Source organism: Aplidium turbinatum, chromosome 2, assembly GCF_918807975.1.
Source record: "Aplidium turbinatum chromosome 2, kaAplTurb1.1, whole genome shotgun sequence".
Classification (NCBI taxonomy): domain Eukaryota; kingdom Metazoa; phylum Chordata; class Ascidiacea; order Aplousobranchia; family Polyclinidae; genus Aplidium; species Aplidium turbinatum.
In genome coordinates this window covers 12,748,964-12,876,470 of record NC_137473.1, presented here as the reverse complement: position 1 = coordinate 12,876,470, position 127,507 = coordinate 12,748,964, and the positions used below count along the sequence as shown (strand labels likewise).

At 37.7% G+C, this 127,507-nt stretch overlaps 5 protein-coding genes across 5 annotated transcripts; 2 read left to right on the top strand and 3 right to left on the bottom strand.

Annotated features, from left to right (window-relative positions):
• Positions 1 to 8,106: 8,106 nt before the first annotated feature.
• On the top strand, positions 8,107 to 32,853 carry LOC145787757 (uncharacterized). The gene is made up of 6 exons (XM_082599577.1): positions 8,107 to 8,399; positions 21,870 to 23,076; positions 23,867 to 24,437; positions 24,719 to 24,829; positions 25,979 to 26,441; positions 31,057 to 32,853. The coding sequence occupies exons 1-6, from the start codon at positions 8,240 to 8,242 to the stop codon at positions 31,932 to 31,934; spliced, it is 3,390 nt and encodes a 1,129-aa protein (XP_082455703.1). The 5' UTR covers positions 8,107 to 8,239; the 3' UTR covers positions 31,935 to 32,853.
• Positions 32,854 to 46,694: 13,841 nt separating this feature from the next.
• On the bottom strand, positions 46,695 to 48,189 carry LOC145764516 (proteasome subunit alpha type-3-like). Its single transcript, XM_082576134.1, has one exon. The coding sequence runs from the start codon at positions 48,158 to 48,160 to the stop codon at positions 47,405 to 47,407; it is 756 nt and encodes a 251-aa protein (XP_082432260.1). The 5' UTR covers positions 48,161 to 48,189; the 3' UTR covers positions 46,695 to 47,404.
• An 11,152-nt stretch (positions 48,190 to 59,341) lies between these two features.
• LOC145765185 (SH2/SH3 adapter protein NCK1-like) lies at positions 59,342 to 86,724 on the bottom strand. The gene is made up of 5 exons (XM_082576963.1): positions 86,599 to 86,724; positions 78,665 to 78,752; positions 66,103 to 66,743; positions 65,723 to 65,866; positions 59,342 to 59,718 (listed from the first exon to the last, which is right to left on the bottom strand). Exons 1-5 carry the CDS (start codon positions 86,722 to 86,724, stop codon positions 59,518 to 59,520), a joined length of 1,200 nt encoding a protein of 399 aa, XP_082433089.1. The 3' UTR covers positions 59,342 to 59,517.
• A 5,346-nt stretch (positions 86,725 to 92,070) lies between these two features.
• LOC145764495 (serine/threonine-protein kinase Chk1-like) lies at positions 92,071 to 102,871 on the top strand. The gene is made up of 9 exons (XM_082576111.1): positions 92,071 to 92,232; positions 95,583 to 95,778; positions 96,900 to 97,025; positions 97,922 to 98,056; positions 98,667 to 98,844; positions 99,335 to 99,446; positions 100,010 to 100,105; positions 100,383 to 100,546; positions 101,075 to 102,871. Exons 1-9 carry the CDS (start codon positions 92,071 to 92,073, stop codon positions 101,295 to 101,297), a joined length of 1,392 nt encoding a protein of 463 aa, XP_082432237.1. The 3' UTR covers positions 101,298 to 102,871.
• A 3,125-nt stretch (positions 102,872 to 105,996) lies between these two features.
• LOC145787765 (heparan-sulfate 6-O-sulfotransferase 3-B-like) lies at positions 105,997 to 123,747 on the bottom strand. Its single transcript, XM_082599588.1, has 6 exons — positions 123,169 to 123,747; positions 118,591 to 118,678; positions 117,145 to 117,284; positions 116,496 to 116,671; positions 112,150 to 112,320; positions 105,997 to 111,446 (listed from the first exon to the last, which is right to left on the bottom strand). The coding sequence occupies exons 1-6, from the start codon at positions 123,671 to 123,673 to the stop codon at positions 111,378 to 111,380; spliced, it is 1,149 nt and encodes a 382-aa protein (XP_082455714.1). The 5' UTR covers positions 123,674 to 123,747; the 3' UTR covers positions 105,997 to 111,377.
• Between the last annotated feature and the right edge of the window lie 3,760 nt (positions 123,748 to 127,507).

The window sequence follows — 127,507 nt, the reverse complement described above, 5'->3', positions numbered from 1 at the left end:
ACTGATAATAATAATCGTGCTTTTATTTGCGCCCATTGCGATAACATGCAGTACACTGCGATCACAGATGCGATACAACAGAAGACAGGAAGCAGTGAAGTGACATATAATCTTCGAGTCAGCTGCTCCCCTTAGTTTGTCGTATTTAGTTACTAACTAATTGTCGTATTCAGTTACAATTGTTACAATGAGGTCTGAAATCCATGATAGTGGCAATATTACTTAGATACCGGTAGGTGTAAATACTCTAGATAGGGGTAGGTTACCTTTAAAAACCCATTGTCATTGTTGTAAGATGTCTTGAAGTAAACATGGTATAATATATAATTGTTCTATTGGAGTTGATTTGAAATAATAAAAAATTAAAGTAATCAATGATCCCTCAATCGCAACTGCTAAAAATTTCCTACAACTGGGAAACAAAACTAGTCCAGTTTTGCGGAAAAGCTGGTGGATTTGTCAACCTTTGAAAATTGCTGGGCATTGTCTGTATAATCAGGAATAAGCAAACATTTTAAAGGGTTGTCGAACCATAATCTTAAACTCATCACAACCCAAGCCGTAATCAGCAATTGGAACTGGTAACCCTGACAATAGCTCGAAAATGCCTGACGATGAGTATTTAGAGGTACCTAGATAAGGTTCTTGGTTCATTTCGGTGTTTGTGTGATTTTTAGTACCACTGACCTTAGTTTGATTTTTGGTAGATAAGAGTTATACCACAAAGTTTCTAAGCGGTTAGCTACTGGTTTTTGTATTTTAGTAAAAGACCTTTGAGTTGAATCAGTACAAAACAGTGAGAATAAATCAACATTTTCATTAGGCCAGCTTATATTGTCACTTGAGGGATTTTATTTACTACAAGTTGTGCAGATTAAACAAGAATTATGATACTTATTCATTCAATAAAAATATCATTTTACTGTCTAGTTATGTTCCTTGTCATTGTTGTTTTGCTTTGCTTGTTGGCTTTAAATGGCATAAGTTGCACAATGTGCTACGGTCCACAAGAAAAGTCTAGGGAAAAAGAGGCCCATTTAATCACATTTTTTATTCCTTTTTTTTAATGTTTTATTTTGACGCAATTGATTTCATCAGATCTTTTGTCTTGTTTATTTCCAATGTTGAGTAGGAGTTTTTCTATTATTCTCACCCTAAAGTCAAACTAAGAAATATCAACTTAAATTGTTTATTGACACAGTTCCATTGAAACCATAGGACAAACATGAAATTATAAGCGAAGAAGCCATCCTGTCTCTTTCTTGCCATGCTACGAACTCCAACCACTTGCTCCACTCAAGTCTCTACGAGTATGCGAGTGTGCACTGTGCAACCTCGGCAACTGAAATCGAGACACCCATTTGTACGTGTCGTACAACTCCTGATGAAAACCGCTGAAGACCAATCCATCATTGCGGCTACCTGGGCTGGATGAACCACCATTGGAGCTTGGAGTGGAAGAAATCCTCCTCAAGACTTCAAAGTTTCATTTCCGACACCAGCCCCCACCCAACCGGAATGCATTTGCCAAGGAAGGCCTGGGTGCGGCTTAACCGCCTGCGTACTGGCGTCGGAATATTTCTCTCCAACATGCACAAATGGGGAATGACTCCACGCGCGATCTGTAAGTGCGGCAAGGAAGAACAAACCGCAGACCACACCATCCATAACTGCGCTATCTACCATGCGCCAAATGGTGTGCGTGGTCTGCGTGAATTGGATGACGAATCAATTAAATGGCTGCTCGACACCTGCCCAAACATCTAGACCGCGTTGCTGCCACTGCCCAAGCCCCAAGGGTGGTAAAAGGCAGAGCCCCTCGACCCTTGAAGTGGCGAAGAAGGTTCAAACAAAGAAGAAGAAGATAACTTTCCTCTTCATGACCACTTTGGTGCACATTGCAAAATGCAAGATCTCTTGCATTATACGGTCCCTGTGGAGAACCATTTATGTTGAACCCTTTATATCAAGTTGACCACGTTGAAAGTCCTTGCTTCCCTAAACGATCAATTAAAGGAGTTAACCATTGATTTTACAGTATTATCCATCAATGAGAATATACTTGAGAATAAAATCGGTTGATATTAATGCGCATCTCTAATTTTTGCACCACTCTGCAATTTTTTTGAATTTGTTATTTTTGCCTGCTGAGCAACTAACCTTGTCTACAGTGATCCTATAATGTGTCTTTGTAACGAAAACACTTGCTTATGTTGTAAAGACGGCAAGCTTAAAATCTTTCTTAATTTGTTATAAACGTTGATTATGCAAAGATGTGGATTCTTTAATTGTTCGGTATTTAAATATTTGATCAAAAAAGGAAATCCTGTTTCCCCGTGTGCTTGAAGTGCTGAACATTCCAAAAGAATGAAACTTCATTGTTTAGTGCCGTCGTGCTATGGGTGCCAAACGGTTTCGTTCATGTGTGTTATCTAATTTTGCCTATTTGTTTGAATAACTGTCCATTTATAGTAACCGCAAGTTGACGTCATCACTCAGATAGCCCGAGGTGTAACTTGATTCCAGCATGTTGGCTTGCACAGTGCGCGAGCGCACATTGAGTTAGCTTTGCTCAAGCTGATCGATGTTTTGAAGGATCTAGATAGCAAATCTGTCTGGGGAGTAACTCAGACTGCGAAAGTGCTTGACAAGAAAGCAATTTCTAAACACCGACTTGGTGAAATGTCTGCGATTTACTTTTGATAGAAAAAATGAATAAAGCTAAGAGTTGTTTACTAAGTTAAGTGCTCTTTAACCCCTGGAGGGTGAATGTTTGTTGCAATTAAGAAATTTTATAGTTTGCTGTATTGTTGCAAATAGGTTGAAATAACGTTTGTTGCTGAAATTCTGCTGACAAGATTTACATTCTGTCCGAAACATTGCTTACTTGGCAAATTACAAAGTTACAAATAAGTGTCAAAGTCTAAATCCAAAAAACAAATCAAAGGTTTTTTTTACATTAATTTGCTGTCTTGGATAGCGTTTGTATAATTGCAAACTAGAAAGGCTTGTGGGCGTTTATCGTTTTGACTTTGCCTTGTGTTTATTTTTCGCTGAACTTTTGGCGATTAGCCGCTGACATTTTTTAGGGAATGATTGTTATTGAAATGAATTTTTACCATGAATTGAGTGTTGATCTACGTATAGGGTTTTAAAACGAAGGTTTGGAATGTTGCCATGAAGTAAAATATTTTTCAAGAAGAGCCAGTCTTCCGTAAACTGCGTTGCATAATTTATGGCTGGAGTGACTGTAAGTGTAAAATCAGGTGACCAACGGTAAACAAGAGTTTAAATGAGTTTATCTATTCTTGTAATTTCATACACATGACAAAATCTCACAACTAATAGATAATAATGTATGGTACACTCATAAAACAGAAAAATTCATTTGCTTGTACAGCCTCAACTAAGCACGGCTGTGAAGATAGATTCATATGTAGAAAATTATTTATTTACGCATTTTTAATGTTCGTATTCAGCATATTTATGTGGTTGTTCATTGACTAAACTTGGTTGGAAAGTCATACGCTCGTAACGCGGCCTTGTAAGTGCACCACAACTCACGCGTTTTCGAAAACTCTTAATGGTGTTAGCCGTTTGTTTTCGAGAATCGCCCATCCATCAAGACCATTTATTTCAAGACAGCATGTGTTTTTACAGTCGTGGTTGTAAATCTGATGACTTCCCACTGTTGCTATTAAAGTTTTATGTTGATGACTTACCTAGGAGAAGCCCCGTTGTTCTTTTGCTTAAACTTTGGGTGACATTAGCAACACATCTTGTGATGCTTGTTTTTCACATTCTCGTTTTTACAAGCTGTTGTAGTTTAAAAAAAATTATAACTTCCTGCTAATGCTGAGCCTACCGGAGTCGGTTCAGAAGTCAAATGTATTGGATTTATCTTCAAACGTTGCCTGTTGAGTGAGCACTGAGCAACGCTCAAATATAGATTGAAAAAAACGTAGCAAAGGCTTACTCAAGACGTTTCTTAGCTTGATTTTGTAATAATGCGAAAAGGAAATTGGTAAGATCGGTCTCTTGCTTAAGTTAAGACTTGCACAGGAAAAGTGACTCAGTTCAGTCACCAAAAGGCAATGGCTGAGTAGTTTGACTGAAACTTTCTTATAAAGAGCTACAAAAATGTGCACAAATCTTTATCCTTCATTTTTTTTTGAGTCTTTCAAACTGTTGATAACTTTGCTGCAAAAATCCAATATTCCAAACAGATTGCACAACCAATCGAGAGGTAGTTAAAATAAGAAGTCGACCGAACATTCATTGAATCATTGTTACTTGGGGTCTGCTACTATTCGGTGAGTTCCTAGCCCCTAACCCTAAAACGGCAATGATAATTAAGCTACGGTACCCGATAATTTAAAAAAAAAATTGAAAAAAATCCCCCGTTAAGGGATTGGACTCACCGAATCGGACTCACTGAAACGGGCCATTTCGTGTTACTTGACTAGAGACAAGGTAGTTTGCACAGGAATGCAGCGTTTTTATTAATGATAAGCCTTTTAATCTCAAACTAAATCAAAAGCTGCCTTCATCAAATGGAAGGACACTATATACAGCATTTCACTGCTTAGAGCAGTGGTTCTTAAGGGGTTCGCGAACCCCTCGGGATTTACAAGGAAATTTCTAGGGATACTTGGATGGCAATTAAGTTTCATTTGTTGCTATTGTTTAACATCTTATACTAAAGAAAAAGGTGTGTTGATTCAAAATGATTTTCAACGCTGTTAAACATAAAAGCTAACTTCGATCACGGCTTAATGTGGAGCATGACTTACGCTTGTCCCTCTCTAATACTACTCCTAGAAGTGAGGAAATTACTTGCAACAAACAGGCTCAGTCTTCGCACTAAAGTTCAGCATAAAGTGCTTGAAGTAAACAATTGTATTAAAATTTGTTAGTTACTAACTGTTAGTCAGTATTCTTACCACTTAATAATTTAGTCTTAAATCAAACAAAGGACTCTTAATTTGGTGTCAGCTTCTTGAAGGTTTGGGTTCATTGTTTTCAGGGGGTACTTAACGGGAAAAATGTTAAGAACCCCTGGCTTAAAGAATAATAGAATTATTTTTACTGCATTAGCGTCGTACTTTGCCAGTATTAATGAGAAATTGAAAGCAATGGAATTTCTCCAAATTATAACTGATTAACATCGATTTGTTTTGCAATGGGTTACCTCAAGCCGAAAAACGTCTTTTGATTTCGAAGAAAAACAGCACTTGCCAAACGTGCTGCTTCTTTGATTTTCTATGAGATTTTCCATCATCGGTTAAACGCAGGTACATGGGATATTTCAGGAACCAATTTTAGTCTGAAAACTAATGAGATCGAAATCTGTTTACGCTGACAAACGTCGTCATTTTATGACACAAAAAATTGAGTAATCATTGCCTATAGCTTACAAAATATATTAATATCAGCCTACTTTATCTTTAAGGTTGCACGAGTTGCGAGATATTTGTTTGTCAGACCTTAGGTAAGATGTTTTTGCCTGTCTGTCAATAGCGTGGTGTTTACTTTCTCGTGCACATAACTGCGCTTACATGCTTGATGAAGATTTGTAATGACTCAGAAAGGCATGCCATTGTAGTAAAAGCTGTCGGCTCTGAGTTAACTCCTAATTAAGCGAAGCGGCCCTAGCTCGACAACAAATTATGGAAATGACGATTGCAGTGGTTGTTGTAATAGGTTTCCAGTAACTTTAAAGCCGTGTTGAGTTATGCCGAGCATGTTTACCACCTGCTCTATATCCAGTTTCAGCAAGAAAACGTAAAAAGTAACGCCTGCAGTCAAACGTCGACCATTATTAAGCTGATGTTATGAAGCAAGCTATTTCAGTTATTCTTCTATTTAGCGCTTTCTGTAAATAAAAATTCTTGTTCTTGGCGTTTCATCCACCATAAGTAAACTGTTATAGTATTCGGTTAAGACGTTAGAGATACATTTTTAGATTTGCTTGTGTTCTTTTGCTTACTTGACATCAGATTTAGGCAGACTATTAGATATATAGATATGTTTACAAAGTAGTTTCAGACACTGGAGCTTCGGTTGGCATGAGTGTTTCAACTTTCTCATTTTTTGTTTCTAGCACTGGTTGCTACGTTCATCTGATGAAATTGAAAGTAAAATTAACATCAGTAAATTTCATCAGATAAACGTAGCAACTAGTGCTAGAAACGATGATTGTCCTGATGAATACCCAAACTTTTCAGTACCGGTATTCAGTTTCTATTTTTTTTAAAACTTTGCATCACTTAACACTTGATTGCCTTGCTTGAAGCTTTGTAATAATTGCATGAATCTGTGACTGTTGCATGGAAAGTTTAGAAGACATATTGTATACTGTAGCGGCGACAAAACAAATTTTTGACGGAAATTATTGGTCATCGAAAAGAAAAATTTCGAAACGTAAAGTGACATAAAGGAAACTTAACTTTTTGCCAGCTGCGTTTGCTCATGGTGCATCAAGTCCTTGGTGATTTATCTTCATATTCAACTGATAAAATTAAGTCCTGACGTCAGAATTCGCGCTTTTTTTCTTTCATTGAGTGTTTGAACAAGTTCAATCAACGCAATAAGACGTTAAATCATCTTTTTTTCATTTTTTTTTTAGATAGGTTGCTTGTTCAGAATTACTAACAAGGCAAAAAGACTCAGGCTAGTAAACATATCAAATTCCTGTGTATTATTGCAGATATCGCCATAGCACCAACACACAAACGATAAAAAACACGAATTATCGTAGCAACAAAGCGAGTTATTTTAACCGGACAAGTTTTTAATGCACAAAATGGCGCGCCATTAGAGCAGAAGAACAGCATGTGAATGGAGGAATTAATCACATGTCCTGTCTGTAGTCGGCATTAGTCGTAATTGCGAAAGAAGTCTAGATTAGTTACTTCAGTGTAGCAATGTTACATTAATTCGTGTCAAATTGATTTTCTAGTCGGATCTTTTTTAAAACTGGTTAATTTCTGTTGGTTTTAGCCCGATGTAGCAATAGAAACAGGTCCGTCAACTCTGATTATAGCCTTCAACCTGACAACTGTTGTAAAAGTTGGCGGGCCTTGTTTTCAACTGGAAATTATCACATTGTGATTGTCACATCTTTACGCAAGTTGTATTTTCGCGAATATATGTCATTGTAATCAATAGGTGCGTTAATATTTTCACTGTAACTGACAGCTTGTAATTATAACGGCAAGGCTCACTCGTAAGTAAGCGTATAAAATCGCTTGATTTATTACAAGTTTGTTTCTTGTTTGAAATAATCAGTGTGGAAAGCAATGGTCGAATTTGAAAAGTTGCAGGTGATTTGTATGGTATGTTGATATTTGGTACGTAAACGGTAAAGCATTCATGCGTTTCTTTGTGAAGTCATCCGTGCCAAAAATGTGCATAAACAACGCTATGTTACTTGTTTAGAATGTTCTAATTCTTTCACGCCTATTGTCTATCCTTGTTTTGCAAAAAGCAGCAGCATTTCTATCCTTATGTAGAAAGAAGCGACCTACTTAGTACCTAGCAGTTAGCACAAGGCTAATTATTTACTAAAGCAGCAAGTAATTGGGGCCTGTAGCATAAATTAATAGTGCGATTCTGAAGCCAAGCGTCATGAGCGAAACACGTGTCCATCGCTGTAAATTCTTGCTACTGTACAGACGGAGACGAGCAGTGTACGATTGGCCACCGAGAAACACGTTTCTATGCTTGTCAAAACATGGCTTATTGGAAAGCGGGTTACCATTGATAGTCTGTGTGTGGCACAAAGTCCGTGATGGCCCGTTTCGGTGAGTCCGATCCCTATTCGGTGATTTTTTCAATTTTTTTTTTTAAGTTTATCGGGTACCGTAGCCTAATTATCATTGCCGTTTTAGGGTTAGAGGTTAGAGGTTAGGAACTCACCGAATCGGACTCACCGAATAGTAGCAGACCCCACAAAGTCGCACTTCCCCCCAAATGTAGAAATTGATTCGCTTTTATGTTAGTGAAAACAACGAAACTGGTTTGGCTTCAAATCACAATGTCGTATTTCTTAACAATTTATAATATTTTACAACCAATGAGCTGTTTTTGTTTTCACAGATGATTCGCCTGTTTCTATATATTGTAAAAAGAAGCACTACTAAGTAACTAAAATAAAATATTTTGCAATGGAATGTATTCTGGAATAAGCTTTATTGTGCATGGTTTACAAAATTCATGAAGTGGAAAAGTTCAAGCAATGCAGTCAAGGCTAGACATATTACAGAAAGCTGCACAGTACGTGGAGAATTTGCACCAGGAAAATGCCTGTGACCCATCTGAGCGAAATATAACATCGAAGCTATACTCTCCCTTGAAAAGCTCGTTAGAAAGCATTGCAGAGGAAAATTGCACTGCAGGTATTTTCCATGTCTTGTTTTAGTATTTTTTTCAATCACCGGTGTGTTTAATATTTCAACTACTTGTATAAGAATTCAAAAAAATGCGTTCTTACTAATTTCTTTAGTGAAAAAATGCGCTTTGTAGACGTGGTTGGAAGTGCGTATTTCTGTTGCTGATGGCAATTTGTTGACAAATTTTACGGTTTTACGGATATTGTTGTTGTTTGTAGTACAAGCCTTCTTTCTGTGGTACATTGATCTTAGTGGAAATTTTTTAGTTATTTTTCAGATCTCAGTTTTGAGAACCTTGCAAAAAACCACAATCATATATATTAAGTTTTCTTTCCCGCTCAAATTGTATCAGATTGTGATTGTTACGTATATCGTTTATTTTTTTGTTATTAACGTGTGGGAATGAAAAAGGTAGTTATATGTAGCAGTAGTATCAGCACAACAAGGGAATTGAAAAAAAAAATTAAAGTGGGGTATTAAGTGCATATGAACAGTTGTTTGGGTAGTAATGTACATAAACTAGAAGCCTACGTTTACAATGAGGTATGTTTGTATGTACTGTACCATATAACAACACACGCAATACACATATATTGTAATCCTAAATTCAGAACATCCAGTCAAGTTTTTCTGTCCTCTATATCTTTATTTGAACCAGTTATCAGAAAGACTTTTGAAGACATGGTGACAACGGGTAAAAGCTGTGCGCACATAAAGTTATGGTAGGATGAATTTATTAAAAATCAAGCACAAGTTTGTGAAAAAAAAACTTGTTTCAGGTTTGCGTTAAATCAACAAAAGTAAACAGTGAAATGACGTAAAATAGAACATTGTGTAACGACTGCACCGTAGACGTAGACACAAAAGTAAACAAATCCTTAAATTTTCCGGCGATACACAACGCATTTGTGACGTCATACAATTTCTTATCTTTGTCATAGTGAAGGCATTTCTTTAACACGTGTTTGTCAACTAAAGTAACGTCACGTGCGATTCACAATTGTTATGACAAAGATTCTTCTGAATAATGAGGTGTAGTCAAAACATATGTGAATACCCAACGATTTGTATTTTCTTCTACGCTATGTTTACTCTGCAGAGCCAGTTTAGTTTAGGTAAATATGGCCAGTTGTCCAGTTCATTGTTCCAATGAATTGACTTCGATTTTAGTTACTGGTCTCACTTTAAAGCAGGGGTGACGAACCTTTTTGTGTAGTCGCGGGCCACTTTGTCAATTACACATGAGTTATCGGGCCACACAACTTTTTAATCGTAACCTACTATGAAATCTTTTAGAAGCGACTCAAGATATTATTCATGAAAAGTAACAAACGGCAGATGAAAGTGATAAAACCCACACAGTTGAAATTATGTTACACAGAATCGAAACATACAACAGCAAAAAATAAAAACAAATCAACTTGAGCAAAAAGGATAGAGCAACAGTACTTGCACTGATAATGAAGACTATTTAATTTTCGAAGCGTTTGCTTTCATATGAGTATGACTTCTTGTTTTTTTGGCTCTATCCTTTTTGCTCAAGGTGACTAAATGTTTCGACCATTATGCTTCGAAACAACAAATCAGTTAATGAAATTTCTTTTTCAAACATCAATGCGAATTATACATGAATTATACATACGAATTATACAATGCGAATTAGACATACGAATATAGCCCATGCGAATTATACAGCTGAAGCTATCTAATGCAGCATTGAAGCATAAAATATTAAAAAATAACATTGAAGCATTGAATTTATTTGCTCAGTACGATGTGGAAACTCTCAACTGCACACTAAAACATTCATCTGTCAGCCTCGACCTGTAATTTTTGTAAAGTGCATTTTAGCCAAGAACTGTTCGCATAGGTACGTGCTGCCGAAAACAGATCCACATTCCACGGGTCCACGTCTTTTAGGCGCTGACAGTTAGGCGCTGGTCTAATAGGCGCGCACACTGTGGCGTCTGGATATTTAGGTGCGGAGCACTGTGGCGCCCGTTCATTTAGGTGTTATTCCTAGTAAAGTCTGTAGATTGTATCAGCTTGGCAGGTAGGGGCGTAGGGCAATGCTTTTCACACAAAATATTATATTGAACAGGAAAATATATTGTTTTGTTAATGCGTGTGCATTGTTGGTCATGGCTTCAGTGCGTGAAGTTACTTAAACTGGCAATGCTTTTTCACACAAAATGTTATATTACACAGAAGAATATATGGGTGAAGCTGCTTGAACCGGAAATGCTTTTCACACAAAATGTTATATTAAACAGAAAAATATGTTATGGCTTCCGTGAGTGAAGCTGCTTAAACCGGCAATGATTTCACATAAAATGTTATATTGAACAGAAAAATATGTTGTTTTTTTTAATGCGCGTGTTCAGCATTTATTTGTTGTTAGTCCAGGTTTGCGCCGGCGAAAGCTTTATCAATAAATTATTCAAGTTTCCGAAAATGTGTGAGATTGAGTTCACTTTTAGTTAGGTCAAATAATAACTAAACATCAGTAAAAAATGTACCGTAGGCTGTACTCAAGCGGGCGGTAGGCTTGAGTGAAGAGTAACTTAGTTTTCCGTCAAAACCCGGACTAGGTTTAATAACGAGCGAAGTCTCACCATTATGCTTGCAACTTGTAGCCAAGGTGTAGCCTATATGCCCTGTAGAAATGTATTCATGTGAACTGTAGTAGAGCGTCTTACGCGTTCTCGTCACATGGCCAATCCATCCATCCCGAACAGAAGTAATTTATATTTAATCTAAATTACCAGACATTTTTCACACAAATCTGTTGTATTTACGCGGTAAAAACATGTCATGTGATCGACGTAGGACGTAGACGCACAATCTTGACACCAAATGAAAGCATACATCTTCAGCTATCCGAAGATGCAAAGCTTTGCAATAAAATTTAAAACATTCTATGTACAACTAGCAACTTTCCAAAAGGTATTTTTTCTAATTTCTAAAAAAATTAAAAATTGGCAAAAAAGTGTACTTCATTATAATTTTTACTACCCAAGCATGATACAATAATATGAAAATATATGTAGTTTAATCGAATGCCAAAACAATTCTGCACATGAGAAAAAATTTGCTTCGTTTCTGCGCGCAATGCTTTAGGAGGTACAGCAGAATGATTATGGAGAAATTTGGAAAATTTTAAGCAAAAAGTTTACGTAATTTAGCCTACAGTCTTTTTGATCGAGAAATTCCAAAGTAAGGGGGTGCCTAGCCAGTTTTGACTGCCAATTCCAATGAGTGAAAGAAAAAAATCCACTGTGTCCCCATCTTTAAGAAGTCCTCATCTGATAACTGCACCGCCAAAATATTTTTTTTTAATTAGCCAAAAAAGGACAGGCAAAGACTATGAATCTGCCATCATTTACATTATTTTTTTGCTTGAAATAGGCTACCTTTTAATCTTGGACGTAGGGATACTTCCTTGGTCATCATGGCAAAAATCCCAAGACGTGTGTATACGTCCATGGTCGCGAAAGAGTTAACTAAAAATGAACTCAATAATGTTGGAAGCTTCAATAATTTATTGATAAAGCTTTCACCAAAGCAAACCTGGACTAACAACAAATAAAACAATAATAAATCAATAAAACAACAATATATTTTTCTGATACAATCTACAGACTTTACTAGGAATAGCACCTAAATGACCGGGCGCCACAGTGCTCCGCACCTAAATATCCAGACGCCATAGTGTGCGCGCCTATTAGACCAGCGCCTAACTGTCAGTGCCTAAAAGACTTGCTCCCCATTCCACAGTGCAAACTATGCTCCTGGGCGCTGTACAAGACAATGGTGATAATAATTAATACGGTACTTCTCAGTCATAATGTTCACTGTTCAGTGAAATAGAACGTTTTCAAGCGAGTTTTCAATTCATTTAAATTCTCAGCTTCTTTTACACAAATAGGTAAATAATTCCAGCAACTGGCAGCAACAACTGGGAAGGTGCGATTTCCATATTGTGTCTTGCAATGTTACATGAAGGGTTGCACAAAAGCAATTGATGTTGAGAACGCAAAGTCCTGGCAGGTTTATAATGAACCAGAAAAGTGTCCAGATAGTTCCGAGCAAAACCACGGAATACTTTATAAATTAATAGACATATTTTGAAGCGAATACGATACATTCCTGGAAGCCAATGCAGGGATTTTAGTATAGGGGTAATATGCTCATGTTTACGTGTTAAAGTAGTCAGGCGAGCGGCAGCATTCTGAACTCTTTGAAAACGCAAAATAGGACAATGTGGAATTTTATTTAACAATGAATTTTGATTAAAAATATGTTGTTGTCAGTTATTTGGGAAATCGTGTCTTTTGTGGTTATATATACCACAACCTGTGATCATACACTGCTTTCTTTGGCGATTCTGAGAATTTCGATTTTTACTTTTGTGACTGCACCGCTGCAACTGCTTCACTTATCCTATTCGTATCCACTACTTTTTGTTCGATTTTTATAAAACATCAATAGAATTTCAAAGATGGTTAGTTGTGCGCTTGCGAGTAATAACTGTAACGTAACGCTGAAAGTATATCAATATATTGCCTTTAATCTAAAGAACTGTTTTTGTTGTTAAATGGCACTTGTCCTAAATGTCCTTGTTTCGTAGTCATTACACTCAGTTTCTTGGTTGTAGAGAAGACTCAACTTTTTCGTTGCACATATAGCCCACATGTAGCCCACTAAGTTATTTTCGTTTTTTGGGTAAGGCAATTTGGTAACATATTTGTGACAGATTTAGCCTGTTGTAAATGATCGGTAACCTTTGAAGAGCTGTATAGACGCTAGTTGTCAGCATTGGCTTTGTATCTGCTGTGGACATCTCATGCTTGTCACTTTTTTCGGAATGGCCCGTTTCGGCGAGTCCGATTCGGCGAGAGCTCTGTTCGGCGAGTTCCCTATTCGGCGATTTTTTTATTTATTTTTTTTTAATTATTGAGTACCGTAGCCTAATTATCATTGCCGGTTTAGGGTTAGGGGTTGGAGTTAGAGGTTGGGGTTAGGGTTTTAGGTTAGGGTCTTATTTCAACGTTCAGCAACGTTAAAACGATGTAAAAGCGGCAATGATGATTAGGCTCCGGTATCCGACAATTTAAAAAAGAAATTCAAAAAATCGCCGAATAGGGAACTCGCCGAAAAGGGCTCTTGCCGAATAGGGCACTCGCCGAATTGGACTCGCCGAATCGGACACGCCGAATAGCAGCAGACCCCACTTTTTTATGTTTGTCATTTGCAGAGCATAGGTCCTGCGTGAAATTTAATTTCAATTGACTGTGTAATCGCACGCTTGTGTTTTAACTCTTTTCTCCCATCATGCGGTATGTTTTCATTGTTTGTTTTGTCAGTAGGTGCGCCAAACTACACTATCAGTTGTTTCCTAGCTCATGAGAAAAATTCATCAGTTACTCGCTTGAAGGCCAAACTTACAAAGTTGGAAGAGAACTTTATTTTCGGCCAAAACACAGATCCAGGCCTGTACCTTAAACTGGATTTGAATTCCAAAAGTTAAATTTCCTCAATGAATCAAATAGATAAAAACAAGCTGGCCAATAGGAAAGTGTACAAACGGCCCGAATCTAGCCCAATAATAAACGGTTGTCAAATTGTCGCTCGACTACAAGGAAGGTCTGGCCCGGAATACAGCTTTTATCATGTTTCGTAGACATGTGTCGTTGGTCCGCCATGTGTGTCTTAGGTCAATGTTGTACCATTAACTACCTCCGTTGAAGGCAGGAAGTACACAATGTTTACATGATAAACTACGGCAATCCACTGGTCACGTGATCAGGAGGCGAAATCGGACGTTTTGTTTCCAGAAACCTTTTTTCGTTGCAAACTCGGGTCTGCTACTATTCGGTGAGTCCGATTCGGTGAGTCCGATTCGGTGAGTTCCTAACCTCTAACCCCTAACCCCAAATCCCTAACCCTAAAACGGCAATGATAATTAGGCTACAGTACCCAATAATTAAAAAAAAAATTTGAAAAAATCCCCCGTTAAGGGATCGGACTCACCGAATCAGACTCACCGAATCGGACTCACCGAATCGGACTCACCGAAACGGGCCATTCCGGCAAACTCTGCCTCTTCACTCTCGTTTTTTTTTTTCACGATTTGGGAATAGCGTTACTCGGTGTCGAGAGGCAGGCATTTTAACTTGTACCACACCTCATCATTATGTAGGTACTCTGTTTGAAAAACAGAGACTGCTCAGGTCAATCCAGCCTAGAACGAGAGCGTTGTTTTTTCTTGTTTGGTTGCAAAACAGATCTAGACAAAAACGTGCCAACTTTTTTAATGATGAGCTAAATTCCTAATTAAACTAAAAAATCAGCAAATATCTTTAACTTGACTGGTGCAGATGTAGATATTCAAAGGGGATGGTTTCATTTTTGTTGGTTGCTGAGAAATCAATAATTCATTTTTTAATTCTCATTCAAATTTGGCGTCACGTTTCAACTTGATAGTGGTGAAATGGGCGAAACTGCGAGCTTGTGTAAGCAGGTGGCTTCATTTGTGACCGCATTGTTCGTTACTTGAAATTGAAACTACCTTTGTCTTGAAAACAGCTATCACAAATAGGTTTGCTAGCCTACACCTGCGTTTTGAGTAGTAGTTGATGTGACAGCATTGTGGACATCCAGCCTACACTGTCGCTATTTCAAGCACACGGATCACTGAAAAGGACGCACTATATTAAATCTTATTTGTTTATTTTCTACTTTGCGTTTTAAATCATCTTTCCAAAATAGTAACTTGCCTTACAGTTTAACATGATACCAAACCTGTGTTTGTTTTGTAAACTTTTCATTCATCTCATTTGCTTGCCATTTTTCCTTCCCGTTTCATGTCAAGTTCACCTTCTAACCTTCATTTCCACCGTCTAATCTTCATCGTTAGTTTGTTGTTTATTAGCGTTATAAAATGGTGTATCTTTGTCACAATGATTCAACACTTAAAGATAAGACCGCAGCTAGGATCTTACCTTTCCCAGGTGCTTCCGCTGTTGTTACAGTTATCTGCAATCATTGTCTGATTAAGAAGTCAAACTACAACAAAGTCAACCCCCGCCCACGTGTTCACACGATTACTGGATGATCTCCAACTAGTCAAATAGGGGTCATTTTCTACATTAACTCGACGTCTGCATACATTGAATCCACCTAAAAAGGACCCACTTTTCTAGCTGGGTCCAAGGACAGACGGAAGTATCCTCATTATTTTGTAGCAAATTGTAAAGCACAATAAAAAAGCACCTGAACCAGTAGGAGATTTCTGTTACGAACCCCATTTGAGCGTAAGAAAATCTACAAGGCGCACAAAGTCGATTTTGATTATTTCTTTGGGGATTTTCTATAAGTATGTATGAGTGTTATATAATGAATGCGTCACTTCTTAGTTAAGTAATCCCTCTAAGGATATTTCTTTGAACTGTGACGTCCCAGAAGTGTAATTCGATTCGAAAGGAACATGTTACCTGAATTTTCTTGTTTTATATTTCTCATCTGTGAGAAAAAAAATTGAGTGTTTTTTTCATGTTTTGCGCATCACCTATTTATAGTTAATGACGAAATCTTTATGAATAAAAACTAAGATTGGCCTAGCTCTGCATTTTCATACATTCATATGTTTTCCTTGTAAATGCCTGCTTAACATCTGTCGATGATGAAACAACGCAAACCAACCAAAGCTTAGAAAATGTCTATTCTCCAAGCGCGGGCGGTGTGAAACTGTGTAAAAGAAGTGGGAAATTTACCATGTCGCAATTCACTCGCTTCACTATTGTTTTGTTTTCGCTCTATCAATAAAGGGGAAAAAATGGAGTGATCTTATTGAATTACTTCAATGAAAGATATTTTCTATCATATGTGGTGTAACCTGTTTACGGCGAAGCATGTTTTACATTAAGTTGAGGTAACAAACGCTTTAAAAACATTAAACTTCGACAGAAATTAAGATAAGACAAAACTGTTAGCAGAGAAAAAAAATACAGTAGTCTGAATAGAGAGACAGGGACGTCAGTGTTAGATGACATGTGCAAGCCTGGTGCGCTTATGAAGGTAACTGATTTGATTGCATTATGAAGAAAAGAGCATTTTTCCTGGCAGTCAGTACAAGGCTGAGTCACTAGCACAGCGAGCAATTGCGATTCGCTAACCATTTTCTGCATGTTTAATCGGTTATATTTCTGTTCAGCTGGCTGCAGCCCTAAGAAGGACCTTAGGCATTTTTCTCTAGAGCAGCGTACTATTAATACATGAGAGAAATCAAGGGCTATAGTTGAAAGGGCGCCACTGCGCAATTGACGGCGTTCCTTTAAGTGTCTTGCCGAAGACATAGCTACATGCTTTTGAGCGGTGTCGAACCGGCGTCCTTTCGAACGTTGAACTACGGCTCTCACCACTCGGCTATGCGGCCGGCTATATTTTCAAAGTGGAAATATGTCGTGTGAATCGTGTGATGTTTAATTTTCTAAAATCTATCCGATCAAAGGAGACATGTGTTAAGTATGTTAAGTTTCTTACCGTACCTTCTGTTGTTGTGTCCAAAATGTTGTATTTGTATTTCATTCAATACTTGTTAAAAATCTTACCAGCAAAATATGTAACACTCAATCATCAATTACTAATAAAATATTCGAAATAAAATGCATTAGAATTACTACATAAAAATCTTGTTTTGACGTAAAAAAAATTTTCTTGCTTTCGTCTTGATTTAAATTTTCCAGTGGTGTTGTTTTTATTTGGTTTTGCTTCGCTTTTAATCGGTTTTGTTTTTCTTTTTTAAAACGAAGGTTGTTTTATCCAAATTAAATTCGTTTGGAACACCTTTAGTAATCACAGAGAAATTTGGATTGTGGCAATAAAGTCAAGGAGTGACTATGTCTATTTTTAGAAGGTTACGTAATGTGCTTGAAATATACCAACCCAGATCTGTAAACAACTCTGTCATTCATTAAACAGCTTTTTCTTAGTTGCACAATTACGAGAATGTGTGCACATAAAATCTACTTTTAAATGTGGTATTTGCTCTGAAATGTTGGCAGGTCACGCAGCAAAACTTGACCTTATGCACTAGCCAGACATTAGGACACTTGAAAAAAGATCATATTGCAACTGCCCAAATGAAACAAGCTTCATTAACTACAACAGCACGGTAGCCAATTGACTTGAACACTTTATTTCTAGATGAGATTCTAAAGTTAAACAATCGGCCAATCTTTTTTATGTGGCTCAAGTGCTTCCATAGGATTGAAAGGGTTTTATGTAATCCTGGTCTGTTTTTTTTTGCTATTTTTTCACCAAAAGGGTTAGGGAGTTGACCTTTGCAATGATCAGTCAGTCTTTCCATTGGCGACAACTAGCGATTACGATATGCGACTTGGTTCCTTTTTCTAACAAATACATTATACATGGTGGTAAAATTTTTTCACTTAATAGCCTAATATTTTCACAGTTCAAGCATGGCCTGTGATATCTCTTGAGTTTTGACCCGAAAATTGAGTTTTCGCATTTCAAATTTCTCCCCTTTCAGGAACTAAATACTTTTTATAAGACTTTTGGAATCGCTCTTTCATTCGGCGCCGACGTGCGTATGCAATATGCATTGCATCCGTAAATTACTTTCTTGATAACGTGAAAAACTAGATTTGGATGTACAGTTTGTTGATGTCGAAAGAGTCAATTTTCAATATATTTTTAAAAAGCAATGATTGAATTGATTTTTTTTTCGAAATTTGAATTTGTTGCAGTATTTGTACAATTTTTTGTTTTTTCTCGTTTGTGCGGTGCCTAGCATACAACACACACCCAACCTCACAAATGGCTTAGCAGCCTCGCCTGTCTAAATTTAAGATTTATTTACTAAACTTGTCGACATCCATTACCAATGTTGATAGTTCAAAGATTTCTTAAAATTTAACTTTGTAAACAGGCATGAAATTTCCCGACTTTCTGCTTACTCATATCTACAGTACATTCAGATTAACGCGTTTTTTTAATTGTTTTGTTTTAAGAAAAATGGTATACTTCACTGTTTTTTAATAAAAGGTTTTATAATACAGTTTGACTGATCTTTTACCTTTTCCGCTAAACAACATCCTAAAAAATGCCCAATTTTCATTTTTGGTGCAACATTTCATCGTGCTTACGATACAAATAACTGCTTTCCTCATAGCGGAATGGCCCGTTTCGGTGAGTCCGATTCGGTGAGTCCGATCCCTTAACGGGGGATTTTTTCAATTTTTTTTTAAAATTATCGGGTACCGTAGCCTAATTATCATTGCCGTTTTAGGGTTAGGGGTTAGTGGTTAGGAACTCACCGAATCAGACTCACCGAATAGTAGCAGACCCCCTCATAGAGTTTCAGTTGCAAAGGTCTTGAAATTTGTCCTCAAAACAATTTGAGTATGAGTAGGCTTGCCTTCCCATCCAAAGTAGCCGTTTTTACATCGTTTTAACGTCACTAGAAGATAAGTTGTCGAAAACTTGCAGTGGGCCTATTATCTTTTTGATGCGTCTGCTATCTATTATTTTAAGACATAAAGTTCTGTTGGTAGTAACATGGTAATAACAATGCAAACTTGCAAAGGCATCATTTTCATAAAAAAGCGATTTAAACTGATTTCATTTCTCCAACAGCATGAAACGTGCAATTGTTTTTATTTGAATGCTACAGTCACTTGCCACAATAAAACAAGTGACAGCATGGCTAAAAGCAAGGCTAAACACACCGTTGCAGTACCTTTCTCTTTACTTGTGATTGGTTCACGGATTGGTTGTACTTTATGTAAAATTGCAATTCGTGATCTTTATCAAAACATCTGAGTAAGCTTGTCTTTCAGCTCAGCATGTCTGCAGTGACATAAAAAGTGGTTTTATTTTCTGTGTGGGTGGCAAATGGTATTGAAATGTCAATAAACTTATTACAGCAGATGCACTTGCGTAATTGCGCGTATTATGAATCTATTTGGGTTGAGTGAAGTTGCTCAACTTGTGGTTGTTTTTTTGTTGTAAGATGTAAAACGTACTCGATAATTATCACAGCAACTTGGCCTTTGATGTGTCCTTAGTAATATGTTTTTAAAAAAGACCTTTCAATTTTGTCATCAGAAGAAAAAGTTGCTGGAATTTATTCGAGATTTCAGTGCCTGTTGTTGCGTTTGGCCACAAGCTGGTTTAGAGATGATTAGAAAATAGTGAAAGACATTTCCTGAAACGTGTTGATAAACAAATTGGTTTCAATGTTAAAACTATTTTTCTATGAGGTCTCCATTTGACACAGAATGACAGTTTTCTAACGTTTCATTCCTGCATTTGTCTAATCTCGGTCTTTTTGTGGTAAAATGTGTGTATTTTTGGATTTACGTCCGTCGCCAAGTTGCCCTTGGGCCACCTTTTCGGTATCTTCTTTTTGCACGCGTACGCGTGTGTGTGCCTCCGCGCTTGTGAACATTTCCGCAACAAATTTCAATATCAGCGGTTTGGCGACAGGGCATAGTGCGAAAAAGCTTTCGAACAGTTTAATGTGCGCAGCAGTGCTGTCTTGTATTGACTTTCTTTCAGTGTAGGCCATTCTGGTTGATCACAAAACTTTTACGAGTTGATTGATGTGCTGTTGCAACACGATTTTACATTGAAACAGTTTCAGATTAAGTGGATTGTGCAGCGATTGTCAAATTCGAAACGACAAGGATAGGTCAGCGAGACAGTTTTGTAAAAGTCTTCCTGGAAATTGCAGATGCGTTCAGTTCAAGATGTCGTTTTCTTTCCAGTAAAATTGTCGTATTGAGCAGCAAAAAATGTAATAAAACTGACCAGAACTAGGTATTTGGCCGTAGTATTGTCACCGAAACAGCGCGTTGGATCATTTACACCTCTGAATCGGTGAATATGGTTTTGATTTGCAGTCGCGTTTCATTAAAGACATTCTAAAAACAAACTAAAATTCGTTCATACATACTAATCCTGTTGGGAAATTTCAGCATTTTATTTCGACGAGCGTCTTGAATCTATCGCGCTCAAGTCTACAGTAGATGACAATATAATGATTAATGACAGAAGGTCTTCAAATCAGCCATTTCGAAACAGAAAAATTAAAACTTAAAAACGCACCTACAACTTGCAGAGAGCTAGATAGAAATGTAGTACTGTACCTCAAAACTTAACGAGTTTCATTTTTCCATACCGATTTACCTTTCAAAATCGTTATTTCTAACAGCCGAGCAGCATTTCTCTTTAACTATTCAGCTTTTTCAATGATTACAAATCGCATATTGGAAATCGTTTTCAAGTGCCACTGCTCTCAAAATGTCACGCTCTGCCATTTTTCGCACGATTCTTTGGTCAATGACGTCATTCTTGTCGGAAGTCGACCAGGTCGCCTTACCAGAATACACCTCCGAGTTCAATCGTTGGTGAATTTAAAGTTATTAATGTGAAAATGACATGCATTGCGTTTCGGTAGTTCTTTTCACCTATTTAAAGTTGTCTGCCCTGTGTGAAACATGTAGTCAGCTTGTTTTCAAGACCTTGAAGCTTAGTAGCTGTCGAAAGACTAAAGACCTGCGTAGGACGATATAGATCAGAAAAAGAGTGTTATCACTAGCAAGTAGCGACTTAGTGTAAATTAGAAAAGTTGTAATATACTCTATTTTCTTCACTGACCCAACGTTATAAATTAAAACTACGCTATGAGCAAAGCGAAGTGTTGTCGTATTAGCCGCATGTAACTTTCATAATTCACTTTCTGAGTTTCTGTGACCAGATTCTCAGTTAGAATATTAGCAGTTTCATTGAATTCAATCGCAAGCTATAAACATTTGGTAGCACTTCGTTGGTCAGGGCTCTGAATACACACTAAACAGGAAAGTATTTTGCAGTTGAGGGTCAAGGCAAAGCGTTAGCGGTTCTCTATGAATTTTACGCTGTCGCAAATACATTGAATGTTCTAGCCAGCAAAATGTTTGCAGACGTTGAGTGAATGCAAAAATATTTTTTTCTGGCCGAACTATTGTTTCTTGTAGTCGCTCAACAGTGACAAGCATACACAACACTACTCGTTCGCATATTTTCTTTCATATTGAAATCAGTATCGACTTGTTTTTAGTTTCATTAGAAGCTCTGACTTTGATATCAAAAAATGATTTCAGAGTATAAACGAACTAGTTTAACATAATTGGATGATGTCAAAGCTCTAAGTTAAATTGGTAATGTTTTGATCGCCCGGACTCCAACCGACGTCATCATCACAATGACATCATAATAACATTCTCTTTAGATAGATGGTACTGACATTTGCTTCGAGTAGACGTTCCTTTGTGTCGTGTAGAGTACTGTACTGATATTTGCTTCAGTACTCGATATTGTAGTACTGATATTTGCTTCGAGTAGACGTTCTTTTGTGTCGATTTATGTCGTGTAGACGTTCTTTTCATGTAATTTGGTATTTATTTTCAGATAAACAAGCTAACAATGAAAACATACGACTGCGTGATACAAATGACGTAAGCATAGCAGCTGAGTCTCCTTCGTTAAAATACAGTCATCACCATAACAACGGACCATCTTCACACTTTAAGGAAAACATCAAGGTACCCTTGACTTACCACTCCTCAAATTCCTCAGGAGTATCTCTTTTTGGAAGAAAAGGATCCTCTCCGAAGTACTTCACCTCCGCAAGTGATCGTCACCCTCAGGGTGCGCCGTTACCCCAACAGTTTGGTGATCTACCTACTATCACGCAACCAAACACCCAAGCGCCTACTGCCAGTTCCGCAATGTCTTTTGTCCCATCTTTAGCATACCAAGGTTTTGATCCTGCACTGTACGCTAGTATCTTAGCTCGCCAAGGATTAAATAAACCAAGCAGCGATGCGCATGCGCAGTCACAATCATCCAGTTCTTCCCCAAGTTTCGCGTCACCGAACGCGAACTTGCAAAACCAAGAACTACAACATCTTATGCAGAATTTAAGCAACCCTGCGCTTCTTGTGGGTCACCCTGGTGTTGCTGCTGCCGCGGTTGGCTTTGCTGAAAATCCTTTACTGACTCAACCTTATTTAGCTTCGTATGGGCAGGCTGCAAACATGTTGTCTCAGCTGGCTTCGTATGGTTCTCTATCGGATCGTGAAAATGAGACAAAACGTGTCCTTGAAAATATGACGCTGCCTTTGTCTTCACAGTTTTTAGCAAGCCCTCCTTTCAAGCCAGTTTTAGATCCATCCGACCTGCAGGATAGAACGGTCCCAAAACCCAGACTTTCTGTCGAAGGTGGTCTACCGGCTGGCCTATCCCCTGACGTTTTCAATTACTTACTACATTACCAAGAAGCTCTGAACAATGAAATCTTAAAACTCAATCCAGCGTACCATCAATCATCGCCATATAATCCATCCCGTTCTTCTGTTTCACCAGAAATTAACCATAAAACGACGTCAACGAGTCGTAGTGCGGTTCCAACCCATTTTCGGGCCCCTTATTCAAGTGACTCTGCACGACCAAAGTCTCCCATACCTGAAAGAATCAGAAACAGTCCTTATCATCATCATGAACCTCGGTCAGAAAAATTTCATCTGGCGGAAATTGAAGCTCGTTTTTCCGGCGATCGAAAGTTGCATCTCGATGATAAGCATGGTAATCCGAAACTGGTCACAACCGCGCAACGGTGAGTGAGTAGGCGTTGAAATCGATTACTTTGAATAGATACCTTTAAAAGATATTTCTTACAGTTTAAGCATTGTTCAATTCGCTTCCTGCTACACTCTCTAATAACACTGGTCAACAGCAAGAGACTCCCGATTAGGCAATTTTTGAAGGGTCTTTGACGCTGATGTCGAAAATGTCCATATATTTCTTCTAGCACACCAGGTTTTTGAAATATTTGAATTTTTGTTGTTTAAATTTGACCTATACTGACGTAAATGCGACGCAATGTGATATAATAGTGACAATTTTGACCTCAAGCTTACACAAAGCGGATTTCACAATGCATTGTGATTACCAGAACTTGCATTTAGAAATGTATTTTTATATGACTAAATACGTAAAATACAAAAAAATACCTCAAATATTAAAATGCAAATATTTTCAAAACCTGATGTGCTGGAGAAAAAAAACTAGCACAGATTCGGAATCAGCGCAGAAAATTCATCTTGAAAAGTTAACTTGTATCTCTGATTAAAAAAATTAGTTAAAATTTGTTGACCCGTGTAATTAGCCTGTTCTTTTGCCTTTTTGACCATTTTTACTTTCGTAGTGGTCCATTATTGTGTGAGTAGCCAACTTGAATAGGTGTTGCTTTATTGTGCGCTGCATAACAAATTCACCTGATCACCCACTTTTGGACATGTACCATTTCTGCAGAAAAGTCAAGCAAAACTGAGGATAACATCAACAAATGTTGCGACATTTATTTTGTACATTTTATGTGGATTTAACACGTTTTTTCTTTTTAGGCCACAGAATGGAGCCATTGACCCAGCTCTTCTCCAGAATTATCACCATTCCAGTACTATTCCTCTTCATAAGAACAACGGATGGGAAGATTATTGCCGTAGTTTAGAAGAAAGATCCTCATCTGCATCTTTCCAGACAGAAAAGTCCTCCAGGAAGCGCTCTTATGAACAATTTGGGATTCCTCCCGATCTGATCCCAGATTCAGAGATCCACAGCCCAAGATTACAAACTTCATCTTCTGAGAAGATAATTCCAAAACTTCATCAGGATGCTGGAAGCAACAGCCCTGCAAACCATTTACTCCAGCAAGCAACTGCTGCCAATACATTTGCCGCTCTTTCTGGCAAATCACAGTTAGGGTTAAGTGAAAAAGACGCTGCAGCATACCTAGCTTCTGTTTACCCATACATGTTTCACCCTGCCATGATGGGCGCATCTCCACTGCCAGCTAATCCCTACGTTCTTCCATCTAATGTAAATCCCCTTGTAGCCTCCAATAATCCAGTCAACGACCGCATTGCAGCATCACTTGCTGCTTCTCCATTCTTACAACCATCATTGCCAACTGAGGTGATTTTTAATGTGTTTTTTGTTGACTTTTTTTTTTTAAACAATTTTCAATGTTGAAATTGCCAACTGTCTTTTTGACGCATAACCACGTATTTTCATTTGTCTACTAAACTAACCCCCTGTTGTTGCGTAAGACTTAACAAAAGAGGCTTATCTGAGAGGGTTAGTTAATTTATATATGTGTCACTGTGTGTGTTTTTTATATTTATTGTAACATTTGAAGAACTAAATGCTTTCTCGTTTTCCAAACGCTAATTTCATTTCGTGTGACTTTGTAACAGGCACTGCCAGAGTATGCACGAATGGCTGGAATTGCACCATACATTTCACTGTTGAACTCACAACATGCTTTTAATCCGCATGGTTCTGCCCCGAAATCTTCCCCTTCACAGGTAAGAAGAATACTCATGTTAATTACAAATTTGAATTTTTGTCAGTTTGCCTACTTTAAATTGTTAGAAGTATGTTCGGTCTTACAAACACACAGTCAGCAAATGAACAAACCAATTGTTTTTTACATTGATTCAACATTTATAGATGCCGCAGACGTAATAATCATCTTTTTTACATTTAACCAGACGAATACAGACGTTGAATCAATGTAAAAACCCACAGCAAATCAGTCGCTTTTTACATTTATTGGGCGTCTGCAGACGTTTCATCAATGTAAAAATGACTGATTTGCTGTCTGGGGAAAGTACTGTTTTGCTCGGCCATATCATTAAATCCAAGGTTTTTTTTGTCAAGTTTGCAAACCAACATCAGAATACGGTTCTTATTGACAGTATTTGTTTCTCTGCCAGTGTTTTAAATACGTTTTAATTGATTGCACAACATCTGGGAGCATCAACACAAGCTTTTCTTTGCTAATGCGGTACTAATGAAAATGTGGTCACAAAGCACAAACTACATCCATAGCCTGAGGTTGTGCGCATTATGGTGCAATAGTGGCTACACAACACGCGCGCTTCGCACCACAAAACTGTTGTTTGTAAAAGCAGATAATTCTGTAATACAGGCATTGTAATGACGACCAGCTCAAAAATCTATGTTGCAATGTTTACATTGCGTCTCTTTAAAACAATAATGCACTGTAGTGGTACGGCTTACTTTTTTTCTAGTCTTGCTGCCACTCTGCCATAAATCCACAATGCTTTCTCAGTTTACAATATTTTGATTTGGGGATGTCATTTTCAACACGTGGTGTATACAAATTGTTTATTGAAACAGTGATTTTCTCAGTAGTCTTCTGTTGTGTGGATCAGCTCTTGCCTTTTCCGTTGTGTTACTTACTTCTATGTGTCAACTTCGTCACAGTTTTTAGTATAAATATTTGTGTTATTTTATTAGCAAAACCTAAGCATTAAATTTATCGTCATTTGCTAACCATAAATTTACATGTATATACAAACTAATTTCCTTCACATCAATTTTGAGTACCTTGAAAAAATCCTTGAAACAATCTGCAGATGTTGAATCAATGTAAAAAGTGATTGATTTACTGGCTGGGCAATGTTTTATTACTTTTAATTTTTGTTTAGAATTATGCTGCGGAGGCCCTCAAACAGACAGCATTGCAACAAAGTCTCAGAGAGAGCAAAGAAAAAGAACAACATCCAACTCCTCCTCATCCTACTCTTACATCCATGAGACCTTTTCTTTCAAACTCCATTTCCTCCAAAGCGGCAAGGAATTCCTCGAGTCTAAATCATGACAAAGCTATTCTTAAACATTCCTCTCAACATCCCATGATCTCTTCCTCCGTGAGCTCATCCACCTCCAGTTCTTGGTCTCTTTCTAAAGATGTGGACACCAACATCATGAAACGTAAAAGGAGTCCTGAAAATCAAGGACTACACTCGGCTTCAATACATTCAGATCAGTCATTCGCTTTGATGAGACGTCTGAATCAAGACAGGAGCAACACTTTGAAGAGAGAAGCTAGTGATGTTGATGACAAGGGCTTTTTTAATGACGCCAAGCGAAAACGAGAAGTAACCGCAGGTAATATATACTGTTAATTCTTTTTTGCCAACTGTAGTAGACATTTTTGCATGAACCAAAATATAAGGTTAAAATGGTAAAAAAACGTGCTCCGTGCCAAGCAAAAACTCAAGAAAATGAAATCACTGCTTTCTAAGATAGCTTTACAGTTTCTTTTACCCTAAGTGGAACCATTAAAACAAGGCTTCTCAAACGTTTTTATTGTGTTACCCCATTTCAGAAAGTAACTTTCTATGCGCCCCTTTGATGGGTAGTTTACAATGTGAACTACCCACTGTAGGCCCAATTTAATTTGTTTGGCGACCCTAAATCTACGATTTGCGACCCTGTTTTGGGTCGCGACCCACAGTTTGAGAAGCCATACATTAGAAGGTACTTATTCAAATAAAATTACCAAAGTTTATGTCGACTTCTATGCCTGAGTTGTACCAGTGTGTGATCCATGCTTGCAAGGCCCTCGGTTCGACGCTCCAGGGCTTTCGGTTTTATCTTTGCATTTTCACTGTGCATTCAACATTTGTCAACCTTGACAGACACGCAGATTGGCTTCCTTGTTGTTTTTTTCCATCATCTTTAGAGTTGAAACTAAACCTAGTATACAAGCCATTTATGGGAACACAATGAAAAAAATAAGCTTTTATTGATTCAACGTAAACTTAGGATACCTTCACTCCCTGTTATGTTTGTGAGGGTAACCGTGTGTCATGATCAAAGTATCCCGCTTTCCGATTTTAAGTGTTTCTATATTTGAACTCGTGAAATTGACCACGCAGCAATTAAAAAAAGCACAGCACGCACCTGTGCTCTTTTATGCGGAACACGTTCACGTCATCCTTCAAGAAAAACATTACTTTGTCTCGTTTTTCCGCTTTGAAGGTTATTGACAAGTCAAAAATATCGGATGTCAGTGTGAAAATATGGCCTTCCGTCCACCAATATTCAGTTGTAACGGTGCACAGTAGATTTATACTTCCGATTTGAAATTAGTTTTTGGATAAATCTGAAATCGATATGTTTCGTCAACATCACGAATTATGACATTACCCACTGCACTAAAAGTCTGGTTGGAAAATGAGAGTGAAAAATGGAAACCGCTGATAAAATTGAAACGAGCGCTGTGCATCCCATATTAGCTGCCTAGCAATACAGCTTCTCGATGGCATTGCCCCAGCTACCAAAAAAAAAAACATTTTTACGTCATTTTTGCGTTTGGCACTGTTGCAGCAATGTAGGCATGGAAACCCTTGCTAACGCCGATAATACAACTTCATGTTGCACGTGAGGTAGATCAACATTCATTGTCCCAGCCTACAAATGTATTTTTGCATTGAGTTAACATCTGTTAGTGTTAGTAGTGTCTATCTAGGTCAGGGGTGGGGAACCTTTTTAGTATTGCGGGCCACATAAAATGAGAAATAACACAGGTGGGCCACTAAAAATTTCGAAATTTTATTTACAGATAAAAAATGCAGCGAAGTAGACAATGATTTATTTCACTTTCACAGCTAGTAGGATGGCTGAAAGTTTTTTTTTTTGGTGAGTCGTGTGAGTCTGCTGACACGGAAAATGTTGCAACTCTTAACTGCATCTCCACGTTTTTATCAGTCAGTCTGGAGTGAAGCCGACTTTTTGTAAGATTCAATTTGGAAAAAAACTGTTCGCAACGCTAGGTGCTTCCAAACGGTGCACGGTCGTTTGGTCGACAGACATTTGGTCGACAGGACGTTTGGTCGACAGGACGTTTGGTCGACAGGACGTTAGGTCGACAGAACGATTCATTTTTGGGTTAGGGTTAGGTTTAGAGTCAGGGTTAGATTAGGGTTATGGTTAGTTAACTAACCCTAACCATAAAATAAATCGTTCTGTCGACCTAACGTCCTGTCGACCAAACGTCCTGTCGACCAAATGTCTGTCGACCAAACGTCCTGTCGACCAAATGACCGGGTACCCTTCCAAACAGAGACACATATTTCAAAGCATGTTTCCGCATGACTGAAAAATCATCAGCATTTATGTAGCGTTGATAAAAGTTGAGCAGCGGAATGTTTTGGTACATCGCTTTCAACGTAGGCTACCGGTCACTCTGGAGCTCTACTATTTCATGTTGAAAATTACTAGGAACATCAGTTGCAACCACATTGAAAGGAGAGGCAAAAATATCTAACTCCATTTCTTTACTCTTTTTGTCCAAAAATCTTGCACTAAATGTCTCCATAAGATTGACGCATACATCGGCATATTTGGCTGTTGTAGAAGGCTTTTGATCTTGCAAGGTAGGGAAATGTGCGGTGTTATTGTTTTCAAGTTGTACTTTCCGCAGATGTAGTTTAGTTTCAAATGATTTCACTTTTGCAAACAAGGAGTTCAAAAGCTGGCTCGGGCCCTGCAACTTGAGGTTAAGCTCGGAGACGTGCTTGCTAATGTCAACCATAAACGCTAGGTCACACAATCATTGGCTATCACTCAAAACGACATGGTCTCCCCGATTATTCATGAACTGATCGACTTCGTTTCGCAACAAGTAAAAGCGTGTAAGCATGTCGCTACGACTCAGCCAACGAACTGCACACTGCACAGTGGTAGACAAGGTCGTGGAAATCAGTATTCAGATCTTCCAGTAGTTGCTTAAACAAGCGGCTGTTCAAACCTCTGCTTTTGATGAAATTGATGAATTTTATCACTATTGGCATGACATTACTAAGCTGAACTGACTTCCCGCACAAGTTTTCTTGGTGAATGAGACAGTGGCATACCACTAAAGTCATAGAACATAGAAGGCCATTCGCAATATACGGACTTTGCAGAGCCTACTCTTTTTTTGAGCTTTTGTTTCAATATATTTTGGGTAAAGAAATTTTGACGCGGGCCACATGGAACAGTCACGCGGGCCGCATTTGGCCCGCGGGCCGCAGGTTCCCCACCCCTGATCTAGGTAGAAGTTGTAGGCTAACCCTTACGTTTATGAAAATATCATATGTCATCTTGAAACTCCCACTTGATGTTGATTAAAGAAATGAACCTAGCCAAACTACAACAAGTTTGCAGAATGACCCCTCGGGAAGGTTAGAAACACATGACTCATATGCAGTGCAAGGTTTGATAGATCTCGGCAATCTTAGCAAGAGAAGTACATTTATACAGTACTTTGATCAATCTTCTGACACTTAGTGCAACACACACCTGACCTTTCCGAGTCTCCTGACCTACAAGTCAGCAGTTGTGAACTGAGCAAGTGACAACTGAGCTAGCAACATTTCAGCAAGTGGCTGACTTTGGTAAATAATGAAACTGATCAAGTAACAACTGAGCAAGCCATAACTTGACATGTCACAAGTCAGCAAATTCAGTTTGGCAAGCGATTACCAAGCAACTCCGACGTGAGCATGTAAATCTCATGTTCTGACTTGGAAGCAGCAAAAATGTAATTTCTGAGTTGTCGCATACTGAATGGTCCGACCACCGACCTTTCCACATGCAGACTGTCAAAACCGGTTATATTGTTCGGAATGGCAACATGCAATGTAAGTTGGCGAATCTTCGCAAAGTTTCAAAACTTTGTCTTTGAAAGCTATCATTGCCACTTGCTGAAAAAATAGCAACACCACAGATGTAAATAAAGCAGCCGTCTGCAGATGTTGAATTAATGCTAAAAAGACCAATGTCGCTAACTTTGACCATCCAGCTGACCAATTTCCAATGTGAGAAAATGCTCTCCTGACCAGACTGGCCTAAGGAAATGCAGTCTAGACCTCAATTACACTTGAGTTGCATCGTGTAACGGAAGTCATATTTCGTTGAAAAGCCATAAAATTGTTCAATTTATAAATAGAAAATGTATCTTTTGGAACGGGTGTTGTCTGTTATGACTTAATTTTGCGCACGAAATTGGTTTAAGTTCAATGGTGGCGGCCGTTTACAATGTTGAATGTCCCACAATCGACCAAATGAAATCTGTGGTTATGTCTTCTTTCTAACAGGCTTTTACTGTTGGCTTTTCAGATTATGTAAACACTTTAGTTTATAATTGCTATTATGATTCAAAACTGTATATAATAATTTTTCTAAGATAACTTGATTCAAATCTCATCACAGAAGGTTGTTTCCCAGACAGCAAATTAATGTAAAAAAAAACGGTTAATTTGCTGTTTGGCTTATGCGTGGTTGGTTAAAAAAACGCCCACTCAACAGTAAACTTAAAATCTAATGTTTGTATTAAAAACATTATGTTCGCTTCTGGCTGTGTTGAATCAATGTAAAAACAGCAAGCTGTGCATTATTTCAGTTTATGTCTTCGTATTTCCGATGACTTTCCTCCTTTAAACCTTTGGTTTCCTTGACCGTGTCAGTTTTGTTCACGCTTGCGAATCAAATTTCGAAAAAAAAATTATGTAAAACCTTCTGCTTTGTTAAGCGCTGTGAACAACCCAGATCTGCGATGGATACAGCGCCATAAATGCTATCACGTCGAAAAATCACACAAGATGCAAATTGCATGCTGGCGTATGGAGTTCATTGCTCATCTGTGACTTGTTTCTCTGGCAACGCGCGTTGTCAAGAATAGGAAACGGTATGCTTGAAAAATGTGATTGATATTTTATTTTTTAATTTGTTCCAGATGCTGATGTGCCTGATGTAGATGAGCACTTTCGTCGTTCATTGAAAGGCGCCTACAGAGACTTCAAGACTGAACAGAATACAGTCAGTATCACTGGAACTGTGGAAGACCACTTCAAGAAGTCTTTAGGAAAAGAACTTTGGCGCAAAACAAAGTCAAGTAGCAAACTTGGGTCTTCTAATGTGGGGGACCAAGGCCAGGATACGATGTTTGGAAAGATCGCTTCTTCACAGTTCCACCCGTCTCCACCTCCGCTGAATCTATCGCATTTGTCAGCAAGTGCAACTTCACTGAATTCCCACCCCGACCCATTGAAAATGTTTGCGGGAAATGCGTTGCTGAAATCCGGCGAAACTGTTTTACTAGAGTCGATCTCCAAACTTCCGTTAACATCCGGATCTTCGGCTGTTTATTCAGACAGAGTTCGAAGTGAATCATTAAGAAGATGTGTTGATCCAACTACACTTCCTCCTGGGAGCAAAGAAAGTTCTGAGTTTCATCCAAACTTTTCTCCTCAGAAATCTTATCATTCATGTTCACCATCTGCTGACTCCCAACCGAAGCCTTTGCCTCTTCATATTGGCAGCTCTCCGCATTCCACACTATCTCCGACCAGTGAAAAATCGTACGGTTTAAATTTATCAAATTTTGTTCAAAATCATGCGTCCTTAAAAGTCCAAACTTCTCCTTACACATCGTCTCCTCTAGATGATGCATCCAACACTGACAGTCCAGCTGCAGTCTCTCCTGCTTACTCACCACACAGTTCAGCGTCTGCCTCTTCTCGTCCTCCAACCACCTCGCCGCGTCGGATATCAATGGATGGGCGAGTTTGCGACAATCCGAAACCTTCTGCTCCTATGCCAGTGCACACATAATCATAAAGCTTGATGACACCGAGCTAAAAATCCGAAGACTTTGCAGTCTTCGGAAGACAACGAATTAGGAGATGCTGCCTCGCTATTTGGGCTTATGCTTCAGAATCGAATAAACCTCCAACCGCTACAGGTCAAAAGTACAACACTTTGAATTTGAATGAGAGTCATTTCTATGGATATGTGTTGTGTAGCATTCACTTACAACCATTTGTTCTTATCTGGTGCTGTGAGATCTTGGTGGTTTTTTGTAGTTAACAATAGTTTGTTAATAAAAACTGACGAAACGTCGGAAAAAAAGCTGGTTATCATCTTTAACATCACGAGGTAACCTAGTAAATAGTCACCAGAAGAACGCAAATTAATTTTATTACCAAATGCCTGGTGAACAGTCTCTCTCTGTTTTTACTACAATAGTTTATTGTTGCTTTTTTTGCATCGTTTTATGACTTTCAATGTACGACACGCAATCTTCGAGTGCTGCCATTTATAAGTCTAAACGAAATTTAATGTACTTTTCAAAGATACGTGTATTTAAAGTTTTCAACGCTTTGTGGTTCCACCGATTTGAACAAAGGGTATACAATACATTATTATTATGCACAGTTTGTGTTTTACATATTACAAAAGGATTTTTAAACTGATTTTTTTATTATAAAATTTGTAACCAAATTAGAAACCATGCTTTTCTACATCTGTTGCATTTTTTATACTTTTACTTCTCGCCTTTTTAATTACGCATATGTACTACATGTTACCTTACTGGACACCAATACGTTGTGGTTGACACTTGTTTTTTTTTCAATGTGGCTATGTCTTGTGCTTTATCAGCTTCAGTGATTTAAATCTTTGATACGTGAAGTTAAAGCTAATTCTTTAGCCTTTCTACTGTTCCAATTTCTGAATAAATCTTTCTGCTTACTGCGAACTCAAGTGGTAACTTTCAGATCTTAAGATCTCCAAGTTTTTTAGATTGGTGAGGGCACTAGAAAAAGGAGTCCGTCAAAACCTTTCCCACCAGTTAGGGCATTGGAGTGCAGAATCACGAACTGTCGAATTCGACGAGAGGCAACCAGGGATGTTTAGAAGAACTGTGTTAATGTCATCCGGGTACGCCCGAGTAGATAAAAATGAGAACAATATTGACATAAGAGTAGTCTTAACTCATCAGGCTCCTAATCGAATGGCTTGATGTTTCACAAGGCGCAGTGAGTCGGTACCGTACTGTGGTGATGGGTGGTCACAACCGAGTGGCAACCCTGGCAAAAAGAGTGTAGCCTACTGGCAATATGTTTTGCCAGGCCTAGATGATAGTCTACCGTACGGTAGTTGCATTTATAGTCTAAGGCCTATAGACTCTAAGCAGTGGCCACATCCATAGCTCCTGAAGCGCTGCACATGATGCTAAGCGAGTAGCGGTAATAGCAATCAAAGCTTATTTGAAAAATTACTGACAGTGTCCAAGGGTGCATCAAACCCTCCCATCATGAAAAAATTTTCTCATGGCAGTGTATTAAAGTTAGGCTATACTACCTCTAGAAAAACTCAATTGTGTAAAATGTAACAAAATTGACCGCCCTGGGCGCAAAGGTGGGCAGTAACTAGTTAAAAAAGTAACTAGTTACTTTTTGAGTAACTGTAACTTCGTTACTTTTTTGAAAAAGTAACGATAAGCGGTAACTAGCTACTATTTTATCGTTTTTCAACAGTTACTAGTTACAGTTACTTGATTTCCCAAACGAAAATGGTTCGTTTGTTTTTCAGTTTATGGCAGTTTTTTTGTAGTGGTCAAATTATTTGTTTGGGAGAGATTATAGGCATTCGGCGACAAGAAGCGAGGTTATGTACAGAAAGGAGCTGTGTAAACTGCGAGATAGGATTTTGCGGTGTACCAGCGACAGAAAGGAGGCCGCGTAAACTGCGAGGTAGGATTTCGCAGTGTTCTATACGGATTGATGTCTGTGACGCCACAATCCGTTGTTTGTTCCCCCACTAAGCTGTCTGTTTTTAGAAATTTCAGCTTCTCCTTTTTTGTAAAGCGATTCTTTTTTTGTAGATTGTGATTATATAGCTTTGAACACAGGTAGACGCGGTAGTCAGTAGTGGAAAGTCAAAATGGATTAGTTTTTGTCTAAAGTATCAGAGACTGAAGCAAACCCCACTGGTAATGCCACCAATATGCCAATATCTGGACATTCTGCAATCAGAAGAGAAGGCATATATGGGCATGACGAGGAAAAGACTACAAGAACTTCGAAACAGCGACAAGGTGGCTGTCTGCCTGCCATTACTACCCGATTGTTGAAATCTTTGGAAAACAGATTTGGCCATGTTTTTGATGATAGTGACTGCCAGTTACCTGCTGCTTTTCACCCACAATTCCGACTTTCTTGGCTTTACAAGGGTGAAGAAATTAAGACGCCTCTACATCCCACAATTGTTAACCTATTACAGAACCACAGCAATTTCAACATCGACGATGCAGCAAGCAACAGCGACACTGATGTTAACAGGCATGCAACAGATGACTTATTTGCTCTGTTATTTGAAAAAAAAAAAGGAAGTTAGTGCCGCAAAAATTTTAAATGAATTTTTCGAACGTAACCTAACAAATGCAGTTACGTCTGATGCATTCCCCAATGAAGCCATGAGGCGTTTGTTCTTGCATCCGCCCCGTTAGCTCAGTGGTTACGCGTCGGGCTCAAGATCACGCAGCGCTGGTTCGCTGCTTGAGCAACGCATTTCAGGACTGCTCTCCATTCAGCGGCACCTAGTGAATGGAATAATTTCTCGGCAACAACACTTCAACAATCGGAAAACTTCACTCTGCCAATCTCGGTAACCTGCCCTGCGTCAAGAGCCTCTACAAGTATGCGAACAAGTACCAGGAATAACCTATCAAGGCTTTGTCAGTCCGAAGATAAAGATTCAAAAACCAAACCATACAATACCCCTATCCCTTCCAGTGCTGCTGTTGCAAGACTGCTCTCCCTTGGAAAGGATATTTTGGAGCCAAAGCAAGCTGGACTTAGCGATCAACATTAATTTTGAAATATTGATGTTTCTGAAAGGAAATTGATGTTGTGACTCTTCGTTCATTTTAGATACCCGTATAAAAATATTGACACGCTCTATTGCTTATCACGGAGTGTCCTGTGCATGTCGTTTTTTCAATTTTTTGTTGTTTTATATTCGGTTGGCGGACGTTTTGGTTTAGTTACTTTTTAAAAAACGGTAACTGTAACTGAAACTAGTTACTTTTTGAGCGAAGTAACTGTAACTGTAACTCAGTTACTTTAAAAGTAACTAGTGCCCACCACTGCCTGGGCGGCAATTTCAGACTACGATTTTTGATTATCTGATAAAAACGCATTTCATTTTCACATGCTTTTTCTTGAAGGGGCGCCAAAATCTGAATCCGCCCCGGGCGGCACATTTCCTAGCTACGCCACTGATTAGAATCGTCTCATGAATTCTTTTCAAAACCCCTCGATGAAAAATTTCTGCGTTCACCGCTGCCATGGTACAATGGGTCTGTTCCAAGTGTTTTTCTAATCGGGTGATTATGGAAGAGCTGAGACCCGAGCATGGAGATGTCATTAGATGCAGCGGTTGCGTTGGTGCTGACACGTGTAACGCATGGCCAGTTCATGAGAATGACCCCCGAGAACGTTCAAATAAGCGCGGCGACACTACGTTGGAGAAGATCTTAGGTTAGCAGAACCGCTCTCGTCTCGGTCGACCCTTAAGCCCTGTGGTATGGAAAAATGGCATCAAACGGAATAGAATATTGTTGGCCACTAATCCTTGCGATTCAGGAAATTGAGACTTTAAATTGTAGAGATGGATAGAGGCACAAAACACAGTTAGGCTATATGAATATAGATTTAAGAAATAAAGGTTTTGTTATTTACACCTGTAAATAAAATTCCTTTTAAGGCATTCTACTGTAGAAGGGGGTGCGAGAACTGGTTGGTGATTTCAAAGTTGTGCCAACTGCCAATAAGGAAAAAGGCTAAGAACCACTGACATAAAGGAACGCATATCTACGCTCAATGTTGAATACTTCAAACAGATTAGCTTAAAAAAAGAACTCTTTTTGAAGGGGCTTGGAAATTCGACAAAAACCCAGTCACCGAGACTGGTACAGTGAAGTTTCCGTTTGTTGAAGTGTTGTTGTCTGTAAATTATTTCATCCTCCAGGTGCCAATAAGCCTAAATAAGAAGCAGTTCTGAAAATGCGTTGCTCAATTAAGTGCAACCCCGAGAGCCAAACCAGCGATGCTTGCTTATGTGGTTTCGAATTGTTGCACAAAGTAACAGACTTATCCAACTTCACAGTTTGTCATTTTTTAAATGTAAAACTATATAATACCGTAGGACTTTTGCTGTCACTTTAAATTTAGTGATCAAACTTTGGATTCTCAAAACTATTATTTCAAAGAGATATTGGTTTGGTTTTGAATCTTTATCATAGAACAGACAAAGCGTTGATGTTATTTCTGGTAGCCTACAGTAGTTTCACGTTTTTATAGAGGCTTTGATGCAGGGCCAGTCGCAAATTTTTTTTCCCACGTACTTTCTGTCTCAATTACATATTTTGGTAAAAGTTTGTACTAAAACCGTGTGAATGCACCAGTTTCTCGTTGTCAGGGTTGGTTCAGTGGTTTCATCCTCTGCCTAGTGTTCGTGAGAACGAGGGTTCGACGCCCGTCGAAGTTAAACTTTTTTCTTTAAATTAATTTTTCTGGTGCACAAGAGTTTTTCAAAAAAAGTAGGGTTAAGGAAAGCTAATATTTTATTATCATAGCAGAATTTCATTGGCAAATAGTTATTTCGCAATCTGAAACAAACAATCTCTCAAAACACTTTTGGAAAATCTTACTTTTAGAGTGACTAGAATCAATGAGACAGAAAGCTCGTGGGAAAAAAAATTTGTGGGCCGGTCACCGAGATTGACAGAGTGAAATTTCCGATTGTTGAAGTCTTATTGCCGGAGAATTATTCCATCCATTAGGTGCCAGTTAGGTGCATTGCTCAAGCGCACACCCCGAGAGTTGAACCAGCATCGCTTGATCTTGAAGGTTTTTCGTTCACGTGTCACGCGCTAACCAACTGAGCTATCGGGGGGACGTCGAGCTATCGAGATATAAATCGTAGCCTATTTGCTTTGAAATTCAAAATTACATTGGCAAATCATTATCATAGAATTTAATATAATATATAGCCAGGGATATCTAGAGAAGGGGATATGAAGGCTGGCAGCGATTACCTTATTCTCATGACACTACCAGGGCGGTAGTTTGTAGTACTTTAAACATGTGATTCTTTTTAAAATCGTAAAAAGTTTTGTAGAGCAGCTGGTACAATGAGCTACAGAAGACAGTTAGCAAATGTTACGTAGAGCATATTTAAAGAATACTTGTTTGGAAAGGCATTTGAAAAGTTACCATTAAGCTGTTTTTCTTAACAAAGCCTTTGCAGTAGGTTAGACGTAAAACAAGTATATGGTTAGTCGAATTAACAAGCAACCATGAGCATGCTGTGAATACCCAGGCCTGATGCTAATAGCGCAATGCAAGTTATCATAACAAGATTTATTGCATGCATGCGGCTGTACAATACACAAATTAAATTTGTTGGACAAGTGAAATATTTAGGTATAGGCCTACTGATTGATGATGCCATCAGTGATGACGCAGATATTAAAAGGCAAGTGCGATCTCTTTATGTCGCTGCCAATCAGCTTAGGTCCAAGTTTGGAAATTGCTCTACCGAAGTTAAAAATGTAATGTACCAATCATATTGTATGCCAATGTAGGCTATGGTTTGCAACTATGGTGTAACTATAAAACTTCTACTTTAAATCGCATACGAAATGCTTACAACGACTCGTACAGAATTGTCCACAATTTGTCGAGATGCGACAGTGCTAGAGTGTATCAGGTACAGAACGACGTGTTAACATTTGATGCTCTATTAAGAAAAAATTGTTATGCATTTGTAGAACGTTGCAAAAGATCAATTAATCAACTTTTGCGCAATGTTATGTCTTCTGATTACTGCTTTAATTCTACATTTTATATTCACTACAACAGTATTTTATACGTTGTTTGATGTAGCTTGCTGGATGTTGTGTTAGTCTGATATTTTGTGTGATGACTGTTAAAAATTTGAATTCTATGGACTTTGAGTCTGATTGCAAATAAATAAATAAATAAAAAATTAAACTACTATCGGTGCCAATTGTCTTTTTACGATAAACACAGACTTTTACGATTAACAAAAGCCCTTCTGTTTTCAGACGTAATAAAAGCCTGCGTATCCCCTTCTTTAGATATCCCTGTATATTGCCTACGACTTTTGCTATTTTTTGTTTTTGGTAACTTTACTTTGCATGATTACAACTTTGCTTATTGAACTGAAAAAAAATTATGAAAACGTATGGCAACCCTGAAGAGAAGATTTTGGCGAGCAGCCGCTGCAGCAGCAATGAAAATATCTCAGTACGATAAAACCTAATCAGTAGGGCCATTTAAAGTCATTAAAGTCATATTTTTTTCTATGCATCAGTAAGTCGTGAAATCAATTTTAACGCAAAAACCGCATCCCTATGAGGTATATTAAGAAAGTTATGAAGTCATATAAAGTTATATTTTCCTGGTTAGGTCATAAATCAGCTTTTTCAGTTATATAGTCATATTTTTAAGTTATAAAGTCATACCGTTGTATACTTTAAATAAAAAATACCAATTTAAGCGGTGAAGCAATTAAGCACCAAGAAAGTAAGGCAATTTCTGATTGAACGAAGGCAAACTGTAAGATTAGCCTACATAACACTTAGCCTACAGTCACAAACCTATATTTTATGAGGTCACACATTGAGGTCAACTTAATACTCAAAATGGAAAGTTGTACGTACACCATCAAAGAGGCCCATGCTGATCTAAATGCCCCTGATTTCGGAAAAGATCCGCTTGAGCTCAAAAATTTCATTAAGAAGCGATTGGACAAAAACAATGTGAAACAAGTTATGGAGCTACAAAGACAAAACATTTCACCAGCGCTTTATGCAAAACTGCAGAAGTGTCAACCCACATCAGCGTCTGTGGAGCGCTCATTTTCCTTACTAAAGTCATTTTTACGTCCAAATCGTAACTTCATAGACTCTAACATTCCACACTACATGAAACTGTACTACAACAGTGGTTTAAAATAAAAATGGATGTGTATTACTGTTATGTTGCGTATGTTTTACTCTTTAGTTCCGTGAGTGACGTTGTTCGCATGTAAAAATAAACGATTTTCACATAAAGTCATATAAAGTCATATTTTCCAAAAAATAAAGTCATATTATTGATTTTTTAAGGTCATATAAAAATGGCCCTACTAATCAGTTTACATAAATTAGGAAATCATGAAAAAGAGAAATTTATGTGGAGGTTTTCAAGATCTGCGATGGATAATATGTACCTACCGTACAGCTTCACATAGGTAACACGCATTATTATTATTTTGGAAGAGAAATAGATGCCAAAACAAACTTTCTGTTTGTCATGTGGGAATACCGCATTTCTAGTTCTAAAGGAAAAACTTTGTATTTCATGGGCTACTGAAAAGTTTAAGTGTTTATCAGGACAATTATTGTTTCTAGCACTGGTTGCAACATTCATCTGATGAAGGCTACGATACTTCAAACTTCAGGTTTTAGATCAATTGCTTTAATATGGAGTTTTTGACCTTTACATCATGTAGTTATAGGTAAAAATGATCAAAAAAGGCAATGGTTTGCAAGTGAGACACTTTACCTTAATCATCAGACCATCAACTGCAGAAGCGAATTATCAGGAGACGTATGGTATAACTGATCATTGCACACGATGTCAATGTTGTATAGGATCGAAACTATTGCAAGATCAAACAGTCAGTACTCAGTAGGCTTGTTTTGTACTTTTCAGTTGTTTGTCGCTATTTTACAGAAAAACGTTTGGCTGATTCCGGGGCTGAAATGTAGGCTACTTTGCATGGCAATGTTAGTAGCAAGCTGCACAAATCTATTGCAAGCATTAAAAGATTAGTATATATATCATTTAGACCTGGCTAGGTTTTTGGAACTGGTGTTGCCAGATTAGGAATTCTGCCCTATTTGAGAAAACTTCAAAGTTGTTGATGACATAGACTTGCTTGTCTAATGTCTATCATATAAAAACTTGTAGTTTGGAAAATTATAAAGTCCTGGGCAGAGAGCAAAACCCTAACGTTAACCCTAACTGTGGCTAACACCAATGACGAAACAAAGCATCATTAATGTGCAAGGTTCTTGAATGCTTTGAGTTTGCTGTACTTTTTTTAATATACAGTAGAACTTGGATAACTCGTCTTCGGAAAACTCGTCAGTTTGCCCAAGTCGTCAATGATTGCCAGGTCCGGGCAGAAAGCCTATCTTTTGTACACAATCAAGTTCGGTTAAGTGGTCTTTGCATAATTCGCCAATTTGATTATGTCGTCACTGTTTTTCTTCCCTGGGACGTAAAATTCGTCTAAGTTGTCATTCACCCAAATGCTGACGTGGCATTTACAGACTCTTTCGAGAAGAAATTACTGCGCTAAGACGTATGCACGCACACACTCTATCGGGGCAGACGCACATGCATGGAGTATGTTGGTCTGGTCGATTGCGGGTGTGCGCGCACGTGCTTTGTTACCGATAAGAGAAGCGTGGTTCAGCACGTGTGTGGCTCAAGAGGAAGAAGAGCCTGTGCCACCTCCATCTACAAAAGAAGCTTTGCAGATGGTTTGAAAGCTCCAACACTATATTATGTTATGCCAAGAAGACAGTGGTGAATTCGCAAGCTCACTATCAAAAATGCAGGACTACTTGGTTGACATGACACTTGCAAGCAAAACGCAGTCAAAAATATCTGTGTTCTTCAGTTAAGCTGTTTAAGTGCGTTATTACTGTAGCCAACTTTGTTGTGTACCGTAATTAAATTCTTTTCTTGCTTTCCTTTTCGTCTCACTTTACCACTATCGCATTTAATTAGGTCGCGGAGCACCATGAAATTAATGTGACATGAAACAATGGCAAAATTTAGCTGTTTGCATTGGTCCATCAGTTCGCGTAAGGCGTCACTTTTTCTATTCCCATTGGGGTGATGAGTTATCCAAGTTCTACTGTAGCAGTTGGGCGATTTTGTGCTAAATAAAAATATACTGAATTGAATACTGTAAATAACGGATGCCACCGATGTCATCTCCCTGATGTTGTCCCATGCCGATGTTCCTTGTGAACGTCCCATGTCAAAAGTTCCTTGAGAATAATGTTGCCAGATGTTCAATTTTTTTGTTCATTTGAATGTAGGTAAAAATTAGGGTTGTTCGAAACGAACGTTTTCAAGTAGAAACAAAATTTTTACCACCTTTTTCTTTTTTTAGATCTGAAAACAAAACAATTGGCCTCAGAGAAATTAATTTTTATTTTTGAGATATAATCAAATAAAATCAGAGACTTTTAAAAATGGTAGCCTACCAAATTGATTGTTTCATTTGTTAGTTTATCAACTAATCCCACAAGTTGTACCAAACTGAAAGAATAACGTAAAAAACGCCACATAAATATTTAAAATGTAATGGCCTACTTTCGCAATTCTGCTTTTGTCGCCTACGCTTCAGCAATAAAGCGTATTCCCAGCAAATATCAAGTCTTTTCGGCAGCGTTATTCATAATCACTCACTGGAAATGACATGGGCAGTGACGCTCAAGCTGAAATGCAACAGCCCCGCTGCAAATGTAGTCTATTCGGCAGCGTGATTCAGAATCACTCACTGGGGACGACATGGGCATTGACGCTTGAGCTAAAATTCAACAGCCTGCCGCATATAAAGGTTTTTCTGGCAGCGTAAATGATTGCGCGTACTGATGTATGAGAGGACGACATCGTCGCCGCCTGTAAATAACTAATTAAGTATTGTGATATTAAACACTTTGTGTTTTTGTTAAGACAGATCGGAAGTTGTATTTAATACCAATTGACACAGCGCATGATAGTTTTTCATCAAAATGATTGGAAATTCTTGGCGTGTAATGCATTCTAGTGTTTTACTTGCAAAACAGTGCTTCACAAACAATTTATGGGTTCATAGAGCATACCATGCAATATCTCAAGGAAATTCATTTACACATCGCAGTCTTATTTCAAGACTTGAACATTCAAATCAAAACCAACAGAGCATAGTGTTTCAACAAGTACGTCACACAAAAAGAGGTACGTTTCACATGTATGGCTATTTGTACGCAACACATTTTGCATTACAAGTTGTATAACATTCTGATTATTTGTATATGTTACCTAATTAGAAAACACATATTCAGTGTATTTTTTCTCTGAATTTTTTTGAATATTATTGGTACCAACTTCTAACATTTGCTCTGATCAATGTCTATTTGCAGGTATGGATTTTCAGCCTAACACCTACAAAAGAATAAAGAAGCATGGCAGAGCAACAAGAATGAAAACAACGGATGGAAAAATTACTATTATACGTAGAATGATCAAAGGAGTACCCCCAAGAAAACTCACACATTGACATTTCGTGTTTGTACACCTATTTTTTTTTGCAATTGTGTTCACGCTGATGTTCTTAAAACTGTCTTTACAAACACAAGAATTCATCTATATTCTCAAACTCTTTAGTCTTCTGTGTCATGTGAGATTGTACAACATATTTGTAAATTTGTTTGTACCGGTTTTAATGAGAATTTTAAATATGTAGACCGATAAGTAGCTACACAGTATGAGTATATACAATTATACATGATTTCCTTGCTAACTTGCAGTTTTTCTGCAAACTTAAAGCATCCAGAATTCTAGATTTTTGATTTTCATGAAAACTGTTGTCTTGAAGTACAGCATATTTTTGGTTTGGTTGCCTCAAACCTCGCTGATATTATAACCTTGGGCTGTGAGTCTTAACGTTTCTTTTGGCATACATATTGCCTGATATTGGATGCGTATCATCATGCTGTAGGTCCCAAATTTGACAAATGAACTAATTCATGACCAAGAGATCTAGAAGTCAAGAGTTCCTACAGTGACCTCAAAAGGCAAAAGCTTGTAGGCAGAGAGTTTCATACTGTGGGTACCTGTATCATTTTTGACTTCAGTGTGTGGTTACCTTTCATCACTTACGACTGTATCTGAAAGTGCAGACTAAGTACCGTAGTGCAAATATGGTGCGAGCTGCATGGCTCCCCCTTAGGCTATTTGGTGGATTCATCCCTAGTTATTCTGACTACGAAGGTGTTGTTTGCATGATCGATACAGAAAAATCCTCCGAAATGGTTTTCGTAAAGCATATCAATTTGCACCAAATTTCAATGTTTTATCAGAGCTTAAAACAATGGAGGCTTTTTGCTGCTCAAATGAAGTGGGTGGTGTAGTACATTAAGCCTGTACAAAGGGAATGAGAAAAAGAACTTTGTTTCATGACGATTTCAAAAAACAACCCAAAGATTTAATGTACATTGCCCTGCTATATATATGTGCTTTAATCACTTTTTTTTATTGAATCTATATTCTCGGACTGAGAGAACTTCTTTGAGAGCTTAATCCTGGCAGTTTCGCATACTTGTGGAGGCTTTGAACTACTGACCCAGGCCCGATCATCGAGCTTGACAGAGTGAAGTTACCAATTGTTGTCTGTGAACTCTGAACTGTTCAATCCACTAGAAGCGGCTGAATGGAGAGCAGCCTTTGTCAACTTATTGATGTTAAAAGCGAAGCAAAATGTTGTTTTGATCCAAATTCCTTTGTATTGTACCTTTTTCTAGACCCGGCTATGTTTGTCATATATTGTTTTTATTTCGTTGTGATGGTCAGAAATAAAAACAAACTGAAGTGATCTGTATTGATTTTGAATTAATTTTCTAAATATAGTAAATCTCTTGAATCACTTTTCATAAATTAACTGCGAGCTTTTCGTACAGCAGAAGTCGGGCAACCTTTTGCATGTGCTAATTTCAAATTTGTAATGTTTTAGCGGGATGAACTTATTTCCAGAGACCAAACCCTTTTTTCAGTTCAATTTGTTTTTGTTTCTGACCATCACAACGAAAAAAACAATATATGACAAACATAGCAGGGGTCTAGAAAAAGGTAGAAGCGACAAAACGCGGACGTTATAACGTGCATGATACCAAAGCAGGACAATCAGTTTAAAATATCGCACGATCGGTTTCTTGCCTTGATCAAACGTCTTAAATTATTATCTTAACACCATCCAGCCATACTCAGTCTGGCATTAAAAAGCCTTAACTGTTACAAAGCACCAATAAACCACAAATAAACAGCATCATACAGACCAATGTATAATGCAAAAGGAAAAAGCAAATATGTATCGACACTTTAACAAACACAACATTAATGCGACACTTGATGCTTTTTGCAAGGTTTTCAACGTCCGGTGACAAGTCAGATGAAGCAGAATATCTTGCTAATGGGCATCAGTAATGCGTGATCTTAACTTGCTCTTTGTGAATTTCATTGTCGAAAATAATTGTTCACATGTGTCTAAACATAGAGACCATATTTTACATGATTGGTCAAGCTGGGATAAAGTCCACTTTCAAAAAGATACTTTTTTTATAAAAAGTCAAGCAGGGGTATATACATTATTTTACTAGCATGATTTGGTTTGGGTATCAGTTTTTAAGTTTGATCTCTATCAGCGTTCGGTTTTACATTCTTTTATTGGTTTAATTTTGGGCGTCAGCCAGTGTTATCCCCCTCTTGTTCTGATAGTGTCTATTATTTTTTTAACTGCAATAAACTGCTACTCAAGCGTATAGACATTGTCTCAGGACATCCCCACTACTACTGTACTCGGAATGTCGCTGTACTATTTAAGTACTAACTACAGCTCTGTATGGGCGGATTACTACTGTACTAACTGTGCCGCTACAAACTCATTGGATTTCGATAAGAAAAAAACATTGCAAACACAATCATAGTGTAGGCTTGTTCGAAACAAAACTTTGTTTCATTGAAATGTAAAGCATTTGAAAATCCGCGGTAAAATTTTAAGTCGTTGAGTTAAATTTTGTTTAGGCCTACTGTAGCCTACACTCTTAAACGAATTTCGTAGAGCTGCAAAAAAGAAGGTAACGGTAGTGTATTTAAATTTGGCAGCAAGTAAGAAAATCGCTTGGTCAAGCCTTCACTAGTCCAGCGATTAATTTGCCATGGGTTTTGCTAAAGTAGCTTCCATCCTACTAGCAGCCGAGTGCGGCAAAAGTTGACAGCTCGCTTGACGTGTTCATACGGTACACTTGACGTGTCATTACGGTAGTTAAAAACTCTTGCTGGCTGGAGAGAAGTGGATTAGAAGGGCTCTTTGGCACCCACATAATCTACAAAAAGAGGTTCAGTGTGCTATCGCTGGATTCTGTAATTTCCTGCAAGGTGGAAAATGAACTGGAGGATTAGACTCAGATACAAAAACATTTTTGTACAATTTTTGATCCTTACGGTACTTGTTTGTTACCTAAGTAAATACGCATACCCATAAGCGTCGAAATAGGGTGGGCAAAATATGTTGCGCCCACCCTGTTTTCATGACACTTATGAAGTGTTCGTTACAATTATTTCCGTTTTTGTTAAACGCTGAATTATCCAACAACTGCCGCGCAAACTTTTTGTTTTACGCTATGCCTCTCGCTAGGTATCCGACAGAACAAAAAGGAGGTAGGCTACTCACTGCATCGTTGTTGCTATGGCAACTGCCACACTCTGGCAATTCCTGGTTAGAGAAAGCCACGTTTGACGTTTTCTCCAAATGGTCTCACTTTCGTTACGTTACAATCAAACTTCAGTTTCCGGTCAGCGTAAAGGAATATGACATAATGAAGACGTACTGAAACAATCGCTTGTTACAAATCTTTCCTCACAAACTTGTCGCTGGGTATAAATTGGGGCACCGCGCGATGTTGTCATTTCATTATTGAAAAGTTAAACATGAAGTAAAGTCAAACATCTATTCGTGCATTCTTAAAACCAGCTACCAAAATGCGTCGAGATGATAACGCTGAAGAAGCCACGTCCAGCACGAATGAACGTAGAGAATAGAGATGACATTGATGAAGAAAGCAGTGCTTCAAAGATGGAGAGTGGTGAAGTCAATGTCCCGGTAGTTGTAGAAGACAGCATGAGCCATGGAAATCTACCTGCTCCATTTGACGTTAGCATGCTGCCGGATCAGCTTCCGGCTCGGGAAGGTTCCGTCAGCACAGTCAGCAGTCACCTGTCCGAACATTTTGCGGCAAATCCGAAGGCGCCACTTTAAAGATAACAGGTCACGAGTCATGCGCTTTCTAGGTCGCAAAGGAAAACATAAAAGAAGTTTGTTTAGTTTAGAAGCGCTCATAAGATAGCAAGAAAGCAAACATCAAACCTATTAAAGCTTAATTGCTGCAGCGACGCTAAACGCAGTCTGTGAAAAAGACTAACCATTGCGAATTCGCGAACGTACACATTCAATGAAATCTGTTTGAAAACTCTCGCCCACCCAGAATTCCTCTCTTCTAAGAAAAAATCGACGCCTATGCGCATACCGATCCTGTCGTAACCACCATTGGTAACATACTTGGAATGGAATAGCCATTAAATCAGCCCCACGCTTACATGTCTGCGCCTAAATGTGATCCGTTCTCACAAACGTGTTCCAATGTGTCCATTTTGCAGAAATACTGCATTTGCATGTCACTAATTTGAAAATAAAACTGTTCGTTTTATTGCGAATTTATCAACTAAACTTTAAAACAAAACTGGTTCCAATTGGATACAGTAATTGAAAACTACGGAGAAGGATTCCATATCAAAACAACGCTGTAGCTACAAAAAGTACTTCCAATATTATATTTAGCTTTTAATTGTCAACTTACTGAGACAAACAATGTCAAAATTATCTTACAATACCTTTGAATAGCCGGAGTCAAATAATTGGCTATCACTCTGTTCAAGTAAAAGTTGCATGCAAGGTTAGTCGGGTACCTTCTAGAACAACCCTAGAATTGTTGCTATGCTGTCGCCTTAAAAAGTCTATATTTTGTGCACATCATTAGCGATAAAGCACAAAACAGTAACTAAAAAGCAGCATGACAAAGAACATGTGAAATTGGCAACACTTCTGCTGCATAATTATTTTATATTATTGAATTGAAACTTATCATGAAATAATCTAATCAAGGTAAAGTCATCTACTAAAGTAAGTGGAGTTCATTTGTTGTCTAACAAACAAGACAAAAGCACTGCGACAAGTCGGTTCTTACAACTAACGTATCAGAAACATGGGGACCATGCCATAATATATTCAGCACAAAAAAATATCATTTTTAATTGTGTCATTTTCTTTCAAATCATGACAATGTAAGATGATCATTGATCAAATTGATCACAGCAGCAGTGCAACGGCCAAGTTTAATCTTCTTCTGAGTCACTTTCTTCTAAAGATTGCTTGGCATAGGTCTCAGCACTAGCCAGCAAGTCTGCTGGAACTTTGCAATGTAATCCACCAGTTTCTTCTCCAACCCAACTTAATTGGAGTTGAAATGCTTTGTCTTTGACCTCATCGTGAACGACGTAGATGATTTTTGTTGCTTCATTCAATGCTTCTCTGCATGTGATTTCACCTAATTTAAGTTTTTCTATTTCTGTTTTAGCAGCTTGCTTTGCCTTTCCCATAGCACATCCATTGTAACCTAATGGAACACCAGATGGATCGATCATAAAAAGTTGGGGTTCACCATCAAAGTAAGAGGCAAGTAGTACACTGGCACCAAATGGTCGAACAGAGCTGTAAAGGGTATAAGCATGCATGTACATGGCAACTCTTTCTGTAAGAAATTTCAAGGGAATAGGACTTCCATATTGCAGGCGATAGCTGCTGGCTTCATTTCTTGCAATACTTACAACTTCACGCGCATCTGTAAGTAACCCAGCCACAGCCATTCCAACATGCTTATCTATGTTGAAAATTCGTTGATTGGAATCATTTTCATGCAGTTTTGAAGTCACCAACTTTTCAACAGCCAGAACAATGCCATCTTTGCATTTAATACCAATCGCTGTGCTGCTGTTTTCGACAGCTTTTAGAGCATACTCTACTTGAAATACCCTCCCATCTGGGGAGAATTGGGCAGCAGATAAATCATACCCAGTTCCTATTGAACTCATATTAAATCAATCTGATAATTACTAATATCGGTACTGAAAGAAATAAAAAATAATAGAAATTAAATGTAGAGTCGGCTACCACATTGCAGAAATCAGCATTACATGCACCTCAAAATAAGCATAAATATTCAATATTCAACAATAAATGGCAATACTACAAAAAGTGCTCATCGCCAAGCAGAGCAAATTTAGTTAATTTACAGAACAGAACAATGATGTGAGGTCACCCATAGAATTGGTTAGTGAGAAAACTTTGAAAGAAACAATCTTTATGTGTGCATACCAGTATTATTGAATGATGTGCAGTGTACACATCCAAAAATTATAGGGTGTTGGCACCACTTTATTGCCGCCACTTTTCTACCAGCTCTTTGCAATGTTTGACTAATGTCTATTTGTAAAGACAATGATTAACTCCTACAAGTTGGAAAAAAACTGAAAACTAGTGGTCACATTTGCTTACAGCTTAGCTGGCATCTCAGGGATATCTATAACTACGGGATTGGAAACTCTATCCAGTGCTATACATCAGTAGGGTCACCATATTACTACGACTACAGAAAGATCAACAAAACAAAATACTGACTAAAATATATATATATATACAAAATTCGATGTTACAATAATACTACAAAATGTACACTCACATTAAAACTTAACTGATGTATAAAAGTACATTTACGTTACTAGAAAAAAAAAACGATGAATCCAAAAATGAATGAATGCTACGAGTCGAAAAACCGCCTACTGTTGTTCTTTAGCATTTTGCGCACTTCAAATCGGATCAAAATTAAATGAGTGCAATTGATTGAGTTTCACTTTTAGCAGCATTGTTGCTTACTTCACAGTGTAGATTCTAACAGTCTGTTTTAGCCTGATACTGCGAGTTTGTTGTGGCAATATCGAATTGCATTAGCTTTCGGAACACAGTTCCCTAGTCATGTGCATGTGCTATGACGAGGATGAGGAGTGTTTAGCAATCAGTGAAATATGCTGATTGCTGTTGTATCATCAACTTGTTCATAGACCAATCCAGTATGAAATCAATACGTTTACGATGTCATCAGAACTAAATCAGTAGACATTCTGGAAATTTTTTAAGTAGGAAACAAAATACAACATGACTGCATTAATGGAATACAAACAAATAAACAAACCAGGCAAGCGTAGACCTTACAATTTATAGCAGGTGAATTGATTGTTATACTTTTGGTTGTTTGTTTAGCCTACTACTTGCTGCCCTTTGAGGTCAATTTATGGGATTATTTATCACAGCAGCGAACAAAGAAAAGTGACCCTACTAGACACTGGTGTATAAAATGGTTTTCAGTTCCACAGAGTTTCCAATCCCGTAGTTATAGATATCCCTGTGGCATCTAAACAATGGTGTAAAAATTATTGTACACGTCTTCTCATAGTTTTGCTTGCATTATAAAAAAAAGTTACTGGATGCTTATGATATAGCTGCACTGTACACAGTGTACAATTACAAAGCACCCTTTGCTTGGATTTTTTTCCTTACTTGCTGAAAGTAAAAAAAACGGTCTCAAATAAAAGCTTGCAAAACTTTTCATCTTTTTGGCATCTAAATGGTGGTGTCAAAATTACTGTACACATCTTCTCATAGTTTTGCTTGCACTATAAAAACAGTTGCTGGATGCTAATGATATAGCTGCACTGTACAAAGCCCCCTTTGCTTTGATTTTTTTCCTTACTTGCTGAAAGTAAAAAAACCTGTCTCAAATAAAAGCTTGCAAAACTTTTCATCTTTTTAGTTCTTTTGGTGCGAACTTTTCCATCCCAATAACAGATGATCAGCTTTTATTCACACGGAAATAAGAAACTCTAGCCAAATAATTTATTGAGCAAGTGGTCTCCTAAACTTTTTATTTAGTTTAGGAGCAAAAGTTATGGTAACAAACTTTTTGACTCTAGTCGCCTTCAAGCAAAATGCCACGCAAACCATAGTAAGCTGTTTAGTGTTTATCCTCACAACTGTGGAGGTACCAAGTTTGAATGGCACATTTTAACAGAGAATCTGAAGCTATCCTAATTCAGAGAGAACCTTTCTTAGAGACGACTTCGATGAATACTTGAAAATCCGACGACGACAAATTTAGAGAATTTGTAGGGATCAGCTAGGTACGTAGGCTTTTTTTGTATCTTTGAAGTAGCCAAGAGCTAATAGATCTCAGAAGCTCAATTCTGGCACCCATACAAAACCTGACATACTTTAAGACAAAAATGTCTTCAATTGAAACTTACCACAACGCAATCACGAATGTTTTGTATGTTATTGAAGAAGCATAACATCACTAAGCACTGACTATTTAAATACTGGTTGTAATCAACTACTGTACAACCAGTTTCAAAATGTTTAGAATGATAGAGATGTTTCAGTTTGAAACTTTTGTCTTTTCAAAACGACAAGAACAAAACAATAAACCTGAAATTCTGTAAGGAATCAGCCAAGAGCCAACTATATGCACTTCTGCATTTCATTGTCAAATTTTGTGCAAAACTACAGATTGGCGATGAAACTGGTCAACTTACGTATTCTAAATTTAACCAACTCGCATTGTCACAAAAACAGAGTTGCCAGAAAGAATTTGAAATCCTGCTGACCTGCTCCTTGTTAATTTTGCATAGACAAAACTTTCTAAAAAAAATTCTATAAAAATCCTCTAATGACTCATTTAAAATTTTACGCAAAGGAATCATAATACGAAAAGATTGTTGCTGTTTTTTGATGTCTCCTCGCCATGTACTTTAGCCTACTAGCTTTCATAGTCATGCCTTCGCCCTTTTTACAGCGTTGATATAACGTTACTTCGCCAATGAACGTTCAGGTGCGGGTGCAATATTTAGTTCGTTAAGCTTCTATACGCAGGAGGCAAACTTATCCAGCTTTTTGTACAAATTGCTTGCGGTTGTAATGTTTAGGCCTAAATGTTAGTTTTTGTAGTGTAGGCCTAACTGAATATCTGAGAATGAACATTCATGACGAATTAAATATTTAGACAACTATTATTCCATGTCTAACACTGGATTTTGGTCCTGCAACGTTAAAATTAAGATTGTTCATGACTTCTAAACATTAAATGGATGTATGATCACGACATAGGCGCAGCACAATTTGACAGATTTTTATTTTTGATTTGTTTTGGAAATGCTCTCGGAGCGCACCAAATTGGAAGTGTTTTTCAAAAATTTCTGGGGAGGCCTCCCACACCCCCGCTGGAAGTGTTGCCTTCGGCAACACGCCTTCGGGCTTCGCCCGACGGTTACGCCCTTCGTGCCTACTACCTTGCTGCAGAATATTTCCAAGTTGCTTTCCCAACGGTTTAAGTAGGGACAGTAGAACACCGGGATGACTCACTTTAATGATTTTTCCTACGAAATGGACAGCTGGAGGGTTACTAAAAAGTTCAAAAATTAGCAGAACTGCACAGCGTTTTTTTTGCTTTTAGGTAAATTCATTTTCATCAAATGAATTGCTATATTTAGTTATTGGGTACTACAAAATCTGCAAAACCTCATTACAGCAGTTTGAGGCTACCTACCCTTACCGGTATTGCGTGAAGTCTACCCCTGCATTATCATGACTTGAATACCGTAGGCTACTATTAAATGAACATGATATCACATATTTCCTACATTTATTTTGGCGATACACACTTTGTACACACGTGGGCAGGTCATATAAACTGCACCTGAGTATGCGACATATGGCAGTAGACCTCAAGCTGGAGTTGCATCAAATTTTGTCATAACATTGTGACCCTCCAGTTGTCCACCTTACTTTTGAGTGAGCAATCCCCTACTTCTACCATCCCTAGGTTTAAGCCACGAACGTCACTGCTATGAATGTATGTAGGCTACATCAAGACATCAGATTTCAACATCAAAACATCAGATGTGGTAACGTGGCTTTTGTTATTGCTGTCTTTTGTGACTTATTCTCGAGCAGTGTTTGCACTTTTGGTTATTTTGAACAAAAATGAAAATAAATGAAACATTGGACTTTGGGCCTTGCCTGCGCCATTAAAAACATTTGTTTTTCGGTAATTTTTCTTGAAATGTATTCTTGAATGTTCAGTTTACGCATTTTAATGCTTAATTCCTGTTTGAAATTTTCGTTTAGTAGGCCTTTAACCAATGCGCCGCGGAGCAATGGTGGTAGCTGGTTTGCACGGAAACTGTCCTTTGTCAAAGTGCCTACCGGAGTTTGCAGTAATTCCAGAATCCAAATAAACCACGCAGCGTGCATTTCATGACCAGTCTGCTTGTTTACGGTGGTGTATAGCCACTAGCCAGCCTAAACTTTTGACGAAGGGGAAAAATATTTTGACTTTAGACTACTAATATTTTGTTTGGGCACCCCTTTATAAAATTGGGAGAATGACTCCTTTGCCCCCTTGCTATTCCTATGTTACAGTGCAGACTGTTTCTAACCGATAATAATTATCTGCTGAGTGTAGTTCAAATGGTGACGAAAAGGACTGAATAAAGTTTAGGAAAACTAGGTAGGCTACGGTAGCTTACAAAGGATCATGAAATCAAACAAAACGATTAAAAAATGTTAACTACCGTACGAAGATGTTATAGCTTGAATTTAGGAGAAACAAGTAGCCAACGCTTCTACCTACAACCACGTGAAACTGCTCGGATACATGAGCTTCCAATGAGAATTTTTGAATGCGAGGATGTGGATTCCACAACAAATCGGCATTCTTTACGTCGTAACATAAAACCAGTCACCAGACTGTTTATACTATTGTGGTAAAAGTTTAGTCCGCCCCGATAGCTCAGTTGGTTAAAGCGTCACTTCTGAAACGAAGAAGCTTCAAGATCAAGCGGCGCTGGTTCGATTCTCGAGGTGTGCGCTTAAGCAACGCACGTTAAGGTAGGGACGGTAGATACCGGGACGCGCAACTCCGTTGTTCCGCCAACGTTAGAAAGGTCAATTGCCAATTTGACATTTTTTTCACGCTTTGTTGCTCGCTTGTTTTCTACTAAAAACCTTAAATTACTTTAAAACCAACTTCATTCTTCTTATATAACCTATAAAATGTACATTATTTTGTAAATCAGAAAAAATCGTAATCCTTCTTGTGTTGCGGTTAAGCCAAAAGCGGATGTAGTTGCGCATCCCGATATTCTACTGTCCCTAGTTAAGGACTGCTCTCCATTCAGCGGCACCTAGTGGATGGAATAATTCCCCTGCAACAAGACTTCAACAATCGGAAACTTCTCTCTGTCAATCTCAGTGACCGGGCATGCGATTTAAAGCCTCTACAAGTATGCGAAACTGCCAGGATTAAGCTCTGCAAGAAGCTTTCACAGTCCGGGGATAAAGATTCAATCAATCAACACCACCGAGTAAAGCGGGTAAACTCATTTGAGTTTAATGTTCCAGTGACATGACACGTTTTTTTCATCTACAATCAAACCATTTCATACTTGAGTCGCCTGTAGGAATGCTCAAAAGATTATTATTTTTATTTACAAAATGTAAACACAAGTGAATAAGCTACGGTATGTACAATGACATGAACATGATTGACTTAAATACTTCAGTAATATAGCGTTGATTACCGCGTTAGATTCAATTTTACTCACGTTTGCAACCGTCCTCGAAAATAAGCAAGCAAGTGCTGTACAATACGTTCTTAAAATTAATAATAAATGTCAGTTCAGTGAGATACAACGACGCCACCCATACAATAAATACATGAGGCTGCTTGCACAAAGTTGATGAAAAACAACCCGTTTTTTTGACATTTCATGCGGGCATGATGTTTAGCGCAAGAATACACTTCAATACAATTTTAAAGGGTTGTTAGCTAACAAAATTCGTCTTTTTTGCATTGGTTCAACGTATGTGGACGTTGAATGGATGTTAAAGAACGGGTTTTCGACAAATGAGATATGAAAATCAGGATCACATGCCATCCCAGCAAAACATCTTTTCATGATGCAGTTTGGGGCTCAAGGTGACAATCACCTAGTGGTGAGCTCTGGTAATTGATTCTTGCAATCAAGCGAATGACAACAATCGAGACAGCAATCTCATAAGCAAGAAGAAGAATTCAGAAATAAATTGTCGAAAAAAGTTAAAAAAAAAACTTCAGGCTGACCATACATCTATTGTGTTGCTTTAGTGCTTTAAAATGCCAAGCTACAGTCCGTTGCATTTCGACAACAAAAGTGCAAATAAAGTTTAAAGCTAACAAACGTAAACGACCTATTGCAGAGAGCTAGGGGGTGGAAATCTTGTAGTCTAAATAAAAGAAGCTGAACAGCTCCACTTTAAGTGTGTTCGTGACATGCTGAAAGAATACGGCAGTTTAAAAGCAAAAGATGCCAGAAAAGACTTTCTAGTGGTACATTTTTTTAAAATGAAAATAAATAAAAAAAAATCTGGATTACAAATAGTGTATTTTGCAGAAATGAAAGTCTTTCACTACCGTAGTTGTTATGGCGTGTCAAGGCTTCCAAGAATGAATTAAAACCCAACTGTTTTAGAGATCTTTGCGTTTTAAGTAATTTATTACACTTTGTAAAGTTCAGCTTAATTACTGTGCAATAAAACTCAACAATAAACTACTGTAGAAGGAAAATAAACAACAGCCCATTAGTCAACAGTACACCGTCACCAAGAACAGAACGCATGGGAAAATGCAAAGTGCTTTCTTTGGCTGAAAAAAGGTTTTTCCTTCACGTTTAAATTTGAGCATATAGTGACTGGAATGGGTGAAGTGGAGCTGAAAAATGTAAATCGCCGTTTTGGCAAGCAAAATATTATTGCTGACCTTCTTTGTTGTACTTTCGTGTCAAAAATATGGCAATGGCATCTACTTCTTGAACCAGAGAAATTAAACTGTTTGTGGATGAATACAAGATAAGTTCAATATCCAATAGAATTAGATAATAATAGTAATGTAATGGTTTATATACTGTCGCTCTACAACTGCTAAGGCAGCGACAGGGATTACGCTTAATTTTACATCAGATTTACGATGTGATCACATTATTACCCGACTTATCCTCACTGCGTTATGCAAGAAAGAACACAATCGGTATCGTTTTTAAAGTCTTTGGATTGACCCGACCAGGAATCGTTCTCAGCACCAGAACCGAAGGCGATGACCAGTTGGTCACTGAGCTGGTAATACAAATAAATGCTAGCCTACCTGTAAAAACAGTTTTTCTGCATTGATTAACTCAGAGTTACGTCACATCAATCGATGGCTATGACACATGCAAAATCATGAACTGTTCAGTTTCCAGAGAGCAAAATCCGTCATTTCTACATTGATTCAACGTCTGCAGACGTTAAATTAATGAAAAAATGACAGATTTTATTGTTTGACTTCGGCAAGCAATGTCTGAAATCGGCAAGCAACGAATCTACAGCAAAAATTCAATACTTTGTGGTAACAACACTCGATTGTGGTAAGAGCCAGTGGCAAACAGCTGCTTGGTCATACCAAGGTTGTGTTAATGATTTTTGATAAAACACGAAGTCAAGCCAGAAGATAAAAGATAATCCAGTTCAGTGGTAGACTTTCTGAAAGAAGTGCAGTAAAAGTTGGCAAGATGCCTAAGAATGCTTGACAATGGGACTGTATTTCTCACATAGCATCTTTTACGTGAACTAAGCATCAAGAAAGGTTAAATAAGCGTAATATTACTACCAGGGCTGGGGAGCCACTGCAAAAAAGCATAGGCTCCGGCTCCAGAGCTATCAAGCATTCATCCACTAGCTCCAGCTCCGGAGCTATAAATTTTTAAACAGCGGCTCCGGCTCCGGCTCCATACTTTATCCGACTTATTCTTTTAAGCGGTATGCGCTTAACCGATGTTTTTACTTTACAGTGCTGGCAAAAAAATCTTTACATTCAGTCGGCAAAAAAAAAATTTACATGTAAAATTTGCACAAGTTCTTAGCTTACTGTTCCCGCCAAAAGCATTACGTCACAAAAACGCTTATAGTTGCATCATTACCTACTCTCTTGCAACACTTCGCCGTAAAGCCATTGCTCTGCGTGCGTAGTGTTGCTTTCCAGCTTCGTGAATAGTAAGGGGGGTGAAATCGCACAACATTTTTCATTTTCTCAAAGTTTCGAGGTCTTGCAAACAAAAACTAAAATGGGTTGAAAGAAGAAGCAAATGGAAGAAAAACCTCGTGCCTTGACTTTGTTATAGAAGAGAAATTCTTTGATTGCTGTAGCCAGAGATATTGGGGTCTTAAGAGAGGCACTTTATCAATTAAAAAGGTGAAATATTCACTCATTGCAAAGATTTTGGTGATACATTGCCTCACTGGAGACCCCGATATCTCTGGCTACAGCAATCACAGAATCTCCCTTCTCTCACAAAGTCAAGGCACGAGGTTTTTCTTCCATTTGCTTCTTCTTTCAACCCATTTTAGTTTTTGAAAAAATTTTTGCAAGACCTCGAAACTTTGAGAAAATGAAAATTGTTGTGCGATTTCACCCCCCTTACTATTCACGAAGCTGGAAAGCAACACTACGCACGCAGAGCAATTGCTTTACGGCGAAGTGTTGCAAGAGAGTAGGTAATGATGCAACTATAAGCGTTTTTGTGACGCAATGCTTTTGGCGGGAACAGTAAGCTAAGAACTTCTGCAGATTTTACATGTAAAGTTTTTTTGCCGACTGAATGTAAAGATTTTTTTTGCAGGCACTGTAGCCTACATCAGATTGGATTTGGTTTGGGATTTCAGGTTTTGATTCAAATAAACGATTGATACGTTTAAGCAGTATACTATTAACCGATTTCGTTTGTATTCAATACTGGAGCTGGAGCTGATAAATATTTTGTAGCTCCAGCTCCGGCTCCACAAGAAATGTTTAAAAAGGCTCCAGCTCCGGCTCCGGAGAAAATGCTTGGCTCCAACGCTCCAGCTCCGGCTCCCCAGCCCTGATTACTACATTGTTGTCAGAAAGAAAGTATGAACGTTTTCTTAAGTTTAGACAATGTAGTTAACCAGTTGATTCTAACTAAATCAAACAAGTGGTATAAAAACACATTTAAAACGTAAAATGTACATTGCATGATGGAATATTCCAAATAACGAAAGTTGCAAGAAAAGCAAGTTAAAATTCTGAAAACAATGTTACGATCACAACTATGTATCAGTTCAAATCACAACATTCACAACCTTTGCTCAGGGACGTTCAACTCTCTTTCTTACCGAGTGTAGATAATATAATTCACACCAGATTGTTGTTTTATATGTTTTTTTGTGGTATCTAGGCTTACATCCGGTGGTTAAAGATTTAGATTAAGTGGACGGGAAGGCAAGGAAGCCAATCTTCGTGCCCACCTTCAGGCATGCCTTTAAGTGTCCTGCCAAAGACACAGCTGCATGCTCTTGAGCGGTGTCGAACCGGCGCCCTTTCGATTGCCTTTCCAAGGCTCTTACCAGTCGGCTGCATAGCCGAGCCCTTGTTTTATATGTAAAAGTATGAATGCAACAAGGAAAGTTACCTTGAAAATAAAAGTATAGAAAACGAGCCAGTAAATCACACACTACACACCCCTGCAACAGTCGCGGTGCTTGAGGCTTTCAACAAAAAAAAGTGTGAATTTTTATATCGATTCAACGTTTGACCACGTTGACGTAATGTGAAAGTAACCTTTTGTTTGTTTGAAGAGCATTAACGAAATGTACTCGAGAATCAAGAGCACCAATAAATAACAAGAGAATTACTACATCTCATATGGCTCAGTTCAGATAGTTCAGTTTACAAGACCACGTATGCACGCCAAAGAATTGTTAGAAAAAAAACACACAAAAAAGACGAAGTCCTCTCTTTACTAAATGCACAAGCAATGCAAACAACTATTTAAAAACCATTTCATGGAAATTGCAATCACGTACCACAAAAATAAGACACACAAAAGTTCTGTAGTCTTCGGTGCCGCGGTCACCCAGGAAAAATGTGCTCAGTCTAAAACACAGCTCAATTGAAGTTGATATTATTATTACTATGACAGCTGTTAGAGATTGAAAAAATGCTGGTATTGTTGCAGTGCGAAGCCAATCAATGGAAGTCGAAAATGAGCATTGATCTGCTACCGCGAAGATTTTTAAAAACATAATATGGATAATATTCATGTAATTACGAAAGTGGACTATTATAATACAGGTTTTGGGTCAAAATGGCTATGCCTTCTTAAGCTGGTTGACTACAAAGTTAAAAATTCAATTTCAAAGTTTAATTATTACGAATAAGACAGGGAATAATACTGTACTTCAACCAACGAATGACTTAATTGAGCGTTAAGAACTTCTGATAAGAAATCCTTTATCGCTTTATATTTAAAATTTTTATTTTAAATATGAAGGGTTCTTTATTTTTCTCGAGGTTTTAAAAACAAGTTTGAAAAAAATGACACCACTAGGTAACTTTCCTGCACGACCAACTCAGCCCAAACGCCAAGTGACAGTTAAGTACATTGCGGTGACTGAAAAAGAATGGGAAAAGGAGTTTTTTTTCATACAAAGCGAAGTGCCAAATTCAAAATCCTAACCACACGGATTTCAGGAATTTTGATCAGCTCAACACAGCAAATCAGTTGTTTGCAAACGACTGATTTGCTGTCTGGGACTATTCCTAAACTGCTAACTATTCACACAAAACGTCAATAGACAGTAAAGGGAAGGTACCGTGTTGTTCTGAATCGAAGCTCTGGGATCGCAAAGTGTACTTTAGCGCTTCCAAGAATGTTAAACATAGTCTATTCGAAGAATTGACTTACAAGGTATAGGAGCCTTGACTATGTGAAAGCAAGAGGCAAGAAAACAATATTTCAAGGAAAAAGGGTCTGCAGAATCCGACTCACACAATATTTAGTGAGCAAACATTAAATCAATAGTAGCCAACAGGCAATTAACTAAACATTGACAAGATGATGCGGGTGGAAGCTATACAGGTTGGTTAAACAAGCAGTCAAATACTCATTGAAAAGTGAAAGAAAGTAAACGAAAAGGTGATACCTGAACCCTGACAGCAAAGTTCGTCATTCTTAAACGTCTGGAGACGTTGCTGACGGACTTTGCAATCAGGGAAAGCAACAGTAATAATCACCCTACTTACAAAATTGGTTCTTTGTACATGAATTCAACGTCGGAATATCAAGAGAAGGGATTTTGCTTTGCAGACGTTGAGAGTTTAAAAACGTTAAATCAATGTAAAGGGGCCGATTTTTCTTGCTGGATACACAAAAAAATCACAAACTGTTCCGCATGGACCAACACAATGTCTCTGCTGATGTGTAGACATCACTGAGAAGCTAGGACTTTCTTTCAATGCAGAAGACCGCTACCGGGGCACTGGGTTAGTGAGATAAACTTTTCCTTGTTCTTCGCTGGTGTAGATGGGTGCCCGTTTGTAATGTTCAAGCAAGGAATCAAGAGAATCAAATTCTCTCTTGCCAATTTTGTAGAAACCGTTCGAAAGTTCGTTGACCCTGAAATGCCTCATACTGCCCGGCATGCGCATGGATATGGAAAATCCTTCATTCTGAAGCAACAACAAAAACGATTAAATAACATTCTCATCAGGTTCAGGCTTTAAAAACAGTGATTTTGGTTTCAGGAATTCCCGTAATCTAGTGCTTTCGTATTTCCCTGTTTTATGTGCAAATTTCCCCTGTGTTTTCTGGATCAAAGTTTACAAAGCGTCATTGAACGTTCCATCAACCTCATTTGACGCAGAATGAGCTAGTTCTTCTGTTGGATTTTGTTTGTCAGCAAAATTTGTTCATGGCTAAATGACGATTCAGCTGATAGTAGGGTCAATATGCTGACCAACCCGAAAAAAATTGCAAGAAAACGTTTTTTGGTGTTTTCCAATAGTTTTCGGTTCAGAGAACAACATATCAAAAGTTTTCCAAAATTCGAGCGTCACAAAAGGTCTAAATATTACGTAATTCAAGATGGCCGCCATTTTACCGAAATACTCGTATATAGGTACCAAATCCAAAAAGACACTGATTCTTAACCAATAAAAATGGCAAATTTAACTATAAACTGCATTACCCCAGTAATCTTAACAGTTAACACCAGGGGTTCCCAACCTTTTTTACACCGTGGCCCCCTTTGAAAATTTTGAAAATCTATGGCCCCCCTATTTTTATCAACCTTTTGAAAAAATTAAGAAACGTCATTTTAATTAAAAAACTTGTTTATACAGTAACCGGTACTTAGAATGATAAAATGATAAAATGATATAAATACAACACACAATAAACATGATAATACATTAGGCTAATTAGTTATTATACGTATGCAGTTAATGTGATGGTTGAGCTTGTTTTTGCTGTGACATTGTCTTAATTTCTGGTTTGGTGGTGGAAAGAGCAAACCGCATGTCATATTGAATATCCTTGTTGAAAACCCACAGATTTGGGTAAAATGTACTAGTATTTTTATTAAATTTTAATTTATTTTTTTTGTTATATAGTGTTGGAGTGGACTTAGATTAGAGATAATAAATTAAAAAAATTATTATTTTTCAAATGTTTCCAAGGCCCCCTTGAAATAGGCTCATGGCCCCCAGGTTGGGAACCCCTGGTTAACACAGTACTCTAACGTTCACTTTTGACGTCATCTATTACATCATCATGACGTTTTCACCTATTTAGGCTACACGAATATTTACAATTTTAAAGTATTTGGAGATATAGTAAAAAATACGTGTGCGAAAGATTGACTTACAGAAAACTTAATCAGTTTGCCTCATCTCCGATGACATCAATATGCCAATGTCTTCATTCATATCTTGTTTATTCACACTTTTCCATCACTAAATACGTTCAAAGAAGACTTTTATATACCAGAATTCACGAAACTGTCTTATCAGGTGTGAGTTATAAATCAGTTATCAGTATCTTCTAGAATGGGTGCATTGTTAATATTTGCACAGTTTCCGTCCTGGTAAGAACCACATGCCCTTGTACATTCAAGTTTATACTTCTTACAACCGCACCTGAGTGTATTGCACCCAGTTGAACAATTACAGTGAACCATTTTTAGTAGAACGTCAGGAGCAGGGTTTTTGTCCGTCATCACTGGTAATAGCTTATCCCCTTGAATTTTCCAAACCCATTTTTCATCGTCCATTTGAGTACTTAGGCCCATCTATGCCATCACTTGCAAGTGGCAGCGTAATGAATGGTACTTCAATGCATATTCTGTCGGCGGCAACTGCTCAGGCGTAACAAATGTGCTTGATGTCACAACTTTTTTGCAGAGATAGCCATCACGTAATAATGCGAGCGAGTCAGATGTTGTCCCATTAAATAGTGATACTAAAGTCATACATTCAGCACTTTCTACACCTTGTTCAGAGCGTGGTGGACAAAAAATATTTGAGCATGATCGCAATACAGAGTCTCCCTTGATAACTTTTTGAAACACTGATTTTTTTCCAACACCAAAGATTCTGGAAAATGTATCACATTCTGTAAATGCATGAACAAACAACAGGTCAGTGCAGACCTAACTCCAAAGTAAATCTTTCAGAACTCTGATGTTGTGGATAGTTGGCTTCCCATTGTCTGATCGGAAGTGCAGATCTTTACAGTCTACATCACCATAGTAAAGAAGCAGAATGAGGAGATCTGTATCCTCTCCAATGAGCGTGGTGTTTCTCAGTTTAGATGGATCCACCGTTGCTCGTACTATGTCTACATCTGCATCCCCTTCTGCTTTCACAACATAACAGTCACACTATTTTAGTCGAGTTGATATCATATCAACGACCGAGTGACTGCTTGTTGGTATCATTTGACAGGAAGTCTTGCTTCACCCAACAAATTTGGTAGATTCGGTCACATCGACTTTCTAGCAGCAAATGTCTTTCGTCTTTGGTGTGCGTTATCTTTTGTACTGGACCCTCCATATCCATCGCAAACGACAGTTGCTTTACCATACAACCCAGTTGTGAAAGATACGTAATCATCCACAATTGAACTATATGTGCATCCTTCTGTCCATTTCAGTCGATGTAAGAGAGGACCCCCATCTAGGACGTAGTGCTCTGTCTTTGATGCAGTCCGAAGAACAGCACTTTCCACAGAAGCGGCATAGTTCCGTATTGCTTCCAGCAGGGCAGGTTTGTCTGGCTTGCGTAATAGATTTTGAGCTTCAAACAAAGATGGTGAATATGGGCAGAGTTCGTACTGCATCACTTCACCCAAGCTTAGGTCTCCAGACTGCGACGCAACCATAACAGGAGTGATGAAACCTCTGAAACAGGAGTGATGGTTCTATCAATCGCTCATCTGCAACCTTGATTGCCTTCGATGATGCCAATGTTTTCACCTTTGTGTTCCGTCTATGTGAATACGAAAATATCAACTGGCCATCCATATTGGCAACAATTTCCATACCAACAGCAAAAAGGTTGTGTACATTCACGTCAGCGCCAGCGTTCATCCCAGTAATGATATTGCGCAGTGTGATCTCATCCTTAAATGGGCTATGGAGTTCGAGTGTAGTAGCCAGTTTAGTCCGTTCTACTGTGTCCCTTGAAATTCTTGCTGAAGTTTCCTCTTTGGCTGTTCACTGCTTGTATATCTCATATTACAAAACTCTTGCCTAGCACAGTAGGCAGATGATACAGGAGACGACATCGTCCAGATGGTCCGCTGATGTTCCGTCATTCCACTGCCTCGTGTAAGCCCCCCAGTACTTTTCAGTGATCTCATTAGCGTCTGTTCGATCACCAAGTCGCAACCTAGTCCAGCTCACAATTTTTCACTTCGCCGAATGACATGGTATCCTTGCGTGAACATCTGAAACACATCAAGGTGTTCAATCTCTAAGACAGTAATCGTTTGGAGATATAGGTAAGCTGACTTCAGATAATTTGGGTGACCTGCGGCAGCAAATCTTGGGAGAGAATCGGATATGGTATGGAGATGCATTTCCCATGATCCAGTGCGATCGGCCTCGATAAGTTCTCGGACAATTCCTAACTTCCGCTGATAATTCAACCAAAGCTTGCTAGTTTTCGAAATTCCAGACAACTCGTATTTCTTTGCGGAAACTGAACAAGCAAGCATAACCGTGCACGCTGATCTGGATAATGTGGCGACATCTATAATACCTTCCTCAGTTTGTATAATTGCTCAAGTTCAAGCAGGCAAATCTCAAACTCTGGGTCACATGTCACATTCAATGATCTCTGAGACAATTTGGTTGGTGAGACACTATGGTCTACTAGGAGATGTCCTCAAAGCGCACGCTGCACAGCCTTTCCCTTCATCATGTGTACCACAGCATTCTCGCCGTAGATTGTTTCTAGGACTTCCTTCAGTCCACTTCCCTCCATCAATGTCCCGATGGTACCCAACAGATTCATGAGTGTATGGAAACTACCAAGTAACTAGACATTATCTTTTAGTGGACTTGATGCTTCAACTTCATTAACAATTTCAGAAGCCTTCCAAAACAATGGCTGATCAAAAGTTATAACAGATGGAATGTTGTGCCTTGTTGCGCGCTTACAGGTGAAGTCAAGTGTGGCTAGAATACATGTTTTTTCGCCGGGGTACATATCGATGATTGGTAGGAAGAGAACAGATGATTGACCTGGATGTTCACACCTACTGTACATTGTGTTGATCATTCCTTAATAGCTAATCTTCTATAGCATTATATAAGTTCACGTTTGCACAGTGTAGCTACCTGATACAAGTTTTGTTCCATATTTTATTGTCTCAGACCTCTAAAAAGCAGTTTTTTGGAAATATTTCTATTTCTGAAGAAGATAGATAAGACTTTACTCTTACAACAGATAGAAACTTTGCCCTTCTGCACCTTTTAAGACCAGTTTCACCTTTCTATCATAATTGGTTCAAAAGTTACGGCAATTTTATGAAATTTGACCTTTCCGTGACCTTTATCGGCCCCGGGCTCGACCAGTTTAGCGGGCAACACCCCCAAACCAGTTTTAGGCCATTTGCCAGGCTTTTGGAGGGGAATTTTTTTAGAAATTTTTTTTTCAGTCTACCCTAGTAACAATCGCTCAGTGAAACTGCTTGCTTAGAGGCGGCTATCTCTTACAGGCTTCATGACATAATAATGACGTCATAATATTAATTGTACACAAGCAAAATCTATCTATATTCTATTATAATGGAAAAATAACAACACTAGACACTTATTTTATAAATTCATTGTCAACAAATTATGGATAAACAGCTATGTTGGTTCACAATTGACAGTCCAGAGAGATTTTTTACCTGCAGTAGGCCACTTTTTGTGACGTCATATTTCAGACTTTGTGATGCTCAAATCTTGGAAAACTTTTCATATGTTGTTCTATTGAGGTTAAGCCAAAGGAAAAACCAATAAAACGTTTTCTTGCAATTTTTTTCGGGTCAGCCCATATATTTCCTATTTTGACCCTACTATGACACGCGATTTTTTTCAAGTTGTAATATAAGTACGTGAACATTTCAGGAATCATTGCTGTTTTCGAATCGTTAATTTCACTTGATTTTTCTTCTTGTGTATTGTGTTAAAAATTCCCACTTTTTTGCGTTTGTTTTTCGACGAAATTTCCACTCAATCAGGAAATCAACAACTCTCGAGGCAGCAAAATCCCTCATTTTGCAGAAGTTGAATCAATGTAAAAATGACGGATTTTGCTGTCTGGGCATGCACTAGGGAATAATTACCATGTCAGCAACGTAATTTTAGCTTGCCATAGAGTCGAAAATGTGCTTGCTCATGAAAACTAATCATTTTTCCATTGCAACAAAAAATGGCTTGTTCCAAAACGTGCAAAGATATCATTCATCTATAGCAAAAAAGCTTTTTAACAGCAGCGAACAAAAAGTGCGTTTCTGAAAATGCTTCCTTTTCAGACTTTTTCATAATCGATTCGCTCCCTTTAGTTGAACCAGGGTCAATAAAAATAGTCGTTTTTACATCGTTTGAACGTCAAGTGATATGTAAAAAAATGTAAAAAAGCGATATGTAAAAAAATATATGTAAAAATGGCAACTTTTGCTGGTTGGGAGGGCCGGCTAAAAGGTCTAAAAAGCCTACAAATTAATTTATTAGCGTTCAATACAATTACCGTTCGAGATCAATAACAATTTCATCAAACGATTTACTGGAATTGAAATTTGTTATTTTTGTAACACCACCGACCGCAAAAAACAAACAGAAACAACTAATTTCCCAAAACAATTTTACACGTTCCCAAAAGCAACGTAGCAGATTATAAATAATCGACACAATTAGACTAGTTAGATAATAAATATTTTGGAATTAGACTAGTTTCGTTAACGTGACCAAGGAAACTAAAACAAAAACAACTTTCGATTTTCGACACTATCAGCGGAGAAAAATGTGGCTTCATCATCTATTGAGGATAATCATTGCCACTTTTATCAACTGAAAACCGCTTAACCACATACAGCAAAAATCCGTCATTTTTACATTGATTCAACGTCTGCGGATCGATTTTGAAAAAACGACCGATCTTGCCTTCTAGGCGATTCTCTTACCGAAGTCTCAGAGTCCCGTACAAGAAACTCTCCATTGTTTGCGCGCTCACTCAATATTTCTTCTGCTTCTGCTCTCCGGATCGGACCAAAATACCAAGGCTTGTCGGAGAACCGGTGGTTCATAAGTTGCGGCTGGAATCCGTTCTGTATCAAGCAAAAATAACTTGCAACTTCACAGACAGCAAAATCTGTCATTCTTACTTTGATTACACGTCTGCAGACGTGAAATCAATGTAAAAAATACGAATTTTGTTTTGAAAGGAGTAAGAACTGCGCATATAGGGTGCCGCCATGGCAAACGAGAAATACGACGCAAATACCGGTATTGACTAAACACATGCAAGGTTTAAACCAAACAATAATAAAATCAGACAACTTACATTAATTGGTGGAGCCAAGGCTCCATTGCTTGAGGGTTGAGAGATGCCGTTTGGGCGGAAAACGGGAGCCGAGTCAGGGACAGTTTCAACGTAATTTTGAGGGACAAGACCAGTTACTCCACTGCTGTTTCTGCCAAGCCACCATTCTGGATCATGACTTGGTTGATCGATAATGTCCAAGAGTTCGTCCTGTTCGAAAGCTAACTCCTCCGGATTGCCGGGGTTGAACGGATACAAAGTCCGCACGACCATAATGCAATCATTGTTTGACGGCTGAGACGGCGGGGGAGGGCTGTTTAACCCGGGGTTACTACTTGGGGTAATGATTTCTTGCTTTGTCACATAATTTGATGGAAACCAACCAGAATTTCCAGGTCGGTCGGCATCTTGTCCACACCACCATCCATCTTCTTCCATCCGGATCACAAGAACTCGCATCCCCTTAACTAAAGTTAACTCATCATCTTTAGTGGCATCATAGTTAAATTTACTGACATATTCTTCATTGGACTGGGGTGTTGAAAATTGATTGATTGGTAAAGACGATGGAGGATTCATTGCTCCGCCTGTTCTTCCTACTCCTGCTAATCCACTTCCTCCTCCACCAGGTTTTCGGCTCTTTCCTCCAGGAAATTTGTTTGCTGAAATAAAGACCAAAAAACTGTTAGTTGTTGCAAGAAGACCCAACATAGTTGAATGAGACATTTGAAAATGGGGTTGTGACTGCGTATCATGATGGGCTCCATTGCACAACTGTGGTGATGATGACGGCCACCAAATTTTCGAGTTGGTTTAACGTGAACCAGTGGTTTTCAACCCATGGTTTGCGTCTTTGCGACCTAAAGTTGGGTCAGCAGACTAATTTTCTGGGTCGCTGTTTTTTTTTAAAAACAAAAAGTTCGGTTTAAAGTATAAGACGTTTCGCTGTGAGCCTTTAAAATGAAAATGTGAGCACACCCTTGGGTCGCATAATTTTAGAAATTTGAATTTTTTGAAATACTTGAACTACCGGTCTAAACAACGCTAATTTGGCTATGGAATTTTCTTTCCTGCTTTGTCGGATGCAAGCTTGTCGCATGCTTATAATAGAAGTTCTGGTGGAAGTAATTGCCCAGCTAGTAAAATCCATCCTTGTTATAATTTAGTTCAACGTCTGCAGACGTTTGTAATATGAAAAAGTATTTGTAATAAAAAAGAATGCGGATTCAACTAGCTGGGTATATTCTATTTGTACAGGAAGAGTATTTCCTAGAGAAAGCTTGCGTACTATGCCATTGTCACTGTTTCAAATTATTTATTGTAATGCCAATCGACCATGTACCACACTGATGTACAAGTACATCGGAAACTTATCATCTATTACTATTCCGTTCGAAGTAAACAGCTGATTGAATAACACCTTTTACGAATATTAATTCATCCAAAAAAATTAAGGTTAAATTATCACACTTTAAAGCTCAAAAGGATGCGATTTTCTTACACAACAACGACAAACTGTTACGACCAAAGGATGAAATAGATTGCTTTATATGGGTGGAAATCTTTCTCTGGTGGAAGTCTCATACAATAAGTTCAGTGATGATGAGTAGTATAAACCTGCTATTAGACAAAGACAGCTTTCTTATGATGACGAACATAGAGTTGCTCGAACAATAGAGTTGCTATCACCTATTATTTACAGCTTACTAAGCTAGCAATCTTGTTTGCAGCTCCATATCACTTCAGCTTTATTTTTTGCTTGTGATGGGCTGGGCAAACTACCATAGGTGGTCTTTTCAAGAAAATTACGTCTATCGAAATAATGCCTTAAAAAAGCGTTTATAATTTGTTGTCTGCTTGTCATGTTATAAAGCCAATACTTCATTATATTATGTGTATACAAAAAGGTATGTTGAAGGAAACATAGTAAACTAGATACCTGCTCACCAACATCTAAAATACAGATCGTTGTTTGGTTTAGATCTATGACATGACAATAATTCAGCTACCAGTGAAAATCAAATTCCTTACCTACAATGCCAATGTCTGACAAGGCTCTTAAGTATGCTATTTTAGAAGTTATTGCTCAAAGATATCTAATTCTGAAGGTAATCATCTTCAATAATTTCATTGCTTAAACAATTTATATTTGATTTCTTAATAAGGTAGAACATTCAGCATCAAGTCTATAACTGCAGTACCAAAACCTGCATACGGGCAAAAAGCTACAAGCACTGTTTAGTTAAATCCAGTCCAGTGCAGTCAACGACAGAATAACCCAACCAACAAACCTATTAAATGAAGCTGGGTAGTGACAGTTACTCATTGCAGCATGTACTCTAGAAGGAAGCGAAACCACGTAAACAAAGATGAAATTTTTCACACCAAATAAGTTAAAAACCATGGTGTAAATAGTTCGGTTTGGCAATTTCTAACTATACCCTTGTGGCAAGAATTAGTGGTGCGATACTGACTAGCTCGGCCTCATGGGTAAAACACGGTGTCTATCGATGTCAATTCGTGCTACAACTGGCTGCCGAGAAACATAATTATAAAAACAGTAAGTGGTTTTCGAAAATACACAGTTACACACACCAGTGAAATCACTGTAATAATTGCTATACAATACATAAATACATGAAAAAAAAATATAAAAAACTAACATCATGGATAAATTATGCGCTACCTAAGGCTTCATGCAACTTATCCATGTTGATTTTTCTATAATGTTTTCAGCTCTGCTTCCTGGTTTGAGAACTTTGTTGGCAATTGCTACAATTTATCCCTGGAATATAAGGATAAGACGTACAACAAAGATATATAAATAAGAAGTATTTGAACAAGGACGGATATAAAAGACAATTAATCAGCAGCAGCGTGGAAGACCATAACGAAGATATTCATTAAATTCGTTTGAAGAACCAAAAAGCGAACAGCTGTTTGATGGTACGCTCTTCACTGTACCACTCCAGATAGCACGTCGACAATATAACCAAATATTAGCATTTCTGTTTTAAATATCAGCCACAAGATGTTAACAATTCAGATGAATTGACATCGCATTTTAGTTCCTTGATGGAAAAACAACGGAACGCTTGCGCAGCTTCTTTTGTCAATCAAAGGTAAACTCAGTGCTTCTCAACAGAGGTTCGGCGGAACAGTTCCACAACAGGGTTTCCGCGGAACATGTTCCACAACAAGGGTTCCGCGGAACATGTTCTACAACAGGGGTTACGTGAGTTTAAAGGGTTTCTTGAGTATTTCTGGTTTTCTAGGGAAATTATTTCTTGCTTCAGTATATAGATGCGTCATTCTGAATTTTTAGATCACTGTACCGCAGTCACATTTCAAATAGACCAGTTAGTAAATCAAAAGGTTGAGTGCAACCAATAGCCCAAAAACAAACACTGATACTTGTTGCGTCACTTGTGCACTTATGCTAATATCAAAAACTACACAGTTTTAATTTAAATTATTCTCGTGAGTGGGGGTTCCTTGGCAAACGCAAAAGTAAATCAGAGGTTTCGCGATGACAAAACGGCTGAAGAGTGCTGTTATTAAACTATAGTTCTAGGCAGTTACTGATTCATCAAACAAAACAACTTTACTGCTTTTGTGCTTGCTGATTCTTCGAACACAAGCGGTGAGTTACATCACGATGAAACTAGACCAGTAAGACAGCAGAGAAAGCCAGAACTTCTTTTGCAACGTCTGCAAACGTTGAATCAAAGTAGACACTTTCATAAACTGGATACAAACTGGCAAAGATGTAAAGCCATGAAGCTTCTTCCATTGCGACAAATACTTATTTTTTATACCCAAAAACATTTCGGTTGAAAAGATTTGAATTGCTAATAAATGTTCATCGTTATGATAGCACTTCCCAGACAGCAAATCAACCATTTTTACAGCATTCAGACGACGTCTGCTAACGTTGAATTAATGTAAAAAACGGTGGATTTGCCGTCTGGGTTCGATAAAATATAAACAAACAATAACAAAAGCACCCGCGATAAGTGGCACAAAGCTGGAACACACAGTATTAGCTTTTGAAATAAGCAACAGGCCAACACAGAGAAAAATATAGGAATAATTTTCAACGACGTGACAACTGACATAGAACAACATAGAAATCGTAGGTAGTGTTGTTGTACTAATGTTCAATTTGCCCCAGTAAAGGTATAGCATCGTCGAGTCAGCTGCTCCCTAAAGGATGCAAGAATAAAATTCAAGAAAGAGAAAATAACGAAAAAAGTGAATCCTCATATCTGCAACCTGGCACGCCAGTGCTTTCCCCCAGACGCAACGGGTATCGAACAGAGAACCTTCGAAGCGTCACTTGGACTTTATCACTATTACATCACGCAGCAAACAAGATTGATATGGAAGATAATAAACAACAAATTACACAACTGTAAACAAGACTGGCACACAAATGGCCGGAAATACCACGTAAAGTCTACCTCTCCAACAGAAGTTATCTTTTGTAGATTGATTGTTCTAACGTCGCTAGAAGTTGAAACGATGCAAAATAGCAACTTCACTTGTTGGGTTAAAACCTGTATCTTAGCCTGCAACATGAGGGATTACAGAAAGAGTCGTTTTTGAAAATAGATAGTTGATCCACTCTTTGGTATTTATAGACTCGCTGTGCGTATGACTGTCACTTAGAGTTGACTTTATCCCAAGATCTTATTTGTTGATAGGTAATCTGTGCAATTTTCGCAGATTAATATTGCATATTCAAACACTTGTTTATGAAAGCGGGGGTACCGAACTTGGTTAGAATAGCTTAGTTTGTAAAAACGGTCACTAACAGAACTTTGGTTACTAACAACAAACAGTTACAAATAGATTCGAGATGGCCCAAACTTGAAACAGAAATACGAGACCATGGAATATAACCAGCATTGATAAACTAGTAAACTGGAGCACTCTCCCTGCTAAAACATTTGTACATATTTTGCAGCCTTCAAATTTGTTGTCGGCCATTGCCGAGTCAATGCCAAAGTAACCGAACAATATGTGGAATTTTGAAGGCAGAACGTGCATGCGCAAATATCTAGCAGCAACTGATGAAAGTTTACACCAGCAATAAATTGTATAATTCCGGGGAAAAAATTGTGTACAGTAAGTATTTGTTCGATGGTTAGAAAGACCATAAGCGGTCGTTATCAATGGAAACAGCTGAAGATTAAGCACCGACGTCGCATTCAAATGAAACTTGGCTGGTAAATTTTGTGATTCAGACTCCCAATGAAGTTCTTGTCAATGCAACAAGAAAGCTAAAGACACAAGCGATGTCTGGAAACTAGGTCAAAAATTATTAAAACAAGAAAATTTTACAAACACTAAACTAGAAAACTATATCAGATTGGTCAAAGACATAAATGACAACGCTTTGACGTTCTCAGCATTTTGTTTTTCTTCAATTTTCGTGCCGAAAACGTCACGCAACTCAGGTTTATCTGATTTGTCATTTCCAAGTAATGAAAAATTAATGTAGCATTGCTGTTTGACTATAACCATTTTTTAATTTTATGCGGTTTTTCTTAGTTACCTTGTGTTTTTATTCCGCTGTGTTATGATGTATACCTGCTCAAAATTCGTACTTGGAAACTACAGAAGCCATTTAACAATTAACGATTTTTCTGTCGGATAAATTGTAGATATTGGGAGCTGCGTCTATAGATGTTGAATTAATGAAAAATGGACAGATTTTGCCAAGCCTGCGCAATCAGTCATTGCGTTTAGTCAAGCGTAAATTTTTATTTTCAATAAAAACACCCTAAATTGTCGCACAATCGAAAACCCATCAACTGATAAAACGTTTTCGGAACCAGCTGATTACAAGGAAATGCGTTCTATTTGTTTCTAAGCAAATAAATACACCAGGCCAGCAATAACAATGCCATAGTCTTTGAGGAATGTTCTCTGCACAAAAACAAGAACTGATGCTGAATGTGCAGTTTTAGGGACATACGGTAGGAGTCTTTCTCGCTGCTTAGTCAATTACTTAGTTACGTTTAAGAAGTGAAAATTTATTACAATTGTTATAAAAACATTCAGATTCCTGATGAGGGCTTAGGTTTAAGCCGAAAACGAAAACTTGACTGTTAAAATCATTTATAAATATGTGCAGTATATTCTTTATAATGCTCAACTCTGTAGTGTTGCTGTGCCTGACTGTGGAACAAGAAAGCAAAAATAAAATCCAAACATTTGCTGGAGGCTTGTCCAATGTAGTCAAATTAAGCGGGTAAAGTTGTACAGAAAAATGGATTTGGATTCGAGACCAGCAAACAATTGTCCGATTACGAGGGTTGACTGAACAACAAAAGAGTAAGCAGTTGGGGGAATGGGGTATGCTCTCTTCTGTGTTAGAAGAATTATACAGAAAAATCACTCCATTTCAGTAGCCACTAGCCATAAATGTTGTTGGCTGTGTACTGTGTACCACCTTGACAAAAAAACTTTGATTCTTTTGACCAAAACGCACTAAAAACGTACATACTGTATAATAGTGTACAGTAGTTCAAGACATCACCAAAGAAATCACCAATCTTCTATTCTTCATATCTGCCACCTCTTGTGGTGTCAAGGTGAATGATAGACCAGACCAGTTTGGCGAATACAGTACAACCAAATGATAAAAAAAAATATTAAAGGTTGTTTGTGAGAAGAACCGTAGACTTACGGTTATACTGTATCGTCCGAAAAAATGACCAGTAAATTTACTGAAATTGTAATATCATGCACCATTTTGTAATATGTGCGAATTTTCACATCAGACGAACAAGTTGTGTGAAAAACAATGTTTGAAATATCACTCACCAAAACCACGCAATGATTTAGTTAGTTGCTTTTCCATTTTCAACAATCTTTAGCCCCATGGAGTTTGAACAGCAAAATGTGTAACTGCTAAAACCTCGTCTAGTCTCTTACTCACAGCAGAGAAGAGCTTTTTTTCAAAATTGAAAATTCAGCATTATTACACAAGCATAGCATGACACCACAAAGACTTAGATCAGCAGACACACAATAAATGACAAGTGATCATAAAATTTAAAATACTTCACTCTGTGTTTTTTTTTTACACAAAAAGGCACCCAGAACAAAATTGGGAGATACATGGTCTTGGGTCCAGAAGAACCATTGCGAGAATAAAATGCAAAAGTTCAGGCATAAGGCAGCTCAGATTCAACTTGAGGTTTCAGGAAAGCGGCTCCTAGAAAATTTTAACATTAACAACTCTGCCGTCTTCTCAACAAACTTTGCAATTTTTGATCTCTTTCGCTGTATATGACCAAGCCGCTAAATCTGCTACTTTGGTAACTTACAACTGACTTTAAGCTGCAGCTTCAATTAAGTTAAGATCTTTCATGTCAACCAGTCTAGCTGCTCCAATTCTCTTCACTGCCTCGATATGAAATTGGCCTACATCTACAAAGTAACAATATTTACTCCATGCTGAAACTGAGTTTCAATGCCACTTTAAGCAGTTTTTCCCCCTTTTTTTACATCTGATAAGGTTAGAAAAAAATACAAAAGACCGTTCAACGACCTAATAGGTACGGTATATATAAAAAAGCTTGTTGTGGTACCATCAAAATCATTTTATTGCTATTATACTGTTGTGCCTTTCTGCAGTAAAGTTTATGCGCTTGTAAATTGTAATCGTAAAGCAGTTGTTAAAGACCGTAACACAGCAACTGTACCACAACTGTCGCTATGACAAGAATTATAAGCTCATTTTGCCATATTTGAGCTAACGTCTTACAGTCTGAACTTCTCAATCCCAACCTGCTGTGTCCTCTGTTCGAGAACGCAAATTTAAAACAAGTTTGGAAAAAAAAGATCTACGAAACCAGTTGTTATAAATAACTTGTCAAATCCCATTCAGCAAACAAACACAAACTGATCAAAAGATTTACCTTAAATCGGTTAACCCATAAGTTCTTGAAAGCTAGACCTAATACCAGAAACCAAAAGGGTAAAATGTTCAGAAGTTCATCACAGAATTCCAAGAAATTAGAAGAAACGAAACTATTTTATAGTAACTTACGCAGAGTCTGAGAGTGAGCTACCCAGACAGCAAACTTATTATTAATATACAAAACACAAGGATTGATTACTTCATCGATTGGCCTATTAATCCCTCGCAGAAAAACCACAACAAATATTTGTATTTTATCATGAATGACTTGAAAGTTACTTACAAGAAGTCAAATAACAAGAAAATAAATGCAAACAAAGTCGTTAAATGAAGCAAACAGTCCTTACTTTGCAAATAGACATCCACAGGGTATGTAAACAACGTGTGTTAAGAAATTGAAAAAATTTAGTATATATATACAGTACCAACAAAAAGAGTAAAGACTAAATAGATTGCAAACGCAGTACCGGTATGTAGCAAGAATTAATAGCCAACAGAAAAAAACATGTTGGAAATAAGTTAATCGATTATTAAAATGCTTTTATGAGAAATCTAGGACTAGTGTTGGGTTATTTTGTAATTTTCTATTCAAGTGAAAAGTTCAAACTGGTGAAAGAATGCGATCAACTAATCTACAGGCATTGGTGTCCATCGCTGTCAATTCTTGCTACAATCGGCTGCCATATAACATATACGGTGGGATTAAACATGTTGGAAATAGGTTGATCAACTATATATTAAACCGCATTAATGAGAAAACCGGGCTTAGCTTTTACTTATTCTGTAGTTTTCTAAATTCAAAGATGTTCAAACTGGTAAAAGATTTCGATCAAATAATCTACAGACCACTAAAACCTACCTTGCTAGGGTTGCAACTTGCCACAGGAAAATCTCTTTGAAATAAACCAACCGAAACTCTTGTAACAGTGGTACTGCCTATTAATTAACGTTCATGTAGATACGCTTTTGAATATCGTTTCCACCGCTTATGAAGTATAAAATCCGGAATGAAGGAAAAAGCACACAGGAAGTCACATGAAAAGGAAGGCGGTATGAAATGCGATGTGAGAAATTTTGTTGACTTAATTTCCTTTCTGATGTTTTGGAAGATATTTTTCTGACCGCTTTGCTTGATAGCAAGAAGTATGACTACTGCAGTACTGCACACAGGAAACTCGATATCTGTCAGCTGCAAGCTGCATACACAAGAATAACATTGTCTGTCTTATGCTTGAAAGAACATGGGTTCAAAACCCACTTATTTTTGGTCATTTCATAGTTTTTGTTTGTCCCAAGTGGAAGAAATGACAGGCTTAAAGGTGAACAAAAATAGTGGATTCCAATGCATTTAATCTTAACCACCAGTATGACACTTGATAATGATATAACAAAATTTCTATTGCCTCAAAAAAGAATCTGATTCAAAGCATCTCTTCCAAAAAACAGTTGTTTTAATAACCACACTTCAGGTAAAAAAGCATTCCTCCACTAAACCTGACAGACCTCCTTCAGGCCTCGAAATTCGTTTTTGTTGACGGCGGACAAACGTGTCCGACTGTCCGGTCTGAGCAGCTATCTCGGTGGACAAATTAAGTCTCACGGCAGACACACCAGTTTTAGCGCCGATCGTCATGTTTTATCACTTTATCTTGATAATTCTTCACCACTTGAAAACTATAGCTACTGTTTAGAAGGCTTTTTAAAATTTCAGCAAAGTCACTCTGAAAGGCTTTTATCAGACCAACAAAGTGCGCTTAAAAAGTCAAAGCGCCCTGTAGCTGCTACGCCGCATAACTGATTAACTTCCACCGAACGAGGTCGTGTGGCCTCTTGCGTCACAATGCTCTGGGCACGAGTCGAAAAACTTCTACACTAACGCTCCAATTTTCTGCTGTGCAACGTTTCACTAGGCTTTTTTATTAAGGTTGATTTTTGCGTGTCATGTGAGCGAAAGTGAATTTTCTCGGGGCCTTTTCTTTCTTACTGTAATACTAAAACGTAACAAATCTTGTAACCAACCTTGCCTTAGCAACATTACTCGGAGATCAAAGCCAGACATTGTGGGAGCAAGTCTTTTAGGCGCTGACAGTTAGGCGCTGGTCTAATAGGCGCGCACACTGTGGCGTCTGGATATTTAGGTGCGGAGCACTGCGGCGCCCGGTCATTTAGGTGCTATTCCTAGTAAAGTCTGTAGATTGTATCAGCTTGCCAGAAAATTATATCCTGGCTTCCGTGAGTGAAGCTGCTTAAACCGGCAATGCTTTTCACACAAAATGTTATATTGAACAGAAAAATATATTGTTGTTTTATTGATTTATTACTGTTTTATTTGTTGTTAGTCCAGGTTTGCGTTGGTGAAAGCTTTATCAATAAATCATTCAAGCTTCAGAACATTATTGAGTTCATTTTTAGTTAACTCTTTCGCGACCACGGACGTACGGTATACACACGTCTTGGGATTTTTGCCATGATGACCAAGGAAGTATCCCCAAGTATCCCTACGTCCAAGGTTGAAAGGTAGCCTATTTCAAGCAAAAAAAAATGTAAATGATGGCAGTTAAAATTTTTCTCATGTGCAGAATTGTTTTGGCATTTGATTAAACTACATATATTTTCATATTATTGTATCATGCTTGGGTAGTAAGGATTATAATGAAGTAGGCTACACTTTTCTGCCAATTTTTAATTTTTTTTAGAAATTAGAAAAAATACCGTGTGGAAAGTTGCTAGTTGTACATTGAATGTTTTAAATTTTATTGCAAAGCTTGCATCTTCGGATAGCTGAAGATGTATGCTTTTATTTGATGTCAAGATTGTGCGTCTATGTCGATCACATGAGATGTTTTTACGGCGTAAATACAACAGATTTGTGTGAAAAATGTCTGGTACTATTTAGATTAAACGTCTTGACCTCGGTGGTTGCGAAAGAGTCAAATAATAACTACACTAAACGTCAGTAAAAAAATATCATACCGTGGCCTATATTGAAGCGGGTGGTTAAAATTTTATTACATGTAAACTATAACATTACATGTAAACTAATAGGAAAATCTATCTAATAGTTTTTAATGTAGGCTACAGTTTTTCAGGCTATAGGTTAACCGCTTTGGACATCTCAAGTTTGTACACACTATAGCATTAATTAATCAAAGTTGTGCGCTTTTAAACATTTTGAAAGTCATTTAACAAACAAGCACTGGTTTACTATTGACCTAGTCAAGAAAAGCATTTATGTTGAAAAATAGCCTACCTGAATACACTATTACTCAGCGCTGCCACTCAGCATTACTCAGCAACTTCACTCACTGAAACCATGACCAACAACGCACACGCATTAACAAAACAAATTTTTTTCCTGTTCAATATAATATTTTGTGTGAAAAGCATTGCCCTACGCCCCTACCTGCCAAGCTGATACAATCTACAGACTTTACTAGGAATAGCACCTAAATGACCGGGCGCCACAGTGCTCCGCACCTAAATATCCAGACGCCACAGTGTGCGCGCCTATTAGACCAGCGCCTAACTGTCAGCGCCTAAAAAACGTGGACGCGACATTGCGACGTAAGTCTTGAACTAAGCTACGCGTGATTAGTGTAGAAATACCGGTATTCCCATCGATTCTTGGAGAAGAATTCACCTTTGTTACGTTGATTCAATGCCATCAATCATTGAGGCAACGTAAAAATCGAAAGTTTTCATGCTTGAATGAAAGCTAAGGGATACAGTATTTACATTTTCATATGCGCGCTAGAATGCACGGAAAATTATATTCTTACAACAGTTGTTCGTGCTATGCAATGACGATTTGTATGGCTAGTTCCTGTGTTATTTCTTGGCGGACAAATATGACCGATCTAGATGATACTTCCCGCGGACATCACATGCTTTGACGGCGGACATGTCCGCCGTGAATTTCGAATTCTGCCTTTTGTGGCCAGTACCTTTCCAATGACTTTACAAACAAAACTAAATAACTAGCGTACATTTACTTGCGTTGCCTATTATAAGATTGTAACACAGATTTCCAATTTCAGTGAGCACTGTGATAACTACATCATTACATTTCCAGCTAAGATAATATCATGTTATTTTCAATTGCAGAAATATTCGCATATCAATACGGAATGGAATCCTTGCTAATAGCAAATAGTTCAAAACAAAATATATATTACCAAATAGTCCAAATACCAACACAACATGTTATAACAATAACAAATGTGCAAAGCATTAATAGAAACATTGCACAAGAGTTACCAAAGAAGGATTTGACACAACAACACTGAATAGTACTGAGACACTTTCTGACAAAAGTTCATGAAAAAGCTGCTTTAAATTGAAATATGAAGCAAAGTCAGAACGGCTTAGAGTCCTTAGACATAATAATGTGAAAAGGGCAGTTGGGTAACTGTGTATTCAATATTAATAATAATAACATTTATACTGCTACAACTGCTACATGTGCTGCGCTTGAAGTGGGAGCTGTATTATGCCCCTGGGAACAGTATATACTTGAGGATGGTAAAAAACAATTAATTATCATAATGTTAAAAAGAAAACAATTGTTTTCTACCAAATTTTAAATCCATTTTATAACTTTGACAAGACAATGATTAAATTATTATTTAAAGTATAAATCAAACTTACCTATCCGATTCACTAGTGACTCTTTTGACTTATCTCTTCTCAGATAATTTGAAGGGACAAGACCTAACCTCCCACTTTCATTTCGAACCTGCCAGAATCAAAAACTATATGTCAATCAAAGATCTTCATCATCCCAGCTTTCACTACTCAATAGATTGAAATTGTTGACTTTCATCAATACAGTATTACTTATAAATAAATAGCTCAGGGTGTAGAAGGAGCATTGGAGCAATCCACCTGGTGTCAGAACAAGTCTGAGTACAGTAGAACAGCAAGCAATACGCTTTGCCAACCATACCAGCGTGTGTATGTGTAATCTGCAGGTTGCTGCTGCAGATAGAGTGTTTTGACCAGTAGACACCTTAAAGATACGGCAATTTTTTCTATGAACCAGCTGACTGCAATCCTTGTGACCCTTTTAGCACTAAGAGAATTGATTCTTGCTTTGTTTAGTAATTAAAGAAAAAAATGGCAATAGTGGAAATTGAACCCATGTCTTCAAAATAATTATCTCCCAAACCACTCCGCCAATCTCTGGATGCTCATCATTTGTTTAATTTCTTCGTAGCAGAAAGTTTTGAGAAAAGCGTTCACAATATCATGTGGTTGATGCAGCAACCTACAGATTATAAATACGCTACCGGTGTAGCACTAGTCATCAAGACAAATGTTTTTCAGCAGTCGAGTTACATCAATGGCGACAGCTGGTTTAATTGTTTTCTTTCCAAAAAGCAAAACATGCAATTGACTGATAAAAGCAGGAATCAAGAGCTCTGTGGTACAAACTAGAAGCGAGATACTGATGAGCTCAGCCTCGTAGGCAAAACACATGTACATCACTGTTAATTGTTGCTACACTGAACAATGAACATGTCGAGAAACAAAAGTTCAGGGGTTTGATTTAAATTGAATTTTGAGTCAGTGGCTTTTAGTATATAGGGTGTGGCCCAAATTTAGACCACAAAGAAATTGAATTTGGCTGCAAGATTTTTTACTGCAGGGAAACTAGGAGCAAGGTGAAATTACAAATGAACTATCATGATTAATGAACCATCAAATTTCATTATATACCTATATAAGCCATCAAACTTCACTTCAGCATTTTAGCTACAAAATTAATATAATTTGTTAGCAGTGAGGATGACCTGGCGGAATCAACTTGTCAAAAAAGTTGTTTGGAAACCTGCTGCATGTGATGACAAATTGGCCATGTCAAAATGTCACACACTTGATCATGCGGGTAAGGGTGAATTTTGATGTTTTGTCTGCTAGTGCTCGCTCAATTCAATAAACACAATTTAACAATATTATGTATATATATTTTATTACACTTTTTATCTTAATAGAAAACAAATATTATAAAGCTATTTCCACTCTTCGAGAAACTTGAAATAAATACTATCCAACCAATACCAAAACGAACCAATGCTGAAATCACACCAATCTGGCTGAGGGAGCAAGTCTTTTAGGCGCAGACAGTTAGGCGCTGGTCAAATAGGCGCGCACACTGTGGCGTCTGGATATTTAGGTGCGGAGCACTGTGGCACCTGTTCATTTAGGTGCTATTCCTAGTAAAGTCTGCAGATTGTATCAGTAAGCTGCGCCCTTTTGGGGCAAATTTTTAATTTCAATTGGGGGGATATCTAAATATCTGTGTATGCCTGAAAACTGAAGGCATGCAAAAAAAAAAAATTTTTGGTTAATGTTTAGACCCTGCTGTCGGCCCCGGAACATTTGCAGGTTACCAGAATTTTGAAATCCTCATAAAATCTTAATCTTTTGTGCTAGGTATGGCATGTTGGTATTCATTTCTATTGTTTTTGGATACTTAATCCATTTATTGAGTCTACAGATGAATTTGGACATGTTTTAAAATTTTAATTTTTGCAACGGTGACAAATTTTCTTGCATTTTATGTAAATTTTTGTGGTTTCTGAAGGTTATGATAGTAGCAAGTTGGATTTATTGGTTCTGGTACATTCTGAAGCAATATAAATAGACTCATTAGTTAAACATTTTAACAAAAACAATGGCTAAGGAAGTCCAAATGAAAAAATAGTATTATAATTGTTATTTATGTAACAAATTACATGACAGGCATGTAAGTATGTATGCTGTTTCTCCACCCATTAACTTGATTCCGATTTTACCTTCCAGAATACTACGAAATATACCTACCTGACTTATTCTATTGAATGTATTAAATATTAGCTGAGTGTAAGAATGGCATAAAAAGGTGAGTCCCATACTTGATCCAAGCATCGGGGGATGAGAAGATAAGGTTCTCATTATACTAAGCCTTCGGCACTAATGAGAGTAGGGTGGCCAGTTCCTTTCTCTCGGCCGCCTTTACTTCAGTAACTACGCCCACCCAATTTATTACACCCTGGGTAGAGGTGAGCGGTGATTTTCAACAACCAGGTTCAGCCGGGAGTCGAACCAGGATTGCATGATTGGAAAGCAAGTGCCTTATCCGCTGCGCCAGAATGGCATAACGATCTTCAATAAAGGATGATCCTTTAGAAATAGGAAAGTATGAGTCAATGAAAACATCCGAACTTCCGCTTCGTTTGAATGTACTCAGACATTTTTTCTATCGCCGTACATTTCAATTTACGAATTCCACAACATCTAGTCAACTGCACAATCAACTCTACGAAGACGTCATTATATTCATCTGCATCTATAGCAGCCACAAAGTGCAAGAAGACCATTATAGACCAAATAAAAGAGCTTGAAACCAAAAGAAAGACTGTGAACAATAACAAGAATAAGCAGCAGATGCTTAGGTGCAATAGTAATCAATATATAAGTTAGAGTTAACCAGCGCGAGTGACACAGTGGGCCAATTTTTTTCTTGATCAAACTTTCTGGAAGATTTCCACTATTGGTCGCCTTTCCCAGCTCATGCAGGTGCTTTGCATCATTTGAGAGATTCTGCTCAATTTGATCCAAAATTTCAGGATATTTTGGTATATTTATCATTTAGTGGTTCAAACAGTATTGGCTCCATTTCCCATACATTTTTGGCAAGCATTTTTCCGATTGGGCCATTAAAACTGTTTGGCCCTGAAGTTGATCCATCAATGTGTTCAAAAAGTTTGCGAAGTGGTAACTCGCCGTGGTGAAGTTAGCAAACTACACGCTGACAAGGTCTTCCTAGACTTCTTTCGATATGGACCATTGAACCATCCTTCCAGCCAGTATTAGAGTTTGTACCATCTTCTCAAATAACACATATGTCTGATATGTTAATTTTCATTGAGTTTAACACATTTTTCTGTAGAATACAAATTTTAAAGTTAAGACTTCCTAAAAAATTTTTATTGAACCTAAGAATCTACTGGTTATTCTTGTTTTTGTTCACAGTCTTTCTTTTGGTTTCAAGCTCTTTTATTTGGCCTATAATGGTCTTCTTGCACTTTGTGGCTGCTATAGATGCAGATGAATATATGTTGATGATGTCTTCGTAGAGTTGATTGTGCAGTTGACTAGATGTTGTATAATTCGTAAATTGAAATGTATGGAGATAGAGAAAATGTCTGAGTACATTCAAATGAAGCGGAAGTTCGGATGTTTTATCGACTCATACTTTCCTATTTCTAAAGGATCAACCTTTATTGAAGATCGTTATGCCATTCTTACACTCAGCTAATACAATACATTCAATAGAATAAGTCAGGTAGGTATATTTCGTAGTATTCTGGAAGGTAAAATCGGAATCAAGTTAATGGGTGGAGAAACAGCATACATGCTTACATGCCTGTCATATAATTTGTTACATAAATAAGAATTATAATACTATTTTTTCATTTGGAGTTCCTTAGCCATTGTTTTTGTTAAAATGTTTAACTAATGAGTCTATTTATACTATTTCAGAATGTACCAGAACCAATAAATCCAACTTGCTACTATCATAACCTTCAGAAACCACAAAAATTTACATAAAATGCAAGAAAATGTGTCATCGTTGCAAAAATTAAAATTTTAAAACATGTCCAAATTTATCTGTAGACTCAATAAATGGATTAAGTATCCAAAAACAATAGAAATGAATACCAACATGCCATACCTAGCACAAAAGATTAAGATTTTATGAGGATTTCAAAATTCTGGTAACCTGCAAATGTTCCGGGGCCAACAGCAGGGTCTAAACATTAACCAAAAAAAAATTTTTTTTTGCATGCCTTCATTTTTCAGGCATACACAGATATTTAGATATCCCCCCAATTAAAATTAAAAATTTGCCCCAACAGGGCGCAGCTTATTGTATCAGCTTGGCAGGTAGGGCAATGCTTTTCACACAAAATCTTGTATTGAACAAAAAAAAATTATGTCATGGCTTCCATGAGTGAAGCTGCTTAAACCGGCAATGCTTTTCACACAAAATGTTATATTGAACAGAAAAATATATTGTATTTTAATGCGCGTGTTCGGCATTTATTTGTTGTTAGTCCAGGTTTCAAGTTTTCGAACATGACTGAGTTCACTTTTAGTACGAGTCAAATAATAACTACACTAAACATCAGTAAAAATATACCGTGGCCTATATTCAAGCTGGTGGTAGGCTTGAGTGAAGAGTAACTTAGTTTTCCGTCAAAACCCCGACTAGGTTTAATAACGAGCAAAGTCCCACAATTATGCTTGCAACTTGTAGCCAGGGTTCATATACCCTATAAAAATGTATTCATGTAGTAGAGCGTAGTCTCATACGTACTCGCCACACGATCAATCCAACTCGAGTAGAAGTAATTGCGAAAGATTACAGATTAAGTACGGAATGGCCCGTTTCAGCCAGTCCGATTCGGCTAATCCGATTCGGCTAGTCCGATTCGGCGAGTTCCCTATTCGGCGAGTTTTTGAAATTTTATTTTTGAAAGGGAATTATCGGGTACCGTAGCCAAACTGTTTTCACATCGCTGAACGTGCAGAAAGGAATAAAAATAAAACGTTTGAACTATTAAATTAAAATTCTTCATGTCAGTTCAGTTCAGTTGTTTTTATTTCTGACCATCATATCCAAAACAATACACGTCAACATAGCAAAGGTAGAAGCGACAAAACGCTAAAACGTGCTTGAATTCGTCATGTCTGTTCAGTTGTTTTTAAGGTAGAAGCGACAAAACACGAACGTCAAAACGTGCTTGTGACCGAAGTAAGTTATTGAGTTGAAAGAAATTTGGCACGATCGCAACACCTTCAGAAAAATTTAAAATGTGAAGGGAAAATAAAAAAATTAAAATGTTACAAAAAAAAAATCATGTTTATATTTGTATGATATGTAAGTTAGTACTTTTGAATAGTTAAAATGATTAGTTTGGATCAACAAATGTGTGGCCCACAGCTTGGATTGAAAGGAAATTATCGGGTACCGTAGCCTAGTTATCCCTACCAGCAAAAATTTGTTTCAAGAACCCAGTTAGCCTAACAGTTCATTTTTAGTAACACGGAATGGCCCGTTTCGGTGAGTCCGATTCGGTTAGTCCGATTCGGTGAGTCCGATCCCTTAACGGGGGATTTTTTCAATTTTTTTTTAAATTATCAGGTACCATAGCCTAATTATCATTGCCGTTTTAGGGTTAGGGGTTAGGAGTTAAGGTTAGGGGTTAGAAGTTAGGAACTCACCGAATCGGACTCACCGAACAGTAGCAGACCCGTAGTAACAAAATGGAAAGGCTAACCAAATGTGTGGCCTATCGTTTTAACGTCGCTAAACGTTGAAATCGTGTAGAAAAGAGAACTTTGATGACTAGGATACGTTGCAAGCATTGCAAGCCTCAAAGCAGCCTGCGGCCATGGCCGCTAAGTAGTGCTTGAATGACCGCCTGTGCTACCTTCTCCGTCGGCCAAGTTTGGCCGCCGGTTTCTTCTAGCCAATTATTTAATTTCGCAATAGAGTGATCGTGGATTAAATGTCAAAAATATGTAGTATCAAAGAGTGACGCAGAATTAGGTCAGCGCATTGTAGTCACTACTGTTGTATTGAATATATCCAGCTGCGATCACCAGCGCTGTAAGTCTTGTTTGCAATTCCCGATGTTTATTTTAACAAAGTGTTAATCCGAAGTGCTAATTTACATCGGCTGGCAATGTTGTCGTTTTTATATCGATTCAATGTTGTCGGACATTGAATCGTTGTTAAAAAGGAGAACTAGGTTAGTTGACATGGGTGGGTAAAACACGTGTCTTTATAGTTGAGAACGCTGTGGGTTAGTGACATCATAACGGAATACATGGTCAGGTTTTATGAAAGGCGGTAAGCAGTGAAAACAATTTAGGGTCGTTAGATGGTCCCGCAATACCGGATTACAATCCCGATAAAGCATTTAATGCGTGGTACAACAATTCTATTGCAGGACGTCGCCCAGACTTCAACAACGCTAAGTGATCATTTTAACATTGTTGCAAGTTTTATGCTATGTATTTGTGCTATCGTTATTGTATTTTGGCCTCCAAGCACGCAGATTTGGCCGCCGGAAAAAAACATGAGTTTTAAGGCCTGCGTTGAAACTGAGAAACATTCACAGAAACCCTTCGATACGTTGCATTTTTAAGATAATGTATTCAGACGTTGAATCAATGTACAAATGAACTGTTAGGCTAAATGGGTTCTTGGAACAAATCGAAGTGCTTCTGTGAATGTTTCCCAGTTTCAACGTATCCTAGTCAGCAGAGTTCTCTTTTCTACACGATTTCAACGTTTAGCAACATTAAAACGATGTAAAAACGACAATTTCTGCTGGTTGGGATAACTAGGCTATGGTACCCGATAATTTCCTTTCAATCCAAGCTGTAGGCCACACATTTGTTGATACAAACTGATCATTTTAACTATTCAAAAGTACTAACTTATAGACATTAAACATAATTTTTGTTTTGTAACATTTTCTTTTGTTTATTTTCCCTTCATTTCTTAAATTTTTCTGAAGGTGTTGCAATCGTGCCAAATTTCTTTCAACTCAATAACTTACATTGGTCACAAGCACGTTTTAACGTTCGTGGTTTGTCGCTTCTACCTTTTTCTACACCTTTGCTATGTTGACGTGAATTGTTCTTGATATCATGATCAAAAATAAAAACAACTGAACTGACATGACGAATTCAAGCACGTTTTAACGTTCGTGTTTTGTCGCTTCTAACTTTGCAATGTTGACGTGTTTTGTTTTTGATATGATAGTCAGAAATAAAAACAACTCAACTGAACTGACATAACGAATTTTAATTTAATAGTTCAAATATTTTATTTTTATTCCTTTCTGCATGATTTCAACGTTTAACGATGTAAAAACGGCAATTATAATTAGGCCACGGTACCCGATAATTCCCTTTCAAAATAAAATTTCAAAAACTCGCCAAATAGGGCACTCGCCGAAAAAGGCTCTCGCCGAATAGGGAACTCGCCGAATCGGACTAGCCGAATCAGACTCGCCGAATAGTAGCAGACCCGATTAAGTAAGGTTCCATCTGGCTGCAATCTGTGTTCAGGATGCATAGCAAATGTCCTGTGGAGATGTGCTAATATCAAGAGTAGTAGAGCGTTGTCTCGCACCTCATCTCCACACGCGCATTAACAAAACAGCATATTTTTTCTATTCAATATAACATTTTGTGTGAAAAGCATTGCCCTACCTAGTACCTACCAAGCTGATACAATCTGCAGACTTTACTAGGAATAGCACCTGAATAAACGGACGCCACAGTGCTCCGCACCTAAATATCCAGACGCCACAGTGTCCGCGCCAATTTGACCAGCGCCTATTTGACCAGCGCCTAACTGTCTGCGCCTAAAAGACGTGGACCCCTGGCTGAGACCCAAGCAAAAAAGTCAAAACAAGACAGACTTTAAAAACTTGTTTATAATATTATCTTTTATGTCAATCAGTAACAATGTACAAGAAGAAACAAGAAATATATCACAAAATGCACAAATTTACCTTCCACCATGTAGATGTGTCATCTAGCAATATCAACTGCTCATTCTTTCGAATAGATAATTCTTCAGAATCGTTAGCATTGTAATCATACAGTGCTATCATTATATCTTCATTTCCAACTGCCATATTGTTTTGTAAGAAAATTTACCCGGTTTCACTCACAACATAATTACAATAAAACACCTTTTGTAAATTGAATGTTATTTCTGCAAGGTTAAATCAGCACAAATTCACTAAATTAAGCGTAAACAGTGTTACCAAGTATTTTTAAAACTTTCAGCTATATATATTGAAACTAGTTCAATTGTTTTAAGTGATGAGGCAAGTTCAAAAGTAACCCAAAATGGAAAAATTCACACAAAGAAAATTTTAAAATAAAAATAATAGCCTATTTATTCTATGAAAGCCAATATAAAATGCAACAGTACTTCTAAATACCCATGTGTTTAAAGTTGCCAGTTCCAATTAAATAAGTTTTGAGGATTAGGGGGTTAAGGTGAAGTCTATTTTGTGACAAATCTTAAAAATGTCTGACAATGCCTGGCATTGTAATTGCATTCCCATCTCATTTTCTTCATCATCATCTTGTGTTGATATCTAGAGATAAAAACATTTTTTTTGCCTGCTTGCTTTTATACTGCTCTCCTCTATCGCTGCTTTTTTAGTCTCATGCTTATCTTTCTCACTCTCAGACATCCTTGCACATAGCAACAACATTGTCTGAATATAGCAGAGTCATTTTCTGGAATCTGGATGTATCCTGTAAAGCAATCTTTCCAAAACAGGCAATGTGGCTTCATAAAGCCAAATGGTTATCTCAAATCCTTGAATGCTTCCTGTCTACACCTCACTTAATTTCCTCGATACATAGTTTTAATGAATAGTAACTATAATATATTTGATGTATCTTGAATACTGTAAATAATGGCTAAATCATACAAAAGTAGTATGCTTTATCACAGGTTTTTCAGATGGTACGCGGGTACGCCGGGTAGCTTCCGTTTTTTTCACAACTTTATATTTTGTTTATCTGGTTTTGTTTACAAAAAAAAATTCCCGAAGCCTATTCTTATTGTTGCGTAACTATTCCAGTTGTTTCGTGAATATCCCTTCCAGGTGAGAATGCGAGCAGGGATTTTCAGTCATGATGAACATCAAGTCAAAAAATCGAAACCGACTAGGTGCGCCCGGAAATGACTTTTGATGCGCTGTTGGCAAATCTCTCATTAATAAATCTCATTAAATGTAATTATGGTGCTTTAATGTTATTTTAGTACGTCAATATATTATTCTTCTGAATAAAATATGATTCAACCAAATTAGTTGTTTTGCAAGAAGTGGTACGCTTGGCAGTACAGAGCGTCCAAGTGGTACGAGATTGTAAAAAGGTTGGGAGCCCTGCTTTATCATGAGCTAAAAGTTGTCATAATCTGCAATTGGCACAGTTATTCTGCTAAGTGAAAACCTTCCAAGACATGTGTATCTCACATGCAAACTTGTATTTTGATGTGAAAACACTATGTCTATCACGAGAATAAAAAAAAATATGTAATTAACCAAGTACAATTTATTCAACATAGTGTTTGAATCATGAGGAATAAATACCACAAGGATCTAATTTAAAAATCTATTATCAAAATTTACTTTTTTCCACCTGAGATGGATGACAAGCAGCTTCTCATGCCCTATCCTGTGAGAATGGAGCACAGGGAGTATAGACTGCATCCAAGCAGATGAGAAACAAAACTTTTCAACAAACGCTCACACAACGACAACTTTTTTCCACTGTCAATCTTCACATTTTAGTACATCAAAACAAACTACCGTATCATAGCTTTCCAACTATCTTTAATCAGACTTACCAGGTTGCTTTGATAGTTTGTTGTAGAATATATAGCTACGGTAAATCTAAGAGTAACTTTGCAACAAAACTTTGCTATTTTATTGTTTCTGAATGTACAATTGTACATTACTGACATTTTTCAAAATAAATACTAAGGTGTTTGTTATTAATTAAGTGTTTGATAATAAATCTATTTAAGTCAAACTTCATCCAGTCCTGACCATCAGGAATAGCTAACATCGGCATCCAAGCAGATGAGAAACGAAACTTGTCAGTTGTCAACCAAGAGCCTCCACCCGGACAGCACAGCTGCAGGGGGTAATGGACAAGTTCAAACACCCCACCATCCTGCAGCTCAACATAGAAGGCTACACAACAAGCAAGATCAAAGTTGTGGAGTAGCCTGCCCATATCAACCAGGCACCCGTCATGTTCCTCTGATGATGAAATCAAAAACTTGCTTCTCTTTAGTAGCCTTCCAGGATAGTCCAAGAACATCGTGAATCTGGGGGTGGTAAAATGATAGACCCTTGGTCAGAGCCCGATAGCTCAGTGGTTACGCACCCGGCTCAAGATCATGTGCGCTGGTTCAACTCTCGGGGTGTGCGCTTGAGCAACGCATTTCAGGACTGCTCTCCATTCAGCGACATCTAGTGAATGGAATAATTCCCCGGCAACAAACCTTCAATAAACGGAAAACTTCACTCTGCCAATCTCAGTAACCGACCCTGCGTCAAGAGCCTCTACAAGTATGCAAAACTACCAGGAATAACTAATCAAGGCTTTGTCAGTCCGAGGATAAAGATTCAAAATCCAACCAAACCAACCAGCCAGAGGCTCACACGACGATGAGCATATAACTCATAAGCATCTAAAAATTTACACAAGGGCTGTATTTACTAACTACTACTCAAACTATCACTTTATAGGCTATTAACATTTTCCCTGCTGAAATATTGGCTTCTAGTCAGATATAAAGCAGCATGGCCTGCGAATAAAGATCGCCATGGTTGCATTGTTGGGAGAAATTTTTCTTCTTTGCGTTGACTTGTGACGCCTGACTGATTAACAAAAATTCTTTTCACACAAAACCGCACAAAACACACACAGCATTGAAAACATGTAAAAAAGGTAGATAACAGCCCAACTTTCTCATATTGTTTTTTCCTGTTTCACAAAGTTGTCTTATGTTTCTAATGGTTGCTGTTGTTTCTGTTATCTTTTGTTTTCAGAAATGAGCTTTTTCAGTCCGAGGATAAAGGTTTAATCAATGAAAGTATTTTGTCTTTAAAATGGTTAGCAGATAATGTTTTCTTTTTTAATTAAAAAATTCAAACTCTAAAATAATTCACATTTTGTAAAGAAACAATAGCCTAATTCTTTGAAATTTTCGAAAGAATTTTATTAACTGTTTTCTATCGTCAGACTGACAGCAAATAAACAATACCCCTTTGCCCTGTGGTGTCATCTTGTGGCCTGGTTTCTGCCAGCCAGACGTCATCAACAAAACAAACTTTTCATCCATCAACTATCTGGCGGGAAAATCTGAATCAGTCGCGCGACCATTTGACCAACGATGGATTTGTTATTTTGTTCTTTGTTGACTCCCTCAGTTCAAGTCCCAAAGAGTGAAGCCTTCAGTTTGGTGGATGTTACTATTTTAGTCCGTTAGAACTCAGGAGCAATTCTATTCGTGGAAATTGGATGTTTGTTAAATATGCTTGCAGCATATAGGATATAACAACCGTGGATTTACTTTTTTGAGATCGGCAATAATACACATAGCCTACTTGGTAGCAGTGGCGTAGCTACCCATTGGATCTTGTGGATAAATCCAGGGGCGGCACGTTGCTGGAGGGCGGCAAAATGTGATAACATTTTAAAGTTTAAATGAACAAAGACAGTCACATTAATTCATGCTCAGAGAGACTCAGTCAACGACCTAACTAAACACTGGTCTCGCCTAAGTGAACCCAAAAAATTACACAAGTTATGCCTCTAAACAAATTTGCAACTTTTTTAGATGCGGACCCACTATGTGGTAGGCTATTGGTGACGGTATAATGACACTCATGCTGTTGAAGTCATCATGGAATATTGGTTGTAACTTGTAAGCTATAGCATTGTTCAGTCAATTTAGTTTAGATTAGTTTTCAGTTTATTTCACTTTGGCGAGGAGACAGGGAGGGACCTGAGGTCATTGAGTCAACTGCCACCTTTACCATTGTCTGTAGTAGATAGACGCGATTCCTCCATCTTCATATGCGAAGATGGGTTAGGGTTAGGTTTGTGAAGGTTTAAAGTTTCACGTCTGAAATAGATCACTTAGCTTAACTCAGCAAATTTGCAATTGTGGTTGTTGTTTTTTAACTTTTTTGTTGCAGATTCCAGAACAAGATTGAAGTTGCAAATTGTTAATGTTAATTTTTGCCTATGAAGAGAGTAAAAGAAAATGGAGCTATTTTTAGAAAGAAAAAGAAAGCTAGAGAAGAGGAACTAAAAAAGAATGAAGGAGCCAGTTTGAAGTTTGTAAAAATTGTCTCATCTGCTAAAGAAACAGCAGAAGTTAGCAGTCACAGTAAATCGTCACTTTAAGTTGAGACGGAAGAAGAAGTGTACCTCAAGCAAAACAATAACAAAGTGATCATTGAAAGAAGTCAGCCTACGAATGAAACACTTTCAGATAAAAATAAAACAGATTATATATATTATTCTCATAACGACGTGGCTACTTGGTCAGAAATATTAACTCATAACATGAGAGTTGAGATGATCAAATTAGGGCCTGAAAGGTTTAAGAATAAAGAAGGGCCATTCAAGCCAGCGATTAGAGTAATTAAAGGCGATAGCCTAAAGAGAAAGAATCCTTAAGCTTTCTAAGAAATGGTTTTATAAGATGCTAAAGAATGGTGATGATATTCTCAGATCATGGTTGCTATATTCGAATAGGCACTCAGGATTATATTGTTTCTGTTGTAGGTTATTTCAATCGAGACATGATAATTCTTCATTTGTTTTCAAACCTTTTGTAAATGTTTGGCATCTTAATACGTGCATTTCCAGTCATGAAAATTCAGAAGTTCACAAACAGTGCTTTCAAAAATAGAATGAGTTCGCACTGAGGCTTCAGGTACATCAAACAATTGACAAAGAAATGCAAATTCTTATGAATAAAGAAAAAAATAAATGAAGAGAAATCTTGCAGAGCGTAATGAAAACTTCTTGCAAATCATAATACAACCACTTACGAAACATTTTTGGTACCGAACAATCTAACAGATTTTTGGTAGGCTACCCAACTCTCTAAGAAGGGCATGACAACGTTCCTACCTTTCACCAGCTACGGTATCCAAAATGAATTAATCGAGCTTGTTGGTAATAAGGTAAAAGATCTCATTCTGGAGGAGATAAAGACAGCAAAGTATTTCTCAATATTTTTGTGGAATTTTAATCAGCTTTTACGACGGTGTTAAAGGGGGCGGCATTTCGTGCAAAAATCCAAGGGCGGTAAACTGCGTTGCTACCCCACTGCTTGGTAGTCATTTTTTTCTCATCTTACATTTCAGATAAGTAAAGTGTATTTCTAAGTTCTGCTATAGAATACATGCTGAGGCTGGACATTTAAAATTATGTCTATTGTTGCTGTGCCATTTGTAGAAGGATGGAATTTTGTTCAAACCTTGGGAGAAGGAACTTATGGCGAAGTAAAGCTTGCCATCAATGCTCAAACAGCTGAAGCAGTTGCTGTAAAGATTATTGAACTAAAAAAAGTGCACAAATGCTACAATTTGGTAAGCTGTTATTAAACTGTTATCTTGCAGCATATATTGTCATAATATTTATCATATTTTAAAGAAATAAAACAAAGTAACTTCAGCGAGTTTAACATGATGTATTACATACACATTACACAAAAATAACATAATTAAAAATAAACTCTAACGTTTTCGACGTGTGTCCTCATCAGGAATTACATATCTGCAATATACATAAAATGAAAATTGTAAGGTAATTGTGTGTGTTCTAATTCGGGTTTTTTTTCGATCATTTATCGGTCATTGATCGATTTTTTAGCAAAATGTCCGAAAAAAATATAGTCAATTCGGTCAAAATGTCCGAAAAATATATAGTCAAATCGGGTGTTGCAAGGTTGAGTTTCGCTGATGAACGTTGAAGAAAGTTTTCTCAGATAAAACACGACAACGTTTCTCAGCGAAACATAATGTTGTAGCCATGGCTTGGTTGTAGCTCATAGGCGCCTAACTATTTTTTTGGCCGTGGGGGCGAAAGCGTGTTTCATCAGCAGCAACGTAAATTCAGCAAAATGTCACGCAGATGGATGACATAATTATGTCGTCACACTAGGATTGCTTTTATTGCCACACTCGGAGTTATCGCTACGTTCGACCTACCGTTAATTATTATAAACAAAACTCGACCACTTCGGTTAAGCAAACACATGCCATGCGTCTGCGTAGGCTAGCGGTTGATGGACTGCGACTCTTTAAGCTAAGCACAACATAAAGTTTAGCAACGAACTAGATTTATTACCATGAAACAAGAGACGAAAGAGCCGTAAAGCCCTAAACCCTGGCCATCCGCTACACACAACCATGCTGAGATATCCACCAAAGCAGCGGCTAAAATCAAGAAAGCCATTTGTACGGCCTGCACAAGACCTTCTGGCAGCCTCTGGTGGAAGCCCTAGCAAACAGTGGTGCCACGCGGCGTGGTGTGAACAATGGTCAAGCAGCACGTCCCCACTTCGCCAAGTCTTCAGATCCCCGTCCGAAAACCAGCTGGGACATGGCCTCTCTAGACTTGCCTCATCAAGGCGTAACCGTTTGCTCACTGGTGTTGGACGCTATGGTGCAGACATGTTGCGCTGGGGCTTGGCAGAGTGCTGCTTGTGAGTGTGGCGAAATGCAGACGGCAGCCCACATTATCAAGGATTGCCGGCTATACAGACCACCCCATGGTATGGAAGGCCTAATTTCCATCGATGACAACACCAGGCAGTGGCTAACCAACGGATGCCCTGACATATAGCGACAACACGAGAGAAGAAGAGACGAAAAGGTTTACTAAAAAGTAAAAGGTAAACTGTGAATGGAATGACAATGTCTTGAAAATGGAATGCAAATACTAACTTGATTATACGCTTGAAAATGTGCCTGTTGAAAGTACAATCATTCACGTTTACATCAATTCAACAGCACGTCACCTTGAATAAATTTAGAAGTTGCTGACATCCGTAAACAACCCTTGAGAAATAGTTACGGAGAGACGTTTGATTAAGTTTTCGTTTCGACTTGACATAGCTCCCTTTTCACTACAATATCGCTCGCAACTTATGACTGACCTGCTTTCAATTTACGACTGACCTGTTTTCGTGTTGCAGAGGAAACAAAAGATGTGCATATTCTCGCCTTTGATCAGGTTTCTATGGCAGCGGTCGTGTGTGCGCCATGCGAGTCCGTTGTTGCGTTGATTATTCCGCATGTGCGCAATGCGGTTTGTACCAGCCCTTGTTGCGTTGGTTGGTGGTTACGTCGTGCCGAGACTTCAAGTTTATTTTCACAGCGAGCGATTCACTGCCGCGACAATTCACTGTACAGGTTTCGACTTTCGAAAGCAACATCGAGTCTGTTTGCAAGCGCATAAAGCCAAACGCACGCTCCATCTACGTAGCAAATTATGTTGTTTTTGGGTGCATTCAACATCTGATGACATTGAATCGACACAAAATGGTAGATTTTTGCTATGTTGCAGGCAGCAAAATCTGTCATTTTTACATTGATTCAACGTCTGCAGACGTTAAATCAATGTAAAAATGACAGATTTTGTCTGGTGTGGAATTGTAGCATCCTACTCGTTCTAGCGATTATTTATCGAGAAGCTGTTGCGGTTTGCATTAAAAAAATGTTGTCCTGCTGCCGATGGCTAGTTCATCTATTGTTTTATGTATCAATACAGCATAAAAAGTTGGCGCCTATGTTGTAGCTAGTCAGGAAGTGCAAATTTTGGTTTGTATCAGCTACTTGAACGGAAATATTTTCAAAAAAAAAAATTACCGAAATATATAAATAAAAAATGACCGAATATTTTCAAGTCATTTCATACAAATGACCGAAAAGTGTCAGCGAAAAAAAAAACCTAGGACTTCTAATTGTTTGCCAAATGCCTGTAGTTTACACCTCATGTGAACTGTTTTCCACCGTATAATTTACTTGTAATCATTCCTGTGTCACTCGTCCAGTTGTGCTTTTCAGTCTGTAGTGTCGTTAGTATACAGTTATAGTGCAAAGTATAATTTACCTTACAATTTTCATTTTATGTATATTGCAGATATGTAATTCCTGATGAGGACACAGTACGTGTCGAAAACATTAGAGTTTATTTTTAATTATGTTATATTTATGTAATGTGTATGTAATACATCATGTTAAACTCGCTGAAGTTACTTTGTTTTATTTCTTTATGGTTCAACAAAGCAAACTCTCTACCAAAGCTTTATCATATTTTTCTTAAGAAGAAATATGTATTTGCTAGAGATGCACCGATACCAATATTTTAGCCGATACCGATATCACTTTTTTAGGCCGATAACAGTGAAAAATTAGTCAGTTTTTTAAACTAGACTGCAACAGAATTAGCAAACTTGTGGTAGACAATGAGCTACATTTTTATTGTTTCTGAATAGGTTTAGTGGCTGTACAAACTATCAATACTGATTTCTGAATATAGCACTTTATTAATGTATATTGGTTTTGCTATTTTGTTGTGTTTACGTGCACCAGGTTTGTGTGTTCAAGATGCATATATCAACTCATATTTCATAAACATGTGCACATGAACGTATGATGTCATGTTTGAGCGATGTAATGGATGGCATGGTTACTATGTATGGTAACTATAGCCTCAACCTTGTTTTCACAGCTGTGCAAAATGCAATAATTTTTTTTAATTTAGATAATGTTTGGTTAAACATACTGTGTTTCCGTAGAGATTTTTGATTCAAATATTGTACTTGAGTAAAGCACATGACATGTTTAATGTAGCTCTGTGGAGTCCAATGTTGGTTGTAATGTAGCAGTTATGTATTTTTAATGCTTATACAACAATTAATATTTCTTGGTAGATTCGTAAAGAAGTTGCTATTCATCGGATGCTCAAACATGAAAACATCATTAAATTTTATGGAACTCGAAAGGAATCTCATCATCAGTACATATTTTTGGCCTACGCAAGTGGTGGGGAATTGTTTGATAGAATTGAACCTGACATCGGGATGGCACCACACTTAGCACAAGGCTTTTTTCGACAACTCATTGAAGGTATACAAACTAGGGAGCAAGTCTTTTAGGCGCTGACAATTAGGCGCTGGTCTAATAGGCGCGCACACTGTGGCGTCTGGATATTTAGGTGCGGAGCACTGTGGCGCCCGGTCATTTAGGTGCTATTCCTAGTAAAGTATGTAGATTGTAACAGCTTGGCAGCTTGCCAGAAAATTATATCATAGCTTCCGTGAGTGAAGCTGCTTAAACCGGCAATGCTTTTCACATAAAATGTTATATTGAACAGAAAAATATATTGTTGTTTTATTGATTTATTATTGTTTTATTTGTTGTTAGTCCAGGTTTGCGTTGGTGAAAGCTTTATCAATAAATTATTCAAGCTTCCAAACATTATTGGAAGTAATCCTACGGAAGTATTCCTACGTCGTAAATCATGGCAGATCCATAGTCTTTGCCTGTCCTTTTTTGGCTACAGTAATAATATAATATTTTGTGTGAAAATCATTGCCGGTTCAAGCAGCTTCACCCATATATTTTTCTGTTTAATATAATATTTTGTGTGAAAACGCATTGCCGGTTTAAGCAGCTTCACTCACGGAAGCCATGACATATTTTTCTGTTCAATTTAACATTTTGTGTGAAAAAGCATTGCCGGTTTAAGCAACTTCACTCACTGAAGCCATGACCAACAACGCACACGCATTAACAAAACAACATATTTTTTGTTCAATATAATATTTTGTGTGAAAAGCATTGCCCTACGCCCCTACCTGCCAAGCTGATACAATCTGCAGACTTTACTAGGAATAGCACCTAAATGAACGGGCGCCACAGTGCTCCGCACCTAAATATCCAGACGCCACAGTGTGCGCGCCTATTAGACCAGCGCCTAACTGTCAGCGCCTAATAGACGTGGACCCTACAAACTACTATGCGGTTTTCACTGCTGCTTTAAGTGTTTCTCGACCTGTAGAGAAAGCTGTGTGCAAACTTTTATAATGTAATTTAAATTTTCTTAAGCGCAGATAAAAAAGTAGGTTTTATCATGACCTCAAAATGTTAACATGGCAATAAAAGTTTGAGTAGAAAGATTGATCTAAGAAAAAGATGCTAGATTGGTACTTTATCATAGTTACAAATGTTTTGTGTTTCCCATCAAGGTGTAGAGTATTTACATTCGATTGGAATTACTCATCGGGACATAAAGCCTGAAAATGTATTGCTTGATGAAAATGATGTTTTAAAAATAGTTGATTTTGGATTTGCAACAATTTTTAAGCACAAAGGTATGTTTATGATGTGGCACTTCAAACATTTGAACAATTTCATCTTACATTGAATGAAAATTGATAATGATAAATTTTACTTTTACTTTTTTACTCGGTGACTCGTTGCAGAATAGCTACAGAAAGCCACAAACGTAAAGGAATTGAAAAGAGGTCTTAACACGAGTAGAGCTTTGTGTACAAGTGACAAATCACTGTGTAGTGGTTACCAAGTCCTGCTGCAATAATTATGAACTACTCAGAGCTACAGGGCGGCACGACGTAATCAAGCGCATGCGACTCGGTGCAATGCATTAGCACTAAGGCAATGTTGTTTTTGTTCTTTGGTTGCATCTTATGTCTTTATCTTTTATTATTATTGAAGCAAAAATGTAAGTATTTGATGGTGTTGTTAAAGACTAAATGTGCAGGCCAGATACATAGTGCTGAGATCTTTTTTATGCAACAAACCTAAAAGGTCATAGTCAAAGATGAAGCAGTAATCACAAATTATGTATCAAAGTGCAAGTATGTAAACAATAATCAGTATATATCATACTTGAAGTACGATACTGTTATGGTTGAAAGGGGCCAGTAGTTTGTGACCTTGAAAGCATCCAGAAGATGATATTTTCGTAATATACGAGATTTTTCTAGTGGCTAAAGTTTTAGATTAAGTTGCCAAGAAAGCATGAAATTCCAATTATGCGCGTCTTTCAGCATGACCAGTGTCTTGGACTGTCTTGCCAAGGCACATGGTCTTCTAGACATCAGATCTTGGTATTCTTGAGTGTCACTCAGAGACTCGTTCCATCACTCAGTCTTGTGGCAATGTCATGTAATGATTTCAAGAGAGTTTGTATATATGCCAGCACAGCATATTCTACCATTTTTACGACATTGGTTTAATTATTTAGGTGTCGAGAGATTGATAGAAAAGTCATGTGGAACCCCCCCTTATGTGTCTCCTGAAGTTTTGCAACACAAACCATACCACGCTGAACCGTCTGACATTTGGTCATGTGGCATTGTTCTTGTAGCTATGCTAGCTGGTGAGCACTGCAATATATTAAATGTTTTATATGTATTCAATGTTATATTCTTATCAAAAAAATATGTAGTTTTCTCTTTAGAATAGTAGTTCAACCCAATAGTAGGAACAGGATCGAACCAGTGAAATCTGCCATTGTAACATATTTTTCAACCACGTTAAAATAACGCAAAATGACACTTTTGCTGGTCAGGTAACGTTCTTAAGGTAGGCAATTTTATGTCTTTATTTATTATACAGTATATACTGGTTAATTTCAAAAATGTCTTTTAAACTTTGTTTATCATTTTACCTTGGAAGCAAGAATAGGTTGCACTGGAGCTTGCAAGGGTTCATACTGGCTCAACTTCACATGAGCTTCTATATAATTCGGTAGAATTGTCATGTTAATGAACACCGGGTTTTATTCCACCAACTTTATTTAAAATTGATTTTCAAACTTAAAAGAACACGAACTTCAAGCCCGGTTTTCAAATGTCTAATTCAATACTGAGAATAGTTGTTGCTACGTTCACACAGCATTAATCGTTCACTAAAAAGCTGTCCCGGCTTCCAAAAACCTGTTTGCGGATCGCATGTAGACCTCATTGGTTTATACCATACATTTTCAGGAGAGTTGCCTTGGGATGAACCTAATGTAGTGTGCGATGAGTACAGCAACTGGATTGCTCATCAGATTCAGTTTACGCCATGGAGAAAAATAAACACGTCACCTTTGGCATTGCTAAGGAAAATACTTGTTCACGACCCAAAACATCGGTGTAAAATTTCCAGTATCAAAAAAGACAGGTCAGCAAATTTACACGTTTTAAAATGGAGACCATTTCTTGTAATTACCATATGGGTTTTCAACCTTTCTACTTGTTTAACGATCGTAACCCAACTTAACAGATCAATTTATAAATCAAAAATTCACACTCCATCATTTTCTCACAATGTTACTTTTTTTGATAATTATTGGTTGGGTCTTAAGTTGTTAGAGCTTCGGTGGAGAGTTTGCCTTGTTGAACCATAGGCATACCAAGCCGAGCAACGTGATCAAGTTTAACATATTCAAGTTTATTAAATTTCAGAAACACAAAGCTACGCAACAAATTAAATAGGCTAAGTGTTTAAAGTACAGTATTGCTCATGTGTTTCTCGGCAGTCGAGTGTAGCAGGAACTTAGCGATAGACACGTGTTTCGCCACGTCGATTATCGTAACTGGCACTATCTTCTTTGCCTCTCCCCACTTTAGTGACCAAATGTCATGTAGTTACTTTTGCATTGTCATCACAGATGGTTTATCAAGCAGCTACCGCAGAAGAGAAGGTTATCGTCACCCCTAGCCTCGCCTTTTCATAAGCGCATGGTATCTGGGAAAAATAATTATCTTCTATTTGACGAAGAGGTATCACATTGACAGCTTTAGGTTTCGAATAAAACTGCAACCTTCACTTATTAATAATTATCCTTCTTAAACGTGGCAAAGCAACGCAAATGAAGCAAGTGGTCAGTTGACAATTTTTACTCCGAAAATAGTTGCTCAGACCTGAGAGTGGTTTTGTCTCAACAAATTTTAAAGTTAACTGGAAAAAAGAACATGTAAATAAAGGTTTTGCGACCGTGCCATATTTTAAACTGATTATCTTCCCAGACAGCTACTTTATCTGGTCAGATCCGTACCCGATCTGGTTAAGATCTGGACTAAACGAAGTGGTTGGCTGTGTTCTTTCGGTATCAAGCACGTTATAACGTTTACGTTTCAACATTCTACCTTTCTCTAGACCTCTGTTGTGTTCGGCATATATCGTTATATTCGTTGTGATGCTCAAAAACAAACTGAACTGAAACTTTTATACAAATTGTATTTGCATATTTTTATCCAAAATTTTGTACAGCCTTACTTGAAACGTAGATACCGATATAACGTTGCTTTTTGTCTACCTCAACATAACGAGTATGTTTTTTTAGTCATCCGCCTCACAGCCTGACCCAGGCTTACCGTTCCATACTTCTGGCATCTCTGACGAGTCGGTTGGAAGCCTTCTTCATGTATCATTATCGCAGGTAAACCACCACAGCTTAAAGAATCTGTGGGTTCATTTAACTGCAACAGATTTCATGTTTTAAGTGTTGCCATCACTGCTAAAAAATCTACTTTTTGAATAACACGAACAAAAGACGAAAATGGGCCAAGGCTTTTTATTTTTTCTGTACGAAGTTTAGTGAGCATTTCATTAAAAATTTTATTGCGTAAATACCATACCGTCCTGAACAGAAATAACAATTCATTCTTTCTGCTGTCACAACTCAACCTTTTATAAAACTGTTTGTCGTTTTGTAGCCAACACAAGCAGACAACATGGTGCTCAGCACGCAATGTCAAGGGACGCCTGGTGGCTCTCAATCCGTCATGCAGCGGCTGGGAAAACGTCTGACTCGTTTCTGGAGCCGCAAGGGAGCGCAAGAGACTGTAGCAGAAATACGCAACGTCTGTCTGATGTTAGAGTAAGTGAAGATTTTAAGATAATAAACAATAAATATAGTGTGAAAGTAATAAAACACATTATAAATTTTTGCAACAAAATGTTTGTTGTGATGTAACAAGTATGTATACATTGTGTTGTTGTTGTTATACCGATGTTGACCTATGATACAACTTGCATGTTTCGACCATGTACTGTTCCTGCCTCTGGCAAATAAACCATTGATTGATTGAACAATTTAGGCTACTGACATTTTATTTCGGGAAAAGGTGTCTATTTTTTGTTCTAAACAGTTGTACTGATAAGGCCTAATAGACGACAACTGGTTCTGTAACTTATCAAATTTCTACTCCAAATGTAGTTGTGAGTGATAGCTTTAAGGTTTAGGCTACGAGATAAAAACCATTTATTTTCTTAGTGATGGTTTCTGACTGTTAGGGAGATTGCTCATTTGAGGAAGGTTCAGCATCAGCTTACCTTTTCAGTTGTCTTTTTCCTATTTTAATTTTATGTTGACAGAATCAAAAGTAATTACAACATTACTTTTCAGTTACACAGTGAAAAAGCCGACCGACACCGAACTAACCGTGACCACTTTCGACCGGCGAAAGCGAAAACTGGTTTTCAAGGTCTTCGTCTACGCCGGGGCTGATGAACTATCCAACACAACAACTGACTGCCGGAACACTCTGGTAGATGTGAGGCTGTCTAAAGGAGACGGCATAGAATTTAAGCGAAGATATGATGAACTCAAGAAGCGGTTGTGTGCATGAGAACACACAGAGGAGTACCACTCCGACAGTAACCGCTCCTCTTTTACTGGTCTATTTTACGTTAAGAAATTGCGTTAAGAAATCTCCTTTTAAACTGAAGTCGCTGCGGAATTGCCTTCAAATTTGTAATTATTTGTAGGCAACATACAGAGCCACAAGATTCCTGTGGTGGCGGTTATAAAGCTATTTGAAGCTTTGTAGTTGTTTATACCTGTGCTTGCTTAGATCGATTTGGGGCTTCGTCAGAATGTCTTGGCCTGTCCGACACGGGTCCTTGACTAGGTTTGGGGTCAAGTATTTGTAGCCCGGCTCCTGTTAAACCACTAACCCTGGCTCGGTGATCGAGGTTGACAGCTTGCAGTTAACTTTTAATCCATGTAAACTGACAAACTGTTTTACCAGCTTACTAGTTCAATAGCAAACTGCACACGTCCAAAAGCATAACTTCTTGGTCTCGCGTTTGTTATTTCCAATATCAAAAGTTCATTTTTCAGCACCATGGGACTGTCCGTTAAATATACTTTCACAGAGTTGCCGTCGGTTAAATATACTTTTGTTATCATAAAAATTCTTAAACAGAAAAGCAGCCAAAGGTCCCGAAAACCCTGGCGTGGATAGAGTTTTGTTCATGGTTTATCCAGCGTTAAATTCCGTCCATACTGCGATTTTTTATGTACTATTTTGACATTCGCATTGGGTTCATAAGTAATAAGTATACATTCCGAATAGCTCTTTCAACAAAGTCTGTACCTTCATACGTGGAACCAGTGTAAGTTGCAACTGTTTTCTGGCCATTTTTTAAGTTATCCTTTAACTGAGGGATTTAGTCATTCCTTCATTGGCACCTCACTTGTCTATTCTTTGACTGCAATCGCTATATGGAATGCATGGGACTATTCAAATATCATAGCTTGCCTTTGTGAAGTTACCTTCTACTTAATTAGGTTTACAGAAAACATCATCATCATATTTCAACAGTTCATGTGTGGTTATTATTCAACACCCCGATCGATTATATTGAATTTTAACTTGTTTTAACAGACGTTGAAAGATTTGATTTCACTTTCCGTATGTTACAACTGCCAGTATGCTTGTTTGTCGAGGGCCCGGACTTGGGTATGGGATATGTAAGTTGCATTTTCTCCAGTACCAGGGCATTCAGCTTTTTGCTTCACAATTTGACTGCTCTTTCTGTTTATTGCATTGATTTGAAATCTGCGGAGGTTGAATCAATGTAAAAAAAAGACTCAACTTGCTAGCTGGGATAAGAGTTGTCATTAACGGGGCAAAACGTTTTTGTAGAATAGATGATTTATTTTAAATTCGCGTCAAAAAGCAAACCAAACAGCAATTATCATTTTATTTTGCTAAACTGCCGAATTTCAACCTTACACATAATCGCAATTGTTACAGTAGAAATGCAGCAATTGCCATGGCGATGCAATACCTATCCTCCGGTGTTAGTCACAAGCTTTCCGTTTTGCAACGTTATGTTCACAATCGCAGTGTCAGTATTTTAGTTCACGTCAAATCATGTTTGGTGCATTTCTAAATATACTTTTCCTTTAACGTCATTCTGTTCCTTGTTGCGATGGTGTTTCTAGTGCTAGAAACAGCTAAAATAAAAATAATTAATAAAAACATAAAAAAATTACCCCACTGATCACATTTTGTTGATAAAAATGAAACTCCCGATCAATCAGTGGTTCCTGTTTAGTAGCGTTGACAAGGAGTGCTTTTGGACTCGGAACCTTTCCAAGGGGCCCGGAAGTTTGCAGAAACGACCGAGTATTCTTTGGATGTGGTGGTTTTTCTGCAAGTGTATTAATTTGGGGTCCGAGGATTTTTTTTTTTTGAAACCGAGGATTTTATTGAAACTGGGACCAAAATATCCTCAACGATCCTACCCCTATTAACGGTGTTACTTTGGGGTCCCCTCGTCTGCGCTACATTTACACCAGATGTCCGCCCCGTTAGCTCAGTGGTTACGCGACCGGCTCAAGAGTACGCGGCGCTGGTTTGACTCTCGGGGCGTGTGCTTGAGTAACTCAATTCAGGACTGCTCTCCATTCAGCGGCACCTAGTAAATGGAATAATTCCCCGGCAACAACACTTCAACAATCGGAAAAATTCACTCTGCCAATCTCGGTAACCGGCTCTGCGTCAAGAGCCTCTACAAGTATGCGGAATAACCAATCAAGGCTTTGTCAGTCCGAGGATAAAGATTCAAAAACCAACCAACCATGTGTACGAAGACCAAGCACAACTACTTTTGGGGACACCAGATTTTTAACTGGAAACACGTTGCACTGCATGAAGGTGATGACGTTGAAAATCAAGATACATTTCTGTTATAACATTACACAAAACAAAAGTGCTTGAGGTTAAGGTTAGTATTGTATTTCGAACAAATAGCGCGCGTAGCAAAAATACAAACCGATAGCAATTCCGTTGGCAACATACAGAGCCACAAGATTCCTGTGGTGGCGGTTATAAAGCTATTTGAAGCTTTGTAGTTGTTTATACCTGTGCTTGCTTAGATCGATTTGGGGCTTCGTCAGAATGTCTTGGCCTGTCCGACACGGGTCCTTGACTAGGTTTGGGGTCAAGTATTTGTAGCCCGGCTCCTGTTAAACCACTAACCCTGGCTCGGTGATCGAGGTTGACAGCTTGCAGTTAACTTTTAATCCATGTAAACTGACAAACTGTTTTACCAGCTTACTAGTTCAATAGCAAACTGCACACGTCCAAAAGCATAACTTCTTGGTCTCGCGTTTGTTATTTCCAATATCAAAAGTTCATTTTTCAGCACCATGGGACTGTCCTTTAAATATACTTTCACAGAGTTGCCGTCGGTTAAATATACTTTTGTTATCATAAAAATTCTTAAACAGAAAAGCAGCCAAAGGTCCCGAAAACCCTGGCGTGGATAGAGTTTTGTTCATGGTTTATCCAGCGTTAAATTCCGTCCATACTGCGATTTTTTATGTACTATTTTGACATTCGCATTGGGTTCATAAGTAATAAGTATACATTCCGAATAGCTCTTTCAACAAAGTCTGTACCTTCATACGTGGAACCAGTGTAAGTTGCAACTGTTTTCTGGCCATTTTTTAAGTTATCCTTTAACTGAGGGATTTAGTCATTCCTTCATTGGCACCTCACTTGTCTATTCTTTGACTGCAATCGCTATATGGAATGCATGGGACTATTCAAATATCATAGCTTGCCTTTGTGAAGTTACCTTCTACTTAATTAGGTTTACAGAAAACATCATCATCATATTTCAACAGTTCATGTGTGGTTATTATTCAACACCCCGATCGATTATATTGAATTTTAACTTGTTTTAACAGACGTTGAAAGATTTGATTTCACTTTCCGTATGTTACAACTGCCAGTATGCTTGTTTGTCGAGGGCCCCGACTTGGGTATGGGATATGTAAGTTGCATTTTCTCCAGTACCAGGGCATTCAGCTTTTTGCTTCACAATTTGACTGCTCTTCCTGTTTATTGCATTGATTTGAAATCTGCGGAGGTTGAATCAATGTAAAAAAAAGACTCAACTTGCTAGCTGGGATAAGAGTTGTCATTAACGGGGCAAAACGTTTTTGTAGAATAGATGATTTATTTTAAATTCGCGTCAAAAAGCAAACCAAACAGCAATTATCATTTTATTTTGCTAAACTGCCGAATTTCAACCTTACACATAATCGCAATTGTTACAGTAGAAATGCAGCAATTGCCATGGCGATGCAATACCTATCCTCCGGTGTTAGTCACAAGCTTTCCGTTTTGCAACGTTATGTTCACAATCGCAGTGTCAGTATTTTAGTTCACGTCAAATCATGTTTGGTGCATTTCTAAATATACTTTTCCTTTAACGTCATTCTGTTCCTTGTTGCGATGGTGTTTCTAGTGCTAGAAACAGCTAAAATAAAAATAATTAATAAAAACATAAAAAAATTACCCCACTGATCACATTTTGTTGATAAAAATGAAACTCCCGATCAATCAGTGGTTCCTGTTTAGTAGCGTTGACAAGGAGTGCTTTTGGACTCGGAACCTTTCCAAGGGGCCCGGAAGTTTGCAGAAACGACCGAGTATTCTTTGGATGTGGTGGTTTTTCTGCAAGTGTATTAATTTGGGGTCCGAGGATTTTTTTTTTTTGAAACCGAGGATTTTATTGAAACTGGGACCAAAATATCCTCAACGATCCTACCCCTATTAACGGTGTTACTTTGGGGTCCCCTCGTCTGCGCTACATTTACACCAGATGTCCGCCCCGTTAGCTCAGTGGTTACGCGACCGGCTCAAGAGTACGCGGCGCTGGTTTGACTCTCGGGGCGTGTGCTTGAGTAACTCAATTCAGGACTGCTCTCCATTCAGCGGCACCTAGTAAATGGAATAATTCCCCGGCAACAACACTTCAACAATCGGAAAAATTCACTCTGCCAATCTCGGTAACCGGCTCTGCGTCAAGAGCCTCTACAAGTATGCGGAATAACCAATCAAGGCTTTGTCAGTCCGAGGATAAAGATTCAAAAACCAACCAACCATGTGTACGAAGACCAAGCACAACTACTTTTGGGGACACCAGATTTTTAACTGGAAACACGTTGCACTGCATGAAGGTGATGACGTTGAAAATCAAGATACATTTCTGTTATAACATTACACAAAACAAAAGTGCTTGAGGTTAAGGTTAGTATTGTATTTCGAACAAATAGCGCGCGTAGCAAAAATACAAACCGATAGCAATTGCGTTGGATAGTTAAACATGATAGTGGTTGATGCAACCAACTTTGTATTGGCAGATAAACATGGAAAACAAACTTTACCAAAAATTCGATTATTCCACTGAGACGCACGAACAGCACAAAATTGGTGGACCCACGATACGTGAAAGACTTCTGACATCGCACGAAGCCACCTCCACCCCAAAGCGACGATTTTTCAACCCAATAGAATTTTGTTTTGGCACTCTTCTTTTAAAGGGAGTTAAGCAACGTAACTGTCAGCCTTGGAAAATAAAACTGGTTGATACAACCAAACATTAGCAGAATGGCATAATATATTAAAACTTTACAAAACAAAAACACGTAAAAACAACAGTTGTTGGAAGCACTCATCTGTATCGTTCTTTCTGATCGATCATCTATCTCTGGGATAAGCGAACAATCGCTTCGATGAAGAGGTTTAAGACATTTTGAAGCTAACTGAACAAGGCACGCTATGGGACAAGTATGAACAAATTAATGAAACGAAACATGATTAAATTTTGAAGGCTCAGCTGTCTGAAAATTAGAGCAGAAGTTGGTTTTCTGTTAGGGAACTGTTCAAAAATCATATAACTTCCTCAGGGCAGGTTGTCATTGCAAATACTGATATTACATGGGTGGACGAAAACATACGAGTGAGGGTGAAGACCAAGAAAGTAGCGTTATTACACTTGGACAGCCTTTGGAACTATTGTTAGCCGAGTGGTAAGAGCGTCTGGTCGATGCTGAAAAAGAACCTGGGTTCGACACTTCTCAAGAGCAGGTCCGGCATATTTCCAGTCGAAAACCAGACAACCAAAGAAACATGATTCTACTTGAATAAGACTATACTGACGAAGCCACACTTGTGTGGCGAAATCTCTAACTTAATACTTGAATTTGCCGATTTATTGTGATACTGTTTACTTTTTAAACCTAACATGGGCTTAAAAAGGCAAATAATTTGTGTCTGAGCGATCAGTTATCGTAAAAACATTGCCGTTTATGTTTGATCAGCTCTACATTTAAAAGTGCAACCCAGGTAGAAAAGGTCGCCTGTTTTACAACGTTGCCTGACGCTTCAAAAGCAGCAACTTTTTTCCAGCTGGAACATATTCAAGAGAGGTCACTGAATTGGTCTCTGGAAGTACCTTTCAAAAATTCTTGAATTGTTTATTTTGCAAACCTTTCAAAAATTTCATCTGCAAAGGGTATGCCAAGTGGTACACAGAAGCAGTATGATGAACTGGGAGTCCATGAGCGGTCGATTGTGGAAAGATTAATGGCGGCAGGCAGCTGTTTCAATTGTGTGTGTCTTAACAGTATCGCATGATTGTTATCTTTGCATTTTGAAAACGTTTTCGTTTCATCCAGGCTTTTACTTGGTGGTTAAAGATTTATATTAAGTAAACGCAGTAGAAAAATATCCAATTTCCGTGTCCACCTTCAAGCAAGTCATTAAGTGTCTTATCCAACAAAACTTATTCACCACAATAAGTCAATAACCAATGCAGAAAAGGGTACAAGCTGGTACCCAAACAGCGAAACCTGTCATTTTTACATTGATAGAAGTCACAACGATATGGTTGGCAGAACACAAATGCTTGTTCTCTATTGAGTGGTTTTAGTCATGAGCTGGTAGCCAGGTAGAAGCCACTTCTTCATATGCAAGCCGCAGCGTATGGCATTCAACTTCATTATCTATTATGACGAGTTAGCAAATCAACCCTTTTTTACATTGGTTTAACGTCTGTAAATGTATAAAAGGACAGATTTTCTTGTGAATGTGCAGTTTTTCACATAAAGTGCACTGGGTTACGTTGGACCAGCGTTACAAGCACAAAATACAAACAACAAGAAGCTGAACTTGCAAATAGTCTTGCCGACAAAAGAAAAATTAATACTGCGCACATGAGGGATCGAACCCCCCAAAATAAAAAGTTCACTTTTTAAAAAATATACCGTTTCTGAAATAGACGTTTTTTGGTCTGAAATTAAAGCGCGTAAAGCATGCACAATACAAATTCAATTTTACATTGATACAATGCAAAAATAGTAGCTCTGTAAACGTTTTGTTTGTTTTGTAAAACAGGATAATGAAACGATAATGAAAGGGTAAACGGGATAATGAGAAGAGAGGGTTGAGATATTTCACAAAAGAAACGGGAAAAAGCTGGACATTGTTCAAAGACCCCTCAGTTCGCCTTCCTTGAAGCATCAGAAATCCAACACACATTATAGCATGTCACAAAAGCTATAACATTTCAGCTTTAATAAAACACAGAAAGAAGAATATCTTGACAAAATAGGCTAAGTACCAAAAGAATTAAAACAAATCTTCAAAAACGCTGAAAAAATGTAGCACTTATTATACCGTATTCCCGACAACAGTGATATAACACCAGTTAGTAAACGTCGTATTTTTCACACGTTACCACAACTGTAAGTTAGTCTCCAACATTTTGAAAAAAAACTGTGCACTCGAGGAGAAAATAACTGAAATCGGCTAATTTCACTAGAAAATGGAATTTATGTATCGTGGTGGTTCCAAGTTGCATTGTGTTAAGATGCCAGTGCTGCCTATGAGGGTGATTGAAAAGTTGTTTACATACAGAAAACGGCAACTACCAGGAAAGTAGTATCTTTCTATGATGCTGGAACCTGGCGCAATGCCGTACGTGCAGACGACTCGGCTGCAATTTGCTGTTTTCAATTGAGTCAGCTCAATCATGTTTAGCAAGATATTGAAATTAATATATTAATCATCTTCGGTCAAATTGACAGCATTCATACCTAACGCATGTCAGTGTGATGGAGCACGGGAAAATGAAATGGTGAAATAGCTTGAAGGAACATGATATTGCATAACCAAGTCTGGATAAATGTGAATAAATTGATTCGAGTAAATTTGAGTACCAGCATGCTGTTATCACTTTCTGGTACCTCAAAATTGTCGTTTTTAGCATCGATTCAACGGTAGATCACAGTAAAACAATAAAAAAAGATTCTGAAAAGTTGTTAGTTCCAGTGAAGTGTCTTCTTATTGTGACATTCAAGCAGTGTCCATAAAGTGAGAAATCACAACACACAAAGAAAAGCACTTGAAAACGGTTGGTCAGCATAAACATGGGAAAGGCATACGTTTACAGAAACACACAATAGATTGTAGGCAGTAAATGAGTCAACGCTTTGTCACCATCCTGTGAAAAGTAGTCCGCAAAAATGCACCGGATAACATCCGGGTCACTGAGAAAGTTAGGCAGGCAAGTTCTGATTGGTTGGGGAACATTTTTGCTCCCACGCCCTGCACTTGTTGAACACTTCATAAACGCGATTGTTTTTACCTTATAGGGAGTGAAAAATTTCTAAGTTTTGAAATGTTTTCAGAATGTAATCTACAAAAAATGCAAACATGACATTTTTTCCTTGTTTTAGTTATTACACTATTTTTGATAGGTTTGTTGAAATGCTGCATAAAAGCTACTCAGAGAACAGAAGACTGTTTATCAAGTTTCAGTGAAGACTGTTTATCAAGTTTCAGTGAAGACTGTTTATCAAGTTTCAGAGAAGACTGTTTATCAAGTTTCAGAGAAGGTTGCCAGAAACAGCACGAGATTTCTATTGACAAGACTATTTCGCTGCTGTGCTGGAATAGACAAACCAGTTAAAACTTGTTGAAAGCGGAAATCGTTTGTCATACGATAGGACTTACCGTGACGAATGGAGTCATATTATAATACAAAGCTGCAAGTCTATCAAGTTACAGTCGAGGTGTTGGTGAAGAAAGATCGTGAGAAGTGAATCCGATCTGGTTGAAGTAAATTTGGGATTTCTTGATCCTGAGAGTTTGCTTTTTCTTCTGTTTTTGGCTTATTTTAGTTTCGGTAATGTTCCATGCTTTTATGCAGTCGGTGTGTTACACAGCAGAGAGAGCACGAATCAAGATACAAAAGATTTTCTTATAGGCTTGAAAAAGGGTGTATGACAAGCCGAAAACGTTCGCTTATTGGTTTTTATTTTAATAATGTTAAATGTAGTGTTGTTGCTGAGTTGTGTCTGCTTATGGTTTAAAGATACAAAAGAACCGACAAAAACAACGAATTTAATTGAAATTTCACCTCTCATAAGCAAAGTCATCCTACATACAATATATAATATACAATACATTTTGCTTTCAGCATTACGCAGCCTTAAAACAGACATCGTTTCTATCGACACAATTCAAGATGGGTTCATCTATCTCATTCTTCATCCACATTGTGTGCAAGTTTAACCACAAATAAAGAGAAATTTTACGTCAAATTGCCAGAAGTTACATCAGCAATAAAACGCGTGTAAGTCATTGACCTTTCTGAAAATAAGTTAACAACGGTTTGAAGGACGGTTTATCAACTTTTCATAAAATGGATATTTTTAAAGTGGTTTGTAAACTTGAGAAACACTGCTTTGTGGTGTAGTCTGCAAGCTTTTCTTTAAAGTTGAAAGTTATCACTATCTGTGAGTCTTTTTCCTCAATTGCATTTGAAACACTTCACAAAAATCTTTACTCAAATATTTGCAAGCACAAGTTGATGCCTCGTGGTGTACATGAAGACAAGAGACATAACCAGATCAAGGGGAATTTTGGGAGGGGGGTAGAAATCAGGAGTAGATATTACTCGGGTCAAAGAATTCAAGATATTTCTTTGATACGTGTCGTGTACTTTCATTTTTACCAAAGTGGTTTTATTAAGAATTACAGCAGTACCAAAGCTGACGGTTGTCGAAAGTATTTTAACAGGCCCACAAACTCAATCACACGATTTTGATCGCCTGCCTAAGCGACTATGTGTAAATTTCACAATTTTTGTCTGAGAAAAATATTTTAACACCAGAAACAGTTGGAGAATAAGAAGCGTTGAATTGAACTAAAGACAGTTTGCTAAAGGAAAGCGCATCGGGTTCCTGATATAACTTTCATTAGCTAACAATTTGTTATTTCGTTCTTCATAATACAGTTGAGCGTAAACAAGCACAAAGTGTTGTGAACTCAATTGATCGAAAGAGTTCAAGGGTAAAAATAGACAGCGGAATTGCAGAATCGACTATCAAATAGAAACAACATAAACGTCACTTTTACGTTATCGTGTAGAAAAAAATCATACTGAACGGCAAAATTTAAACAGAAAAAAGCATCAAATTCACTATGGCATAAACAGAATGCAAAAACAAACATTCACAAATTCGCATATTTTCTGACGGAAGAATGCGAATTGCACTGTCATGAGGAAGTGCGGGTAGAGGTTGACAGAGCAAAAGTTGGAGTACCAGAAAATGTGCATCAGCTGTTTGCCACAGCTCTATACCTCGCGTCGAACAACTCGAGAGCAAACTTGTACAACTCGATGTCCTGAAAAGTAAACAAAAACCAACTTATCCTCTCGCTTGTGGTAAATCACACAATGGATGAGTGTGCAGCCACGTAACAGTGGCTCAAAAATAGGTTTTCAGAACCTGGCCTAACACACGAAAAAGAAGAGATATCTTGATTACGTAATGTGTATATTTGAAACAGCTATCGTATTAGCTATTGGCAAAAATGGTGCGGCTTAAAGATTATTTTTTATAAACAAAACAATCTTAAAAATGGAACATTTTATGATACTAAGAAAACGTGTAAGTACTGCCCTCTTCTCTATGCCTTAAGTTAGTATATGATATGTGGTATGAGATTTTAAAACAAGTTAAACCTTAGAAAAGGAGCAGTAGGCCTGCATCACTATGTCAATTTAGAAAAATTACACCTCTGATGCAGACTTTGTGTGCATTAGTTGTTGACGTGTTACTTTTAATCACCATCATCATTGATTGATGATGATGGTTAAATGTTAGCTTGTGTAGTGTGTACCACGTCAACAACTAATGCACACAGTCTGCATTTAAACAGTAGCCTAAAATGATACGTTGCAAACATTCGTTTATGTGTTGAAGTAAATACACATTACACACAGTGACAAATGTAAAAGTTCAAATTGGTGTCCTGGTAGGTAAGAAAAAATTGAAAACTAAATAAAAATTTAAGCGCGGTAACAAGAATCTAAACTCAAACTTACTAAGTAATTCAATTCTTTCATTCTTTCTCGTTGATCGTCCGTTAGAACAACTGTAGAAGCATACGTGGAGTTATACTGGTAAAAATCTTTTTTAAAATGCAAATCGAACAACGTTTCAAACAGAACTCTTGTCTCTTGCTGTCGTTCAGTCACTCCAAAAAACGTCATGCTCTGCAATAAAAATTTATAATTTGAAGAATCGTGGCCATGGAAGAATTTATTTTGCTTGCACAGCTAGAATTTAGATACGTTGGGCATGTGATCAAATGGGTGTAATGGGTGGGTCTGCTACTATTCGGTGAGTCCGATTCAATGAGTTCCTAACCCCTAACCCTAAAACGGCAATGATAATTAGGCTACGGTACCCGATAATTTAAAAAAAAATTCAAAAAATCACCGAATAGGGAATCGGACTCACCGAAACGGGCCATTCCGGTAATGGGTATAAGGATTTTGGTCAATTATTATTATCTGATTGGAAAAGCAGTTTTGATTTCTACTGACATATTCTGTACAGTATGCATATTGCATATATATACTAGTCAGAGCGATAATTGCACAAATGAATTAAATCTAAATATGTCAAATCCACTGAAACGTCGTGAGAGTTCTTTCTTGTAGCCTACTGTCCAAAATAAAAATGAAACTCCATTAATTCTTTATTATTCTAAACTAAAGGTTTGGGATAAAAAGCAGAATATGGCTTTTTCTGATGTGAAAGTTCACCACAGACATGTCAACAAAACAGTCCCTTCTTACGTTGATTGAACGTCTGCATGTGTAAAAAGGATAGCAAAATCCGTCATATTTTCATTGATTTAACGTATGCAGACGTTGAATCAATGTAAAAATGACGGATATTTGCTGTTTGGGATAATGACTCATGTTGGGTTTCCACTTTCTATGTGAAATAAAAACTAGAAGAGTTGAGATAATGAAAAGTGTACATCAGGATGTGACGTCAGTATTGCTTGGTGCTGGAAGTATTTGAAACCAAGTAGGCCGACATAAAATGTCAGTCTCTGTTAAGTTCTTTAGAGACTGATCACAAAGAAGAACGAAACAGCTACTCCAACTAGTTACGCTATAAAATCGTTTGATTTGAGAAACAGAATAAAGGGAATTTTTTTGAAACAACTTTTGAGAAACAATTTAGCATAACTTCAAAAAATGCTTCTTTGAATGTCCTGCTACTTTTTTCAGGAAGATAACCACAGATTACACAAGTAAAACCCAATATTGTGAAGAAGATTCCCTGGTTTCTCACCCACAAAGCCAACGCCAACCTACTGAGTATGAGTTAAGTCAGGCAACTTTTGGTTAATTTACAAAAACCTACTTAAAAAATCCGTTCCTCTTTATCCCAAAATGCCACAATTATTCAGAATCACAGTATAACTTCGTCAACTGGGGCTAACTAAGTACTAGCAGGCCATAGCCTTTGCATTTTAGGAGATGGAGACAATTTCAACAGCAACATGCGTAATAGACAAAAATTTGTCCAGTCCACCTACCAGATCTTCATTGTTATTGTCCTTATTAATAATTGACCGGAAGCCGAGTGTAGCAAAAATCAACAGCCATACACACGTGTTTCGCCTATGAGGCCATGGTATTTTATGAGGCTGGGCAAGCCTGATATGAGACAAGCTAGATATCAAGGGTGTGACTGCCACGATTCAAAGATCTTTGCACAGTAAATGATCACCAGTTGCCTGCAATGAGGTCAAGCAATCATGGTGTAACTGCTGTCTGGCTCAGGTTGTGTTTATGATCTAGAACTGTCACGGTTGGAGTAGGACAACTTCATCAGAAAGGTAAATCTACATATCTCGCCACACCCCCATTCACAGTGTAACAAAAAAGAAAAAAATTTTGTCCTTGGGAAATAATTTTTTTTCTGTTTGCTTTTGCCTAAAAAATACAAAAAACCTTTATTGTACCACAATAACTTCAGGTTTGTGTTCCTCAGATTAGTTTGAATGTTTTCTCATTTCTCATGAAAATAGGCATACACATAACGTTGAAATTTTACTGTCAGCTGCTTCCAGCAATAGTTACCTAATAATGGGTATAATTAAGTAACAATTGGATTCTGTTTGCACACAAAGCCTTGCAAGGTTTTGCTTTTGTGATGAAACAAAAAAGGCTGAGCATTTTTGCAGTCGTATACTTTACTTGAGCAATTTATTCACATTTACTGCTTTGCGAGATGCAACCCTACACAGTGTGTTCATCTTGTCTTCAGCTCTGAGTTACTGGTGAAAAGCGCCCTTACTACTGCAAATAAAAAAATATATAAATGATACTGTCGGAAAATTGTTATTGACAAAGTCCAATGCTGAGCTACTTATTTCTACAATAGAGCAATGGGACTTATTGGATGACAGTGTTCAACTTATTTCACAAAGAAGTTTTTCAGTGTTCTACACATGTAAAGACAGTTTATGCTACTGCCATGATATAGAAAGACTTTTTTCAGGCTAAATAGGCATTTCTTGCAATCCTTGAGTGGAAGCTCTTCATCGACAGCTCATCTAGAAGTCTGATAGCTGTATTGTTGAGTAACGCAGACAAGTGTCCCTCCATTCTTCCGGCTTACTCAGTTTATATGAAGGAAGAATATTAAAACATCAAAATCGTGATGAGTGCATTGAAGTAGGACCTCTACAATTGGGAGGTTGTTGGTGATTTCAAGATAGTGGCCTTCGTAATGGCGATTCAGGGTGGCTTTATCAAGTTTCAATGGTGTCTTTGTCTCTGGGATAGCAGAAACACAGCTTTTCACTACAAGCAGAGGAATTGGCCTCCAAGAACCAGCTATGAGATTGGACCTAATAATGTAAAACAACAACCTCTGGTAGACGCAACAAAAATACTGATGTCTTCTCTGAACATACAATTAGGTCTTAAACAACAGGGTGGAGCATTCAAGCAATTAAAGAGCTGTTTTAAAAACTGCAAGATGCAAAAACCAAAGCTGGAGTATTTACCTGATCTGAAGTGAAGCGACTGATAAACTCCATTTATTTCCCTGATCGAGATGCTGTTTGAAGTTTAACAAACAGCTTGGACCTATTTCATGTCAGCAGTTAACAGATTTTTGGCCAATCACAAGCCAGAGAACTACATGGTGCTTTTTGATCAACTCAGTGATGCGTATTAGAATATGGGATGCAGGATGTCACTGAAACTACACGCACTACATGCTCACCTTGATCAATTCAAAGATAAAAAGTGACTCCTCAGAGAAACAAGGTGAAAGATTTGATCAAGATATCAAGTTTTTGAGGAACGCTATATGAAGGCCAGTTGGCCTACAATGAAAGTATGATAGGGGACTACATATAAATCGTTTACGTGAAAGAAAACTGATATATCATCGCCAATCTCAAAAAAAAACATTTCTTTGTAATTATGTTATAAGTGCTGTAAGTGACGACATATATTATAAGTTTTCTCTGTAATAATTTTGACTAAAGGCCTGTAGCAGAGTATTCAGGCCTTTAGGTCTTCTATCGTGTTTGTAGCCTAAATTAAAATCGCGTTCTATACGTTTTTGTCTTGTTTATGTATTTAAAAAATCTCTGAAACAACGTTCATGGTCATTATTTTAGAATGACAACACAGACAACAATAAGTAATCTTAGATTTAACTTTTTTATATTGATTTAAAAAGATGTAGTGAGAGCCATTGCATTAAAAAGGCACAATTAACCAGAACATCCAATAAATGAATCTCATTAAGTCAAAACCGAAGTTTGAACTTTATGAATCAGAAAATAATAGTTTTAACCCAAGGACAAATTTTGAGTTACATAGTGTTAATGGCCTTTCCTCTAAATTCAATGTCTTACGCAGACAACAACAATATGTGATTCATTCAAAACGTTGCACATTTTTTTCTCATACTTAGCATTAACAGTCTTCAGAAACGATCACATGAAAACTTAAGCTGCATCAACGAATCCTTTTCATAAAAAATTTGAAGAATCAAAACAAAAAGCAGATTTAAAAGGTGTTGCTCAATGTTTAAGCGACAATTTTAAAATGAATAGGCTAGTGTAGTTGTTAAACGATATTTGATTGTTGTAAAGGAAGTGACATTGTAATGTACAATCACGATGCATGTAGCCTACGTTGAAAAGGTAGGAATGCTCTCTAAAGCACAGTGCAGGTCAGGTGGTACAATTGTCTTATCACGAAAGCTGTGAAGTAAGGCGAAAAATTTACGACTCTGAACACGCCAAAACCCACAAATCGCACGACTCCACAGCCCTGCTTATCACACTGTTAAATAGCTACCAATGATTAAACAGCAACACATGGCCTGGTACTTCACTCACTTCCAGATTTCGTTTGGCGCTTTCCAGTAAGACTTTGTCTCTTTCGGTCGGATCCAAATGCTCTCCGGTGCAATTAATTTTGCGTAGATTGGCCAGCATGCGAGTTTGCCTATTGTGCGCTAGGTTGTCAGAGCAATTCATGAATTCGTCTAGTGTTACTCCTTCCCAGTCATCCCCTATGCAAAGCATTTGCAAAACATCGTTTGTCAGTTATTAAGAGCAGAACATATTATTCTATTTGAATGAGACTACTTATAACTGCTTCGCTATGGTAGCAACTTCAACACTAATAATAAACGTCATGCCTTGGTTTCTTGAATAGTGATAATGTAAAAATATTAAAACTCTATTAAATTTTATTATTAACTTTACCTCAAAAGGTACCTTAACCAAGAGCAATACATCTGATACAGTGATAGCCTTATCCTGCTGTTTTTAGGCAAGGAAATGAAAATTCCTTTTATCTCCCAATTTGCATAGTTATGAAAAAACATATATACCAATAAAATATACCCACTCACTGTAAATGATATGTTTAAACTGTGTTGTGAAAAGTAGCGCAGATCTCCCAATAGCACAGTGCATAATAAAAAATAGCATTTTTTATGGACTTACAAATACATTTTTATATACGGTACTGGCGACATACCTGTCCAACACACAGGATAGTTGTACTGTTCTCCGAAGCACATGAAATATGACCAGTCCCAAGTGGCACCCCTCGCAACGTGCTTCCACTCACTCAAATACCTTGCCAAGGGCTCTCTTATAAATGTTATATAAAAAAATCTGCAACAAAGTTTTTACATTGAAAAGAATGAAAAGTTAATTTTAAGATCTATTTCAAGTAATGTAAAAGAAAGTCTTAGAAAAAAAAGTTGAAAAATGTCAAAGCAATAGCAAACCCCACAGTAAGTGACATTGCACCGGCTGGAACTAGCACCAGTTCGATGGCTCAATGATTAGTTTGTCTGTCTTTTTTTGTTTGTTTGTCGTATTCAGCCTTCCTTACACCCGGTGGTTGAAGATTTAGATTAAGTAGACGGGAAGGCAAGGAAGCCAATCTTCGTGTTTGAATAGGTTGGTATGGCTTCAATGCCCAGCCAGGTCAGTGAGGTCACACCAAAGACTTTTTAAAAGTGATATTTACTTAATCTTATTCCTTAATCTTGCTTGCTTAATCTTATTTACTTAATCTTATTGGCACTCAGCAAAAGGAATAAATTCAGGATAAAAATGTACTTGACTGCGCATCTATACGACTGCACCGACCCTGTCTGCTTTGTAAAGCACTCAGAAGGAACTTATATGTGCAATGGACACAGCGCTATATAAAAACAAAATTATTACTACCATAACAAAAGCAATATGTTTACAAAATAAATTTTTGTGTGAGAAGATGCTTGACTAAGATACCATACAATTTTAGTACCAACTACAAAATCCAAAAACTTGACTTAAGGAGGGTCTGGACACTGGACTCCTCTGGAGTGTGGAGTCTACATTTAACTGAGAGCCAAAGATATTTAACGTTCAACATGTAAGCAAAATGTTGAAAGTCGACTTTGCTTTGCAGTCTTATAAATTTTCGATGGAAAAAAGAGTGATCTTCTTGTCCAGTGCATGCAGCTGGTTGAATAAAGAAGAAGAGTAACATGTTCTGAGATGGATCTGTTGAGGTTGTCTAGATGTAGACAATGGAATGCCAACGTCTTGACAAAGCCCTTATACCCAATACGGGGTCGAAGCAGACTTAAGCAGTTCTTACACCAGATCTCCAATTTGAAAGATTTGTAGGTTTGGAAGTTTCCACAAACATCGTTGTATAGCAAGATTAATTTTTTTGTTTTCATTGTTAAAAGGTATGGTAGGGATGTCTGTGAGATGTTACAGGTATAAAATTAATATTCTTAATAAACAAATAAAATCCTTCTGAAGCTGTTATTGTAAAGATCATAGAAAGCTTTCTATGACGTTAGCATCTTTTCAATAATTTGATAATGGTTTTCTTTAGCACCCAGTTCCTAGTTGTGTCTATCATTCTCACTGACTGCAATAGGATTGTGTAACCGATCTATTTGTTACAAGTACTTACTTGCGTTCTCCATGACGAAGAGGTTTAAACTGAGTGTGAACACATTCTGTCAAAGTTGTCCAGCCAGGATGGATGCCGCAAGGCCAACCTAAAAAAAAATTACAGTGTTTATATATAATTGCATGATCATTGTTAATCCATTTTTAAAGATGCATAAAAAAATTGCAGTTTTTAAAGAAGCAACTTCATGATTTGAAAAAATAAATATGGTATGCTAGGAAATGAAGTTGAATGAAAGTAATAGGCTATCCAGCAAAAATTAAAATCTGATAAAAGAGTACCGGTACCATTAAACTGGGTACAGTCAACCATTAGTTAACACCAATGAAATACAACCAACTTAATTTACTATTCAAACTGTAGACACATTACAGTCAATTTGATTCCAGGAGAATGAGAAAGGTAAGAAGATGAAAGTTGCTTATGAAGAGCTAGATAAATATAACTTAAAATTTCTTTGCCCTGGCAAAGCTGAAGTAATTAATTGTGATTTTGGGTCATTCCATATCAAAACAGCCAATATGAAGATATCTTGTATATGGTACCTCTCAGATTTTGCTGAAAAGTTGTCATACAATGCTTTAGGCTACCAAACGAAAGAATCCTAAGTTTTAGATCAATATCTCAAACGGTTTTCCCATGGCGGCCATTTGAATTTCAGGCGCTACCCTCGTTTTTGACTTGGGGGGGTAGGGAATAGCAATTTCAGCCATGTTCAGAGCCCCATAACTTTTATTGTAATTGTGGTAGAAGACTAAAAGTTGCTGTGCTAGTTCATTATCAACTATACTACACAATTCAATAGTAACAAACAACATCTCTTGATGCATAAGTGTTAGGTGGGTCATCAAAATCCTGTTTTTTTGCCCCGTATAAGTGATTTTTTCAATTTTCAAATGCTTCTACCACCAAAACCAATCAAAATATTTCTCTAAAACCTAATTATTTGTAATATTTGGAAACTTTTCTTCTGCCAACTTGAATTTGGGAGTTGTGGTGCCATTAACAGAGATCTTATGGGGGTCTGAAAACCCTATCAGGCAGAAATGGCCCTTTTTTACCCCTATGTTTAGAGCCCCGAATGACCGCGTGGGCATTTTATGGTCATGCTGAAATTTATACCAGACAAACACATCCATTTATTCTTTCATTTCATGAAATAAAATCTTTGAGTATCAAACTCCTTCACTATAAATTTTATGTTTTTAAAATGTAACATTTTGGTCATTTTTGGCAAATAATCTCAAGTCCTTAATGTAGGTCAGAGAAAATTCAACAATGAATTATCATGAAAACAGTGAAAATAAGTAGGTTCTATGCTTAGTGATCATAAACATTGGAATGCTGACATTGTTGACCATTAATTTATGTTCAAAATTATGCTTTCACCTCTTCTCACGCATGAAAAAGTACCCACCTGCAATCAATAAGCTATTATTTGGAGATAAAATTGTAGGAAAATGATCAAGTCGTGTTCAAAAATTAAATTGTTTTCAGTTTGCACTATAATTCTGCATTATGTAAAATGCATAGCTCAAATCAGCTTCAGTTGAGTTTGAATATCATCTATTGTCTAAGAAACTGTGGAAGTAGTGTCAGAACATTTTCACAATCTTTTTGGTAAAGTTTGTATTTTCGAGCACTGTGTCTAGGTTTCTGGTACACCGACACAACAAATTATATGTTGGACTAGCACCCAACAAGGCATTTGTCTTTGGTCTGGCAGCCACATCAAAATGTTGTTTACACGCTTCATGAATTTTACAAAAACGTCACCATCACCATGTTTATCTGAACGTTCAATAATATTTCCAGTGAACCAAATCATCATCATAGATACAAGCAATGTATATTCCTGGTTGGAACAGAGTTGAGATTTTTGATTGATCTGAAAGCAAGCGTTCTTCATCCAAATGTTTTGCATCACAGATTTGTTCTGCACTGATGTCAGTGAATATTGAATTATGTGACATTTTTTTCATTCGTACTATATTGATGGAAATTGGAATAAAGCAATGGTGTGAACGTGTTCCCTTAATAGTTTTTGTCGAGGCATAACGTCTCACCTATTCATACTCTTCTCAACCATGCACCAATGGGAAATGGTCTCTTCTTCCTCCTGTGAATGTGGTGCCGAGGAACAGACCGCAGACCACATCATCAATGACTGCTCCATCTTCAAGTCACCTAACAGAGTGGAAAGTCTGCGTGTCATGGATGATGAAACCAAAGACCGGCTGCTCTCTAGTAGCCTTCCAGTGTAGTACGGTAACATCGTGAATCTGGGGTGGTAAAATGATAGACCCTCGGCCCCAGAGGCTCACACAACAACGATGATACTCTTCTTTATTTTTTTTTAACATTGTCTGCACTAATGAAGAATAACTGAACGTTTTTGATGTGTGTTGTTGCCCATTCAAACATCTGTAATGGTGTTAAAATATGGTTTGCATTGGGGGCTTGATGACTTGTACGTGCTGTAAGACGCTTGACAGTGCCTCCAATTCCGCCACATGGGCTTTTCCCTTGCAAAGTGGCAAAAAAGTGCCATTCAGCAGAAATACCAAAGTCATGTTTGTGATAGCACAGGTTGGTGAAGTTCTTATATTATTATATTGTGAAGCTGCACTATTGCTAAAATAGATTACTTTGTGCAGATTTGGGATAAACTGTTTTAGATGAGGTACCGTAACAAGAGTGAGTTACAAAGATGGATCATGCATTCCCTTTCATTTTGTGCTGTAGCCTGTAACATTGGATCAAGTATGACAAATCAAAAATCATAAATATCGTAAAAACAATACAAAATCAGGTGAATAGAAAATTTTGCCAAATTGGAAATCTACCTAAAAAATACTCCTAAAAGGACCCATCTACAGATCCCTAAGCATTGTGCACTGCTTGGTGAGAGTGGTGTACCAACAACCGCACAATTGGAATATTGATTTGAGCTAAGCATTTTGGGTCTGCTACTATTCGGCTAGTCCGATTTGGCTAGTCCGATTTGGCTGCAGTCTTTTTCGACTGGTTTGTTAGATTTACGGAAGGATTTTGTTGGATTACAGAAGGATTATGGTTGAATTTTCAAAAAATTTGGTGGATAGGGAACTAGCCGAGAAAGACTGTACCCGAATAGGGAACTAGCCGAATCAGACTAGCCAAAACGAGCCATCCCGAAGCATTTTACATAATGCAGAATTATAGTGCAAACTGAAAACAATTTATTTTTTGAAAATGGATAGATCATTTTCCTTCAATTTTATCTCTACATAATAGCTTATTGATTGCAGGTGGGTACTTTTTCATGGGTGAGAAGAGATAAAAGCATCTTTTTGAACATAAATTAATGGTCAACAATGTCAGCATTCCAATGTTTATGATCACTAAGCATAGTACCTACTTATTTTCACTGTTTTCATGATAAATCATTGTTGAATTTTCTCTGACCTACTTTAAGGACTTGAGATTATTTGCCAAAAATGACCAAAATGTTACATTTTAAAAACATAAAATTTATATATAGTGAAGGAGTTTGATACTCAAAGATTTTATTTCATGAAATGAAAGAATAAATGGATGTGTTTGTCTAGTATAAATTTCAGCATGACCATAAAATGCCCACGCGGTCATTCGGGGCTCTAAACATAGGGGTAAAAAAGGGCCATTTCTGCCTGATAGGGTTTTCAGACCCCCATAAGATCTCTGTTAATGGCACCACAACTCCCAAATTCAAGTTGGCAGAAGAAAAGTTTCCAAATATTACAAATAATTAGGTTTTAGAGAAATATTTTGATTGGTTTTGGTGGTAGAAGCATTTGAAAATTGAAAAAATCACTTTGACGGGGCAAAAAAACAGGATTTTGATGACCCACCTAACACTTATGCATCAAGAGATGTTGTTTGTTACTATTGAATTGTGTAGTATGGTTGATAATGAACTAGCACAGCAACTTTTAGTCTTCTACCACAATTACAATAAAAGTTATGGGGCTCTGAAAATGGCTGAAATTGCTATTCACTACCCCCCCAAGTCAAAAACGAGGGTAGCGCCTGAAATTCAAATGGCCGCTATGGGAAAACCGTTTGAGATATTGATCTAAAACTTAGGATTCTTTCGTTTGGTAGCCTAAGGTATAGTATGACAACTTTTCAGCAAAATCTGAGAGGTGCCATATACATGGGTGGCTGAGTTGATATGGAATGACCCTTTTTACATAAACTCTGCTGAAATAAAACTTAAATTATGTTGGTTTCGAAACAAATGAGACTTATTCCTCAGTTGCAATAAAAAACTAAAAAGGTTCTATCCAACACAAAAAAACCTTCTTGTAACACTGTATTTCTTTTACATGAACAGTGAACACTTTAACTCAAGAGACAAATTCTGGGAGAACAAATTTCCATACCATCCAAAGTTGAAAGTGGTCACAATTTTCATAGTTAATTATTTAACACAGCATGAATACAATGAACCATGATGCAATATAAACAAATTAATGTATAGCAAAAAGCATGTGTGCTCAGCTAGAAGAAACCAGGCCATGCATAATCAACAACAAAAAGTTAAATAAAACTCACCTGCAGATAATCTACTAAATAACCAGCTGGTGTTGTCTGTGGGTCTTTTGCACCAAAAAAATCTAGCATGCTTTTTTCTTCTAACGCAACTTTTTTTTAAATCCAGATCTTTGATTAAGTGTCTATTAAACGTGGATCCCCCAGTTTTTTGTATGTGTAACAATACAATAACATCTGTGCCATTGATGTTAAAATCAGTCTTTTTTATAAAGTTTCTTTTTTGTTGCAATAAAACTGGAGATGTTTTGTGTATATCTTTAGCATTTGACTCCTCATGTCCGCTAGTCTTGTGATCAAAAAGACTTGTAGTAATTTTTGTAGATGAGAACTTGGATGGTAATGGACTGGTATTTTCACGATAATCAGTTTCTTCAAAAAATTCAATCTCATTTCTTCCAGAAAATTGATATGCAAACATTAGCAAAGTAAATCCAATACTCATAATCCAGGCCAATGCCTTTTTTCGTGTACCATAATATATTAAACTTGACATAAACTGGTACATTATTCAAAATTAAGACTTGGACATAAAACATGTACCGAGACCATAGGACAAATGACAGTGTGCACCGTACCTAATCTAATCAATAAAACAGCTTTGTATCAGTTTAAAAAATAAAAGTGAATCTCAGCCAATGACTGATACAATTACAAAAGTTAATGTTAGATAGTGTTTGACAAAATAAAACAACATAATTTTAAATGCAAAGCCATGAATACTAAGTAAATTTATCACATTAGCATACGGTTTGTTGTAATCAAACCCAACTAACTACGACAAATATTAAAATGTTTTTGACTCTGCTTTTTTTGTAAGCATAGAGTGTACACTAGTATGGTACCGTACAGCATAATCTAGCTGGAGTTGTTGTACATGTCTCCGCCTTGGACAAAATGCCATGTCATAAGTTGGAATCGACCAAAATATATGGTGAAGAAAATATAGAGTAGTACTAAATAAAATATAGAGTAGGCTAAACATTAAACAAGCTGTTTTGTGTCTTGACTATATACTTTATATACGGTGATTTCCCTAACCACGAATATTTAGCAAAATACCTCAAAACACGAATTTCAAAATAAACAGGCTAATGTTAGTTTAAACTCAAAAACTGAAATGGCACAGCCCGCACAGGTAAGAAGATTGCTAGTACTATTTCTGCACTAAAAATTTGACCAAAACCACTTTTCAGATTTCAGCAATCAGCAAATGTTTCACCTAGGCCAGGGGTTACCAACTGGCCGCATGCGGTCCACCACGCTGTTATGTGCAGCCCACGGAAGGTATCAGCATACAAGTATAACCAAAAATACTTTACTTAGAAGTTAAAGAGCATGAAGGCAAAAAATACTTTCAGAGAAGCATATTTTGCTTTGCATACGATTCCACCGACCGACCAATCAGATTGTAGTTCTAGGTGGGGGTTGCTTAAAGTTATTCCAATGCGATGTCCAGCCACACTGTCCCAGTGGTTGATTATATACATAACCACTGGCGCCGACTTACGGGGTGGCCACGCCACTATGTTATGGCCTCTATGTTATGGTTTTGTTTATTGTCGATCTAAAACAGCTAAGGTCTTTTAGTGACTGGGCTCAGTTTTAATTTTGGAAGTGGCTATTTTTCCACAATCAGGTGTTGCCAGAGTTAGGATTAAAGTTAAGAAGGGTTAAGGTAAGGGTTAGAGTTAGGAATAAGATTAGGGCTTTGATCTTCCCAGGACTAAAAAAAATTTCCAAAATACAAGTTTTTGTTTTCAACAGCTTTAAACTTTTCCCAAATTAGGGCAGAATTCCTTATCTGGCAAAACTATTCAGGCTATTATTACACTATATAGTGTAAATATAGCCACAGCCTTTAATTTTATGTCAGGTTTACGGTGTCGTCACATTATCAGCTTATTTTCACTAGGTTATGAAAAAAAAAGAACACAATCAATAGGCTACCGGTACCGTTTTCAAAGTATTTGGTCTGATTGATTGAATCTTTAACCTCGGACTGGGAAAGCTTCTTGGAGAGCTTAATCCTAGCAGTTTCACATAGGTATACTTGTAGAATGTAGAGGCTTTGAATCACTAACAGACCCAGGCACTGAGATTGACAGAGTGAAGTTTCCAATTGTTGAAGTCTTATTGCCGGGGAATTATTCCATCCATTAGATGCCGCTGAATGATGCAGTTTTCAAGCGCACACCCCAAGAGTCGAACCAGCGCCGCTTGATCTTGAGGATTCTTTGTTCCAGAAGTCACGCGCTGACCAACTGAGCTATCGGGGCGGATTGACCCGATCTGGAATCGATCTCAGATCTACCAGCACCGGAGTCAAAACCACTAGGCCACTGAGTTGGTTAAACTTTAACTCAACAAATAATTTAAATTGACTTAAACATCATACAAAAACGCTTGTACTACGCCTGCCACTAGGGTACAGTACATCGCTTGTTTTTTTTTGTTCAAGCACAAAAACTTGACGTCATGAAACGTCACATATTGGAATTGACTAACCACCTCAAAGACACCGAGGGGTGAAAAATTCAATTATTTTTTTTTTATTGATTGGTTGATTTTATCTTTATCTTTGTTTGTTTGTTTGTTTGTCATATCTTTATCCTGCATTGCGGGAAAGCGGACTTGAGCGCTATGCATCGGTGTACGCTTTCCGATGTACACCTGACCCACGCTGCAGCCGACGGCAATGTCGGTTTCCGGTTGTCTACTCTACTTATGACTTAAATTTGGTACTACCCATTGCTCGAAATCGATCACTGGGTAGAGGCAATTATCGTAAAGTTTCTTGCCCAGAGAAACAACAGCAAGTGCGGGTAGCTGGAGTCGAACATGCAGGCTCTCGACTGCGAGCCCAACGCGCTAACCACTCGGCCACTGCTGCCGGTTTGGACTGCTTTGGACTGGAAAAGCTTCTGTGCTTTGGACTGGGAAAGCTTCTGTGAGAGCTTAATCCTTGCAGTTGGTCACAGCGGTAAACCATAATCTCTTCGTGGGAAAATTGTAACATAAAGTTCCCGAATCCGTTTGTCTGCATATAGTGACCGAAAGGAAACACTCCTTGAAACGTCTATTCTTAAAGTGTATTCCTGTAAAATTAGCCCGCGGCTATCGAAATCGAAATGCAACGCCTTGCACCTCTAAAAACTGTCACTACGATACAGATTACTTGGATAAAAGACGGAGAATTTGTCCAGCTAGCAAGCACCAAATAAACCAGTTAAATGTGCGACCGACTTCCAACAAACAACTTCGAGAATGAATCAGAAAAATTTGTGATAACTCAAAGGCACGAGAGCAGTTCGTGACGCAATATTTCATGTCCAAACAGGTCTCAAACTGAAACAGGTTTAAACCGGTTTGACACAGTCTTACGAACGATGGCGCATTTTTGGCTCATGTTTTAGGAATTTCCATGACGTAATATTCAGTAGACTTGAACGGTTTTTATATGACGTTTGACCAGTCGAACAACCGTCTGGAACATAGCGGCCCCTAGTTATGACAGTCTGACATGGCATAACTAAAAAAGAATTGACGACAATTGTGAGCCAATGAATAAAAACACATGATACACAAATTGTTTGAATCACTCACGTTTAAGTTAATACGCAAATACAAAGGGCATGCAAAGAATGAACAGCAATAAGAATAAACACGACGATACATGAAATTGGTACCATAGGTAGTAGGTACACGCAAAAAATGACGCTATATACCATGGTTGCGATAATAACCGACTGTTCTGGGCTCAGACAAGTGTCGGCCACCGCAGACAAAACCAGGCTCAAACCCTAACACTTAGGTGTTCTTTACGGGGGCGAGGCACGAAATATCCCTCAACACATAGTCTACTTTCACTTTCCCCGTACTCTCATCATAGTTGCAGACGGCAACTTTAGCTCTACGAACCACAGGCTTCCCTTTCCTAATTTGTGGAACTACCTCATGCACCCTCCCAAGTTGATACTTCCCACGTTTACCAATGTCCTGGAGAGAACCTACCACTACAAGTTGACCAGGCTCCAAATTCTCGGCCATTTTTAGCCATTTTTTCCGGCCCTGAAGACCTGGCAAGTAAAAATCGATCCATTTACTCCAAAACTGATGAGAAAGTGACAAATTGAACCGATAATCCCTTCTTAGTTGGTCACGATCATGTGGTTGCCCAACAGCACAGTATGGGTCTAAGTATGGGGTCAAAAGTGAGGCAGGGGTGATGACAGTAAAATCCCTAGGGTCGTCACTCAAAGGTACCAAAGGGCGTTCGTTCACGATCCGAACGGCACTGCCTGTGTACGTAAGCAGTTCAATAAATTTGGGCTTACGAATT

Excerpts from the sequence above, each read along its gene's own strand:
- LOC145787757 (XM_082599577.1), top strand. The coding sequence starts at position 8,240 with ATGCAGTCAAGGCTAGACATATTACAGAAAGCTGCACAGTACGTGGAG. Across the intron at positions 23,077-23,866 it reads CTGGTCACAACCGCGCAACG|GCCACAGAATGGAGCCATTG; the intron begins GTGAGTGAGTAG and ends TTTTCTTTTTAG. Across the intron at positions 24,830-25,978 it reads CGAAATCTTCCCCTTCACAG|AATTATGCTGCGGAGGCCCT; the intron begins GTAAGAAGAATA and ends ATTTTTGTTTAG.
- LOC145764516 (XM_082576134.1), bottom strand. The coding sequence starts at position 48,160 with ATGAGTTCAATAGGAACTGGGTATGATTTATCTGCTGCCCAATTCTCC.
- LOC145764495 (XM_082576111.1), top strand. The coding sequence starts at position 92,071 with ATGTCTATTGTTGCTGTGCCATTTGTAGAAGGATGGAATTTTGTTCAA. Across the intron at positions 97,026-97,921 it reads AACAATTTTTAAGCACAAAG|GTGTCGAGAGATTGATAGAA; the intron begins GTATGTTTATGA and ends TTAATTATTTAG. Across the intron at positions 100,106-100,382 it reads TTCATGTATCATTATCGCAG|CCAACACAAGCAGACAACAT; the intron begins GTAAACCACCAC and ends GTCGTTTTGTAG.
- LOC145787765 (XM_082599588.1), bottom strand. The coding sequence starts at position 123,673 with ATGTACCAGTTTATGTCAAGTTTAATATATTATGGTACACGAAAAAAG. Across the intron at positions 117,285-118,590 it reads CTTCGTCATGGAGAACGCAA|ATTTTTTTATATAACATTTA; the intron begins GTAAGTACTTGT and ends ACTTTGTTGCAG. Across the intron at positions 112,321-116,495 it reads GCGCCAAACGAAATCTGGAA|AGCATGACGTTTTTTGGAGT; the intron begins GTGAGTGAAGTA and ends TTTTTATTGCAG.
- LOC145765185 (XM_082576963.1), bottom strand. The coding sequence starts at position 86,724 with ATGGCAGTTGGAAATGAAGATATAATGATAGCACTGTATGATTACAAT. Across the intron at positions 78,753-86,598 it reads ACACATCTACATGGTGGAAG|GTTCGAAATGAAAGTGGGAG; the intron begins GTAAATTTGTGC and ends TGATTCTGGCAG. Across the intron at positions 59,719-65,722 it reads TACGGGACTCTGAGACTTCG|AATGAAGGATTTTCCATATC; the intron begins GTAAGAGAATCG and ends TTGTTGCTTCAG.